The following is a 144,179-nucleotide window of genomic DNA, read 5'->3' on the forward strand; positions in this document are numbered from 1 at the left end:
AATATAGGGTAAATGAATCCTGCATCTAGCAGCTTTTGCAGTTCTTCTTTGACTGTATCCTTGAGAGCTAGATTCATTCTCCTTTGGGGTTGTTAGACTAGTTTGAAACCTTCTTTGATATAAATGTGGTGAGTACACACCAAGGGGTGCACTCCCTTCATTTCCTTGTAACTCCAAGCAAAGGCATCCAAATGTTGCTTTAGCATGTGGCACAACTTTTCTTCTTGGTGTACAGAAAGAGATGGGTTGATTTTCAAAGTTCTCTCTGGGCCGAATTCTATGGTTTTGACTCGAGTAGGGTTTGAATAAGCTAAGCATAGATCAATCTAATGGTTATTCTGGGTTTCCTTTATTACTTCCTCTAAGGACAAGGCGCTGGGTGTTGGACATTGGAGTATGTGCTCAATCAAATCATCTTCATCCAGTTGTCCTCCTCCCATGGCTGTTTCTAAGGTATAGACTTGGGTTGAGCAGATTTTATCTTCTTCCTCCTCTTCTAGCCATAAAGTTAAGTCATGTTCTAGAGATGGCTGAGTAGCAGGGTACATGACTAACTGCTTTGATATATGCCAATTTTTTATAGTCATATTTCCAGCCCTGCAACTAATGTAGGCATCGGTAGTGTCTAACCAGGGTCTCCAAAAGATGAAAGGATAACTAATAAGCTTGGCCTTAGGCTGGCGAACTAGGAAGTCTATAGTGTACTCCCAAGAGTCAATCGAGACCATCACATCCTACACAATCCCCTTAGGGGTCACTGTGGAATGGTCTGCAAGTTGCAAGATTGTTGTGGTCTTTCTCAGTGAACCCTAGAGATTGAGCTTGAGCATGGTGTCCTTAGTCATTACATTAATGACAGCCCCAAGATCAATCAAAGTGTGTGGGACAATGGTTCCATTGATGTAAACATCTACTATAGGACTTCTAGGGTCCAAGTACTTTGGGAAAATTACCTGCCCCAACATTAAGTTGGAAAACTGTCCATTGAAATTAATGGTAGGGGTGTCTCTTTTTCGCCTCGCTGGATGTTTGGAGAACTTCCCCTTAATCAAATTTTTGTAAATAGGTGCATCCTTTATGGCTTGGAGAAGTGGAATTTTGTCACATATATTTTTCAATTCACCCATAATTTCATTCTCTTCTGGGGTAGGCTGGACTGATTGAGTTAATCTCTCAGGAAAGGGTGGTGGATTTATTCTGGGAATGCTTTCCTCTCTTTCATCATCACTCTCCCTAAGTGGAGGTGGAGGTTGGTGGTCTGGGAGTACTCTCCCAGATCTCAAGTTGATTTCCTAAATCTCCACAACATAATCAAGATAGGATGTCTCTCTAATGTACACTTGTTGTACTTGTTTGTTGTTTGTGTTCGAATTTGGCTGGCAGACATCTGAGGTTGTTTAGGTGGAGCATGGTGTAAAAGCTGTGGTTGAGTAGGTGGTGAAGGCAATAAATCTGGAGGATTGTTGTATGGGGACCTCCACTTCTGGGTCACTGCATTCCATTGACGCTATGGTGGAGATTATGGCTACAAAAACTGGCTAGTCCACTGGGAATGGTATTGAGGTGCAAAAGACCAAGGAGGAGGTGTAGACTAGGAGGGATGAGCAGGGGGTCGCCATGAGGGAATGGATGTGGTATGTTTAGGGTTGTAATATGCATGGGATGACCCTTGCATGCCCTGCTGGTATGGATGAGGCCCATGAAGTCTCCTTTGATTTGTGTAGTCGAGTTGTTCAGTCACCCCTTTAGTTCCCTGATACACAACTTTTAGTCCATGTAGAGAAGGGAACTTTTCTTTGGAGTGGTTTTCTTCACAAACTGAGCAAACTTCAATTAGATTCAATGGACATTCATTCCTAGGGCCCCTCCTTGTGTATCTAGTGCAGAAAATGAATAAGGCTCTCTCTACCTCCTCCTGCTTTCTCTTGATGTGCATAGTGTCCATTTGTAGGGAAAGGGTTTGTAGAATTTCACTCTTTCAATCTTCCATCATATTTCCAATTTCACCTTTGATGGATGTATTGGAAGAGGATGGACTGGCCATTAGTTGACTACCCCTACCCTTTTTCCTAGCCACCCTAGAATGGTTCCTAAAGACAGTCTTGATATCTTCATAGGGTAGCTGGTAGATGTCCCCTCTTACTAGCAGGTTTAGGGTATCCATAAGATCTTCCCTTAGCCCTCTGAGCAAGACTAACTTCAGTGACTCAGGATCAAGTGTGCACTTGGGCCTTTTGTAGCTAAGCTGGAATCTTTCTTCATAATCCTCTAGGGATTCATCATGCTGTAAGGTCATCCTAAAAATTTCCTCTTTAGTGTCTTTGGACCTACAGTAGTCTCGATACTTGTTGCTGAAGGCTTACTGCATCAGAGCCTAGGTTGTGATGCTATCCCCAGGTAAACCAATGAACTAGCGCAAAGCTGCATCCTTGATATTGGATGGGAATAGTTTCAACTTCTGCTCATCATTGGTGTAATCATAAGTTCTGCATATGACATCAAACTCAAACAAGAAAGTGTCTAGATCTTCTGAGGGCAGGCCATGGAAATGAGGAAGAGAAAAGGGGCTTTTGTTTTTCATCTTGGTATCTCCATTAGTTTCTCTGATGGGAAAGGCACCCTCGATTCTTTCTCTATCTCCTCTTTCATTTCTATTTTCAGCCATTAAGTTAGTTGGAATGGGTTCTTCTTCTTCTTCCCCCCCTATAAGCTCTTCAAATATCTTTGGTTGTTCACCTAAGGGGTCCTCCAATTCACAACCACCGAAGAAGAGGGAAGGTTGGCTATTTGAAGTGATGGGGGTATTTGGTAGAAATTTTCCTAGGTTGTCCCTATTCCTATGAGGCATGAAAGAAGTGTTTTTGTTTTGTTTTGTTTTTTTTTCGAGATTTGAGAATAATTGTAGAATTGAAATCATAAACTGAATGGAAACTAATTGACTGAATGAGAACTAATTGCTTGAATGAAATCTCACTTGCAGAATGGAAAAGAAAACAAACCAAATTACTTTTGTAGAAATGAAGCTAATAGCAAAGTGTCAGAGATAAGAAATGGAGAAAGAAAGCAGAAATCACATATTACTCAGAAACCTCCCTGACAATGATGCCAAAAAGTGATGAGCACCAGTATTGTAGCAAGAATGCTGCAACTACTAGGGCTACCAAATTTACTTTATCAACTCGGTGTTCATACAGACTTAGAGGTGATAGTGTTGTATACACAAGTAAATGTGATGGGTCCTCTCTTTGTCACTGCTAAGATGGTGATAGACCACTAAGGTTTTTCAAACCAAACTTCTATTGATTCAAAAGAAGCTTGATTACTAATGAGGAAAGGGGAAATCTACACTAAAAGAAATCTTGTCCACGCAGTAAGGAAAAAGATTGAAATCAAATGCTTAAACACACAATTCATCTAGTCTAACTGCTAAGGGGTTTTGCTTCAAGATAATGCTAAATTATCATATGTACAATCCTATTATCCTAGGCATGAAATTTGAAACATCAAATGTTCTATTACTGTGCATGTAAATGAATCAAAATAACTATTTTCTCATTTTTGTCCTTTTTGTGTGAAAGTGTGAAAACTAACTTCATTTGGTGATGTGGTAGGTGGATTAGGGATGGTGGTGGATGGTTAGATGGATTGGGAGGAAATTAGTGGTCCTTTTCTAGCTTCCTAGGGGTTTTTTCCACAATTCGGCCTCAAAACATGCCACTACAGGTCAACCTATAGGATGTCCTGATTCATCCTACAGGATGTACTAATTCTCCTATAGGATCCCCTGTATTCCTATATGATACAGTTGAAAGCAAGAGGAGGGATTTGGAAGGTGATGTAAGGCTTAGGGAAGGTGAATGGTGGGTGAGATGAGGCAAGGGAGTGCCTAGGACTCCTTCAGAGCTCAAAATAGAGTTGTGAGATGGTTGGATTTTCTTAACAAGGTTGGAGAAGTATTCTTATGGAATGATGAATTTAGTGAGGGGTTTAGTGAAGGAAAGTGATAACCATAAATGTATGAGGTTAGGATGGGGTTGCTGATCATGAAATATCTCTTTACTGCGAAAACTCCCGCACTGCATCAATCATTGACATTTTTCCATAAATCATGTAAATAAGAAGGATCTTAATTAACTAAGGAAAACAAAATTTCATGAGCTAGCTGCCTATTTCGTGCATGGGAAAACTTGCAGAATAATATGAAACCTTGATGAGATCTAATGTAAGATAGAAGATAACAGAAATGAAAATTAAATCCTATTCTTGAAAACTAGTAAAATGCTGAGCTAAGTAACATAAAACCCTAAATTCCACGAGAAATCAGAATTCTGTCCTTTTGGAGCTGCATAGGATTTCTCTCCTCAAACCATGGTTCTTGAAGGGAGGAGTGAGGCCAAATCCACCTACCAACAACTTTTTTATATTCCTTTATATTCCTAAGCTAATGTTGAAGCAATGCACAAATGGAAGCAAACTAATCAAACCCACAACTACTTGTAATGAAATAATGCTAAAGACAATTCAACCATTAATCTATGAAATAAACTAAGAATACAAATACAAGAAGAGGGGAATTTTTTTCTAGGGTTGGGCCCTAACCCAAGAGCTTCAGCCCTTTGAGTCAACTCAATGCTGGGTCAAGGAAATTCTCATTCTCATTATCAAAACAAAAAATTACATAACAATGTATTGCACAAGTCTTGAACTCGAAAATGCCTAGTGTTTTTACAACAAAAATTCAAATCCTAATGAGGCTGTAGGCCACCTTATTTATACAACTGAAGTCTCTAATGACTTCCTTAAATCTAGGGAGGCTTGGTTCCCAAACTCAAGATGAACTAGCTCTTTAACTGTCACTGGCTCGGCTGCTTTTTGATCTTTATGACTTGGCTACTTGTAACTCCAATCTAGTGTGATTTGATGGAGGAATATTCGAATGAGTGAGGAGTAAATGAGGAGGATCTATCCCCTACAATCTCTCCTCCTTTTCTCATTCGAGTTTTAGCCTTTAATTAGCCAAAATTTCCATGAATTTCTCTCAAAAACCTGTAGTCAATGCACATTAGTCCACTAGGCATAATATCTCACTTTGACTCATCACATTAAGCAAAATATAATTAAAATATGTAAGAAATTATGAGAAGAGTTGATTTGAATAAGCTAGGAGGTGTATTAAGGTCCATATAGTTACCCAATGATGAGGCTAATCACTTTTGCGGACCCTGAAGAGGAGAATTAGCTACTTACGTGCACCATAGATTACTCTTACACCATTATTTTCTCAGATCTACTTAAGTGTTTGATAACTTTAACAGAAAGTGTTATGATCTTCACGTAATCACTTAACATTAATTGCATTTAGATAAAAATACCATCATTCATCACATCAGAAAGTACATTCATACATAACTTAAGTTAATAGATAAAACACAGGAATTTCTGCAACAATCATCTTTATTGATATTCAGTTAAGCTTACAGACTCAAGGCCTTCCTACGCACTTAGTTGTAGGGGTTTTCACACTCAATTGCGGACACTACTCTAGGCCTCTACAAACTCAGTTGTAGAGCCTTCCTTCTTACTCTCATGCGCTAACTCTCTAGACTCTTTCCATTGTACCCATAGAAAATTTCCATTCCTTGCCTTAGACATCCCTAAGACACACCTATTTATACAATCCCATGGTCTGCGAACCATGGGTAGATCTTTAAAAGCTGACTCAAGTTACATAAAACAAGGGTAAAACCCTTTTTGATTCTTAACTAACTACGTGCTCCGCGACCAGAACTTGCGGAGACATTACGTCTTTTTACATAAAAATTTGGGCTTTTGTCCCAAAACTAACCCAAGGGACCCCATCCCAACAGGCCCCCAACACAAAGATCGTGACTCACCCTTGAGTCACTCATCTAACACAAAGATCTTTCTGTGAAGATCTCCCAACTCCACCTACACCACTGCTACTTTAGCCACACTCTACATGGCTGCCTTCTTCACCTACTTGACCAGTTGTTCTACGGCCAATCTTTTGCTATCCTGCTTGATCTTCTGCTGTGTAAGCTGCAGGTTCGCCAACTTATCCTGTATGTTGGCGGAGACTTGGTAGGCTTCTTCCAACCAAGGATCCAATCACACCTTAAGGACTACCTCTTTTTTCTGCGCGACTTTCACTTGTGTAAGGAGTTTCTTCCTCTCCTGTAACTAGGAGAAGCGCTACGCTATAGCCATTGTGCGTGCCGTCAGCTGAACTTCATCGTACTGTTGTTGAAGCTTGTGGGTATTTGTTTTTAATATCTGTAGGATGGGATATTCTTGTAGGGCCGTCACTACTTCCATGGCCTGCTCAAAAAGTGTTGTGCAGTCCACTACCATGACATCGACAATAGTTATTCCATCCTTAATAGCAGCTTCACGTTGTTCCATAAATTTTGGCAGGGTCGAAGGCTGTGACCTGAGCTCCAATTCTATGATTTTTAGGTTGAGCTTGAACTGAAATTGAGCCACCTCTATCTTAGAATCATGGAAACCCACTGTAATTTTCCTAATCTTGGCCTCAAGTGACACCTCCTTAGGTATGTGCAACTCTGGCAATGTCCTGCAAGCCTTTGCCACCGTGCCTATGAGCTGGGCATTCTGCGCCTAGATTGTCTCCTTTGCCTTCTATGCCTATGTCTTCTTGGTGGAAATTTGCTCATTGTTCACCTAATATTCACTGATTAAGCTGAGAGTGCACTGCTCCTGCACTTGTAATTCTGCTATCACACTTGTCTGCAGTGTGTGAAGATACTTGTTGGGGAGCGCTGCGAGGTTGAGACCGATGTTTTTCAGAGTGCTTACAATGACCTTGTCATCAACTGATTCTGCGCTCAACGACCCTTCTGGTAGTGCAACTGCTCATAGATCCACTGATTTGACCGTCTTTGTAGCCTAACTGGTCCCTGGTTCCAAGCTCATCTGTGCAATGCTCACCTGCCCTCTGCCCACCTGTATCTAGCTGTTCTAGATCTGCAGCTCGCACAAATCCTTCTAAAGAGTTCCTAGAAACTAAAGGTGCTTTTGTTCAAACTGCTGCAATAGTTTTGTTGTGGTATCACAGACTTTATCTCGATCTCATCGAGATCACCTTTTATGAGTGTGATGGGATCCAATAGTGGCTTCATCGCTTTCAAATTTTTTCGGGGCCCCTCCTTATGCTATTCCCTATACCTCTTCACCTGGAATGGAGTGCTCTATTCTTCATCTCCCCCACCTCCCTTCTCTAACTGCTCCTCATCCTCGGTCTGGGATTTACCACCTCGCTCAGAGTCACACTGTTCTTGTTCAGCTTGCTGCTTTGCAACATGCTCCTTTTCCAGCTGGGCCTTCCCTCGACCTCCTTCCTTTGCTTCTCGGCTAACTGCTGGACTACCTGCTTTGCCACCTCCTTCTTCTTTTTCTTCACAAAACTCCCTGTGCCTTTGCTAGTGCCTGTGGCTAGATCAGATGGAGAATGCTGATCTTCTGGCCACCACTTGATAATCTCCTGAATGGCATTGCCTGTGGCAAGATAAGGCAGATCAAACCACCACTTCTGCTGTGAATCCTTCGTGCCCTGACATACACGTGGTGGAAGTCTACCTTAAACTCTGTGTACTTTGATAACTGCTCAAACACAATTGGGGACAATCGTGGCTTCTGGTTGATGGCCATGTGAAGGCTCACCTCCATCAACACCTAGAAAACTTTTGTTTTTGTGACCTGCACAGAGTCCTTTGTGGCCCAAAGGGAGGCAAACTGTGTAGCCTTCGACAATCCTTTCTCCAAAGGAGGAAACTGGCCATCCTCCAATAAATCCCAAGCTAATAGCACGATGGAGAGAAATAACCACGTGTAGTGGAAGGTTTTGCTCTTGTCCTGAGCCTCACGACAATTCACAAGGAAATCGCTGTAGAGGTAGTGCGACTAGTTAAATTGAACGCCTTCCGCACACTATGTAGCTAATGAGATTACTGGCATCAGAACCTCGTCTGCGTGAAATTTCCTCATGACCTTACTAGCGAGGATCTGTGTGGAAATTTGTACTGTGGGGTTGGTGATAGACGTGATGGAGTACCGCACAAATTCTTAACTAGATTGAACTTCTTCTTCATCTTTTCTGACAGTTTGTGCTCACTGGTTTTTCTGCCAAACTCCTTGGTCAGATTTAAGCCTGAATGTGGTAGGAATGTGATTCGATGGATCAACATGTTGGTGAGTGTGATCTGTGCGCTCAGCCACAAACATCTGTCATGTACTAGGGTCACTGTGTGAATCCACTCGATTGGCTTCAACATGGTGACACCATATTATTTATAGTACACCCGCTTCGTGTAGTTCTCTGTCAAGAGGTGGGGGAACCTCTCATGGTCCGCTAAATCCCAGTCTACCATTTTTAAATGGGGAATCTGCGCCAGGTATGGGCCTTCAAAGGTGTTGCCTTTTGGTAGTAGGGGTGTATTTATGAGGAATTTTTCCACATTTGGGTCCTTAGTGACCTTCAATTTTCCCTTACACAAAGGGATGTAGTCCGGAAATTTGGAGATGGGCTCTACACCCTTGATATCTATATCTTCTGCACCCTCTTAGGCCTCCAAATCTACAACTTTCTCCTTCTCCTTCACCAACTGTTTATATTTCTTCTAGGCCTGGGTAACAAAGTGCTTCCTCGGTGACTCACGCATCGGCATTGGCCACTTCTACTTATATTTCTTGGGCTTGGGGTTTTCAAGCACTGGTGTAGGCTTTGGCCTAGGCAACCTCGACGCCATAGGCACAGGAGACAGAGCCTCCATGCTCACAACTTCTGGAGCTACTCCTTTGGAGGCAATAGTTCCTCTAGTGCTTGCAGTCTCACATGGTCCGTACATAGTGTCAAGAATAAAATGTTGGGTATCCTTAGGTAAAGTATATAACACAAAGATTGCGACCAAATCTGTGAAAAACTAAGGATTCATAAACGACGGACAACACGACTCAAAAATTCTAAGGATGCAAAGTGTTTTCTGTTGGATAGCCATGCATAATTTATAAGTGAATTTGAATTTGAATTCAACCATTCCCCCCAAAATTCATCCATAAATGCTGATTTGGCGGCAAATCTTCAAAGATTTTAGCCTTAAATGCCTCCCAATCTACTCCTCTTAACCGTCTCCAGGATGTCAAATCATGAACAGTGACCGTAACGGTCATTTTCTGATGGTGTTGCGTGGTATCTCCCCTCATATCATAGCTCCCTTCACATCCCTTCTGATATTGTGACATCATCCTTTTCCACGCAGCCCCTGTGTCACGTAGTTCCACCAACCGCGCAGTGTAGTTTATATTCTCGCACACCCTTGCAGCTCCCTAGAGCGCTAAGACTGTCTTGTCATCATGTATTCATTGAGTCGGATCCCCTATGTATGGCTTCAACCGGCTTCCATTACCCTTCCCAGAAATGGTTCTCCATTCAAATTTGCGAGCTGAACTGTACCACTTTTTGTAATTTCATTGATGGCATATGGCCCCAGCCAGTGCATCTGAAACTTTCCTACAAACTTATCGAACTTGCTATCATATAATAAAACCAGGTCATTTACCTTGAAGGTGTGCAGTTTGATGTGCTGATCATATCAAGATTTTTCACGTTCCTTCTGAACCTACTGATGGAATCTTGCCAAAAACCTATCTTCTTCAAGCTCCATTAGTTGTGTGAGCCATTCTTCTAAGGCTTTGCGTCTGCCATTCCTGTGAAAGCTGCTATGCATAGACTATGCACGATATATTCCATTGACATTACATCCTCTACACCATAAACCAATCGGAAAGGCACTTGACCTGTTAGCTTTTTGCAAGTAGTCCTGTATGCCCATAAAACCCCTGGTATGCACACGTCCCAATCATTCTACTGCGCGTTGCAAATCTGTGTCAGTGCATTCTCTAATATCTTATTCAAAGCATCAACTATTCCATTGGCCTGAGGATGATATGGTGTACTTTTTTGATGGTAAACTTGGAACACTTCTATCAGTGCGCTGATTATTTCATTGAGAAAATGTGTACCGTGGTCACTCATCAATACCTTTCGGAAACCGAACCTGGTCAACACATAGTCAAACAAAAAATTTGATGTTGTTGCCCCTGTACAGTCCTTCATAGGCTATGCCTCTGTCCATCTGGTCAAATATTCTGTCGCGGTGATGATGTAGCGCACAAATATTTTTACCTGGCCGATGAATCAATCCTACAAAATCAATTGTCCATTTCTCAAATCGCTGCAATGACACATGTGCATTCAGCAATAGCTCATCCCTCCATGACAGCCTGCCCGTCCTTTGACATGCATCACATGCCTTACAATATGCTTTAGAGTCTTTATGCAGCATCGGCCACCACAACCCAGTGGGAAAAATTTTCTGCATTGTTGCCTGTCCTACATCGTGCCCTCTTGCAACTCATCCATGAGCTTCAACAAGGAAAATATTTCGTTCAAAATTGTGCACATATCATTAAAGTATCTTGTGCGATCCCATTGTATACAAATGTCCAGCAATTACAGAGAAATATTCTGCGTGTACTACCAACTCTTTTTTCCACTCGTTGGTGTATCCTTCTAGAGTTGTCCCTGTAGTCAAAAAGTGGATAATATCTGCAAAGTGGTTATCTTCTATGTGCACTATGAAGAGCTACGCGTCGGGAAACCCTTCCTCCAAATTAGTAGGTTCCTCTCCCATTTCAATGCGCGAAAGATGGTCAGGTCCTGCATTCAACCTTCCTGGTTTCACAATTAACTGAAAATCATATTCTTGGAATAACAACAACCATCTGCATATTCACACCCCCCCCAACAGAGGCTTATTGACTAGATACTTCAATGCAGAATGGTTTGTGTACATCTTGAAATGCCACTCAATAGATAATGTCTAAATTTTTGGAGTGCGCACACCATAGCCAATCCTTCGTGCATTGTTGTCGAATAATTCTTTTCAGCCTTTGACAACTTTCTACTTGCAAATGCTATAGGGTGATCCAGCTCTCCTTCACCAGCCTATGTTATCACTGCTCCCAATGTAATGCATGAGGCATCAACGTGCACGTGGAATTCTTTTTTCCAGTCCGGGAAGATAAAGATCAATGCAGTAACCATTTTCTCCTTTAACACATCCAGATTGCACTGACATTCTTCATTCCAACAAAATGTAGCATCCTTCTTTAGCAACTTCTCCATGGGCACAGTAATTTGAGCATAAGCCTTGATAAACTTCCGATAGTACCCAGTATTGCCCAACGTTGTGCGTAGCTATTTAACACTCCTTGGGGCTTCCAAATTGATGATTACCATGATCCTTGCAAGGTCCATCATGAGTCCTTGCCTGCATACCACATGACCAAGCAAAATCCCAAAGGGGACACAAAACAAGCACTTCTTTAGGTTCAACGCGTTTTGATACCTTTGGCATGTGTCCAACATTAAGCACATACTAGATACATGGCGCTTTAATAGTCCAAACACTATCTAGTCATCGAAATATACCTCCAAGAATTTGTGAATAACTTCTTTGAACACCACAATGACTATAGGAGAGAATAGCGTTGGTGCATTCTTGATTCTGAAGGGCATCACTGTGTACTGAAAACAACCCCATTTCATCATGAAGGTTGTCTTACTCCTGTCTTCTAGCACGATCTTGATCTGATGGTATTTAGAGGACCCATTAGTAAATGAATAGGCCTCTTGTCCTCCAACATTATCCAGGACCTTGTCAGTAAATTTTTTGGGAAAGTATCATGGACACAAGAATCTTTAAGCTTTCTTAGATCTACACAAATCCTTATTTCGTCCTTCTATTTCTTTTCCAGAACTACCATTGGGTTGACCCAATCAGATTCCTCCACTGGTTCAATAATACTTGCCTCAAGTACCTTGTCCAACTCCATGCAGACCTTTTTGTTGTGTTTGGGATTAAGGCGATATGGCCTCTGTTTAACAGGCTTCGCATTTGGTTTCAGAGTTATTTTCATCACTTCAAAATTGCCTATGATGCCTTTTAGGTCCAAAAATTTTGTAGGGAACAAATCCTGATATTCGCGGAGCAACTCAATGACTTTATCTACTCTAGCATCATCCTAGTAATCCCCAATCTTCACAAACTTCAGCTCCGCCTTTGTGCCAATGTTTACTTTCCTAGTTTTCAATGACACAGTGATGTCCAGATTCTCTATTTGCGGTCCCTCGACCTTGCAGTGGCCTTCTGTTTCTGGGATGTTAATATTCCTCAGATCCTCATCCTTCCCTTCAGTAGTCACATTATAGAATTCTAGTGCATGGCGCATCTGGGTGCTCCAGTGTGGTTGAACCAATTCTAAAGGATCCTGTGGGATTCCATAGATCGTTGCCTTAACCCCATACACTGGCTCATTAATTGTTTCGAACCCATCTTCAAAGCTGAATTTCCTAATGAAATCTTCTCTTAAGATATCCCATTCCATGATGCCGTGGCAGAGCTCCATTTCCAAATACCAATTCATAGGGATTATGTCCATAGTGTGATAGAATAAATGTACCCATTTTGGCTACGACTCTGTTCCATATGCCTTAGTCCATTTGGCCAAATGATTGCACAAATCATTCCTCCCATCATACTTCTTAGCTACTCGTACTTTAGGCTGACCAAATCACATTCTCATCATCGTTTTGTAAGCACGCCACTCATCAAAGATGTCTTTGTGCATACCCCACCACCAAGCAGGCGTAATAAGGTAAATTTTTTACGTCAGTTAAACTATTGTAATAAGGTAATTTTTTACCTCCGATGACACAAATCACAACGATTTGGTCATCATGTTGTAGCGTAGTGAGGATACTTCATGCAGCCTATTTTTCCAATGTTTCGACTCTTCGTCTAATCCGAAGTACAGGAACTTTCACGGTAACATGCAACTTGTCCATCAACTGTCGGATTAACCCAATCTTGGTTTCATGTTGTGATTTTATAGATCTGATCCAAATCATCATCACTCTCCTCATAGTCGTAGACTGGTTTAGTATAGCATGGTCCTTCTACAAGGTCTAATGGTACTACAACGTGAAGCGATTTCCTTTCAAATGACATTGTGCACTTCTTTAGATTGATGACCCCATTCATGTCAATATCCCAATCAATTCCCAGGAGCGTGGGGTATGGATTGGTATCATCAATAATCTCTGTTACTTCAAAATCAGCTAGCACACTCACACCTTCTATATGTATGGTAACTCCATGCAATCGCGCCATAGGGATAATGTTTTGCTGGTTCTCCATCCTCAGTTGAATCAGAGACCACTACAGTGTAGGTGTTGGGACAGAGTCCCTTGCAGTCAATTTTGTGGAAAAAGCCCAAGTTGTGGGGCAGAAAGCCCAAGTTTTTGTTATGTAAAGTGTAAATTCCCCACAAGTTGTGGTTGCGGAGCACGTACATAGTAAGTGTCATAAAGGGATTTTCCCTTCTTTTATGTAAGTTGTGTCAGATTTAGTAGATCTACCCATGGTTTGCAGACCATGGGATTATATAAAAAGGAGAGCCTTAGAGAGTCTAAGGCATAATAACTAAGAGATCAATGAATGTAATGGGTCATTAGAAGTGAAGAGCGAAGAGTCTTAGAGTAGAAGAGAGGCTCTGCAACTATGTGCGAAGAGGCCTAGAGTAGAGTCTGTAGCTGAGTACACAGACCCATGCAACTGAGTGCACAGGGTAGTCTCGAGTCTATAAGAAGAACAAAAGCATTAATAAAGAGATTATTCTGGAAATATCTATGTTTTTTTCCATTTACTTTTGTTATGAATGATTTCATTTATGTTATGATAAACGATGGGTTTATGATTTAATTTTGTATTGATGCACAATTCTGCATGGTTTACATTATTATATGAACGCAAGTACTAATATCTGTTCATGCAAAGACTATCTTAGTGCATGTTAAAGATATCCAATACTTAGGCTGATATGGGTAAATATAGAACTAAGAGTAATTACAAATGCATGTAAGCAGTTGATTCGCCTGTTTAGGGTCCGCGAAAGATAGTTGTAGACCTTTGTGAAGGTCTAGAGGCTGGTAAGAGGAAGTTATATCGATAAGCCTTAAGGGCTTATTGGTTTGCACAGAGTTAGGTTTAGGGTATAAGATCAGATCACGCTCATCTCTAGGTGCAGAAAATTGGTTCCAACATCCCCCCATACTGCTTTGGGTGAGACTTCAGTCTGCGCTCCGTGGATTGATGCCGAAAGGGCCAGTAGTGTAGGGTTTTATTTGGAAAACTTAGCTCTGAACCTGGGTCAGGACCCACTAAGCCAACAAATGGTTCCATTTTCGACATTGATCTGCATAAAGAGATGCGTGATGTTGCATCACTGGAATCCATCAAAGAATGAAATTGAAGATTGGTTGGATAGAAAGATTCACTAATTCGTAGTGCAAGAAAACATAAATTTGTGATTGAAAAAAGAACAGTGGTTGGACAAGTATCTGTACATAGAGATACATGAAATTTTATTTTGTTCCTTCCCGATCGAGCTATATGAGTGGATCACTAAATTGGTAGATGGCCAAGGAAGTTGGAGGCTTGACAGTCCAATACTGTGGACCCTAGAGTTAGTGTGAATATTGGAAGCCTCTGAAGATAAGATCGCGTGCATTGTCAATCACTCACTTGATCATGTCATCGGAGGGTTTGTGACAGAGTTTGCGGTCGATACCTTGGTTATCTACAGTGAAGTAGAGTGACGCTTCTTCAAAGGACCGTGAGGTAAGTATTTGATATCTTTGAATACTTGGATTAAAATGATCTTGTGTGAAAAGAGGGTTATGCAATTACCTTGATGTTTGGAGCTACGCGAAGTGGAAAGTTATTCAGGGATAGAAGGAGAACAGGTCCTGAATATAGCCTAATGATTGAGCCTCCTCTAATGACGATGAAGGAGTAGCACAGGCTTCATTGTAGAGAATTGTCCAACTAATAAGGCAAGGGTTCCCATGAATACCCCATCCACAAACACTACTTCCATGTTCACCTCCACCACATACACCTTTTCCCACACTGCCACCATCTCCACCACCATTCAATATGGAGAATACAGTGAAGTTGCCCATTTTCAAGGGCTTAGGAAATAAGGACTCAGACCAGTTTTGGTTCATTGTGAAGGTTGTGTGACAGGCCCAGAACATTACAGATGATTAGATGAAGAAAGCAACACTGGTTACTGCTTTATAGGAGCATGCACTAACATGGTACATTAAGTGCTGCACTGATAACTTGACAACTGTGTTGGTAGACATTCAGACTACGCTGAATAAGGAATTCAGTAGACCCAAGTCTAAAGCACAATCAATCGTGGGATTCAAGGAAATCATGATGAAGCCTGACAAGAAACCCGGGAGCTAGATTAGAGATTGAAATGCATGATCCGTGAAGCTAACATGAATCTTATGGATGGGTTGCAACATTAATGGTTTGTGGCTTCGCTCTTGCCTCATTTAAGGGTTGCCTTATCACAACAAAAGATTGGGACCTAGGCGGAAGCCCTGGAGATTGCGATGAGATTACATGAGACACCGATTCAAGATGTTTCTTTGGGAGTTTATCAGATTCATGTGGAGTTGTAGAATCTTTGCCTATAATTACAAAGTCTGAAGAAGGATAGAGTGGCTCAGTTAGAGGTGCATGAAGAAGTTTGGTGTTTGAAATGTAAGACTCAGGGGCATGATAAAGATCATTTCTCTGTCTTCGCGAATTATGTTACAGGAGGAGGGCTGATGCCTTTGAGGCCAAAATCTCAAGCAGGGCCAAGTACATGGGCCGCGCTGTGGTGTGCTATTTGTCAGGTAGCTGGAAAACATGTGACAGATAATTGTCACTTACTGCAGAAATTTGTACAGACACTGCAATAGCTCTTCTTCAACTTCCGCAAATCAGTAGGTCATGATGAGCACAATTGTTGAGTTAGGAGTTAATAATGGAAAGAATGTTTGCGTATCAGATGCAGACAAAAAATCAGCCTTCGGATCAAGGCACTGGGTGAGGGCGAGGAGTATATCAGGGGCACGGATGAGGTCGTGGCAGAGGAGGACTTGCAAGAGGTCAAGGAAAAGTTATTTGCTTCAATTGTGGAGGGTCGGGACACTACGTGTGAGAATGTATGAACCCGACTCACCTGCCAGTCCGATACTATATTCAGTATGACCATATGACAAAAGGATGCCTTGTATTAATAACTAAGATGTGTGAAAATAGGACACAACCCCAATACCCTACCCAGAACTTGCAAATGATGAGGGTTGAACCCCACGAAGAGGATCCTAATGTGAATATAGTGTTGTGAAGTGTAATGACGACTGGCCCAGATAAGCTAAAGTAGGTTGAAGAAAGTGAATGGGTCTGCAAAGCTCTAGAAAAGGAGGTTGGCTTTAATTTAGAGCGTGTGAAAGAAACCTTCATGGAAGCGAAGAAAAGCTTCGTTGAGGCATCTATCTTAGGAAGTCAGGATAAGCAGTCTAAAGAAATGGACGCATCCATGCTTACTACCTTTTTGGAGACCTGAATGAACCTGCTACACAATAGCAAGGCTATGAAAGGCTTACAAGAGTTGATCAATAAATGTGCTGGTAAAGAAAATTATCTTGAGGGAACGTGTGTGGTCAGGAAAATTGGTAAGCAAAAGGCAAGAATAGGGTGTGAGATGGGGCTCACTGCGCAAATAGGCGAATATGAAATTGACCAAGTTATTTTGGATCTTGAGTCAGATGTGAATGTTTTGCCTTAAAAAGCATGGGAGAGGATGGGGAGACCTGTGTTGTAGTGGTCTCTGATTCAATTGAGGATGGAAAATCAACAAAGTATTATCCCCATGGGAAGATTGCAGGGAGTGACAATAGATATTAAAGGCGCGAGCGTGTTGGTGGATTTCGAAGTAATAGAGATTGTCAATGACAACAATCCCTACCCCGTGCTCCTTGAGATCGATTGGGCTATTGACATGAATGGGGTGATCAATTTGAAGAAGCAGACAATGTCATTTGAAAGAAAATCTCTCCACGTAGTAGTGCCTTTGGACCTTGTAGAAGGACCACCCTATATTGAACCGGTCCGTGATTATGAAAGTGACAATGATTTGAACCAAATTTATAAGATAATGATGCAAGATAAGGATTGGGTGAATCCGACGGTAGATGGATGCATTGCATGGGACTGCAAAAGTTCCTATACATCAAATTCAGATGAAGACTTGGAACATTGGCAGAATAGGTTGCATGAAGTTTCTACGCTGCGCTGTAACATGATGACTAAATCGCTACATTGTGTATCATTGAAGGTAAGGAGTTTGCCTTGTTATGATGGTCTAATTGATGTTGATAACTTTTTGGATGCATTTGAAAGGGAAGTACCAGAGAAGCATCACTTCCAAGCCTTGGATTTGGCACTGCACGCTACGCCCACAAGATGGTGGGGTATGCATAAAGAAAATTTTGATGGATGGCATGAATACAGGAGAATGATGAGGGTGCAGTTTGGTCGCTCAAAGGTGTGACTGACATATAAATGCAATGGGAGGAGTGATCAATGCAATCACTTAGAAAAATGGACTAATGCTTATGGAGCAGAGATACAACCAGAGTGAGTGCACTTGTTCTGTCGCACTTTGGATGTGATACCGATGAATTAGTACCTGGAGATAGAGCTCCACCATGGTACGGACGAATGAGATATTTTGAGATAGGGATTCTTGATGGCATTTAGCTTTGATAATGGATTCGAGTGCATCGATGAAGCACTATAGGAGGTCAAGGCAATGATCTTCAGAATCCCACAAGATCCCTTGGATTTGGTTCAACCAGATTAGACCACCTAGCTGTGCCATGCACTGGAGTGCTACAATGTGACTACTGAAGAAGAAGAGGAGGATCCAAGAACATTAATATCCTAGAGGAAAAAGGTCACCACAAAGTTGAGGGGCCGCAAATAGAGAACCTAGATATCACCGCGTCACTGAAAACGAGACAATTGAACATTGGAACAGAGGTAGAGTTGAAGTTTGCGAAGATAGGGGACTACTAGGATGATGCTATGGTGGATAAGGTCACTGAGTTACTCTGTGAATGCCAGGATTTGTTCCCTACAAAGTTTTTAGACTTGAAGGGGATAATAGGTGATTTAGGAGTGATGAAGATAACGTTGAAACTAGATGTGAATCCTGTGAAGCAGAGGCCATATCGCCTTAATCCTAATTACAACGAAAAGGTCTTTTTTGGAGTTAGAAAAAATGTTGGCAGTGAGTATCATTGAACCAGTGGAGGAGTCTAATTGGGTAAGTCCTATGGTAGTTTAGGAAAAGAAGTAGAAGGATGAAATAAGGATATGCGTAGATCTCAGTAATCTAAATGATTCTTGTGTACATGATCCTTTTCCAACTCTTTTCACTAATGAAGTGCTGGATAATGTAGGAGGACAGGAAGCATATTCATTCACTAATGGGCTCTCGGGGTACCATCAGATCAAGATCGTGCCAGAAGATAGGAGTAAGATGACCTTCGCGACTGGGTGGGGATGTTTTCAGTATACTGTAATGCCTTTTGGACTTAAGAATGCACCAACAATCTTTTCGCACTTAGTCATTGCGATGTTCAAAGAGTTCATTCACAAGTTTTTGGAGTTATACTTTGATGATTGGACCATGTTTGGGCTTGTAAAGTGCCATGTAGCTAGTTTGCGCTTGATGTTGGATACACACCGAAGGTATCAGATCACACTAAACTTGAAGAAGTGTCTATTTTGCATCCCTTTTGGAATCTTGCAATGTAGTGTGCAGAGAGGGATTAATGGTGGACCCAGCTAAGATCGTGGTTATAATCAATTTGGAGGCACCAAGAAGTGTTAAACAACTATGTGAAACACTAGGTCATACTGGTTATTACTGAAATTTCATCAAGAGTTATGCTCAGATTACCACGCTGATGGAAAAGTAGTTGAAGAAGGACGCTACATTTTGTTGGAATTAAGAATTTCAGTGGAGCCTGGATGTGTTAAAGGAGAAGATGGTCACCGCAATGATCTTAGTCTTCCTGGATTGGAAGAAGGAATTTCATGTGCATGGGAATGCATCATGTATTGCGCTAGGAGCAGTACTGACACAAGCTAGCAAAGGAGAATTGGATCACCCAATAACATTTGAGAGCAGGAAGTTGTCTAAGGATGAAAAGAACTATTTGACGATGGAGCACGAAGGGTTGGCTATGGTGTACGCACTATAGAAGTTCAGGCATTACTTGCTATGTAAACACCTTAAGATGTATATAAACCATTCTACATTAAAGTACCTGGTCAACAAGCCTGTGTTGGTGGGGAAAATATGTAGATGGCTGTTGTTGTTTCAAGAGTATGATTTTGAAGTCATTGTGAAGCGAGGACGATTGAATGCTAGACCAAATCATCTGTCGCACATTGAAACAGGAGAGGAGCCTATTAATTTGGAGGAAGGGTTACCTAACGTGCAACTCTTTGTGGTGCGAGTGGCAGAAAATCATTTTGCAGACATCATCGACTTCCTAACTATGGGAACGATTCCAGAGGGGTACACTAGTCAACATAAGTAGGAATTAATGGTGCACATGACAGAATTCTTTGTTATTATAGGTCACTTGTATAAGATGGGATCAGATGAAATACTGCGATGCTATGTGCCTGATTTTAAACGAAGCAAAATCCTAGCAGAAGCTCGTGGAGGAGCTGTGGGAGGCCATTATGCAGGAAAAGCAACATCACAGAATATTTTACGTGCTGGGTTGTGGTGGCCAACATTGCATAAGGATTCCAAAGCATATTGTAGGGTGTGCGATGCATGTCAGAGGATGGGCAAGCCATTGCGGAGGGATGAGCTACCTCTGAATTCACAAGTGTCATTGCAGCCATTTGAGAAATGGGCGATTGACTTTGTAGGATCAATTTGGCCTCCAGGAAAGAAGACAGGTGCGCGCCATATCATCATCACGACTAAGTATTTGACCAGATGGGCGGAGGCACAACCTGTAAAGGACTATACAGGGGCAACAACAATGAAGTTCCTATTTGAATATGTGCTGACCAGGTTTGGTTGCCTAAAGATTTTGATGAGTGAACGTGGTATGTACTTCCTTAATGAAACGATTAGCGTGCTGATGGAAGAGTTCCAAGTGTATCATCAAAAAAGCAAGCCATATCATCCTCATGTCAATGGGATGGTGGAAGCATTTAATAAGATATTGGAAAATGCGGTGATGAAAGTTTGCAATGCGCAGAGGAATGATTGGGACGTGCATGTACCCACTGCGTTATGGGCTTATAGAACTACTTGTCAAAAGCTGACTATACAGACACCTTTCAGGCTAGTTTATGGCATAGAAGCTGTGATGCCAATGGAATACATTGTGCCTAGTCTACACATAGCAGCATTCACAGGAATGATGGACTGCAAAGCCTTAGAAGAGCGGCTTGCGCAACTGACAGAGCTAGAGGAAGATAGATTCTTGGTTGGATTCCATCAAACAAGTTCAGAAGGAGTGTGAAAAGGCATGGCACGATCGACACATCAAATTGCACACCTTCAAGGTAAATGATTTAATTTTATTATATGACAACAATTTTGATAATTTTCCAGGAAAATTTTAGATGCATTGGCTGGGGCCATATGTTATCAAGGATGTTATTGATGGTGGAGCAGTTCAACTTGTGAAATTGAATGGAGATCCATTTCCCGGCAAGGTAAATGGCAGCTGATTGAAGCCATACACCGGGGATCTAGCCAGATGACTATATGATGGTAGCATAGTCTTAGCGCTCTAGGAAGTTGCAAGGAGGTGCGGGACTATAAACTACACTGCCCAGGTTTTTGAGCTACGCGATCAAGGGTCTGCGTAGAACATGAGGATGTCACGGTATTAGTAGACACGCGAAGGGAGCTGCGCTATAAGGATGGAGACTATGAAGTGTAGCCAGAAAGTGACTGTTATTGTCATTGTTCATGATTTGACTACCAGAAGACGGTTAAGAGGAGCGGGTGGATGACATTTAAGGCATTTAAGGCTGAAATCAAGTGTGAAATATTTGGAAATCTACCGCCAATCTTGCATTTATGAACGGATTTTGGGGGGAATGGTCGAATTTGAATTCAAATTTACCTATACATTATAGATGGCCATCCACCGAGAAATACTTTGCATTCTGAGAATTTATGAGCTGTGTTGTCTGTTGCATGAGCTCTTTAAGAATTTGCTTACAAGCCCCATGTCTGAGCAGTATCTTGAGTATGATCAGAACCTCATTAACATCGTCATGTCTGCACCAGCTTAGACCGCTAGTACTAGGGGCATTGTCACCTCTAAGGGAGATTCCCCTAAGGTCGTGAGTATGGACATTCCTGTAGTAGTGCCTAAGGTGCCGAGGTTGCCTAGGCCGAAGCCTACACCACTGAGAGAGGTTCCTAAGCCTAAAAAGGATATATAGAAGAAGACGCTGCCAATGTGTGAGTCACTGAGGAAACATGCAAGTACACAGGTGCAGTGGAAAGAAAAGTTGATTGCACAGGAGAAAGGAAAAGTGGTAGACCTTGAGGTCGAGGAGGGCATGCAAGAAATAGATATTGAGGGGGTAGACCCTATTTTGAAGTTTTTAGAAGACATCCCTCCACACCATGGCAAGGTGAAGGTCTTGAAGGGCCCATATCAGGGACAGTTCCTCTTGAACACACCCCTGCTGCTAGAAAACATAACTTTTGAAGGTTTTCGCTTTGGGTGCATCCCACATTTGAAGCTTGAAGATTGGGATTTGGGGGACATTGAGCAGTTCCCCCACCTAGCTACTGATACCTTCATGAATCTAGTGTTCTACAAGGAGTTTGGTATCACCGCGCTGGAGCCAGTGGAAAGGATTCATGGGGTAAATAAGGCAGGGTTGTTGAACCTACTATGGGTGCTTCACTATTACCGCACCCCCATAAATTTGATAGCCATTAAGCAGTTTATGTGCCTTGTGCATAACAGATGCTTGTGGTTAAGTGAGCTGATACCAATCACAGATATGCTGATCTATCAGATCACATCATTACCTCACTCTGGATTGAATCTGGCAAAGGCATTTGGTGGAAAGATGGGCGAGTGTGACCTTGCCGAGAAGATGAAGGACAAGTTCAAAATTGTCAAGAAAGTGCACAAGTATTCTATTTCTAGTATTACTGACCCCGCGATGAAGGTGGCCACCCAAATTTTGGCTGGCAAGGTGATGAGAAAATGCCACACAGATGAGGTGCTGGTCCTAGTGGTTTCATTAGTGGCTCAGTGTGCGAAGGGTGTACAGTTCAACTTGGCCACACTCCCTAGTGAATTCCTTCACACACTGCAAGTAGGTGTGACTACAGAGATGAGGGCCTGAGAGCAGTGCGCGCTGAGCATGATCAACGAGTAGAAAGTGAACAACGTATAGATGTTCATTGAGAAGACAAAAACACTAGAATCATGGAAGAAGGTTCAGGAGAAGAACGAGCACATCGCAGCCGTGGTAGCTGAAGCATGTAGAATGGTTCTAGAACTCCATATACCAGAAGAGGTGCCATTGGAGGCAAAGATTAGGAAGTTGGCTATAGAAGTGTGCAATGCAAAAATAGAAATGGCCAAGGTTTAGTTTGAGCTAAACCTGAAGAGCACAGATCTTGAGTTGAATTCACATCCTTCAACTCCACCAGAGATAAGAGAATAGCGCGAGGCAGCTGTAAAGGATGTAGTCGCAACAGTAGATGCCCCCGTGACGGATTTCACCATGCTCTTTGAGCAGTATATGGAGGTCGTTACGACTCTGTAGGAAGATCCTAACCTACAGAGGTTGAACACAGAAGCCTGTGAATTAGAGCAGCAGTATGACAAAGCCAGAGTGACAACGCACACTGTCACTATATCACAACGATTGGCTAAGCTGCATGAGGCAAAGTAGTTGCTCAAACAAGTGGAGCAGTGCAAACGAAAGAGGCGGTCCTCAAGGCCAGATTGGGGCCTTGGCTGGACAAGGCCTATGTTATCTCTACCACCATTGAATAGATGCTGGCAGGGCTACAAAAGACATAACAGAAGGTAAAGGAAGACAGTGCAGGACCAACAATAGAGCAGCTGGTGGAACAGATCAAGAAAGAAGCCGCGCAGAGCATGGCTGAGGTAGCAGTGGCACAAGTCGAGCTGGGAGGTCTTCGCCATAAGATATCTAAACCAGCAAAGTGACCCAAGGGTGAGTCACAATATTTTTGTTGGGGGCATGTTGGGATAGAGTCCCCTGCGGTCAATTTTGGGGCAAAAGCCCAGTTATTTTTTATGTAAAGTGTAAAGTATCCACAAGTTGTGGTAACGGAGTGTGTAGATAGTAAGTCTCATAAAAGGATGTTCCCTTCTTTTATGTAATTTGTGTCAGCTTTAGTAGTTCTACCCATGGTCTGTGGACAATGGGATTTTATAAAAAGGAGAGTCTTAGAGAGTCTAAGGCATAATAACTAAGAGATCGATGAATGTAATGGGTCACTAGAAGTGAAGAGAAACGAGTCTTAAGTAGAAGAGAGGCTTGACAACTGTGTGTGTAGAGGCCTAGAGTAGAGTCCGCAAATGAGTGCGTGGACCCTTGCAGCTGAGTGCACAGGGTAGTCTCGAGTCAGTAAGCAGAACAAAAGCATTAATAAAGAGATTATTCTTGAAATATCTATGTTTTTTCCATTTACTTCTGTTATGAATGATTGCATTTATGTTATGATAAATGATGGGTTTATGATTTAATACTGTATTGATGCGCGATTCTGCATGGTTTACATTGTTATATGAATGCAAGTACTAATATTTGTTTACACGAAGAATATCTTAATGCATGTTAAAGATATCTGATACTTAGGCCAATTTGGGTAAATACAGAACTAAGAGTAATTACAGAGGTGCGTAAGTAGTTAATTCACCTATTTAGGGTCCGTGAAAGGTAGTTGTAGACCTTTGTGAAGGTCTAGAGGCTGGTAAGAGGAAGTTATATCGATAAGCCTTAAGGGCTTATTGATCTGCGTGAAGGCAAGTTTAGGGTATGAAACAACGTCACACTTATCTTTGGGTGCAGAAACTTAGTTCCAACATCCTCCCATACTACTTCAGGTGAGACTTCAGTCCGCACTCCATGGATTGATGCTGAAAGGGATAGTAGTGTAGCGATTTGCTTAGAAAACTTAACTCTGAACCTGGGTCAGGACCCACTAAGCAACAACGGAGACCACTGTAGCGCAAATCTCCCCATTCTCTCCTAGGTTTGTTTAGGAAATATGTTTGCGTCAGACTCCAAATCCAAAATAACCTGGTCCATCTCATAGTCTCCTATTTGTGCAGTAAGCCTCATCTTGCGCCCTGTTCTTCCCTTATGCTTACCAATCTTTCTGACTACGTGGGGACCATCAAAAGTATTATCCTTACCGGCACATCTATATATAAAATCCTATAGCCCTTTCACAGCCTTGCTATCATGCAATAGTTTCATATAAGTCCCCAAGAAGGCGGTAAGCACAGAGGGGTCAATTTCTGCAGAAAGTTTGTCCTGACTTCTAGAGGTGGAGGCCTTAGCAAATCTTTTCTTCACTTCCATGAAAATTTCCTTTGCACACTATAGATCAACCCCAACCTCCTTTTTTTGAGCCTTAAGGACCCATCCACCTTCTTCAGTCTACTTTCCCTTATCGTCACTAGTCGTGATCCCACTTCACAGTACGATATTCACATTCAGGTCCTCTTCGCAGGGCTCAGACCTCACCATCTGTAAGTACTAGGTAGGATGCTAAGGCTGTGCCTTCTTCTCCTTCATCTTGGCCATTAGCACAAGACATTATTAATGGTATGGTCAAACTAAGTACAATATTGACATGACGGGCATGTCTGATTTGTACATTCTCGCGTGTAGTGTCTTGGCATTCTGCAAATGTAACAAATGACCTTCCGCTGACCCCTACCAGGTCCTCCTCCTCCTCGACCTCCTCCAAACCCCTGATATCCTCAGAGCATTCGCCCAGTGCCATGATCCTGAGGCCGAGTTTCTTCTTGAATTCGATGCATAGGTGTCCTCTCCATCATTAATTCATAGCTTCGATAGTGGTGCTCATTGTGGCCCACCGATTTGCAGAAATTGCAAAAAAATTGTTGTGGTGTCTGTACAAACTTTTGCAGCAAATTAAAATTGTCTGTTACATGTTTTATGACTACTTGACAAATAATGCACCATAACGCGGGCCCCGAACTTGGCCCTACTAGAGCTTCCTGCCTTAGGGGCATAGGCCCCCCTCTTGTGATGTAATTTGCAAAGGCAGGGTAGTGATATTTATCATGCCCCTGGTTTTTACACTTGAGACACCAAACTTCTTCACACACCTCCGGCCAAGCCACTTTTTCCTTTTTCAAGCTCTGCAACTCCAAGCATAGGTTCTGCAACTTGGCATGAATCTATTGAACTCCCAAAGAAGTGTCCTGGATAGGTGTCTCATGCAATCTCATCATGATTTCCAGGGCTTCCGTCTATGTTCCTACCTTTTTTTGTGATAAATCAATCCTTAAGTGGGGTAAGAGCACAACTACAAACCAATCATGGTGCTGTCTATCTGTGAGATTCATATTGGATTCACAAATCTCACACTTTAGTCTTTGATCTAGCTCCCATGGCATTTCACCGGTCCTCATCGTGATTTCCTTAAATCCAATTACCGAATGTGATTCCAATTTAGGCTTATTGAATTCCTTGTTCAATGCAGTCTGAGTATCGACCAACGATGCCAAAGGATTTTCAGTGCAATACTTAACATACCATGTTAGCGCACAGTCCTGCAGAGCAATGACTAACTGTGCCTTCTTCATATTATCATCTGTAATTTGTTGTGCTATCCACATGACCTTAATAAAAAACCATAACTGATCCAGATCCTCACTTCCTAAGCCCTTGAAAACTAACAGCTTCATCATATTCACCATGTTGACAAGTGGCGGAGGTGGTGTGTACAGATGAGGTATCTGCGGAACACCTTGTCTTATCAATAAGAAAATGATCTATGGTGAAGCCTGTGTTGCTCCCTCATCGTCACTTGAAGGAGGTCCAATCAATGGACTATATTCAGGACCTGTTTTTCCTTGATTTCTAAAGCTTCGTCCACTTTGCGTAGATCCAAACATCAAGGTAATGGCATAACCCACTTTTCACACAAGAGCATCTTAATCCAAGTATTCAAAGATCTCAAATACTTACCTCTTGGTCCCTTAAAGAAGCATTGTTATACTTCATTGTAACTGATTGAGGTATCAACTACGAACTCTGTAACAAATCCTTCGATGACTTGATCAAGCCAGTGATCAACTGCGCACATGATCTTATCTTCCAAAGCTTCCAACCTTTGCACAAGCTCCAGGGTCCACACTATCAGACTGTCAAGCCTCCACCTTCCTTGGTCGTTTGCCAATTTAGCGATCCACTCATATAGTTCGATCGGGAAGGTGCAGAAGAAGATTTCGTGTATTTTTGTGTATAAATATCTGTCCAACCACTATTCTTTTGTCAAGCGCAGATTCTTGATTTCTTGCACTGCGAATTCGTGGATCTTTCTATCCAACCACTTCTCGATTTCCATCTTGATCGGATTCCAATGATGCGACATCACACATCTCTTTATGCATATTTCGGTCTTAGCAATAGAACCATTTGTTGGCTTAGGGGGTCCTGACCCAAGTTCGAAGTTAGTTATGCCAAACAAACCCCTACACTACTGACCTTTTCGACATCAATCTGCAGTGCGTAGACTGAAGTCTCACCCGAAGCAGTATGGGGGTGTGATGGAACCAAGTTTCTGCACCCAGAGATCAGTGTGATGTATTTTTGGCGACCTAGATATGCCTTTGCACAGAGCTCTATGCTCCTATGGCCTATTGCTGTAACTTCCTTTAATCATTCTCTAGACCTCGGCAAAGATCTACGATTGGCTTTCACGGATCCTGAACAAGAGAATTAGTTACTTATGTGCACCATAGATTACTCTTAGACCATTATTTTCTCAGATCTACTTAAGCGTTTGATAACTTTAACAGAAAGCGTTATGATCTTTGTGTAATCACTTAAAATTAATTACATTCAGATAACAATACAGATTAAGTAAAGTCACACATAAATACATCATTATTTCATAAAAACATCATTCATCACAGCATAAAGCACATTCATACATAGCAAAAGTTAATAGATAAAACACAGGAATTTTTGCAACAATCTACTTTATTGATATTCAATTAAGCTTACAGACTCAAGGCTTTCCTACGTGATCAGCTGCAGGGGTTCGCACACTCATCTACAGACACTACTCTAGGCCTCTGTGCACTCAGCTGTAGAGCCTTCCTTCTTACTTTCATTCACTAACTCTCTAGAATCTTTCTGTCATACCCATAGACAATTTACATTCCTTGCCTTAGACATACTTAAGACACACCTATTTATACAATCCCATGGTCTGTGGGCCATGGGTAGATCTTCAAAAGATGACTCAAGCTACATAAAAGAAGGGTAAAACCATTTTTGACTCTTAACTAACTACGCACTCCACAACCACAACTTGCAGAGAGTTTACACCTTTTTACATAAAAATTTGGGCTTTTTCCCCAAAACTGACCCAGGGGACCCCATCCCAACGTAGGGGGTGAATGAGATGCAAAAATTGATTTTGTGACTGCTAGAGGTCGAATCACACCCACAAATCAATTTTTTTTGACTGAAATCCACAATAGGGGAGGAGATGTCCCTCAATATCTCTGTCCGATATCAACATAGATCCAATTGATTAGTTGTTTTCTTTCATACCATTAACACATTGCTCTAACCATGGTCTACTCCAACTCCACATAGAACTCAAAAACTCCATCGATTTACAAATTATAGATTAGCATGATTTTTATTCTTTGTTTTCTTGATTTGGTTGAATAATTAGTGATAAATTGGGTGCCATTAGTGCTAGATTTAGCACCGACTATTGGCTAAAAAACTAGCCGGTTTGGGGTGCAAAATGGGGCACTAATTGTGCTTAATTTAGTGCCTATAATATTGCATTTTTTCCCTCCATCTAATATTTATTCATTGTCATCTTGGCACTTTTTAATGTCGATGTGGGAGTGTTCCATGTTATGAAGGGTTTGAATTAAGTTAAATGAGAATATGAAAAAAAAGAAAAAGTACATTAGTTTTCATAATCCTCATCTAATATTTATAAGAGTTGTGTTATGTCACCATATTGGGAGTAGAAATTTAAAAAAATGATATATATTGAAAATAAAGGCATTTTAGTTAGAAAGGTGCAGCGAAAACCATATGAGATTAAATCGATAGTGCACTTAGCCAATTTGATGGAGCAACAACGAAGTGCATATATGTTATGTGACTAATGCCATTGTTGTGTATTACAGGATTTAGAGGAGGCCATGGACAAAGTACGTGGACGATGTAGACCTACTAAATCAATGAGAGGATAGTGGGTGGCCATAGAATAGGATATGGAATATGCATATACAATAAAGGAAAGAAGAAAAGAAGCCTCAACCAAAGGAGGATGGTATATATGAATTCACAAATTCTACAACATAGATGAGATAAAATTATAAAAACTATGTTTTTTTCTCAAATATCAATATGTCAAATATATGAGTAAAGTGAAGTTTTGTGTTGGATATCATATTGGTTGAAATGATATAATTGGTGTACTAAACATCATTGACTATATTATGTATTATAGGGGCAAGATGGGGCCATGGAAACAGATCGTGTCATATCAAATAAGGACACAACAAATGTAGCAGGACATTAGGTAATCAATTTTGACTTAACTTAGGAAGCAATTTGTGATACATCCATCCTTTTTCATAGTATTATTAGAATATATAGTGTATTATCCAATCTTAAAATAAATTAATGCATGTTTTTGATATTTCATATGGAGATTGGAACAAGTGCACAACCTAAGCGTTCAATTTACAAAAGAAAAAAAAACATATGTACATGGGCATGGACCTGAAACTATTAAATCACGCAGAACACAGTGGGTGGAAGAGGATATTAAAATTGACCATCCATAAACAACAAATAATTTCACTAAAGAAGAGGTTGGTCAAGACTATAGTACATGGGATAGGGTTTGTTAAGTAATATTTGATTATATTTCTTTGAAATTGTTATATTGATGATTTATCTGATTCTTGCCAACCATTAAATAATTATTGTGTTTGTCGATAAGTAGAAGAAAATAATGAAACAATGACTACTAATACCCAAGCTGATCCAATTGGGATATTAATATTTGGACAAAATGATCCAAACCATCCTTTAAACCATACCAGGGTGAAAAGAGCATATTTAATGAGAACTCTACCGCCCGAGAAATTTGAAAAACTGATGAGATTGGCATACATTGATGACATGCTAACTAGCCTTAATGATGATGTTCATGATAGTGAAAATTCACTGCATGAAGAAGGATTTAACAAAATTCTTACAAGTTTATTTGGGATGGAAACAATGATGAAAATAATGTTCATATGGTTGATAATAATGATGACAATAGGTGTAATTCCACTAACGTAATGTTGATGATAACAACCTGAAAGAATCCATCAAGCAATTAAAAAAGACACCCATGTTCAAATAAGGTGCAAGTAGAACCTCAAAACTGGCATGCACATTAATATTATTAGAAATCAAGTCACTATTTGGTTGGTCAGATAAAGGATTCACCACCCTACTGAAGTGAGTTGAAATCTATTTCCTACAATGCTTTGTCAATTGATGTATGTAATTTTGTAAACATTCATCAAATTCATTTATATTTATTAAGGGGATTTTAAAACCATATATTGTATATTAATAGTCATGATATCTATTTTCATATCAAACATGTTCATCATAAGTCAAACATTCAATTGGTCTAATCATTGGCAATATTACATTGCACTAAAAACTAAGATATTTCTTGAAGAGAATGTGTTGCCATCAACTTGTAGAGAGGCACATCAGATGTTGGTTGGGTTGGGGGTTGAATATAAGAAAATTAATTCATGAAAAAATGATTTCATTTTATACAAATATGAATATCAACACAGTGTAGAATTCCTAGTATGCAAAGTGAACAGATATTAGACAAATGTACAAGGTCCTACAATTGCAAAGAATGTTTTATGTCACGTGCCAAGTATACCTAGACTTCAAATAATGTTTTTTTAAAAGTCACTTTCACAATTGATCGAATGACATGCAAAGAATGGGAGTAAAGATGGATTCATGTGATTTATGTCTAACTCTAAAGCATTGAAACACATAGAGGAAAAATGGCCAAGAGAATTCAAATATGAACCTAGAAGTATAAGGTTTGGTATTGCAATTGATGGAGTGTGCCCATTCTCTTTTGTGATATCAAATTGTAGTGTTTGTCCATTAGGATTGATAGTATACAATATTTCCCAATGGATGAGTGTTAGAAAGGAGCACCTTATGTTGATCCTCATTGTTTTAGGAAAACATCAAGTTAAAAACATGGATGTTTATCTTGCTCCTTTTATTGATGAGATGCAACTTATATGGAAAGGAATACGAATGTATGGTATATCACGTCCTCCATCAAATATGTCCTCAATGTTGTATGGTGTGCTATGTTGGACTATTCATGATTTCTCGGGACTTGGTGTTTGTTCCAATAAGATAATTTTTTTTTACATATTTACACTCATAATTTATTATCACCCCAACTTTCATACTTAGTTTTATACTAATATTTTGAATTTATTAACTTTACTTATTGAATTGTAGGGCTTCAAACAAATGGGACATTTTCATGTTTAAGATGTGTAGAACAATTTCAAGGGCGGTATTTTAAATATCTATATAAATTTATTTATGAAAACAAAATGGCTTTTATACCACCAGATTATAGGTGTAGAAACCATCATAAGAATAAATTTGATGGAAAAGTTGAAAATAGAGGCCCTACCATGATTATTGGTTCAACTGATTGGCTTAAGAAGTATGAAGAAGCTGAATTGAAAACTTGGCAAGTTTTTTTTGATGGGGGTGATTATATTGAAGAATCAAAACAAGTTGTACTTAAGATGCCAGAAGGGATGAAAAGGAAATCCATACTTTATGATCTCCCATATTGTAAGGATCTATTAATATCTCACATATTAGATCCTATGCACATCTTAAAGGGTGTCCCAAATTCAATATTTCGAAATATAGTAGGAAAAGAGAAGGACACCTTATCTTCAAGGAGAGATATTGCTTTTTCACTTACCAAATTTGATAGAAAACATTTGTGGCCAAACAATGAAAATGAAAAATATGCAGAAGCTCCATGGATTTTTAAAAATAAAGAGCTAGACTAACTAAAAAATGTCATACATTCAATAGGGACACCTACTAGCTATGGGTCAACATTAGATAAATATTTTACAATTGATGGGCATATCACAAGATTTAGAACACATGATTTTGATAATTTTATGAAGGTATTGTATATAATCATTTAAATTTTATTAGTAAAATTGATTAGGTACTAAATATATTATGATATTCTATTGTGTGACAAAAATCACTAATGAGCTTTGATAAATTTGTTTGACAACATATCATGCCATTGGAAATTTGGGGGGGCGGGGGTGAGTGTGGGGGGGTGGCACGATCATATATTACTGTTGACTTTAGGAATGCGATAAGCCAATTGTCAGCATTTGCATGGTATGTGGTATGGAATGCTCAAGAGAGATACATTGAGATGTTGTATTTCATTTTAAATTTTTCCCAAAGGTTCATACTAATTTACTGTTCTTATATTAGGTGGGTGACATCCAAGGAAATATAGGAATGTGAAGTGGCAAAATGAAAGAAGGAAATTGTAGAGATTGTATTTGTATTTGAGAAAGAGCCCCCAAAAATTTTCATGGACCTATAGGTCCATTCACTTATACACCTAGTTGATGACATTGAATTGGAAGGTTTCGTGTCAACAAAGTGGATGTTTTTATTTGAGAGTTATATGAAAACTATAAAAATATATGTCCAACAAAAGGCACATCTAGAGGGTTGCATGGTTGAAGGGTATGTATTGAATGAAGCATTTATTTTCCTATGTGAATTCCTTGGTAAGGATTTCTAAGACAAGCCATGCTTTTGGGATGAAGAATGAGCATCAAATATTATTGATGGAGAAAAAACACAATCTAATGGTGTTGAAGTAGAAATTAATAAGTAAATTCATGAATAATGTTGTTATTTTCCTTGAAATCATTATTTTTTTTTGTAGTTTATTTGTCAAATTAAAAACATGGCATTTGGTGTTTGAAATAAACATGTTGAAATGTAATAGGTGTAGATGAAGGTGCTATACTCAAAAAGTTTATTCTATACTACATGGACTTTATGAATAAATGGATTGATTTGTATGATAAAAAGAGAGAAGTGTTAGAATCAAGGAGACATTTTAAGAGATCGAACCCAAGGAATCTCCATTTCCTATTGATATGCAAGGGGAATGGGTCAAAGATTGCACACTAGAACGGGTCACTGAACAAATTCAAAATCAAATAGAAGATGCAAGTATAGATTCAAACATAATAGAAGATGAAATCAACATGTCTAGAGGATGTGAAAGAAAGGTACAATTGGAATTTTACAGAATGTTGTTTCCTTACAGTGAAACTATTAAATATTTTAATATTCGTCATTATATTTGTTTTAACTAAAATAAATGGTCTTTCACAGGAAAGGAACTATCCAACAATGTGGGAATATGTTCGAAATTATCATGTAGAATGTGTAGATTTAAAGAGATTATCCTTTGATTGTGGCATCATGGTTGAATTCAAGCAATTTAGTCGATCAAGCTCAAAATATAAGAATATTATTGAAGGGAATCTACTATATGTTGGGAAAATGCAAGAAATTATTGAGTTGGATTACCTTGCTTTTAAATTTTGTGTTTTTAAGTGTAGATGGTATGAGTCATTTGAGATGACACAAAGACATGATACCCATAATATATTGTTTTCTATAGATTCCTCAAAGTTCCTACTGGAGGATAAGGATCCTTATGTTCTACCAATTCATTGTGAGCAGGTATTTCTTTAACTCAAATAAGAAGCGGTAGTGATCAATAATCTATTAATATATTGTTTATTGCAAATATATACATGTAACTTGTTATAACATATGTCTAATATATGTATGTACTCATTCATGCGAAGGTATTTTTCTATGAAGATATTTTGGACTCGAAATGGATATTTTTCATACATTATGATCGAAGATTAAGGCATGTATTTGATGATGCATTAGTGGATAGTAAGAAAAATAATAATGGCCAACAAAATGAGAGAGAAGGATTAGAAAACATCGAATAAATTGACATGCATGATGATGTTGAAGATGGCTATGTTCAAGCACAATAAGACAAAAATACAAAGTTAGATGGTGTTATGGAGGACAACAATATGGATGGTATAGAAAATGATGAGCCAAATACACCAGGTAACAACATGGATGGTCTACAGTTAGATTTCAATGGTGATGAAGATCATGCAAGTCAAGATGAGGATGATGACAATATTAACTACTTAAAAGATCATATAAACATTGACAATGATACATTAGATGATGTTATTGCAGAAAATTATGTTGATGATCAAGACTTCTAAATTTTCAGAATTATTTGTAATCCATGTTTAAAAATGATGATTCTTGTGGCCTAAACTTTGAAACTCTTAAGTATTATTTCAAATTACCTATTTCAATATCATTAAAGTGTTAAAGATATGGTATGAATTGTTGGCAGAAAAAATTAGGATTAATTGAATGCTTCTTCCATTCATTTTGTATCAACAGAGATTGTGATGAAAATAGAGCATCAAAGATGAATTCTGAATCCTTTGATTACATTCAAACACTGAAGATAACACATCAAATGAAATATTGAAAGGAAAAGATCACTAAAGAACACAAACTGGAAAATACCAACACATGAATATCTGGTTTCAATTTCTCAAGTACTTCTGATCTTGACAAACTTTAATTAATTTCACAAAAAAATATTTACATACACATAATAGTCTTTCTTTTCTCAAAATCCCAACCTTTTCCTCATTGTGATGAGAGAATTTATACAAAATTTACAAGACATTGTTCTTTGTGGAAAAAACTCAATATTAGCAACAAAATAAGATAAATCTGTAATTTGTTGCAGAAATCCTGGGATTTTTTATGAGTCATGATCAGTTGAAGTAGAAGATTCCTCTAATGCAATCCATTTCTCATTGAATGAAGTTATCCTCTTCCATATGGTTGTTGATGGGAATGATGTTGTTATCATCTCTCTATACATAGTATCCAATTCTGTGTGAAAATCATAAGAGATCGGTGGTAAATCATTGATGACTCTTCTTGTTTGATTAAGAAGATTAAAATATTTTTCTAAAAGGTCGAAAATTGTTTTGACCCATTAGATTAGAAGAAGTATGATTGAATTGTGATGTCTCATTCCTATTTTCTCTAAGAAGAAGTATGATTGAATTGTGATGTCTCATTCCTATTTTCTTTACACTTGACCTGATACTCTTCATTTGGGATAAGCACTCCTTGATCATTCCAGAAGCTTGGTAGACCCTACAAAAAAATATCTTGGAAGATATCTTTAAAATTTGATACTCTTCCTAACATATAATTTTCTTTTCCTATCACGTCCTTTATTAAGCCATCTTTCACAATATAATTTCTATCTTGAAAGAGAAGGTTGACCCTGTCCTGTATTCCTGAAAAAACCAAATGAGATTTGGTCCTTGTGCTAAGAAATCTTACAAAATTTATGGCTTTCGAAGGCTTGTCCCCTAGATTCTTCTAAAAAATTGAAGTCCGAGTCAAACAAGAAATTTCTAATTATTTTTCATCTTCAACTTATGTAAAATAGTCCTTCAATATTTTAAATTATAAAGCAAGATGGTTCCAAATAAAATATTTAGTATCAATCAAGCTGAACTTCATTGAATATAATCCTGTCTTAATTCTTTCTATTTAGCCAGAGATTCCTGAAGGGCCTTTACTTTTTTCATTATCTTGCTCTAATTTAGTAAACTCCTCTTTTAATTGTTTGCACTCCATATCTATAACTGTCAAGTTTTCCAATTCTCTGGATAATGCAATATCAAGATCAACCCCTGAGAGATGTTCAAACTGTGATTTTGAAAGTGTTTTAACTTCTTGCTTTAACTATTCAATTTGATTTCTTAATACGCCAATGGTTCCTTTATCATTCTGTAATTCTATTTCCAAGTCCTCCTTTACTTAAATTAATGTAAGAAGCTATGGAGTTTGAGGACGATCATCATGTGGAATTTTTATCTTTTTCTTCGGGACTTGTATTGTTGTATATTTTTCTTCCAGTAAATTTGAAATTTCAACGTTAATTGCATCATCAATATCATCAAGTTCCATAATATTTCTTTCTAATTCATCTTTTCCCAGTCGCAAAGTTTTATTTTATGCCTTCTCTGACTTCAATTGTTTCTCCAATTTCTTCATTATTCACTGTGATTTTTCTTTTGTAGTGGAATCATTAACCAAATCTACACGAATAAGCCAACCTACTTGTTTAAAAAAATAAATTTTATCAACAATATTAAACCGATTCATATTCAATTTGAATTGGGTGGTCTTGACTCCTTCATGAGATTTACTTCCTTTAGGAACTGGATCTATCACTTCAATATTTCAAGACATGTATTTATTATCTACCACAATAAGTAAATGAGGAGGATCTTTTCTTTTAAGTTGTTCAACTTTCTCCTATTTAACCTGGTAACTTTTCTATTTGATTTCACTGTAATAGGTTGTGATATGCTTTTCAACTAATATATGTATGCTATATATTAACTAAAAAACCTTAGCTTTTTGTTGAATACTGCTCATGAATCTAAATAACAGGTTGCCTTGCAAAAGATCCGCCCTTTAACTTAACAGTTACATGTATCAAATATTTTTCCTAGGAACATTTTGACGTCTTTCTCCTTTCTTCCTCAGTGACATCTTCTTCATCTATTTGCACCATATCCTCACTAAATAGCCTTTTAGCTCCATTTTCAAGCTTATTCGGGGTAACTATTTATGTCTTTGCTTGTCCTTGCTTCGAAACTCCTTCTGATTTCTTAGAGCAATTTTCTTCATTTCCCAATTTATTTTGATCAACATTTTCAACAATTGACCATTCCAGCTTGTTTTCTAGCCTTTCCATTTCTAAACTAACCTGATTTTTATATTAAGCTCTTTTTAGCTTCTTTCTTTTAGCTAAAATGATATGATGGGGATCATAGTGACATGCTTCATCATATTCAAAATTGAAACAAGCTAGCAATTGATCAATTTTTTATTAACAGTAAAAGGTCCCATTGTTATTGGAAATTTGAAAGACATTGCTAAATTCTTGCTTGAAAATGTATAAAATCTGAATCTAATCTCTTCCTTAAGATCTCCAAAGCATAAACCCTAGGAGTTAAAAATGAAGGTAGTTTATAGGGTTGAACCTTTGCTCCATAAATCCTTATCACTGTATAGTCTTGATATAAGAACCAATCTCCTATTCTAGACCTTGAACTCAGTTGGAGACATTTCTTTAGCTCTGGGCATACTCTTGGAAATTCTTCTTCATGAATCAATACATACACCTTGGATATGAACTTGTTAACAAAATTGAAGAAACCCTTTGATTGGTTTCTAAGAAACAATGCTCTGTGAATCACTGAACTTACTCCAAAAGAAGTAATTCCTTCTAGTTCTAAAACATGTTGAAACTAATAGGTGGATTTATCAAAAATTAAGTAGATGAGATAGACTTGATATCTGAAGCTTTGAAGGGTTCTGAAATTGCTCAATTGTTCATGCATTGCTTCTATTATAAATTTATGATAATTCAAATTTACCAATAGTGACAAAGACCATAGAAAACTTAAGAAACATTCATTGACAACCTGATTATGATTGAAACCCAATATTTGACTAATCATGGAGAAAATGATCTAAACTGGCTTAAAAAATCACTCAGATATTAGAGGGTAGATTAAAGATTGCAGAGAAGTCTCAAAATTTAGAACACTTTGGACAAATATAAGTTGCACTTGTGCGGCTAATGATCTGAAGGTTTGAATGAGAGTTTCTTCATTTAATTCTACGATGTTTTCATTCATAAGTCTAGAAGACTGTAACCATAACATCCTAAGAATAATTTGGTAGTTAAGGAAATGAGGATATTTGAAGTTTTATTTGTCACTATTGATCTAACAGAAGCAAAATAATTCTTAGATAACCATATGACCAATTTAGGGAAATGAAAGACCCGAGGAACTATACACAATGGTAGATGTGAATCCCAAACTTTATACCCCTTACCAATTTTATCGTCTTGCTGCAAGAACAATTGAGGGATCTACTCTTGATTATTACAACAAAAAATTGGGTCATAAACATCCCAGTCTTGGCACACTAGGTTATTTTGGTCCGGGTCAAATATTTTGTATATGGAGACAATTTTATTAAAGCATTCCATTCTATCAACTACTAAAACACTGAGACAGAACAAGAAACCAACATTGAAAGTTGAATTCTTGTTGACTTAGACGTTTTAAAAATATTCATTGTCGCCCATAATAGAGCCCATTTCACCCATAAGCAACCTCAAAACACTGTGTTTTTATCAGGTAAAAGGAAATATTTATAAATAAAGTGCTTAGTAAAAAGTTAGTAGATACCAAATTGTTGTATCCACTAATTTGATCTAATTTCTAGATCAATGGTGGAAATTAAGTGTAGAGTTGAGAAACAAACTATCTTTAACACCATAAGAGAATCTCGCATTGAATCTAATAAGGGACATGTGTTGCTTCTTGGTGAGTGTGGTATTTGAATGGTGTTTTATACTTTGGGCTGGTTCAAAATACACAACACATATTCATCGTTGATCTCCAACTTCCCACGATATAGACCTTTGAACCATGTAATAGAATATGGTACTTTGGCCTTTGGCGCTTTGAACTATCCCACGTGTAATAGAGTAAAATACCTTTTGTTATTAAATATCCCAGCTTCTAGATGCTAACTTGACGTGTAGTGCAGATATATATATATATACTCCAATGTTGTGTGCCTTGTGTTGGTTGCTATTCACATCCGACATGTGATGCTTGGTATGTGTTGGAGTAAAATTGTTCTAACTTGGAGATTGAGTCTAAGAACCCAATATTTTTTTATAAAAAGAAATATAACCATGTATATGAACCCAATGTATAATGATAGCCTTAAATTTTTTTGACTCCAATTATATTTTTTTTCAAAAAATTATAAAAAATTTAGTAGATGATAAAATACCCTTAAACCCTTAAGCCCTAATCACTAAACCCTTAATCCCTAATCCATTAACACATTAAAAGAGTTAAATAGCGTACACCCCATGGGCATTCCCTATAACTATTATCAGTCCTAATTCTTAATCCTAAATCCATAACCATTATAATTACTAATTCCATGATGTCCACGCCTTATCAACCCTAAATTGTATAACACATAACAACTATAATCCCAAGCCCCTATAACCATTAACACCTACTAATTTTGACCCCTAACGTCTATTATCTAATATAGCTTGTAACCATAACCACTATATCCCAAAAAGCATAACCATATCACCCTTAAGTCTTGAAATGTAACCATTATCACTAATAAACTCTTAGTCATAACAACTACACTTGTTAACTAGTAAGATATATCATCTATAACGTAATCCTATATACAAACATAATCTCTAACTCCTATATGCCCTAGATGGGAATGAGGAATGATGACAATGAGACTGCATGATGAACATTGATGCAAACATTGATGATCTCAAATATTATGCGGGGATGTCAAGCATCCTTGAGTCTTGAAACCCTCGCATACCGTCAAGGTATGTGCCTAGTCTAACCATGTCAAATTTTGACACATACAAGAATAGTTTGAAGAAATTTCAATTTTGTCCCCATTCGCTGCTCATTGTGTGACATTGGTGGACGACATTAGTGATGGGCATGTTGGAAGACATTCCATGAAATTTCAAGAGAGTTTAGACAAATATTACGTAGATGGTAATGAGGAATGATGATAATGAGACTACATGATGAACATTGATGCAAATGTGTACAATCCCAAATATTATGTGAGAATGTCGCACATCCTTTAGTCTTGAAACCCTCACATACCATCACGGCATGTGTCTATTCTAACCATGTCAAATTTTGATGCATATAATAAAATTTTGAAAAACATTCAACGTTGGCCCCATTCGCTGCTAACTATATAGTCTCAGTGGATGATGTTGGTGATGGGCATTTTGGAAGATGTTCCATGACATTTCAAGAGAGTTTCAACAAAGATTCCATAGACGGGAATGATGAATGATGACAATGAGATTGCATGATGAACATTGATGCAAACATGGAAAATCTAAAAGATTATGTGGTGACATTAAGGATCCATGAGTCTTGAAACACTCACATATTGTCAAGGCATGCGTCTAATCTCTAACCATGTCAAATTTATATGCATACAAGAATAGTTTGAATAAATTTGAATGTTGGCCCCATTCACTGCTCATCATGTAACATTGATGGATGACATTAGTTATGGGTGTGTTGGAAGACATCCCATGACATTTCAAGGGAGTTCTAATAAAATCAAAAATCCCTTAACACCTAAGCCTGTATTGACCTTTAAATCCTTAAGCCCTAATCCCTAAAGTACCCTTGATCCTCAACCCTAGTTAATCACTAAATCCTTAACACAAAATACCTAAATACTATAACCCCTAAGCCATATACCATTAAACGCTTAAGCCTTAATTCATAATCCATTAATCTATAAATTCATATGCCCTAAGAACTTAAACATTAATTCCTTAGCCTGTAATCCCTAAGACATTAACCATTAAAATAACTAACCCATAAGCACCAAAAACCTTAGCTCTTGACCCTTAATCCCTTAAACCATAACTCCTAATCCCTTAACCCTTAATCCTTGTACCCAAAATCCCAAAATCTCATAACCTCAAACCCCTATCCACTTAACCCACAACACCTCAATAAATTAAATATTTAGGCACATCCGATGCTAAAATGGGAGCAACCAAGGTGGAAATTTCGGTGCTAAACGAGGAGCTAAATCCAGTGCAATTTCTGGCATAAATTTTCTGGTGCATTTCCCGACGCAATTTCTAGTGTTATTTCCAATGCAATTTCTGGCCGTATTATCACCTAATTTAGCGCCTAAATGTTTTAGCTAGTGAAAACAATGTCAAAAATAGCATGATCCCAATAAATAACACTTACATTTTCAAAAAATTAGAGAAAAATACTTTAAAACAATCCTTGGAAGCAAAACAGGGAGCAAAACATGAAGCCAATCACAGGGATTTGTAGTGTAAGAACAAAGACATGTGGAACTAAATTATGTGTGCAAGTGTAGAGATAAAATAGTAACTCCCTTTATCTGCACAAGGTGAGCCCAAAAGGAAATATTGAATAGATAATGATATTGCAAAAATGACCAAAATATTTATACTTAGGTCTAATGATTTCTCTAGTTGTAGAATTCCTTTTCACAACACGTGGAGAGAAATAAAGCTAATTCAATAAATGGAAGAAAAATATAGAGTCAAAAGTAGCTACACTTGGTTACAATTGAAAAATAATAAAGTAATTGCGAATAAATTAACAACAACCAATAAATTATTATCTTCTTTGCAATAAAAAAATAATTCACAATTTTCGCATGCCTAATCTTTGTCCTTACATTTTTTATTGCAACACTTTATATTCATCCATTTTTATCTTTCTTAACATTATTATCATGACTATATTACTAAATGTGGTTCATATACATCAATAAGTGTCAATTGACATGTGACACTTCCCTAGGGTACCACCTGGTACCCACATGGACTTTGAGACTATGTCATTACAAGGCTCATTCCTTGCCATAAACGCATAGCACATCATTTAAAATTGTCAAAGGCCACAAAATAAAAAGAGCCAGGAGTCGTGGATTTATATTTCATTTAACATAAAGATTCATGTCTCAGCTCACAATTGCATGTAAGAACCTACACCTTTACAGTAATACAATGAGTTGTGGTTAATGGTAAGTGAGATACATGAAAGCCTTACGATACATAATGGGAAATTTGACGTTGCACTGCATTTTTTTTTTATAAAATGTGTTCCTTGGACTTGTGGCATAAGCCTCCCACTTCGAAAAATATTACCAAGTCTAACACAATTACCTAAGAATACATGAATCTTTAGCATACAAGATTACACTTTATCACTCTAGAAAAACTTTGTTCATAGTTGAACTCTGTATGGAACAAAGACATGTAGAACTGAAATTTGTGTAGAAAAAATACACGTCCGAAACTAAAGTATGTGCGTAAGTGCAAACATAAAAGGGTAAGTTCCATTTCTCTGCATAAAGTGAGTCTAAAAGCAAATATTGAATCTATAATCATATTGGAAAACATGGCCTAGATATCTAGACTTGGGTGTAATGATTTCTCTAGTCATAGAATTATTTTTCGTGTTATGTGGAGAGAAATGAAGATGAAATTCACCTGGTAAATTAGAGAGTTAAAACACTTGTAAAAGTGGTAAATAAAAGTGATAATTGAGATTTAGAGCATGGCCTATTAGTTATCAATTAGTAGCCTTGGTACCTGGTAATTTCAATACTGAAAGGGGGACCAAGGATTGAAACGCTTCAAAAAATATTACCAAGTCTAACACAATTACCTAAGAAAGCATGAATTTTTAACATACAATTGTAAGATACACAAATTAGGACAAAGCATAAGACATATAGTAATAATGAAATTATGAAAAAAAACTAATAATTTCATATATTAGTGTCAATTTTCTGTCATTAGTTCATTTCAATTTTTTTTCTTTTTCACTTCTTTGAAAGACTTTAATGATGGTATCATCCTATTAGTTCAACATCATATGATTGCTATATTTATATATGTACATACAAGACACAACACATGGAGCCATACCATTCCATTCCGCTAGCCTTGATAGGGTTACTTGAAGGTGATTAGGTCACTGTCACCTACTCGATGGCCATATCCACAACCACAAATAGAAACCTAAAAAATAAAATTGAAAGCGATTAAAGGATTTTTTAGTTCTTGAAGTGACACATATCTTCCACTCAATCTGGGCATGGTTAACTAAAAAAAATGGGAAAGTATTATGACACATAATGAAATATTTCATGCAGTGTTGTGGGAGTTTTATAAAGTGTGTCCCACTTCGAAAAATATTACCAACCCTAACACAATTACCTAAGAAGACATGAATTTCTAACATACAACAATCACAAGACACACATACCAGAACAAAGAATAAGACCTACTACTAAGGTCACTTAGACTATGACTATATTGTATTAATGTTAATTGTATTGTTGCTTAATATTTTATGTTAATGTACTATTGTTAACTAAATTTTTTCTTCATACTTCACGAAAGTAAACTGTTAAGCCCACTAAATCCATGTAAATTGAAACACACAAACCAACAAATGCATGTAACCTGAAACACACAAATTAACAAATGCATGTAAATAATACATAAAGTGTGTCTCACTTTGGAAAAATATTACAAACCATAACACAATTTTCTAAGAAGACATGGATTTCTAACATGTGACAATCACAAGACACATATATTAGAACAAAGAATAAGACCTAAATGTAAGGTCACTTAGACTATGACTATATTGTATAAATGTCAACTAAATTCATGCTTCATATTTTACAATATTGTATTATTGTTAACTAAATTGTTGCTTCGTACTTCACAAAAGAAGACCACCAAATGCATATAACTTGAAACACAAACAAACAAATGCACATTGTTAAGCCAACCAAATACATGTAACTTGAAACACAAAAACTAACAAATGCATGTAAATAGAGGAAAAATAAAGCACAAAAAAACCAACAAAATATGATTCAACTTGAAACACATTGAAAATAAATGCTTTGCAAACAAAAAAAGATGTACTTGCTATTTCACTCTATTTTTCTTTTTTTGTTAACAATTTCACAAACTTTAATCTCTTTATTTTTATTCTTCACACCTTTTTACAACTATACCTCGTAACAAGTTTCACATCTCTTTGCAAAGTGAAACATGACCAATTGACTTTGCAAATGAACCTCCACTTCTCAACGCCCAACTTTATGGGATGAATACCAAAATGTACCCTTTACAATCAAGATGATATATTAAATGTTCAGGGTGTGTTAATATTGTTGCAAATAAACAGAGATATTTGATCATCAATGTTCTTAAATGTGTAGAATACAAATTTCTTTAATTAAATTTCAATGTTCACTCCTAGACCTCAAGTGAAATGTCACTTAGTTTTCCTTTAATTAAATTTTGGTTTTAATTAAATCTGACAGAGATTTTATCATCAATGTTATTCTTGAAACAATATTTTTTATTAACAAGAACATGTATAGTCTCGAATAAACATGTCATTGTGCCACGATTTCATTTCTAAGTTTTGAAAAACACAAGACACCTATTTTTCTATTTATTATTATTTTTGAATATGTTTTGTCACATAAATACTCACACACTTGTCACAAACCACATGGATTTTTTATTTTTTGTATCTTTGAACACACACACACACACATATTTCATTTCATTTCTAAGTCTTGCAAAACACAAGACACCCGTTCTTCTCTTTATTATTACTTTCCAATACTTTTTGTCGCATAACTCACACACTTGTTACATACCACTTTGATTTTTTTCTTCGTATTTTTGACACACACACACACACACTTACTTGTCACTTCTGACTACAAGTAATTATCTTTTTCAAGTATTTAAATCTATCAAAAAATTGGAATTTCATTTCTAAAAATAAAAAATCAATTATTTACAATATTCTCATAAATATTTCATTTTACATAACATTATAGTAAACTATAGAAATTTTGACAATTTTTTTCAAATACAACTACACTTATTGCAAGGGTTGAATGAAAATCAATTTCTATATTCCCTGCTATGGCAAGGACTAATAGAAGGAACTTGAAATTTAGCTTTCACTTTTTATATACTTTATCATCACTATAATGCATATAATAATTCTTTATTAACTTTTAATGAAATAATAACATGAACTTGGATGAAGTTAACATCATATTAATTGATAAAGTGTTTTTGATATTATTATTCTTTAACTTTTGGGTTGCTTTAATCCTAGTCCATAACGATTTTAGTCCATAAACATCTTTTGCACTCTTAAGGAGTGTTAAGCTACAACCATACCCATAATGATGGATATACCCTATCAATTATGAACATCATTATGCCTTAATCATGAATCTCTATAGTCCAATAATTAAGACACTAATATAGTTTGGGATGGCTTTGCTAACTTGAGCTTTAAGTTATTAAAATAATTTATTTGATTAGTTTCCTTATGGGACAACCCAATGGTTGGCATAATGGGATGTTATACCCTCCACCTAGTTTCAAACCCCATGGGGGGCATCTTTGACCCATTGTGATAAGGCTCAAGGAGTAGGCTCCCACACCCTTGTGGAATCTCGTCTCTTTCTAAGTCATAAATTCCTTGTATATGTGGCTTATGAGATTTTAGATATACTCTTGATGTTGTTGTTGCAACCATACCTAGTTTATGGGCTTTTGGACATACTCTTGGTGTTATAGTGGTAGTTGTTAGGTTTGATCTTAGGCCTCGCTTAGATTACTCCAAAGAGTTATTGATTCACCATGGTATATATATATATATATATATATATAAATTAAATATTCATATTTTATCTTCTCGAATAACTTGGTAGCTCTTTATTTAATAATTTTCTTAATTTACAATCTAAATAATATTATATTATTTATTTGATTTTTTTTTATTATAATAATAGATAAGTTGTTTTAAAAAAAAACATTTAATTTAATTTTAACAAATTTAGGTATTTAATATTTATTTTATATATGTAGAAATTTAAAAATTTAATATTATTAGATCAGGTGGTAAAATGTGTTATAAGTGCTTTCACCATGTGCTGAGAATGACCCTATTGATTGCCCTCCCATAAATCATTTATTCCTTGGAAATATTGGGTTGGTACAAGGGAAGGTATTGCATACATGTGGTCTTGAGTTTTTGTCCCAAGGCTATCATTAATGATGGAGTTGGATACTAGAATATTAGAGTTATGTTTATTGATGGTGAAGGCAATTAGAGTTTTGTGAGTTTGTAAGGACACTAATTTAGGTTGAGTGATGATGATTTTGAGTGGTTATGGTAGCTTTAAAGCATAGAGGAACTACTTGGTTATGTATCTTAAGGAAAAAAGGCTAGGAACAATGCTAGTTTGGATCTTTGGTCAATTAGGGAAACCCTCCTCTCGACTCTTTTGTTTTCTTTCTATCCTATCATGGTTCAAGTCTTTGTTGGTAGTATCTCTATTTTCTTTGTAGGAGCTTTGGCATCCCACCACTTGGTGTTTGGTCTATTTCAATTTGTTGAGGGGCTGTATGCATGCAAGCTACCTTCTTTCTTGTGTCACTTGGATTAGTGGTGAGGGAGTGAGGTGATCCTTCTAGAGCTTCTCTTTCCACAATTAGGTTGTTTTCAAAGAGGTCATAGATAAGACTCTTCTCACTAATATGAATATAAGGAGGTATTCCAAGGATCTTTAAGGGGTTTTAGGTGTGTGTTTGCTTAGGACTAATTTTCTATGAGGTGGTTTCTTTCTCATTTCTCACTTCCTCTATTAGGCATGTAGGGTGAAGGGATTTATGGAAGTAATGAAATGAACCATTGTGTCTCAAGGAGGAGAGGAAAATCTAGGTATCCTCCCACTTAACAGGCTAAGTCCCAGTCTCACTGTAAAAGGGAAGAAAAGGTAGTGGAGCATGCCAATAAACTCTTCAAAGTGGACACCCCGCTAAAACTTAGAAGAAAATGAAGAGTTTGTTTGGCTTGTGTAAGCAAAAATGGTTTTCTGCCTCCAAGAAACAAATCATGGATGAATTCCAAGGATGGGTGGCTGACCAAGTATTCTCAAGATCTAGAGACACCATGGTTTTTGGTGTGACATAATTTTATTTCCTTGCTAAGACACTCATAGCTTTATCAATGGAAAACACATAGGACTAACATGGTGAAACTCTATATTGTCTTAAGTTATTAGAAGCCAAAATTCATGGTTCTTTTAGAATTTCTTTTGGTATAAGATTTAATGTTATAGAGGTGAAGACATGCAATGATGAGGATAATGTGAACATCATTAACACCCCATATTTAGAAGGAACTAGCTCCAATCCTATAATCACAAAAGATAAAGAGGGACCAGAAGATGGGAAAAGCAACTAGGAATGGCTAGCCAACCAAGACCTTCTATTCCACCTCCAATTTTTATTATGATACCTACCAATGTTTCCTCATATTCTATTTTATTTTTCTTATGTTTTCTTAGTTTCGTAATTACATTCTTGAGGTCTTGAACATCTTTGTGTATGGCAGATATATGTGGACAATTTTAGACAATTTGGGGATAGTTTTGTGAACAATATGAGGTGTAGTTTTCTCTATGGGAGGCCTTTGGTTTAGTTGGGTTCATCCCCTTTTTTTTAGGGTTAATCTCCTAGTTGTTTCTTTTTATGGTTAATCTCCTTGTTTTTGTTTTATTGATTGTTATTAATATTATTAATTTAGAACAATATATATATATATATATGTATATATATATATATATATATATATATATATATGTATATATATATATATATATATATATATATATATATATATATATATATATATATATATTCATTTTTCCTTACATCTAGGGGTTATTTTATTATTTTTACTTTTTTGAATGTTTACTTGACCTCATAATGATTCACCCTTACTAACTCGAAGCATCTACTCTAAAAACTTATTGTGATGGATCTAGAAGAATCTATTGATAATATGACATTGTTTGGTTTTTGAGGTGGAATATTCCATTTATTCAAATATTTTTATTGCCTTGTTACCACATCCATGTATGGTATACCCTACAATCATAACACTCTTAAGTGTTTGTGTTTGTATTTATGCATGAAACATGCATTTTATAGGTCATTCAAATTTCCAAAATGACCAAGAATATCAACCATGCATGCATCGTGCTCTAGCTTAGGTGTGATGAATAAAATAATGTAAACGAAATATTTCCAACCCACATCCACAAGGATATCATGTCTACATGAAGTCAAGATAGTAAAAAATGTGATGTGGTTCAACTTCTTGCCATTTTGCAACACTGTCCATTACAAAATTGTTACCATGCCTTTTGGCCCTCCTTATGTAGAAAAGGATATAAAGGGAATTTAAATCCGTAAGAATCATGCCCATTACAAAATTTTGACATAAGTATTCTTCAGGAGAACCAAATTTACAAAACCCCTAAGAATGGTTATCTATTACAATTTTAGATATAAATTCATGAAAGGATTATCCATCTTATTTGTTTTGGAGCATTCATGTTTTGTTCTTGTTTCATCATCTCTTTATTTATTAAGGCCTCTTCCATCTTTACGTAGAATCTTGAGAAGATGTTTGATGAGGTTGAGAGAGAAACTAAGCTATTATGTGATTCAACCTTCTGTTTTCATTCTCCAATGAAAATATATTTGCTCCATATGTTGACAAAGTGTTGTAGATGATCACCATTTCGTGGTTTCAAGTTTGATCCTATGAAGCTTGAAAGAAACACAACTAATCCAAATATTAACTTAGCCATTAGATTTCAAAATTTAATTTAGTGATACCTACATGATTTTTAGAATTAGACAGAGGTGTAGCTCTACACCACATTCTTGCTAGGAAAAGAGTGGTTAATAAGGAAATCAACAATGTTAAGCGACTTTATATAAGAGGGGAACGGTGGACCAAACCAATGAGGTAATGGGAATCTAGGCTTAAGGGGATGAAAAAATCACCCCCATAATAGCATGATTATAAATCACTAGAGAAATTGAGAGGAAAGAAGGAGAAAACTCTATGGACCAAAAGTATGAAAGGGAGAATAAAATGTATGAAAGAAGGGGGCTTAAGCCATTTTTGTCCAATAAATTTTGAGAGAAGTGCCTAGTGCACTAAAATAAGAGAATGGATATCATCACAAGGAAGCTAGGGGGTGATCAGGTGTAGGAACTAAAAGGGAGTAGAAAAAAGCATGAATGGGGGGGGGGGGGTTGGTGTGGGGTTGGTGTGGGGTGGGGAATGCAAAGACAAGGGTGTAGTGTGTTGAAAAAGGAGAAATAATATCATCATGAGGGGGCTAGGGGCTTGCTAAGAATAAGCACTGGAGAAACTCACCCAACACACTCTTTAGAGAGATTATCCAAAGCTTGGAATTTAAATTTCATCCTACCTATCAATTGAAACTTTAAATTAGTGGTTATTTGTTTTCTCTGCTTGTTGTTTTATGTCTTATGCATATTTTTGAATATCAAAATATTTTATGATATAATATACATTATATTCTTGTGATACCTTGTGGAGAGATAGTGAGCTAGATTGATGTGATATGGATGATATATATTGAACATGATTAGACATAGTGGGTATTATTAGAAAAAGGAAACATTTTTTTGGCCGTTCAATTGTAACATTGCACATCGGGGAATGTTATGTATGGTGTTTGTGACCTATGATTGAAATATGTTATTTGGATAAATTTTACACTTATTCAATCCAATGGCAAATTATTTTGTACTTTCAAACTATTATGTAGCCTAAATTTGTTGCAAATGTTGAGCCTATAATATACATCTCTCCATCTATATTGAGCATAACATTTGTTGGTTTTTTTTGTATCAATAAATGCATGCCCTAAATTTCGAAATTCATGCCTTTCCTAAGGAAATGAGCTACATATCTCATGAAATGCATGTCTTGCCTAAAGAAATGCACACTCTACCTCAGGAAATTCACATCCTATTTTAATAAATGCATGACATACCTCAGGAAATGCAAACCCTATTTTAATAAATGCATGACATACCTCAGGAAATGCATGACTTGCCTTAGGAATTACATGCCTCTCCTTAGAAAATGCAATCCATATCCTAAGAAATTAACACCCTACCTTAGCAAATGCATGCCCTACCCTAAGAAATGGAAACCCTTCCTTAGAAAATGAACACACTACTTTTGGTGCTTCAATAAATAATTTTTTTGATAAGTTTGGTTTAGACATCCTATTAGCGATGGTTATGTCCACAATTGTTGACTATGATTGAACTGGTATCCAAAACTCTTCTAAAATATTCATAGAATCCCTTTAGTGATGAAAGTTTTATTCTTATCATGAAGCATGGGTATATCTTAAAAACCTTCTCAAACAATTTTAGGGGAATCCATGAATAGTGAAAGTAAGACATTGGCTTCCACTTCACTACTAAATATTGATTGATTACTTTTTTTACTTGAAGTCCCAAAAGTTGAATATTCATCATTATAGGAATTTTATTGTTTATTTATGAATCTAAAATCTTATGAACCTTGGACAGGGTATTAACACATTGATAAAATGAGGGTGGCTCCATATTCAATGAGGGACAAATTTTAGTGGTGGAATTAAGCACTTAAAATGAAATAAATAGGGCATATACCACAAAAACATGTGCCTAAAACTCAATCAAGGGCCATATGTCCAATGCATAATAAAAATTGTTTTCAATTTACAACTCCAGTTTATTTATTTACTTATTTTTAATTTTTTTTTCTACCGTTGTAACTCCAATACCATCGACAAATATCTGATGGAAAATGGTTGTCTAGTTTTCATCACAAATTATTTCCTTCTTATCTCTATTAATATGAATCATGCATGCGATATTATCTTTCTTCTAATGGACATGCTAATTGATATGTTCATTTAAGTTCCAATGAATAGAATTGTTGAATATTTGGTGGATTAAATTTCTCCATAGCTTCCACATGGTAGTTGCATGTGTTGGACATATGACAACTTGTTATGGTTATCAAAGTTGTAGTGCCATGGATATTTATATTGCAATGCATAGGTGGTGGATTAGATGTAACCAAAAATTCCATGTGGTGATATTTTTTTGTTGAATGCATAATAATCAGATGTGTTCACTAATGCTTTGGCAGAAAGGATCATTGAAATTTTGTTGCAATTAAATCACTCCACAACTACGAGGTGGAAATTTTGTACATCAAACATATGGAAGAAGGCTATTATTTTTTATCGTGTGATGAAACGATTATGATGAAAACTTCTAATCATGTTCATTAGAAAGATGACTTTTATTCATCAAAATTTTGTCAAGAAAACATTAGAAATTATGACATATTTACTAGTGTTAGTAGAGGTAGTGGATACCGTGTTATTTGGTAAATTGATCATTCTCATTAGAAATGGATGAAAATACTCCACATGAAGTATGGATCGCTAAGAAATCATCTCTTAAACATCTTGAGGTATTTGGATGTAATGATGTACACATTACAAAGGCAAATAAGAGTAATTTGGATAATAATTTGCAAACTATATAGCTATCACCTAAAGATCACTCACATAGATTTACAAGTGATTACCAAAAAATGTCATTAGTCCATAAAGACAAAGGTCTGATAAGGTTTTTAGTTAGAAACCCCAAAATAGCTGAGTAAACTTTATAAAATGATTTTTTCCTATTCGTTCAAATTTACAATTTAGGTTTTGCATGGATTCACACTATTCCTTCGACAACTGCATAGATCCATAAACATGATATTTCCACATCAAATAATGTGGTAAATATCAAAAGATCAATACAATGGTGAGTACAAGATATAAATGGGATGTATAAGGGCTCAATACCATTTATGGAGGGGTACTTAGAGACTCCAAGGCTCTATTATATTCATTCCAAAAGTGGGAGATCAACCACCTTCACTTAATGATCCAAACACCATGAATGCTTGGAAACACTATAAATATTGGTCTTGGGAAACCACTTAAAAGAAGAAAATAATTGCAATGTCATGGTGCCAAAATATAGTTGGACTTGATTCAAATTTCCAAGTTTGATTGCATGCACATTATTGAATTGCAAACTTTCACCATTTAAAGACTTGCAAGCTTATTGAGGAGAGAGAGAACTAGAAAAAGAGGGAGAAAGGACATCCCTTTGTAGGATTGGGCCGGGATCATATTTCTCAAATTCATTGTCCATAGTGTCTCCTTTGTAGACCATTTTTACCTAAATCTATTATCTGTAAAGAGTGTTACTTCCCATTACTCTTTGTGTTTAGAGTATTTGTTATTTGTTATGCTAATTCTCCCATGTTAGAATATATCAAGTTTTGGTTTCTTAGTTTATGTTAGACAAAAAAATTGGTTTATACATTGTGTAAGTTCCAACTTTTGCACAAGAAAATAAATCTGGGTCATCCATGCAACCAATTCCACACAATAGTTTCAGAAAAATCCACTTTATTTTCTCCCTTCTTAGTTAATTTCCATGTTCTATTTCCTTCTGTAATTTCCTTCTTAGATACATAAGACATCAACACCTTTTAGCCTTCATTTTATCTGCAATAGGAGAATTTCTATTTTGTAATTGAAATGATCCACACAATTGTTGAAGAAATAGTTGCATGACTCCTGTAAATTTTGTGTTTGTAGTATGTGCAATTCTCACTACTTTGGGTTAGAATTCCATGAAAATTATATTATTAGTAATTGTTCATACTTTTCTTTCTTTTCTCTTGAGAAAGGTGTAAAACTGTAATATATTTCCCCTCCTCACTGATAAATTGTAGATTAAGTAGGCCATTAGCTTAGGTAAAATAATTTGAAAGGAACCAATTTTTTTTTCCCAAATGGATGACCTTAACATTTGCATTTTCTACATTTTAGATTGTTTATCCATTTGGGACTAAGGGAAAATTTTATTTCTTGGATATGATCTCCATCTCACATGCTTGATGATCTTAGTGAATTATAAAAGAGATTAAAGCATCTTCCTATCCCTTGGTAGAATAACTACAAATTTTACCTAGATGAAGTAGGAGGAATTAAGTGCCCATACATGCATACAAATTTCATTTTACACAAGGAAAGATCTCACATAGTCTAATTAGTAAGTCAAGTAAGGATCCCATGATATCCACATCTTACAAATTTACAACATACGTTGTTAGGCCCGTATTCTACTAGTGTAACCCCTTATTGTTATTAGTACAACCCCCTTATTATACTATTGTGCCCATGTAGTCCCCATATTGTTATTATTGTGCCCCATATAAGCCCACTATTATTATTATTGTGCCCTTACATTATTATTGTTATGTTGGCTCTGATTATATCATGACCCCTTAGACTCCTATATATAGAAAGGAGGTCTTGTCATTTGTATCATCCAAGAATTTTTCATTTGTGTAATCTAAAGGAGGTTTCCCCTCGAAGAGGCTTATTCCTAAGGCGTTGATCTATCTTTTCTATCTTTTTGTGAGCTGGTTTCATAACATTTATTATCAGAGCTTTGGATTCTAGGGTTTCGCTGCTCCAAACAGGTCATCGTGGCATTTGTGCTATAATTTTTTTCTGTGATGTTTCAGATGCTAAAAAAAAAACCCATTTGGGCCGAAATAATTCTAAACCTTGGGTCCAAATTTCAGAGATTTTCGCACTATATTTATGGAGATATGATCTGAGGAAGTTGGCCTTTTTGTAGACTTCCAAATTACATTCCAAATAGGTGACCTAGGGAAAATACTCATAAATTTTGTTTTGAGCATCAGATTACAATTTCCTAAGAAGTTATAGAAATAGGACGGACTATAGTTTCTTATATACATTTTTCAGATCCAAAGGTCAAAATAGTAACACGTGGCACGTCGTACAAGTTCGCGCTATTGAACTAGTCTATAATCAGGTCACTGTGGGAGATTTGGCATAACTCTTCCTTGGAAAATCCAATTTGGATCAGACTGGTGGCATTGGAAAGAGGACACAGAGGTCTACTGTAAGTCACGAATTTAGAACTGGAAGATCCGAAATTATAGAGTTACAATCGTTTCAAGATCAAGCTCCTAAAATCAAGAAAAAGCGAGACGAGGAAGTTTGATGGCAAGGATCTAGTAAATTGGATACTACAGATGGAGAAATATTTTGATCTACATGGTGTACCATTGTTACAAAAGGTATGTCTTGCATCTAATTATTTAGAACTGAATCAATTTTTGTGGTATAAAGGGCTTTGTTCTTGTAAACCACTTGTCACATGGTCAATTTTCATGGAGGAAATGATAGCACATTATGAGGATACAAAGAGAATGTTATGAAACTAGCTCAAGAAAAGATAGAAAAGATAGATCAACGCCTTAGAATTCAGCCTCTTCGAGGGGGCAACCTCCTTTACATTACATAAATGAACAATTCTTGGATGATTCAAATGACAAAACCTCCTTTCTATATATAGGAGTCTAATGAGTCACAATATAATCTAGCCAACCTAACAATAATAATATAAAGCCACAAAAATAACAATAGAGGGATTCTATGAGGCACAGTAATAACAATATGGGGGCAATAGGGGCACAACAATATTAATAAGGGGTATAACTACAATAGTAATGGGGTAATCACTAGTATTATAGGGACCCAACATGCCCCTCTCCTTCAAAAAAGTGTTGTCCTCAATGCTTCAGTAGTTCTGGATACTTTTGCATAAAATTCACATCCTCCCATGTGGAATATTCAGCGGATAAGTTCTTCCACTTGATAAGATACTCTGAAATTGAACGATTTCGTAGTTATTGAGTTCTTGTTTCTGTGACTACTTCTGGTTCCAATATATTTTTTCCTTCCTCGTCAAGTTCTGGCAATATTGTTTGAACTGGGAGCTTGTCACCTATAACCTTCTTTAAATATGAAACATGGAAAACTGGGTGCAATCGAGAAGCTGCAAGAAGCTCCAATTTGTATGCCATAGTACCAATATTTTGCAACACCTTGTACGGACCATAATACTTTGGTGATAATTTATTATCCTTCTTAGCTTGCTTGAGGGAAATTTTCTTATATGGTTGTAGCCGTAGGAATACACAATCACCTACATCAAAACTTCTTTCACTGCGATGTTGATCTGCCTGTTGTTTCATTCTATTATGTGCCAACACGAGGTTATCCTTTAAGAGTTGGAGGACTTGTTGTTGATGTTCGATGTGATGTTCCACTGCCTGAACCTTCGAATTTTCTCTTAAATATGATGTGATGGATGGTGGTTGATACCCATAAAGTGCCATAAATGGGGTCATTTTTGTTTCTGTATGGAAGTGTTAGAAAATTATATATTACGAAGCAATGGAACACATAAAATATTGCAGAAATATAAACACAGAAAACGCACAAAACAAGAGAGACACAGATATACGTGGTTCACCCAGTTTGGGCTACGTCCACCCCGAACAGCCAGTCCTTCCTTTCTATTATCCAGCAAAATGAAGAGATACAACCTACAGCAAAACCGTTGTAATATCCTCTGTTTTCTCTCACAGTCTCACCTCTATGTTTCTCTCTCACCGAATACACATCTATCTCACAGCCTCAAATACAATGCCCTCATATAAAGAGAGGGGTTGCCTTCTAGGGCAAAAAACCCTAAACTAAACATAAGTTCTACCGTCAGATCATCCGCCTAATGAACAACCCAGATTGACTAGAAATTACTATACTTTTACAAGGCAATTTTACAGTTGTTTTTAGCTTCGGGGGCGCTGCCCCCGAAACCCCTCGCCAGGGGGGGGCTCCCAAAAGTCGTTGCCGCCCCCCCCTGGACCCCCCATGGCAGCGATTATTTTACGGGCGGCGTTGCCGCCCCATTTTGAACTGGGGTCCAATATGCCGGTACTATAGAAGATAATCAGGCTCCACACCCAACAGGAAGGAAGTGTTATACCACCATTCAGCTAGAGGCAGCCATTTGACCCATTGTGTATGTTTATCAGATACAAAGTAACAAAGATAACCTTCCAAACATTTGTTTACTATCTCAGTTTTCCCATCAGATTGTGGATGATAAGATGAGCTATAAGCTAACTGAGTACCAAGACAAGAAAATAATTCTGTCCAAAAATTTCCAGTGAAAATGGGATCTCTATCACTTACAATAATCTTTGGGTTTCCATGTAGCTTTTGAATTGTTTCCATAAATGCAGTAGAAACTGTACTGGCTTTAAATGGATGTGATAATGCACAAAAGTGTGCATACTTGGTAAGTCTGTCAACTACCACCATGATGACACTCTTTCCCTTAGACTTGGGTAAACCTGTGATAAAATCCATTGAAACCTCCTCCCAACGTTGGCTTGGAATGGATAAAGGTTGTAATAGACCTGGTGTCTTAATTGTTTCAACTTTATTTTGTTGGCAAACCAAACATTCTGCCACAAAATTTTGAATATATGATTTGAGGCCATCCCAAAAAAATTCCTTCTTAACCCTATTGGTAAGTTTTTAAAAATCCTGAGTGCCCTCCTAAGGGAGAAGTGTGCAATTCCATAAGAACCTTTTGTTTTAGATGGGAATTCTTACAGAGGTATAAGCGATCTTTGTACCATAATGAATCATTTTTCCAGCTAAATGTATTAGACGTACTGGAATCTTGTTGTAACTTTCGAATAAGTGCCCACACTTCTTCGTCATTCTTCCATTCCTCCCTTGCTTCGTTTATCCAATCTGGTTGGATAATAGAAATGGCGCACAATGATGCTTCCACATCCTCATCCTTTCTTGAGAGTGTATCTGCCACCAAATTTTGCTTTCCTTTTCTGTAGATGATTTCAAAGTCATAACCCAAAATCTTTGTGACCCACTTTTGTTGCTCTTCAGAGGATAATCTTTGTTCTAAAAAGTATTTAAGGCTATCATGATCCGTTTTTACCTTGAAGTGTCTTCCCATTAGGTAGGGTCACCATTTCTTAAGTGCATGGAGTATTGCCAACATTTCCTTCTCATAAATAGCTTTTCTTAAAAATTTCCCTTGATTGGACGACTTTCAAAAGCAATGGTTCTTTCATCTTGCATTAGAACAACACCAATTCCATTTCCTGAAGCATCACATTCCACAATAAAGGTTTTCGTGAAGTCCGGTGTAGCTAAGACTGGTGCTTGGCACATTGCCTATTTAAGATGTTCAAAGGCCTTTGTTTCTTCCGGAGTCCATGAAAATGCATCTTTCTTCAATAATGTTGTTAGAGGTGTTGTTATTCTCCCATAATTCTTAACAAACTTGCGATAATACCTTGTCAACCCGAGAAATCCTCGCAGATGCTTTATGGATGTGGGGATTTTCCATTCCTTAATGGCTTTAATTTTGCTAGGGTCTACCTTAACTCCTTCATGAGATACAATATGACCCAAATATTCCACCTCCTGGACTCCAAAAAAACATTTGGATCTTTTTGCATATAATTGTTTCTCCTTCAATAGTTGTAGCACCCTGTCAACATGTTCAACATGATCCTTCCAAGACTTACTATAGATTAGTATATCATCAAAAAATACTAACACAAATTTTCTAAGGATTGGTTTGAAAATTGAATTCATCAAACCTTGAAATGTTGAAGGTGCATTGGTAAGGCCAAAAGGCATGACCAAAAATTCATAATGACCCTCATGAGTTCTAAATGCTGTTTTCGGAATGTCTTCAATCTTCATTCTGACTTGATGATATCCTGAATGAAGATCCAACTTGGTGAAGTAAATTGATCCATGCAATTCATCCAGTAATTCATCAATGACAGGAATGGGGAACTTATCTTTAATAGTGAGCTTGTTGAGCTCCCTATAATCCGGACACATGTGCCATGATCCATCCTTCTTGTGCACCAATACTACTGGAGCAGAGAAAGAACTTTGAGTTGGTTGAATTATATTAGCCTCTAGCATTTCTGCAACCATACGTTCAATTTCACTCTTTTGGACATAGGGATATATGTACGGCCTGATGTTTGGAGGAACACTTCCTGGAATCAGATGAATAGCATGATCATGATCACGCATAGGTGGGAGACCTTTGGGAGTCTCAAATACCTCGGAATGATTGTCCAGAACTTTTTAGAGATCTGGAGAAATAGATGATTCCGATGTGGAAACATCTAGCGAGCATAATTGTGCAATTACACCTCTTTGCTCCTTTTTTAGAAGCTTTGTCATACCATTAGAGTTGATTATCTTTCCTGGTTTCCCTGCAATACCCCTTAATTCAACTTCCTTTCCTTCCATAGAAAATTTCATGAAAAGTTCTTGAAAATTAAAAGCTATTGTACCCGGGGATTGTAGCCAGGGATTGTAGCCATTGGACTCCTAGTACAACATCAACACCTCCCATTGGAATGGAAAGCATTGGGCTAGTCAATACATATTCTCCCATGGATAGCTTGATATTATGGCACTTTCCCGAGCAATTTATTGTTCCTCCATTTACAATCATCACTTGACACTCTGGTGCTGGATATAGGAAGCAATTCAATTCTTTTGCTACCTTACAATGAATAAAATTGTGGGTGCTTCCTGAATCAATCAAAACTATTACCTTTTTCTTCTTGATTTGTCCTTCTATCTTGATGGTTTGAGGAGTGGTAATTCCCGCCAATGCATTACAAGATATGGTCGGATTTATTTGTTCTTCATCTAGGCTTTGTTCCTAGAGTATATCCTCTTCTTTTGACCTTTCTTTCTCCTTTTCTTCTTCCTCTTCACAATCTATGTAGAATAATTTCTTCTCAGCACACTTATGACCTTTAGTGTATTTGCTATCACAACTGTAACAAAGCCCTTTTGCTCTTTTTTCTTCCAATTTTTGTGGTGTCAACCTTATAGGTTGTGGAAGACAAGGGGCAACAACACTTCCATCTTTATAGTTGTGAGTGGTATGCTTCCTGGTTGCCATAATTTTGCTTTCCATTTTTCTTGCTAACCTGAATGCCTTCTCTAATGAATCAGGTTCCCAAAGGTGAACATCATGTTGGATATTATCCTTTAAAGACCCTATGAACACATCAATCCTATGCTCCTCTGGAATATGTTTTACCCTTATGTTCAATTTTTGGAACTCCTCAATGTGCTCCATTATTGAACCCTTTTGTTTGAGACTTATCGGTTGGCTAAAAAAAGTGTTGCTTTTTGTATCCTCATAATGTGCTATCAATTCTTCCGTAAAAATTTCCCAAGTGATAAATTTTTTGCGAGAGCAAAGCCATTGATACCATACAAATTGATTTGGTTCCAAATATAAAGTTGCCATACGTACCTTTTGTGTGTTTTGCACATTATTGAGATCGAAGAATTGCTCCATCTGTAATATCCATGTGGCAGGATCCTTGCCATCAAACTTCCTCATATCGATTTTTGGAATATGGTGAGTCTTCGATCCAACATTAGCATCTATGGAATCATGATTAACATTTCTTTTATTCTCATCATGAGTTTCCTTTAGTACCCTTTCACCTATAGTGCCCATTTCTTGTAGCAACTTATTCATATTTATCTTCAATTCGTCCATGTCTGTCTTCAAATCTATCTTCAAATCATCCATCTTAGCTTCCACGTCAATCATCTTAGCTTCTACGCCTTTCTTTAAACCATCCATCTTAGCTTCTACATCTTTCTTTAAACCATCCATCTTAGATTCTGTTCCTTTTTTTGTAAGGGACAGTTGTTGCACTTGGTCTTGTAATTTTGATATATCATGTTGCATTTCTTCCTCTTCTTCATGAGTCATGCTAGAGCTTTCAGGTTCCTTACTAGGTGTTTGCATTTTCTTTCCTCAGGGCATCAGTTACCGATAATAATGCTCTACTATGCCCTTTTAATTCCTTCAAAATAAATTTTCAAACCAAGCTTAAGCAAAAATTTAAGAAAATCTACACACCTTTTTTCACTTTGTAGGAGCTCAATATTGCCTCTGATGTACCTCTGTACTTTCAGATCATCTAGTTCTAAATTTGTGACCTGTAATATCCCTCTATTTCCTCTTTCCAATGCCACAAGTCTTACCCAAATTGGATTCTCCAAGGAAGAGTTATGCGAAATCTCCCACAGTGACTTGATTATAGACTAGTTCAGTAGAGCGAACTTGTACGACATGCCACGAGTCACTGTTTCGACCTTTGGATTTGAAAAATGCATACAAGAAACTACAATCCATCCTCTTTCTATACCTTCTTACGAAATTTCAATCCGATCCCCAGAGAGAAAGTTATGACAATTTTCCCTAGGTCACCTGTTTGGAATGTAATTCAGGAGTCTGCAAAAAGACCAACTTCCTCAGATCATATCTTTGCAAATGTAGTGTGAAAAGCTCTTAAATTCAGAGCTAAGGTTCAACGCGATTTCTTCTCAAATGGGTTTTTTTTGCGACTTCTGAAACATCACAGAAAAAATTTATAGCGAAAATGCCACGATGACCTGTTTAGAGTAGCGAAACCCTAGAATCCAAAGCCCTAATACCAAATGTTATGAAACCAGCTCAAAAAAATATAGAAAAGATAGATCAACGCCTTGGAATTCAGCCTCTTCGAGGGGGAAACCTCCTTTACATTACATAAATGAACAATTCTTGGATGATTCAAATGACAAAACATCCTTTCTATATATAGGAGTCTAAGGAGTCACAATATAATCCAGCCGACCTAACAATAATAATATAAAGCCACAAAAATAACAATAGAGGGATTCTATGGGGCACAGTAATAACAATATGGGGGCAGTAGGGGCACAACAATATTAATAATGGGTATAACTACAATAGTAATGGGGTAATCACTAGTATTATAGGGACGCAACAGAGAAACACCTTCTTTAGCCAATTGATAAATCTCAAATAGAAGTGTTCAATGGAAGAGCACATTGATGACTTTCCAAAATTGAATATAAGGGAAAATGATATTCCAGAGGATTGATGTCTCCATAAGGACTTTAAAGGATAACATTCAACATGAGGTTCGTCTTTGGGAACTCGATTCATTGGAGAAGGCATTCAGGTTGGCAAGAAAAGTGGAAGGCAAAATTATGGAAACAATGAATTCTACCCCTCACAACTATAAACATGGAAGTGTTGTTTCTCCTAGCCTTCCACAACCTACAAGGGTGACACCACGACAATTGGAAGAAAAAATAGAAAAAGGGCTTTATTACAATTGTGATAGCAAATGCACTCAAGGTCATAAGTGTGCCGAGAAGAAATTATTTTACATAGATTATGAAGAGGAGGAAGAAAAGGATCAAGAAATGTCAAAAGAAGAGTATATACACTAGGAACCAACCCCTGAGAAAGAAGAAATGAATCCGACCATATCTTGTAAAGCATTGGAAAGAATTACTACTCCTCTGATCCAGGTGGATCTTGGTGGCCACCTGCCAAGTCCACCTGGACCCCCACCATTGTTTCTCTCAGCATTGTTAGTTTCCTTAATTATAGCACAACTTACTATTTTTAGCAGTTTTTTGGGTCCTGAACTTCCGGAGCCATTTTGAGGCCCTAAACGACGTTTTTTGGGAAATTTGGGGCAACATGGGTCCATGGACCGATGTTGCCTCCCAAAGTGGTAGTGCTCAGGTAGATCTTTCTAACGAGCTATTGTATGTGTCAAACGGAGATCGTATGCCAAAGTTACGACCCCGGGAAGTTGATGTACCAATTTACCCAAACGGGGCCCATAGTTTGGCGTTTCATCTTCTAGGGTTAGGTTTTGGAATGCTAAGGGTTTTCCATTGTTTCTCAACAATAAATAGGCCTTCAAGCCTCATTGTAAGACAATTCAGAGGCATGTAGCCACCGCATCTCTTCTCAGAGATAAGCTATCATCGCCCTCGCTGGTCTATTTCCATTACTGTTTGTAAGCATATTTCAGTATTTTACATTAATGAAGTGAAGTATTATTTCCGCTGCATATCTATGTGTATGGTTATCTCTGTGTTTTATTGCGTTCCTTTGAAAAATGAACCCGAAGATCCAGAGGAGGAGGAGCGTCTCTTCCACTCCCAGATGTGGGTAAAGGGCTCCCCACTACAGTTCATTATCGATAGCGGGAGCCAAAAGAACCTCATTTCGGCAGAGGTCGTGAAGTGGTTGGGCTTACCGACCACAGCACATCCACAACCATACACCATCGGGTGGCTTCACCAAGGACGGGATCTTTGCGTGAGCCAGCAGTGTCGCCTTCCATACAACATCAAGCCCTTCACGGATGAGGTATTGTGTGACATTGCTCCCCTTGAAGTTTGTGATGTATTATTAGGACAACCATACTTGTGGAAGCGACATGCTGTGTATGAATCAAGGCCCCGGGCTGTTATTGTTACATTGGGGCATAGGTTGTACAGGATACCAGAGGTAGCACCACCTAACGCCATCTCCTTGATTACTGCAAAACAATGCAGTAAGCTCATCTCCAAGACTAGGAAATTTGTTTTCCTGATGATACGCCCTCAAGGAAAGAAGAAGATGGTGGCCGCGGCCTCCAGACAGGACCCTTCCGCACGACAACTACAGACGGATAAGGTTGTGAAGGAGTACGAGGACATCTTCACCTCCCCCGCAGGGGTTCCTCTGCACTGTTAGGTCAAGCACTCCATCGATCTGACCCCAGGTGCACCGCTACCCAATGGACCAATCTATCGGCGCTCTTTTCTAGAGAACAATGAAATCAAGAGGCAAATTTAGGAGCTACTGCAGAAAGGTCACATCCGTCCGAGTTCATCGCCTTGTGGGAGCCCGATCGTGTTGGTACAAAAGAAGGATGGGACTTGGAGACTCTATATTGACTATCGAGAGCTAAACAAGATCACTGTCCATAATAGGTACCCGATCCCATGGATTGATGACCTCTTGGACCAACTAAAGGGGGAAAAATATTTCAGCAAGATTGATCTGAAGTTAGGATATCACCAGGTACCAATCGAACCCTCTGATGTGTGGAAGACTGCCTTCAAAGCCAAGGAGGGCCTCTTCGAATGGTTGGTTATGCCTTTCGGATTGACGAATGCTCCTGCAACCTTCATGAGGCTAATGGATGACATCTTGCAGCCATTCACCAACTCATTTGTAGTGGTATACTTGGATGACATTTTGATCTTCAGCCAGAGTTGGGAAGAACACCTCCACCACATCCGACAGGTTCTTCAAACACTACGACAACACAAGCTATGTGCCAATTTGGAGAAATGCACTTTTGGCATGACCCAAGTTCAGTATCTAGGATACATTATCGATGAACAGGGGGTGCATGTGGACCCGACCAAGATCCAAGTCATTCGGTATTGGCCATCTCCGACCACTTTGACAGAGCTCCGCAGCTTTCTAGGTCTTGCCAACTTCTACCGCAAGTTCATGTTGGGGTTTTCTCACATCACTTGGCCCTTGAGTCAAGTCACCTGTTAACCTCCTATTGCAATAGGTGTTCATAATTCATGATTGACAGTTGAAAATGCCAAATATGTCATCTTTCATGCTGCAAGGTTCCATATTTCTGAGAGACTCCAGGTTTGAAGAGGTTTAGCATTTTTGAAGAATTTTTCAGTTAAAGGAGGGCCAAACAACTTAATCTTGGCCTCCTTAGGTTTAAATTTCTTGTTTTAGAATATAGAGAATGAACATATGTCCAAACTGTTTAATCTTGGCAGATTTGTAGATAGGTAGAGAAGCAAGGGTGCTCAACAGCCTAATCTGAGCCCCTGGATGAAATAAGGGTAGATTTAGATAGGAGGATAGCAAAAAGAAAAGTTGAAAAGCTGGGTTTGCTAGTTCAAGTGCACCCAAACCAAAAAGAAGACACAATGTTATGTAAGTAGGCTGGGTAAGTAGTTTTGTGGTGGCAGAATGATGAATTGTGATCCATTTCATGTTTTCAAGTGTTATATCTATTCAGATCACAAGTATAAGGCAGTTTTCCACTTGGAGGAGCTCAAGCGAGGCATGTCTAACTCCCCCTTCTTCCTTTTCCCCAAATCACTCACTAACTTCCCCTAAAGAGGTCAAGATCTGCTTGATATCTCTTAAAATCATCATATTTCACATCATTTGCCTTGGTAAAGACCTACTTTGCTTAGGAGGGCTTATATCTCTTCTACAAGTCCTTTTTCCCCTTCATAGCCTAAGATTCCTACCCTTAGCGCTTTTCTCATCACAATTCATATTAACTACTAACTCTATTATGTAAATCCCTATCTATTTCCCCTCCCCCTAATAAAATTGTGCTAAATAGCTCCCCTATATACATATCCCCTCCCTTTGGTTGAAAAATAACCATAAATATCCCTAGGGAATTACTAAGTTTGCTTGAAACTTAGCAAGAACCCTCATTTGCGCCTTTAAAATCATCTTCCAATGCATTAGGACTCATTCCTATGCATAAAATCCTCCTCCAAAGTATAAAAACCCTCTTTGGCCTTGTTTCCACCTTTTCCAAGGCGTAAACCCCTTTCCAGGGCCTAAAATCCTTCTCAAAACACATAAAACCCCTCTCAAGTGCCTTTGGACTCCTTCCGAGGCATGAAATCCCTCCTTTTTTGGTTATCGGACCCCTTCCGAGGCCTCAAGAATCCCTCATTTTGCTTCAAAAGCCCTTCTCTGATCAGAGAATCCCTCTCCGATCATGTATATTCCTTCTCCGATCAACTGAAAAGGTTCTAAGGCATTGGAGCCTCCCTCCGATTGCTTCCCTCGCCCTTCGACACGATATCGCTGTCAGAGGTGGCATTAACAATTGGCCCTTTTGTATATATATCTCCCCGATGGGTTCCCCCACCGATCACGACTTCGCATCGGCAGTCGCAAGAGTTCTATGCACCATATGTATGCCCCCGACACCTCCGCCGATGTGATATCGCCGTCGCACCCGACTGCGATATTGCCATCGCAATATTTCCTTTCGCGCATTTCCATTGTTCATATATATCCGCAAACTCAAAGTTTATTGTTAAAGCCCTTTTGCCACATAAACCCATTTCTTATGGCAAATACATTGTCGTTCTGCCATATCGCAATGTAAATATCGCATCGCACATATATGTTATGACCCGGGCCCCCATCCCCGCCGATGCGATATGCCAATCGCTCGGCAGCCGTCGGATCGGGCCCCAGATCTGACGGTCCATATGTGATCGCTCCACCCATATATATCATATATCGCTCCATTGCATCCCCCGATGGCCGATCGTCGATGCGATATCGGCGATCAGCCCATCGCAATACCATATATATATGTCAAATGCCTCTGCCCGATGGTCCTCCCCAACAGCGATACGCCGATTTAATCTTGGCCGTTGGATCGGCCCGCGCCGGATCTAACAGCCCAGATCTCCTCTTCTCTACAGTGATCAGCCAGCGCCCATTTTTCATGAAATTTTATGTTTAAAAGGAATTTTTGCCTTTATAAGGAAAAGGGCCATTTTCATGTTTTATATGCAGCGCCCGCGCCCGCTTCAGCTACAAAGGAAATTTGATCATTCCTCGGCCATTGATCATCGCTCCAAGCCCGATTGACACCCAAATAGCATGTATTTGCCTCGACAAGCCATCAGCACCCGGTCCCCGCCATTTTTGCAGTGTTTTCATCACTTTTTGATCAAGATTGTAATCGGCAAGCGCTGAAACAGTTCCTAAGGCCCGCAGAAGGCCCCCCAGCAGTTCTTTTGGCCGAACAACGGCCACAAAGGGGGCGATTTGACAGAAAAGTGTTTAGCAGTGAAAGAAAGAGCCCACGTTCAGTGAAAGAGTATCAGTGTTGCGGCAAAGTGTATCAGTCATGAATAGCAGCGGAGGACTTTAAATGCAAAGCAAATGGAATTAAAAGACCCTCCAACAAGTCAAAGAACAGCAGAAAAGCAGCTCAGAGCCATAAAGGCTCACAAAATAACAGTTTTGAGCTTTAAAGCCACTTAACAGCAGCAGAACCGCTTGGAGGTGCAGATAAGAGAGTTTAAGGCCTGGTTAGTGCAAAAACAATGTATATGGCCACCCAATGGCAGCGCTACAAGTCCCAAGGCGCTGTTATGGCCAAATGCCAGCGCATTGCAGCAAAGGACCCATATTAACTCAGTTTTGATGCCTGCTGCCCCAGCGCAGCTGTTAGATAGATATTTTGTTGCATTTATGTTCAGTAGAAGGTAGCTAGATCACAGTTATTGCCATAGATCTTCCCTGAGATCTGTTTTGTAGATATTTTTTTGGATATTTTCTCTATTTATACCACCCTATGCATTGTTAAAAGGGTTGGTTGGTTGATAATTCCATTGGAGACTTGCGCTGTATAATCTTTGAGAACCTCTATAATCAAAGATTATTGGAATGCTTGGATGATGAACTGTCTGTTGTGTTTTTAATGGCTGAAGAGGGAATTATGGAATTCTCGTGCTCCTATATGGCCCAATAAGTGTTTCTTACCTCTGTTTACAACTTATATGTGTTTATGCCACAATTGTGTCACCATCTAAATAGCAGGAAAAATGAATAGCTTAGACTTTGCTTAGCAGCACTCTATGCTCAATTTCTGTTGTTTCTTTATGTTTTCCTCTGAATTGGCTATGAATATGAATTCCTCTTGGCTCATATTTACACTAGTTCCATTATATATGAGTGTTATTTAGCAATTCTTGACTGCTCCTAGGTAAAAGTTCACTTACCTTCCCTCTGTTAAGCTGAATGAGAGATTCTTAGTTGCCTTTCATTCCTTAGCCTTCATTCCATCTTTATTCCAGCTTGATATTGTTCCATGTGTAGTTATCTTGCTCTATATTCCTCGTGTGACCAAGAAAATGCACCAACAGCCCTAATCCATGACTCCATGCCCAATGGTTTGAACTTCTCACACTATGCATCCCAACTCTGCTTGAAAGCATCATCCTTCCCACCAAAACTTAAACAAAACCCAAAGAACTCCATAACTAGCCTAAAATCACCCTTAAACAAAGCTAAATTATAAAGATAGAGCCCTCTCTGATTGCAGGTAGGCTAGGACCTGCAGTCCAAAGATTGGTTTGTGGTTACCTCGGCCGTATCCCTTAAGGAGCTTAGGGACAACCTGAGTGTTAACATTACCAAGGGACGAGCAAAAGCGAAATTCTTTTAGTCTAAATCTCAACAGAAGGCATTCAGAGAGTTGAAAGATCGCCTTTGCACGGCACCAGTGCTCGCGTTACCAGATTTACAACAACCATTTGAGGTCGAGACAGATGCCTCTGACTATGCTATTGGGGCAGTCCTTACTCAACACGGGCATCCAGTGGAATATCACAGTGAAACACATTCAGACACAGTCTAGAAGTATCCCACTTATGATAAAGAGATGTATTCCATTGTGAAGGCCTGCCGACAATGGAAGCATTACATTTTGGGGAAGGAAACGGTCATCCACATAGACCACCGACCCCTGCAGTTCATACAGACCCAAGGGAAATTGCAGAATGATCGCCATCAGAAGTGGTCTACATATCTGCAACAGTTCCATTTGAATATGAGGTATAAGAAGGGTAGCACCAATAATGTTGCAGATTGCCTCAGTCGACCACCAATCATGGCGTTAACCACTGTGCTTAACTCTTATGGGCACGAGACTTCTGATTGGCCACTTCTCTACAAAAGTGACCCAGAATTTGGCCACACATACCAGACACTCTTGGGGGGTCGGCATGTTCCAGATTTTCACCTCCAAGATGCCCTGTTATGCCACCTGGGTCACCTTTGTGTTCCTTCAAGTGAGCGTGCCAAGATGATTTTGGAATCACACTAAAGTCGGGCTGCTTGGCATTTCGGGGTCAAGAAAACGGTGGCAGTATTGCAAAAGTATTTCTATTGGCCAAATCTTCAACAGGATGTCGGGAAGTACATCAGATCATGTACTGCCTGTGCCATTGCCAAACCAACCATCAAGAAGCAAGGCCTCTATACCCCGATGCCTACCCCTAGTCGACCTTGGGAATCCATCTCCATGGATTACATGTCAGGCCTTCCTTCCACTAAGCATGGAAATGATTGTGTTTTTGTGGTCGTCGACAGGTTCTCGAAGATGGCCATTATGGCGGCCTACAAGAAGAATATCATAGCAGAAGCCACTGCTAAACTCTTCTTTGAACGAGTGTGGGTGCACTTTGGGATCCCACAGTCTATTATTTCAGATCGGGACAGTCGGTTCCTCAATACATTTTGGTCCAGTCTCTGGTCAATGCTGGAAACCAAACTCACTAAGTCCACAGCCTTCCATCCTCAAACTGATGGCCAGACAGAGGTTGTCAATCGGATGATTGTACACATTCTGCGCATGTACAACTCAAAGCAGCCACGCACATGGGATGAGAGCCTCCCCTATGTTCAGCACAGCTACAACCGAGCTCTTCACAGCTCGACTAGCCACAGCCCTTTTCAGGTGGGCTTGGGATTCCAGCCACTATGCCCCATTGATGTGGCCATGTCACTTGCAGCTACTCACACAGATTCAGCTCATGTCCAGTCCGGAACAGATAAGGAAACCAGCTTCATTGAGCACATCCAACATATTCGCTAGCAGGTCCATGACATTCTAGAGAAATCAAATGCCAAGTGTCAGCCTCCTATTGCAATAGGTTTCATATTTCATGATTGACAGTGGAAGTGCCAAATATCTTCATCTTTTCCATGCTGCAAAGTTCCATATTTGAAGAAATTTCAAAATCTTGCAATTAGTAATTTTGTTACAGATAAGGGAAGGCCAAACAGCTTAATCTTGGCTTCCCTAGGTTTAAATTGCTTGTTTTATAATATAGAGAATGAATATCTGTCCAAACTATTTAATATTGGCAGATTTTTAGATAGGTAGAGAAACAAGGGTGCTCAACAGCTTAATCTGAGCCCCTAGATGCAATAAGGGTAGATTTAGACAGGAGGATAGCCAAAAGAAAAGTTGTAAAGCTGGGTTTGCTAGTTCAAGTGCACCCAAACCAAAAAGAAGACAAAATGCTAGGTAAGTAGGCTGGGTAGGTAGTTCTGAGGTGGCAGAATGAGGATTTGTGATCCATTTCATGTTTTCAAGTGTTATATCTATTCATATCACATATATCAAGCAGTTTTCATTTGAAGGAGCTCAAGCGAGGCATGACTAACTCCCCCTTCTTCCTTTTCCCCAAATCATTCACTAACTTCCCCTAAAGAGGTCAAGATTTGCTTGATATCTCTTAATCTCATCATATTTCATACCACTTGCCTTGGTAAAGACCTGCTTTACTTAAGGAATGTTCATATTTCCTCTACAAAGTTCTATTTCCCCTTTATAGCCTAAGATTTTTAAGCTTAGCACTTTCTTCACCAGTTTCATATTAACTACTAACTTTATTATGTAAATCCCTATCTATTTCCCCTCCCCCTACTAAAAATGTGCTAAATAGCTCCCCTATATACATATCCCCTCCCTCTGGTTGAAAAATAACCATAAGTATGCTTGGGAATTGCCAAGTTTTCCTGAAACTTAGTAAGAACCCTCATTTTGCCCCTTTAAACCATCCTCCAATGCAAAGGACCCCTTCCTATGCATAAAATCCTCCTCCAAATGTATAAAATTCATCCTTGGGCCTTGTCTTACCTTTTCCAAGGCATAACCCCCTTTTAAAAAGCATTAGAACCCCTTCAACACCATTAAAAATCCCTCAAAAGCATTAAAAACCTCTTTCCGATCCTCAAATGCCCCTTCTGATGTACAAAAACCATCCTTTAAACCCGTCCGATCGCAAAACCCATTGATGATTCATTAAACATGCCTCCGAATGCATATGCCCCTCCCTCCGACGCGATATCACTGTCGGAGGTCGCGACGATTAAAGTGGTGGCTTATATTTTGTAAGTCCAATGGTTGTCTGCCGATTGCGACTTCGGCGATCGGAGTATCGCAATGTTCTATGCCATATTACAATGCCCCCACTCCTCCGCCGATAGCGATATCGCTATCGTAGCCGATAGCATATCGCTATCGGGAGTCACTCCCCCACTACACATATATTCCCGCCAATCCTTGTTTTTCTGTTAAACCATGTCTTAGCGCAAAAATTGTATTATATTGCTTTAAGCGCTATTGTTGGCGTATCGCATCGCTTGTATGTTATATCGCTCGCACCCTTATCACCCCCGATCACCGATGTGTCGACTAATCGGGAGCCGTCGGATCGGGCCCTCAGATTAACGGCCCTAATCTTATCGCAATGGTCCCCATTTCGCAATCGCATATGTTATATCATATATCGCTCCATTGTTCGCCCCGATGGCCGATCGCCGATATCGCATCGGCGATCGGCCCATCGCAAAAGTCATATATATATATATATATATATATATATATTAATGCCTGCCCCGATGGTCCTCCCCGACAGCGATACGCCAATTTAATCTTGGCCGTTGGATCGGCTCGCGCCGGATCCAATGGCCCAGATCTCCTCTTCTCTACAGTGCCGCGCTCGCCCAGTTTTTCAATGTTTTTTCTATGTAAAGTGATCTTTTGCTTTACAAAGGAAAAGGCGGCCTTTTCACATATTATTAGTTCGGCGCCTATGCGCGCCCTTAGCAAAGGAAGGTTGGCTTTTCTCGACCCATTGTTCATCGCTCCTAGCTTGATTTACTCCAAAATGCATGGTTTTCCACCTCAGCATGCCCTCGGCCTCCATTATTCCGCTAGTTTTGCAGTTTTATCAGTTTTAAAGGTATTTTTGATTGGCCAGGTGCCAAAGCTCCTCCAAAAGCCTCCGAAGCCAGCAGACAGCGCGACAGCAGTTATTTTGGCCGAACAACGGCCATAAAGGGGGTGATTGGACAGTTAAAGTGTTTAGCAGTGAGAGAAAGAGCCCAGATTCATGTCAAAGGGTATCAGTGATGCGGCAAAGTGTATCAGTCATGAATAGCAACGGAGGACTTTAAATGCAAAGCAGATGGAATTAAAAGGCCCTCCAACAAGTCAAAGAATAGCAGAAAGGTAGCTCAAAGCCATAAAGGCTCACCAAATCGCAGTTGTGAGCTTTAAAGCCACTTAACAGCAGCAGAACCGCTTGGAGGTGCAGCTAAGGGAGTTTAAGGCCTGGTTAGTGCAAAAACGATGCATTTAAGCCACATAACAGCATCGCTGTAGGCCCAATGCGCAGTTATGATAAATGGCCAGTGCATAACAGCAAAGGACCGATATTTACTCATTTTTGAGGCAGCTGCCCCAGCGTAGCAGTTAGATAGATCTTTCATGCATTTATTTCAGGATATGTTAGATTAAACAACTGATTTCCCTCAGATCTGTTTAAGATCTATTTTGTAGATATTTTTGAGATATTTTTCTCCCTTGAGATCTTCTAAGAGATCTGGTCTATACATATTTTTTCTATATAAACCACCCTCTGCATTGTTTAAAGGGTTGGTTGGTTGATATCTCCTTGTGAGACTTGCGTTGTATTAGTGTGAACTTCTATAATCAAAGATTGCCGAAGAGCTTGTTGATGGACTGTCTGTTGTATGTTTTAATGGCTGAAGAGTGACTATGGGATTCTCGTGCTCCTTCAAGGAACAATAAGTCCTTCTTGTCCCTGTTTTCAATTCATATATGCTTATATCATCTATATATCACCATCTAAGTTACAGAAAGAAAGATTAGCTCAGAATTTGCTTGGCAACACTCTATGCTCAGTTTCTGTGACTTCTATATGTTTTCTTCTGATTTAGGCATAAATATGAATACCTCATGGCTCATATTTGCTCTATTTCGTCCATGTATGACTGTTATTTAGGAATCCTTGACTGCTCCTAGATAGAGTTCATTCACCTTCCCTCTGTCAACTAGGTGAAAGATTCTTAGCTGCCTTTCATCTTTGAACTCCATTTCATCCTTTTTCAGCTTGACATTGTTCCATGCGTAGCTATCCTGCTCTATATTCCTCTTGTAACCAAGAAAACGCACCAGCAGCCCTACTCCATGACTCCATGCCCAATGGTTTGAACTTCTCACACCATGCATCCCAACTCTGCTTGAAAGCATCATCCTTCCCACCAAATCAAAACAAAACCCAAAGAAATCCATAACTAGCCTAAAATCACCCTAAACAAAGCTAAATTACAAAGAGAGAGCCCTCTCTGATTACAGGTAGGCTAGGACCTGCAGTCCAAAGATTGGTTTGTGGTTACCTTGGCCGTATCCCTCAAGGAGCTTAGGGACAACCTGAGTGTTAACATTATTGGCGACTCCACTGGGGATTTCCTCAGAAAATTCCACAAAGCAAGTTAGAAGCTCCTTTGGAAAACTGAATCATCTGTTTATTTCTGTAAACCCAATTTTTGATCAGTTTGCCTCTTGAATAAATCATATAAGTTGTTTAAAAAAAAAATAATAAAAATCTCAAAAAATCTTGTTTTCTGAAGAAAGTGCTCCTTTTCTTCAGATCTATTTTCACATTTAGATCTGATTTGTGTTGGTGGATAGAGATCAGACACAACAATGTTAAATATCCACTTGGCGACTCCACTTCATTTTCACAATTAAGACTCCACTAGAGGAACGAGCCTCAGAGGGAAAATCTTTAAAGTTTTAGAGCGATTCTACAGCCAATTGGTCCATATTATAAAGCATTAGCAGTAAGACAGGATGACCAGGTGTGTGGAAGATCTTTCGTTAGATGAAGCTTTAGATAAATTCGATGAAGCTTTAGATGAATTCAGGCAAATGTTATCGGATTTTCAGCCTGATGAAGAATTTTTTAAAGTAGTGTTTTTAGCGGTCAAAGCAACAGAACAGCCTCATAAAATCAAAATGTATTTTCTTAACTTAGTTGTTGAAAAATATGAAAATGAAATTGAACTCTTGCATTCTCAAATTCAATCATATGATTTTCACGATCCTAAGGAATTCTTACATAATCTTCCTTCTCTGAATCATGAGGAAATTGTACTACCTTCTGATTTACAGATTGAGGATAATCATACTTTCAAGGGAAACACTGAAAAATTAATTGCAAGGTTTATTACTGAAGATACAGTTATCCAGTTAGACCAAGAAGGCCCAAAAGAAACTACCCTACATGATGCTTTTGTTGATCCTATAGAAGATTACATAGAACTTCTTCTCAACTCAAAATCTTTAGCGTATCTTCTCTATAAGGACCGAACACAACAGCAGTGGCCTTGCTATGTCACAATTTTGTTTATGAGGGCACATGACCAAAATATGCTTCTGATCTCACTCACTATCAGTCAAGCAGTCCATTTGTTTCTGCATTTACTGGATTGGCTTCATTGGCACTTTTGTGTTTTTTAAATTAAGCCCAGTTTTCAATAAAATAGAGTAGGTAGGTAGGATTTTAGTTTGATTTATTTTAGTTTGCAATAGATTATAGAATGAATCTTTAAAAATACTTGATTCCAAGATCTTGATGGTTTACTAATCTGCTTTGAAAAGTGTAGAATTTTGTTTCAGGCCAGATCTCATCGTAGTACAGGAAAATATTAAAGAGGATTGTGATAAAGAAACAAGGCTGAAAGCTCCTGCCCAAGACATAGAATGCTCAAAAAGGATTCAAGAAGGAAGAAAAAATGAAAAATTGCAGCTTAGTATGGCAGGGGCAATAACTTATTGCAGTTGAAACCCAAGAGAAAGCCCTAAGCGCCACCAGTGTGCTGCCATACAAACAATAAAGCAGCCAGCAAAGGAGAAGTTTCAGTTCACATCAACAATTGGAGACCAAGGAAATCTGACCTGTTGTTCTTGACTTTTCACAAGGAAAATCCATCCCAAAGTGGAGCCACTGTTAGCCTCCTATTGCAATAGGTTTCATATTCCATGATTGACAGTGGAAGTGCCAAATATGTTCATCTTTTCCATGTTGCAAAAGTTCCATATTTGAAGAAATTTCAAAATCTTGCAATCAGTAATTTTGTTACAGATAAGGGAAGGCCAAACAGCTTAATCTTGGCTCCCGTAGGTTTAAATTGCTTGTTTTAGAATATAGAGAATGAATATCTGTCAAAACAGTTTAATCTTGGCAGATTTGTAGATAGGTAGAGAAACAAGGTGCTCAACAGCTTAATCTGAGCCCTTGGATGCAATAAGGGTAGATTTAGACAGGAGGATAGCCAAAAGAAAAGTTGTAAAGCTGGGTTTGCTAGTTCAAGTGCACCCAAACCAAAAAGAAGACAAAATTCTAGGTAAGTAGGCTGGGTAGGTAGTTCTGAGGTGGCCTACACCCAGTGTTCAATGTGGACCGCCTTCGGCCATACTTTCCACCATTGCTAGACACATCCGACATTGCATAACAGCTCACACCCACAGAATTAAATCCAGATTGCATGGAACAGGCTGCAACTGATCGGATCATGGACACACAGATCAAGCACACTTGCCAACAGAATATCCAATTGTATCGAGCTGTCAAAGCAGGCCAACTCCTTCACCAGGGCAAGTGGCTCACCAGGGACCAAGTTCAGCAAAAGTTTCCTCATCTCATGGAGGAACTCAACGCAATGGGGACCATTGCTTCCTAAGGGGGGAGGAATGATCTAGGTGGATCTTGGTGGCCACCTGCCAAGTCCACCTGGACCCCCACCATTGTTTCTCTCAGCATTGTTAGTTTCCTTAATTGTAGCACAACTTACTATTTTTAGCAGTTTTTCGGGTCCTGAACTTCCGGAGCCGTTTTGAGGCCCTAAACGACGTTTTTTGGGAAATCTGGGGCAACATGGGTCCATGGACCCATGTTGTCTCCCAAAGTGGTAGTGCTCGGGTAGATATTTCTAATGAGCTATTGTACGCGTCAAACGGAGATCGTATGCCAAAGTTACGACCCCGAGAAGTTGATGTACCAATTTACCCAAACAGGGTCCATAGTTTGGCGTTTCATCTTCTAGGGTTAGGTTTTGGAATGCTATCTTCTAGGGTTAGGTTTTGGAATGCTAAGGGTTTTCCATTGTTTCTCAACAATAAATAGGCCTTCGAGCCTCATTGTAAGACAGTTCAGAGGCATGTAGCCACCACATCTCTTCTCAGAGATAAGCTATCATCGTCCTAGCTGGTCTATTTCCTTTACTGTTTGTAAGCATATTTCAGTATTTTACATTAATGAAGTGAAGTATTATTTCCGCTGCATATCTATGTGTATGGTTATCTCTGTGTTTTATTGCATTCCTGTTTAAATCTGGATCATCCTCAATCTCTTAAGATAGGAGGACATATCTAGAAGAAAAAGGTTCAAGAAGTGAATGACCACATCGAGAAAGAAGAAATGAATCCAATCATATCTTGTAATGCATTGGCCAGAATTACCACTCCTCAAACTATCAAGATAGAAGAACATATCAAGAAGAAAAATGTTCAAGAAGTGAAAGATCACATCGAGCATTAAGAAATGGATCTGACCATATCTTGTAATGCATTGGAAGAAATTACCACTCCTCAAACTCTTAAGATAGAAGGACATATCAAGAAGAAAAAGATTCAAGAACTGAAAGATCACATCGAGCATCAACAACAAGTTCTCCAACCTTTAAAGGATAATGCCACTTTGGTGCAGAATCGAATGAAACAACAGGCAGATCAACAGTGCAATGAAAGAAGTTTTGATGTAGGCGATTGGGTATTTTTACGGCTACATCTCAAGCAAGCTATTTATGAGAAGGAAATGTTGGCAATACTACATGCACTTAAGAAATGGCGATCTTACCCAATGGGAAGACACTTTAAGGTAAAGATAGATCATGATAGTCCTAAATACCTCTTAGAACAAATATTATCTTTAGAAGAACATAAAAAATGGGTCACAAATATGTTGGGTTATGACTTTGACATCATCTACAGAAAAGGGAAGAAATTTTTTGTTGCAGATGCACTGTCAAGAAAGGATGAGGATGTGGAAGCAATGTTCTGTGCTATTTCTATTATCCAACCAGATTGGATAAAAAAAACAAGGTATGAATGGAAGAAGGATGAAGAAGTGTGGCACTCATTCAAAAGTTGCAGAAGATCCCAGTTCAAACAATATTGCCAAAACTTGACTAGGAAGGAAAAATCATATTGGAGGTTGGAGCAGTCATAGAAACAAGAACCTGATAGCTACGAAATCGATCAATTTTAGAGCATCTCATCAAGTGGAAGAACTTACCCGTTGAATATTCCACACGGGAGGACAACAGAAGCATCAAGAACTACTCAAGCGTTGAGGACAACACTTTTTGAAGGAAAGGGGCATGTTAGGCCCCTATACTACTAGTGTAACCCCTTATTGTTATTAGTACAACCCCCTTATTATATTGGTGTGCCCATGTAGTCCCCATATTGTTATTATTGTGCCGCATAGAAGCCCACTATTGTTATTATTGTGCCCTTACATTATTATTGTTATGTCGGATCTGATTATATCATGACCCCTTAGACTCCTATATATAGAAAGGAGGTCTTGTCATTTGTATCATCCAAGAATTGTTCATTTGTGTAATGTAAAGGAGGTTGCCCCCTTGAAGAGGCTTATTTCTAAGGCGTTGATCTATCTTTTCTATCTTTATGTGAGTTGGTTTCATAACATACGTAATTAACACACATTTGCATAAAATTCATTCATATGTGACAAAATTCTTTTATATCATTCTTTTGAAAAAGTATGCTCTTTCTCTGGCACCAATAAGTGATATAGGGAAATTAGAAAGTGAAGTACTATATTTAAGAAGTTTGACATCATCACCCACTAAGTTAACAAGTTGAGCTATCGTCCCAATTGAAATGCTCTTTTAAATTCAACTTTAAATTAATAAACTAAGTTCCTCCATCATGATTTAATGATACAATTTGGTAGCTTAAGTAAATATTCTATAGGTAGGAGGCTAAATTTAGTCATGATCACTTGAAACATAGGAATCTTTATTTTGTAGTGCTTCAAATTCTTCAAAATCTAGTGTTATACAAATCCAGTGGTGAGACATAACCTTTGAAGGGGGAAATGTTTAGACTTGAGATTTTTTGAACCCCATTGAGTCTCCCAACTCTTAGAAGGGGTTTGGGATCGATGGTTGATACCTAGAGTTTGATATTCTCTCACTCACACTAGATGAAGGTAACTTATTGCAAAAATCATAAGCATACATCCAAAGTGGAAGTTGTGGGACAAAATTGCACTTAGAGATGATTTTGAATAGCTATTGGGAACAATTTATAACCACTCTAGTATGTTCCCCTAGTACCACTCATTATAACCGTCCTTTCAACCTTCACTAGTTTTATTTTGAAGAATTCATGCTTCATTATCAAAAAATTTTAGGAGGTTGAATTAAATTTTGAGTGGAGGGATGTTAGGTCTCATAGGATTTAAGTTTTTTAAAGTAAGCATGGTCTTCACCATCCTTGAAAATATTGTTGTTTGATCAAAACATTCCAATGTCATAAAATTAATGAATTCACATTATCTTCTTTTGATTTGTATGCCTTGATTAAGCCAATATGGTCATCAAAATGACTTGAAACCATCCCCTAATAGTGCACATACATCATTGAAAACCATAGGGGACTATATTGCACTCCATCATTCTCATTCCCTTCAATTCCTTCCACAAATAGTTGGAGGTGTTCCTAGTATTGTGGCTTTTCCAGCTTGGCCTTCACCACATTGGTCACCACTTGACCCCAAATTGTTAGTATCATCTATTTTAGAATAATTTTTTTCTTTCTATCCCCTTACCTAGATTTAACCCTTATTCACATAATCACCAAGCCCACATCATGGTGTCTCCAATACCCAACCTCCCATTTGTGGATTCACACAACATTCTGGATTTAACTAGGCTAACCAATGTTCTCATTTCCCATGATGATACATGGCCTACAATGCCTACGAATGTTCCTTAATATATCCTAAAGTTTGAAGAAAAGTTAGGGGAAGATGCCCCCAACCACATAATGCTTTTTCATTTATGATGTTCTTCAAATAAAATTACAAAAGACTCAACTTTCCTGAGGTTATTAAAATTTACCATCACTATCCCCTTGGCCAAGTGGCATGTCAGTGAAAATTTTGGCTCCCATCAGGACTTCACTTCCCTAGCCAAGTCTTTTCTCACGTTTTTTAAATTATTATTACATCACAATATGGGAATGTAAATACTCATTCATTTTAGGGAAATATTATCTTCCCATATCGAGGATGACATCCATGAATGGATGATACAACATATGCAAAATTCAATTTCCCCCCTAAACTTCTTTTATATTTCTTCCTCAAATCACTTTTTTCAACCATAAAAAAAAATAGTTTCTACCACCATGCCCTAAAATGAGGAAGAACGTGTAGTCAAAGCTCAATATTTTGAGCTCATGTACACCAATCAAGGTACATATACATGGTAAACTTGGATGCAACTGAACCACAACCTTTTGACCAAGAGAAATTGATGGAATCTAATGTTATGGATGAGGCCATTGGGGCAATATCCCAATTTAACCCATATGCATGAAGCAATTCTTCCTATAACAATGACCTCATTAGAAACCCATATGGAACACCTCCCTAATTTCCAAACATTGTTGGGCTAACTACACTATCACCCAAACCCATGGCCAGTGGGTATTACACAAATCCACTTACCATGCCAATTGGCCCTCCCATGTTGGGTCTTGTTTACAAAATATTGCAAAATTTTAAGGGGATGTCTACAACCCACAATTCCTATGGGAATGCTACATAAGGGAATCCTTGTTTCCCCTTTCTTGTCCTACCTCTAAGCAACCTTGTAATTTAACAACATGCAGGAGTTAATTTTGTTCAAACCCTTTTTTTGGCAACAATAGCAGGTGTTTGCACAACTCAATACTACTACCCCCCCTTCACAACAAAATAATGGGAATAAAAAATGAAAAGGTAACAAAAAAGGAAATTAGTGGCATCTGGCCAATACCCAACATCAAAATCCTCAGGATGGGGGAAGCCCCCTTAATTAAAACCAATCTTAAAACCAAGGAAATAACAATCTACTGAAACAAGGGAGAAACAACATCCTTCAAACCACTTTTCCTTGTGCATTATGTGGAGATTTTGGCCACTATTATACCCACCATTTTCCCCAAATAGAATAATTAAAGTGTATAATTGAAAGCATGAACAATCATGGACCCAATGACCTACAGGTTGCACCCCATCCCCCACATATAGAAATAACTAATACACAATGAAAAGCAAGAAACAAAAACTCCCAATGAATTTATTTGATGACCTAGAATCAATCATATCAACTAGCGGGAATCCCTCTGACTCTTAGTGCCACAATGATCGCTAGTCCTTCACCATTGAAGGGAATGATAAATACATATACATACCCATCCCAAAATATCACCTTCAATTGGTATCAATGGAATAAGCATGACTTCTAACCATTACCTTATTTCCAATCTGGGTTATGGTAAAAACAATTACAGTTCATTGATGTATTGTAGATGATGGGGCATATTCATGTGCTCTCTCCTCCTTTGCTTGGAAACAACTTGGCTCTCCCTTAAGGATGAACAATACTAGCCTAGAATGATGCATCTAATGGAGGGAATAATATTACCTATTTAGGTATACATTTATTAAAACTAGGATTGTAAGTGCTCATTTTGAATACTTTTCATTTAACAATTCAAACCTGTCGAACCTGCCATCAAATCTTATACCCAACTAGGTGCACATTCAACACCTCCACTTCAATTTTTTGGTTGTGGATATTCGATGCTATTGTACATATTATGAGACTATTTGGTTGCACTCCTTGAAAATATACCTTGACTCTCATATAATTTTTCAACCTTTATTTGTTAACTCTGAGGAAACATTTTCATTAGTTACTTTAAAATATACTATCACATTCACTATTGGCCTCCCATTCCCCCATAATCATTTGACCATTTACATAATCAAACTTCATTCATACACCCACTTGGAGACAATATAATGTGGCTCATACCCTTTGTAGTTTCCCGTTTTCTTCATCATGTAAGTCCCCATTCTCATTGGGGAATCTATTTCCACGTTTTTACACCCCCCAATATATTTTATATATTCATTTTGGAAGTGTAATTTATTTTCTTACAAGTAAGCCTCTTCCATCACCCCACTTCTTCCTCCCTTTTTAATTGGAAACAATACTAGCCTAGCCTTGGTGGGAGTGCTCATATAAGAAGTTACCCATGTTTGCTTAGTCTCCAATAATGGTCTTCAATTATATGTTCACCCCCTAGTTTTGGTTCATTCTCTCCTACATCCTTGCATATACATGTAATCACATTTATAAAATTGACTTGTTAATATTTTCTTTGGTGATCCTCATAACTTCAGAGCCTTTTTAGTGTTAGTATGTTTTGGATGCCGCCCCTTGTTGACATATCAATTATGCTTCACCCAATGATTCGATATTCCTTTGATACTAGCATTATCCAAAATCTTTTCTTCGGTTGATATTAGCAGAATCACATGAAAGAGTATGTGAATGCCATGTATGCAAACACTTAAATAAGAAGAAACATAAAGGATACCACAAAGATAATGCACAAAAAATATTGATAACATAGTTTATCTAGTGTGGACTACGTCTTCAGGCCCTGTTTCAATAGTGGGAAGACCGCTTCATTCATATAATAAAAAATAAAGGAAAGTACATGAAAAAAATACATAATTATACCTCCAATCCTGGGAGTGACTTGAAATTTGACTACTCAAATGACAACAATCACAACACCAGCAGGTCCATCTTGTCCTCCTGAGACTTTTGACTATAAATATGACCTACTTCTGAAAGGAAAATTGTTGTCTAAACTTCGTGCCCAAAAATTAAGGGAAAAGGTGGGTTTCGACCATGACCCTTGAAATTCACTGCTTAGATGTAAAAAAGACCTCACCATTGTGATCCTTATGAAATTATGGTTAAAATGAGTATAAACTTGACCCCATTTTGTCACTATCAATTTTGGCCCCTAAGGAATCTTAACATTCCTCACAACATCAAAAAATAATATTCCAAAAATATACGTCCACAATATTGCCTGGAATCTATCTCAAAAACCGTGCCCATGCATAGTTCCACCTCCTAGTACTTGGCTCCAGGTTTTGGCCTTCACATTTCCATATGCTCAGTTCCATGACCTGCTCACGACTCCCTCATCACATGGCAAGTAAATGGGATTTTATACATTTTGTTGGGTGGAGAATACAAATCCGACTAACCCAGCAGACTGGATAACGTGTGGCCATTTGGTCCATGTGTTCCAGTGGCTCACATGTTCCAACCCTGCCGATCCAAACCATATATATTACTTTAATAAAACAACAAACCACTGCCACCGTGTTATATTAATGGTTGGTTATTTGACTGTCAGAATTAACGACAACCGTGAACCGCTCCGTTCGAACTGTAACCATTGTAATATGTGGATCCACTGTTTGGTTGGGTTATGCCTTGTTTGTTTCCACTTGCAATGCATATTCGTCGGATCCGCTCTAACCACCGACGGATACAACCAACTATTTTCCAATTAAATGTTGACCACCATCATAACTTTGGTTTGATTTTAATACATATAACAACGATATATAAATACATGGTTAGTAACAATATAAAAAACCCATTTTTAAAATATTCGTTGGTTTTAATTTATGATGTCGTGGTTATAACTACATTTTTTTAATTATATATACTCTTTTTTGCTTTATATGGTTATTTAAATAACCATATATATGTATAGTTAAATGGTTTGTTTTATAATGTTATTTTAGTATTATTTTTTATTGTTTTTTTAGGGACCAGGGAACTAATGAGCTAGTGACAAGTGTCATTCACTAGTAGGCGACTAGTTGGTTTCCATGTAAGTCATGGGTCTCACCTAGCATGTTGCAGGCCCCCATTTCCTGCTTTTTCTGTCAACTTGAAACTGCGATAAGCTGATCATGCGAATTTGGATTTGAGTGTTGTTTGCGCCAATGGAATCATAACAATAAGCACTACAACGTGATGATGTTTCCATCAAATTTTGAGAACTTTGATGTTTGAGTTTTCTTAGAGCCACCTGGATCACCCAATTGTCCATAGTTTCTACTCTCTCTATTGTCGTAGTTCATAAAAACCCTAAATCATTTCATTATAGTTTGGTACATGGCCTAACTACAAGTGGATGTCTAAGGATCATATTCCCTTGTCCATCTTGTTTTCCTTCTTGTTGACTTCAAACCACACATTCTAGGAGTGAAGTGGTATTTTGGTTCTCATTCCCATGTATACTATTGAACCTTATATGGAAAAAAGAGATTCATCATTGCTCTTAGCTTCCATTCCCCCCTAAGGTGGATCTTACCTTTGATAGTTATAGTTTCTAGTTTTCGTCAAAGACTCTTGCACTTGGCTGGCATTCATCAATTAATAATTTGCACTTTTTTTCATATCAAGTCCACGGGAACATTCTCATTATAATTATCTTCCTATTCTATCATTGCTTCTAAGGAAATTTTAATTATCTACTTCAGTATATAGGTCCAGTTACCATGCCCCTCGACATATATGACAAGATCACTCACTATGTTGTCCGTTTTCGTAATCATTTATCTCAGATGTGATAATGAGCATGGGAAATGCCCACCTCATTTATATATTGTAAATATTTCTTTATAGAATGAATATTTTGCAAGTGGTCGCCTCTTCATCCTCTACATGGCACCATTCTCTCCTAAAATCTTCTCTCTCTGTCATATCATCATCACAAGAAATGCATATGATGTATTTTAGCTATATGTTTTCTCCCAACCTCATACATGAGGAGGAAAATTTTATCACCTAAAAATCGCTCACACAACTTTACAAGTGATCACCGAAAAATGTTATTAATATATCAAAGAAAATATTCCCTAAGGCTATTGGTTAGTATCCCAAAAGTAGTTGTGCAAATTTTATAAAATGGGTTTCTTCTGATTTTTGCAAATTTATAGTTTATGTTTTGCATGGATTCACACAATTGTTCCTTCAATAGTCGTGTAGATCTATGGACACAATAGTTCCACATCAAACAATGTGATAAATCCCATAAGGTCAGGATAGTGGAAAGTGTGGGTTGTGAATGGGAATGTTAAGGGCTCAAGCCCATTTATGGAGGGATACTTAGGACCTCCAAAGCTCCATCATATTCATTCAAAATTTGAGAAATCAACCACTTCCATTTAGATATCATACCCCCCATGAATGTTTGAAAAAAATCTATAACTAGTAGCCTTGGGAAACCAATTAAAAGAAGAGAAGAATTCGATAGAATTCATTGAAAACTCCAAGCTTGATTGCATGCACATTGTTGATTTTCAAGATTCGTTAGAAGGAGAGAGGGAACTAGCAAAAGAGGGAGAGAAGGACCTTCCTTTGGAGAAATGAAGAAGGCCCATATTGCTCAAATTCATTCTCCTTAGTGTCTCATTCATAAACCATTGTTACCTCAATATATTATCAATAAATATTGTTACTTCCCATTATTCATTTTTGTTTATTGTGTTTGTTATTTATTTTGGTAATTTTCTAATGTTAGAATCGAGCAAGTTTTGTTTGTTTGTTTATGTTCAACATTAACCTTTGAGTGTTACAATGTGTGGGTTTCAACTCTTACACAAGAAAGGTAATTTGGGCTATCCATGCAGCTAATTCCACGCAACATGTATCTTTACTGGCTATTAATATGGTTTGGAAGGTTATAATCTTTGGAACCTAGAAACTCAAAAGGTTGTGTGTAGTCAAGATACGATATTTAGAGAAATTAAATATGTTTTCAAATAGGAAGTCCTAACAAGGAAGAAATAACTAGAGAAGATAGAGTTTTAATTGAATGATGATAAATCTAACTCTACAAAAGAATATGAATTAGAAAAATAAGTATTACATACTCTGGGTTTAATAAGGTTATTTTGGGAAAGAAGGAAACTAGAAAGGTATACTCCACATTATTTCCATTCTTATTTTTCTTAGTTTATTGTTAATAATGACCCTATAAATGTTAGGGAGGAAATGCATACAAAGGATATAAAACTCTAGAAAAAGGGCATGGTTGAAGAAATGTAAACCTTAGACAAGAACGAGGCTTTAGATCTAGTAGATGTTTTCGCTGGAAGAAATCCCATTGGCAACAAATCGATGTTTAAGAATACATTAAATGCATAAAACAAAGTGGAGAAATGCAAATATTGGTTAGTAGCAAAAAGTTATTCCTAGGTATAAGGAATTGAAATTAGTGAGATTTTCTATCATGTTGCAAAGTTAACTTCTACTATATTTCTTTTATCTAATGTTGCTGCCTTTGATTTTGAAGTAAATATATGGATGTTAAGACAACATTCCTACATGGAATATTGAAGAAGAAATCTACATGAAGTAGCCAAAGGGCTTTGTAATGAAGGGAAAGAAGGAACTTGTATGCGAGATAAAAAAAGTCCCTATATGGGTTGAAGCAATCACCAAAGATGTGGTATAAAAAGATTGATACTTATATCTTGGGACATGGCTTCACAAGAAGCAAAGAAAATCGCTATGTGTATTTCAAATCAATTTGTGATCATCTTATTTATTTGGTATTATATGTGGATGATATGTTGTTGATTATAAACAACAAGGAAGTAATATAGGGTGTGAAAACTAAATTTTCCTCTAAATTTGACATGAAAAATATTTTTTCTTCAAGTTTCATTTTAGGTGTGGAAATTAGAAGAGATCGAGCAAATGAAAAAATATGGTTAAATCAAAGTACGTGTGTTGAGATAATATTGCAAAGGTATAATATGTAGGAATTTAAATCAATAAAGGTCACTATTCTTATAGGTGTAAAATTATATGTAGATTAATGTCCAAAGACACAAGAAGAGGAAGAGGACATGTCTTTTTTTCTATATCCTAGTGCAATTAGTAGTTTGATATACACAACAATTCATAATAGACTAGACATGCACATGCAATTTGAGTATTGAGTAGGTATATGTAAAAAGCAATGAAGGACCATTAGACAACAATACAAAGGGGTTTTAGATATTTGTGTGGCATTACTAATTATGGATTTCACTACCAAGGAAGACCAAGATTGGACAAATTGTTCAACATATATGGCTTTATTGATGCAAACTAGGTTGGATATCTAGATTGCAGAAGATTGATAAGTGGGTGTGCATTTAACCCATTTGGGGGAGCAATTAATTGGATAAGAAAGAGATAGTCTATAGTGGTGTTGGCTTGATGGGGCTTGACCTAGGTTTAGAGTTAATTAGCCAAAAAAATCCCTACACTATTGGCCATTTCAGCAACAACCCACAGAGTGCAGACTGAGGTCTCACTCGAAGCAGTGTGGGGGGATGCTGGAACCAGGTTTCCGCACCCTTGAGATGTCTAAGGGGTCAATTTAGTCCAATTGTGAATGGCTTCATGAAGGTCACTTCGCGCACTACCCTAACCTGTGAGGCCTTCGTGATCTATTATAATCGCCTTCGCACAGCTCTAACCAGGGGCCGAGGATCTTTCACGCTGCTAAGGCAACGATCTATGCTATTTCCCAAAGTTATACCATAGATATTACTTATCTTCTTATAACTATTAGTTAACTTCACGTAAGAAAATACTTTATCTTATATTCACTTAATCAACACAATCATATAAGTTTGCGCATCATATAAACAACAAAAATGTAATTTATACCCAATACATTCGATGCAGAAAACAATAAATAAATACACAGGAATGGTATAAAACTTCTCTTTATTAATGTTTCAATCAGTTACGGACTTAACCTACCCTACGCACTCATCTACAGGGGTCCAACACTCAGTTGCGGACTACTAGGCCTCTGCGCACTCAGCTGTAGAGCCATCTCCTACTCTACGACCTAACAACTCAACTCTACACTTAGATAAGACTCAATTCTTCATCCTTCATTCATGACTCTTATTTTTTTACAACTTAGAGCCTCACTCTATTTATACAATCCCATGGTCCGTAGACCATGGGTAGATCTCTAAAGCCAACATTACATTACAAAAATGCGGGCAGACAACCCTATGACTCATTTACAAGTTCGAGCTCCGCGCCCACAAATGCAGAGTCTTTACATCAGATTTAGTCAAAATCTGGGCTTTAAGCCCCAAAACGTCCCTTAGGGGATCCCACGTGCTTTAAGCCCCAAAACTTCCCTTGAGGGATCCCACGCCCAACAGGCCCCCAATAAAAACATCGTGACTCACCCTCGAGTAACTTACTCAGTGCAGTGATCTTCACGTGGAGACCTCCCAACTTTGCTCGAACTGTTGTAAGATCGGAAATGCTCTGAGCAGCTGCCTACTATACCTCCTGCACGTGTTGTTCAGAGACCGCGATATTTGAACTACTTCCTTGCAACTACTCCTGCGTTCCTTGCATTTGCGCGAGCTTGGCTTCAATTGAGGTTGTAATGACGAATGCCTCATCGATCCAAGCTTGTACGCACGCCTTCAAAACCACTTCCTTATGTCGCACCATGTCTACTTTCTCCTTGAGTGCTTTTTCCTATTTCATATGCGTGAGCCTCTGTGTAAGGGCCACTGTCTGTGTGGTCCCTTTTATATCATCATATCTTTGTTGCATCTCACATGCCTCTATTTCTAAGCGTTGTATGTTTAGGTCCTCCTACAGAGTGGTGAGGACCTCGAACGACTCTTCCAAAATTTTGGTGCAGTCCTTCACTGCACTACTAATCTCCTTTATTCCCGTTGTGATGGTGTTGGCGTGTTGTTCCCTCACCTCTCGTGGATTTGAAGGCTGTGCCTTCAACTGCAGCTCAGTTATCTGAAGGTTTATCTCCAGCTGAACCTTAGCCATTTCTTCTCGTGCCTTGAGCACCCCTACTTCTAACCTCCAATGTTGCTTCTGCTGGGATGGCCAAATCAGGGACCATCTGGTAGGCCTCTTCAACCACCTACAATAGCTACCTATTATGTGTTATGACCTCATCGCACTGCAGGCTTAGTTATTCCATGTTAATTCACTATTCACTCAACACCTGTAGCGCGCGGCCCTCCCTAGCCCGCAATTTTGCAGTTACTCTGTCCTATAGAACATAGAGCGCCTCTCGAGGGAGCGCAACCATGTTGATCCCCACTCATTTTAGGGCACTCACCATAGGCTTGTTGGCCTCATTTTCTGTAAGCAGTTCCCTCTCCAACAACACTATAGTGTTGGTCATGTGGGGGCACAACATTTCCTCAGCTGCGACCATTCCTACTGAAAGGTTGGTTGACAGAGTACCAACCTAAGGAGTGTGCACCTGTAACTCCTGTATATATGCCTAGAGGGCCTCCAATGCCATCTGATTTTCCTTTGCAAACTGTTGTAGGGCCTCCGTGATGACATCGTGCACCATCTCCCCTATGTTATATAGATCCCCCTCAATGAGGGTGATCAGGTTGAAAGAAGTCTTGGAGGATTTTGACTTCTTCCGCGACCCCACCTGCTCTCTCAGGCACTAGCACTTCAACTATGTAGACGATGTCTGTGGGTTCGCGCCACCTTCCTCTGTATCAGGATCTTCCTCAGGTGACAACGAATTATGGCCCTCGCGCTCCTTCTCTGATACTTGTTGCTATTTTATGGCTGCATTCTGCTACTGCCTTGGTAGCATCCTGCGCCTCCTGCGCCTTTGCTGCTGCTACCTCTTTTCTTCTCTTCTCTGCTAACTATGCCATCTGCAGTTTTTCTTCTTCCTTATTCATTTTTGTAGCCAAATTCTCCATTTCCAATGTGGAGATGGCTGGAGCATGCCACTCCAGCGGCCACGACTCAAGTATGACGAATATGACATTGTTCGTGGCCAGGTATGGGAGCTCCTTCCACTTCTTCACAGGGCCCTTGCACTCCCTGATATACACATGATGGAAGTTCACCTTGAACTCTACGAAGCTTTGTAGACTATTATAGATAATGGGTGAAAACATGGCTTGTAGTTAATCCCCATTTTGATGTTCATCTCCATGAACACCTAGAATATATTACTGTCTGAGATCCTCTACGCGTCTTTAGTGGCCCACAGAAAAGTGTACTTCACTACCTCCAGAAGATTCTGTGTAATTATGGGGAATTGGATGTCCTCAGGAAATTCCCAAGCCACCAGCACTATGGACAGTAGAAGCCATGCATAGTGGAAGCTCTTCCCATATTCCTGCACCTCGCGACAATTCTCCAGGAATTGTTTGCACAAGTACTATGACCAATTAAACTGGACCCCCTCCATGCACTACGCGGCAAGTGCTATCATCGGCATGGGCACCTCATCCACACGGCACTTCTGCATAACCTTGCCAACCAGTCTTTGTGTGGCAACTCTAACTACCTTATTTTTTATACTAGAGATCACGTACCCTCCTTTTTCTCTAGCTTGAATTTTTCCTTCATGGCCTCCGTGATGGCCAAGTCATTTCACTTACCCTCCAAAATATTTTTTGGGTCCTCCTCCTTACAAGGGAGTCAGGTAATTCTATGAATTAGGTGGTCCATGATGAGGATGGGCTCCTCCAGCCATAAGCACCCAGCATGCACCAGGCAGAGCAGCTGCCTGATGACAAGGATAGTTACTGGGGTGCAATGGTAATGCGGCATCCAAAGCAGGTTTAACAACCCTGCTTTCTCTACTCCTCACAACCACTTATGCGGCTCCAACTCTATGGCTCCCGCCGCAGTGTTTTTCTTCGGCCTCATGAGCTATGCGGTTTCCAAGTGTGGGAATTTCTCGTGGTTCAAGAGATCCCAATCTTCAAAATTTAGATTTGGCACCCGTCCTAAGTGTGCTCCTTCAAAAATGATATCATCGGGGAGTAGTGGAGTCTGCAGAGAGCTTTTTCTCTCATCTAGGTCCTTGGATACCATTGCTTTCCCTTTCCGCAGAGGAATATACGCAAGCAACCTGGTTAGAGGGTTCACACCCTGGGTTTCTTCCTCCATTTCGTCCTCCTCCTCTTCCACCAAGATTTCCTCAAGGTCTTCCTCCTCCTCATCGATTTCCACATTAACCACTTTCCCCTTTTCTTTAATGGTTAGTTTAGTTCTCATTGGGTTTTAGGGGACATACACACCGATACCATAGGAAACTTGTCTTTCTTGGGCCATAGCGTGTGTGATGTTTTAGGGATTTCTGAAACTATCTCGATAGTTTCTGGGGCGTCTCCTATCGTCATGGCCTCCGTGGCGTCTTCAGCAGTCATCTCATCGATATCCATGGCTTCCTATGGCATGGTCATATTGTTGTTCCATAAATCTCTCAACGGTGTAGGTAGGTGCTCAAATAATTCCTTTGAGTTCAAAGAATCGAATAGATCATAATTATTGAATCTTAGGACACGCAATAGCTCAATTCTCAAATGGTCAAGTGTTGTTTTCTTGGCAGCGCTTTGTAATTTATAGCACCTTTTGAATTCGAATTCAATCATTCCCCCCAAATCTAGTCCATTAATGCTCCCTTGGCGGAAAGTCTTCCCAAATCTAGCCCTTAAATCCTGCCTTAAACACCTGCTACCCACTCCATTTGGTCTCAAACCAAGCATCACATCGTGAATAGTAACTATAATGGTCACTTTCCAGCCAACCCACATGGCAGCGCATCTACCCTTGCACTATCGTGGACCTTGTGACACTTCGCTCTTGCACACAACCCTGACATCGCGTAGCTCTTGGGAAGAGTAGTTTATAGTCCCGCGCCTTCTTTCAACTACCTGGAGCACTAAGACTATGCTCCTTGCAGCTAATCAGATGGGAAGATTTCACCATTTAACTTTGATACCTATTACTTTTCCTGGGAAGAGTCCGCCATTTGACATCACCATCTGCATCACGCCCCTATCCGAGGTCTCCTTAATAACATATAGTCCAATCCAAGGCATCAAGCTGATCAACTCTCAGCTGTGGTCCCCAAGTTCGTCAATGTAAACGATCTCATTCTATTCTATCACCAAGGTATTTTTATCAAGAAATTCTTTCTTTATTATGTCTTCCAGCTTCTTGACTTCTGCTTCTGCCATGGCACTTTTCTTCCTGAACCGAATGTTTTCATTCATGAGTTCTTAGAGTCTAAGATTTCCCTACTGGATCTCTTCATTAGGTCCCAAGTGTTCTTCTTCAAGCTCTTCCAACTGTGTGATCCCTTCTTCCAAGGCTCCACGATTCGTCATATCCACAGGCGCTGCTATGCATGGATTAGGCATGATATACTCCATTGGCATTATAACATTTGCTCCATATCTCAGCCTAGAAGGCGTCTATTCCGTCAGTTTCTTATACGTTGTCCTATAAGCCCATAAAACTACTGGTACATGTAGGTCCCAATCATTTTGTTGTGCACTACATACCATGTTCAGTGCTTCGCACACCTTGTTAAATTCTTCCATGTGGATAACCTTCTGCATGATTTTTCTCTCCACATTCTGTTGTTCCAACTTGAGGAGCCGTTTGCACAATTGCCCCCCCAAAACATGTGTATTGACTGTATCTCCCAACGTGAAGTTCATGTGCATCCGCATAGGTCATTTTCCATATGTTGGCATCCACCTGGCTAGATGTGCACATGGTTTATCTTGCCCATTGCATTTATCTGTCAATTGCACTCTATCCTTCCCAAACTATGTGCGCATCATTCTTTTGCATTCGCACCAATCCACAAAGCTCCCTTTTTGCGTACCCCACCACCTCTTAGGCGTAGCATGAAGTACCCAATTCAAGGCTTGGAAATGTTGCTTTTCCAACACCTCCCTTTCAAATTTATCTAGGAAAGTATCTACCTCACTTAACCCATCATAAGTAGGCAGATCCCTTACTTCCATCGATACGCAATGCACCGATCTTGTCATCATATTACAGTTTAGCATGGTTACCTCGTGTAATTGGTTCTGCCATCGCTCTATTTCCTCATTAGAATCCGACATATAGGAGCTTTCGTGCTCCCATGAGATCCGTACATCCGCGGTGGGATTTACCCAATCTTGCTCTTGCACAGTTATCTTGTAGATGCAGTCCAAATCGTCGTCACTTTCATAGTCACACACCGGCTCTTTCATAGTCACACAAAGACTTCTTCTCAAAAATCATCTTGCACTTCTTCAGATTAATTACCTCGTTCATGTCAATGGCCAAATCAATTCCTAAGAGCGCGGGGTAGGGATTGCTGTCATCAACAGTTTCTATCACTTAAAATTTTGCTAGCATGCTTGCTCCCTCAATTTCTACGGTGATTCCCTGAAATCGCCCCATGGGTATTATTTTCTGCTGGTTTTCAATTCACAATTGAATAGGAGACCATTACATTGTAGGCCTCCCCATGCACTCCCATGTCTGCTTCAGCAGAACATTCGCATCCAATCCTAAATCCAGAATTACTTGTTCCATCTCATATTCTCCAATCTACATGGTTAACATCATTTCTCTTCATGTCCTCATCGTATGCTTTCCAATATTCTAGACTACGTGTGGTTCTCCTGGCATGGTCCCAGCACATATGTTAATGAGTTCTTGTATTCCCTTTACAGCCTTACTGTCGCGCAGTAGCTTCAAGCATGTTTCCAGAAATGTCGTAAGAATGGGTCCATTTCCGGCTCCAATCTATCTTTGCCTCTTGAAGTGGAGGAATCAACGAAGCTCTTCTTAGCTTCCATGAAGGTTTCCTTAGCGTGCTCCAAATCAAACTTTGCTTCTTTCATTAGAGCCTTGCGAAACCAAGTACTATCTTCGGGTTGTTTTCCTTTATCATCTCCCGTCGTGATTCCACTTCGGAGCACAATGTTCAAATTTGGATCTTCCTCGTGCGGCTCATACCTCATCATCTATAGGTTCTGAGTCAGGGGAGGTGGTAGCGCTCCCTTGTCATGTATCCTAACTATCAGCGTAGGACAATCTTCCATCTCATGATCAAACAAGGTACAATATAAACATGATGGATGGGTTGGATTTGCACAATCACATGCATAATGTCTTGGCCCTCTGCAATTGTAGCATATCAGCTATCCACGACCTCTTCTAGGACCTTCTCTGCCTCGGCCTCATCTGCGCCCCTGAAATCTGGTTTACGCCACTCCTACATTTTGGTCTAGTGGTCGTGTTTCAGCTTGAACCCTGTAGGTGGGAGTTCTATCCATCATTAGCTCATAGCTTCTACAAGTGCATTTTTCGTGTCCCACTGACCTACAAAAGTTATAGAACAATTGCTGCGAGTTTTGAGTATACTTCTGTAACAAATGTTAGTTGTCTGTAGCGTGTTTTCCTCCTATTTGAAAAATCGCGCACCACAAAGCAGGCGTCGCGCTAGGTCTTGCTTGTGCCTCTGGTCTTAACAGCATCGGTCCTCCTCCCACGAGGTTATTTGCAAACACTGGAAAATGGTCCTTATCATGGCCATGACCCTTGCATTTTATGCACCATACGTCTTCGTGCACTTCCAGGCGAGCTTTCCTGTCCTGTTTCAGAATTTGCATCTCAAGGCATAAGTTTTTCAACTGCGTGTGGATCTGTTGAACTCCTGAGTTAGGATCCTGCATTGGGGTCTCATGCAGCCTCATCGCGATCTCTAAGGCCTCTACCTGAAGCATTAACTTCTGCTATGATAGAGCACTCCTTAAATGTGGCGTTAACGATGCTACAAACCATTCGCGATTTTTTCCATCCGTTAGATTCATATTAGCTTCGCGAATTGTACACTTCAACCTCTGATCCAAATCCCAAGGAGTCTCACCTAGTAACATTGTGATCTATTTGAATCCAATGATAGAATGTGCCTCTGACTTGGGCCTGCTAAATTCCTTGTTTAGCACAATTTGGATATCCACTATTCCTGCATTCAGATTGTCATTAGAATGCTTAATATACCAGGTTAGCACGCAGTCCTGCAGAGTGCTGACCAACATCACTTTATTTATATTGTCTTCTGTAACTCCCTGTGCTTCACATATGGCTCTTATCATGAACCAAAACTGGTCTAGATCCTCATTTCCTACTCCCTGGAACACCGGAAACTTTATCATGCTTGCCATATTGACTCGCGATGGTGGCGGACATGGTACATGTGAAGATGGAGGTTAAGGCGGTGAAGCTGGTGGTGGTGTGGGTGGGGGTGGTATGTGCGGAATCCTTTTCCTTATCAGATGGATTGCACTTCGTGGAGAGACCTTCACGAGCTCTTCCTCGTCTCCTCACTGAGGTGAAATCAAAGGGCTATTCTCTGGTCCCTTACTTCCTTCATTTTTGTAGGTTTTTCCGCTTCATGTAGCTCTGAACATCAAGGTAATTGCATAACCCTCTTTTCACACAATAGCATTTTAATCCAAGTATTCAGAGACTTTACGTACTTACCTCGTGGTCCTTTGAGAAAGCGTCGCTCCACCTCCCTATCACTGACTAAAGTATCTACCACGAACTTAGTAATGAATCCTCCTATAATTTTATCGAGCCAGTGATCAACAACATGTGAGATCTTATCCTCTGATGCTTCCAATCTGCACATGAACTCTGGGGTCCACACAATAGGATTGTCAAGTTTCCACCTTCCTTGGCTATCTGCTAGCTTTGCGATCCACTCATACAAATTAGTAAGGAAAGATGCGAAAAAGATTTCATGGATCTCTGTGTACAGGTAGTAGTCTAACCACTCTTCTTTTGTCAATCATGGATTCCTATTCTCCTGCGTCGCGAAATTGTGAATCCTCCTATCCAACAAACCTTCAATTTCCTTCTTAGTTGGATTCCAATGATACGACATTAGACATATCTATGCAGATTCCAATCCCAACAATGGAACCATTTGTTGGATTAATGGGGGCTAACCAAGATTCAGAGTTAATTAGCCAAACAAATCCCTACACTATTGGCCCTTTTGGCAACAACCCACAGAGCGCAGATTGAGGTCTCACTCAAAGCAGTATGGAGGGATGCTGGAACCAGGTTTTCGCACCCTTGAGATGTCCGAGGGGTCGATTTAGTCCAACTGTGAATGGCTTCGTGCAGGTCATTTTGCGCACTTCCCTGACCTGTGAGGCCTTCGAGATTTGTTATAATCGCCTTCACGTAGCCCTAATGGCCAGGGGCTAAGGAGCTTTTGCACTGCTAAGGCAGTGATCTGCGCTATTTCCCCAAGTTATACCACAGATCTTACTTATCTTCTTATAACTATTAGTTAACTTCGTGTAAATAGACACTTTATCTTATATTCACTTAATCAACACAATCATATATGTTCGCGCAGCATATAAACAATAGAAATGTAATTTATACCCAATACATTCGATGTAGAAAATAGTGAATAATTACACAGGAATGGTATAAAAATTCTCTTTATTAATGCTTCAATCAATTACAGACTGAACCTGCCCTGAGCACTCAGTTGCAGGGGTCTGCGCACTCAGCTGCAAACTACTAGGCCTCTGCTCACTTAACTATAGAGTCGTCTCCTACTTTACGACCCAACGACTCAACTGTACACTTAGATTGTTGAAAAATGGCAACAAGAAATGCTAAAAATAGAAGTGCTAAAAATAGTAGTTTGGGTACCATTGCTGGATTGGGCAATAGGGAATGAAAAATAGAAGTGCTAAAAATAGAATTGCTATTTTTAGCAATTCAAGATGGATTCCTATTTTAGTTAGTCCCTGGACTAAACATAGGACGTAAAATTCGAATTTGATATTAACAACAGTTTGAAAATTAATTAATTAATTCATCTTGAGTTAATTAGTTAACGAAAAACAAACTTGAAGTCTATGTGAGGACATGCAACAATTTATCTATTAATTGAGGAATTTATCCATCTGTTAAAGAGATAAGGATGAGTTGTAATTAGTTGGCTCAGTTAACTGAGTCAAGTCCATTTAGATTAATTTAACAGTTTGTTAAATTAATGAGAGTTCAGTTAGTTAATGCTTGCATGCATGTAACTACTGTATTTCAGATAACTGAGTATTCACTCATGGATAGCTCATGCATGTCAGTTCAGACAGAGACTTAGTTGAGATCAAAGAAGGGATAGTGTACGATCAGTTGGATGAATTTTTTCCTATAAAAGAAGCTCATCCATGGAGAAGGATTTATCTCCTTCAGGACTATGTAGTTGGATCAGAGGTTGGTGAGTGTGTGAAAAGGCAAATTCACACATGTGGATGCACTAGACCCCAATTAGAATTGCGCAAAGAAATAGAAGGCTTGGAGGGAAGACCAGAGGTTAGATAGAGGCCTTTGACTGTATATGAGCAGTAGAGGTATTGTAGAGAGAGCAGGATATATTTTGAGCTGATTCTTTTTGTAATACTGGCTATATTTCCACTTGTATGATAATACAAAGTTGGGGTTTTAGGCTAAGGCTTTCCCTAGGTAAATTCTTCTGTGTTATGTGTGATTGATTCCTTCTTATCAGTTATATGTGTTCATGCTTGATGATGCTCATATCTGTTTAAGCTTCTGCTAAGTTTATGGTAGAAGTAGATCTAGTATTATGCTTTAGGACATTGCATATATTAGGTGATCTATAGTGAAAAGTCTACATGGTATTAGTGCACAGGTGATCAAGGAAGAACAATATACAAGAAGGGAGAAGTTGAAGTTTGTGATTCCTGAATATAGAAATCGAGTTCTTATCATATCTGTATTTCACTTATGGTGTTCTATGGTTTGCGACTCGAATATGCCCTTGATGGGAGTTCGAATTCCATAGCCTGGAAGGATTGCATGGAAGTAGTACTAGAGGATGACAGTCTAAAGGACTTCATTGATCAAGAAGTCCCCAAGCTGACTGGTGCTACTGAACTGGCGAAATGGAAGAAATGTGTGGCTTGAGCAAGGAGAATCCTTCTGGAGGGGGTTCGAGATCACATAGTCTCGAGTCTCCATGGGAAGGAGACACCGTTTTCAATGTGGAAAACATTGAAAGATCTATATTAGAATAGTAGTGATTAAAGGAAGCTAGCATTGAAGGACAAAATTTGAAAGATCAAGTGTGAAAAGGGCGACACGATCTCTATGTATCTGCACAATCTCACCACATGCAGGGATGAGCTTGGATGTGTAGGGATCATGACAGCTGATGATGATATGGTGAGTCTTTCACTCCTCAGTCTTCCTAAGAGCTGGCATAGCTACCCAGATTCGATTAATGGAAGAGAGAAACTACTAGATTAGGAATGACTTTGCTCGGATTTGATGTAGGAGGAGATAAGAAGAAGCACCAGAGATGGTTCTTCATCCATGGAGGATGAAGAAAACTATGCCTTAGCGAGTAAGGTGAAGAAGGGGAAGGAAAAGGAGAATGTTTCTCTTTCTGAATCTAGTTCTTCCCATGGTGGGAAGAAGTTTGACAAATCGAAAGTGCGATGCTTTTGTTGTCATGAGGTGGGCCATTTTGCTACAAATTGTCCATAGAGGAAATCCAAGAAGGGATCCGAGGAAGGATCTGAAGGTGAGGCACTTACTTCACAGTTCGAGTTGGGTTTCACACTCTTCGCATGCATGGTTTCATCCATGGTGGGAAGTGGTTGGTTTCTTGACAATGGAGCTTCTTTCCACATGACCGGTGATAAGAGTTGTTCAGTACTTTGGAGGAGAAATATCTCCAGATACTCATAGCGATGGGTAACGATGAAAAGTATAGTGTCTTAGGTATAGGCACAATTATTTTTTAGAGGGAGCATGGAGCTTGCCTTACCTTGACTGATGTCAAGTATGTACTAGGACTGAAGAGAAACTTGGTGTCGATCGCGATGCTAGAAGACAAAAGCTATGATGTAGTCTTCAGTAAGGGAAATGTTTTCCTTAGACACATCATCACTAGACAGGTGAAGCAGATCAGTTCTCGGGTCAAGAATCTATATGCTCTTGAGGTTCAAGATGCATGCAAAGCCTTGAGCAACAAGGCAACTGATGGATACTTGGTGTTTGAGAGGGAGAGTATATTACCTCTCAACATGCAGCGCTAGAAGAAGTCTTAGACGATTATGGAGAAGCCACGATTGGTGTAGCAGCTTCAGGAGGTTGTGGAGTAGCCACAACAGGGGAAGATGAGAGGAGATCGAGTAGAGACATCTACGCATGCAGAGACCTCCAATAGGGGGAAACTTCGAGCCAGGTGGGTAGAGGGATCACATGCAGCCATACCTCCAGGTAGGAGGTGGGGCGATGTGGAGTGATCGTCCCAAGGAGGAGGGGCAGGATCCTTGAGGTACCCAACCTCTTTGATTCGACTTTGTTATAGGAGCCCTAATGAGGAGTAGCAAGACTAACTGATTGGGTAGAGACAGATGTGGATGGAGTGGTAGAGAGAGCTACAGTGCAAGAATCCCAAGAGAATGCAGAGCTAGCAGGATGCAGCAATGTGAGAGGCACAAATGTGTTTCACTAGTGCAGAATGGCATAGAGATGTGCGCAATGGTGCAAGATGCATGGAGATGTTGCAGTAGTGCAGAGGTCAAAGAGGGAGCACTTGTCAGCAACAGGTAGAGCTTCAGAATAAGAGTATGTTTCTAGCCCAACAGAGAGGTTAGTTGGGAGTTTTTTTTGTTCTGAGAGTTGCTGGAGCAACCACACTTGGTAGAAGTGTTGCATGCAGAACATTCCGAAGGTATAGGATCGGGTTCGAAGGAAACCTTTCTTGTTGAGAGGGAGTGTTGAAAAATGGCAACAAGAAATTCTAAAAATAGAAGTGCTAAAAATAGCACTACTAAAAATAGTAGTTTGGGTACCAGTGTTGGATTAGGCAACATGGAATGAAAAATGGAAGTGATAAAAATAGAATTGCTATTTTTAGCAGTTTAGGATGGATTCCTATTTTAGTCAGTCCCTGGACTAAACATAGGAGTAAAATTCGAATTTGATATTAACAACAGTTTGCAAATTAATTAATTAATTCATCTTGAGTTAATTAGTTAACGAAAAACAAACTTGAAGTCTATGTGAGGACATGCAACAATTTATCTATTAATTGAGGAATTTATCCATCTATTAAAGAGATAAGGATGAGTTGTAATTAGTTGGCTCAGTTAACTGAGTCAAGTCCAGTTAGATTAATTTAACAGTTTGTTAAATTAATGAGAGTTCAGTTAGTTAATGCTTGCATGCATGTAACTACTGTATTTCATAAAACTGAGTATTCACTCATGGATAACTCATGCATGCCAGTTCAGACAGAGACCCAGTTGAGATCAAAGAAGGGACAATGTACTATAAGTTGGATGAACTTTTTCGTATAAAAGAAGCTCATCCATGGAGAAGGATTTATCTCCTTCAAGACTGCATAGTTGGATCAGAGGTTGGTGAGTGTGTGAAGAGGCAAATTCACACATGTGGTTGCACTAGACCCCAATCAAAATTGTGCAAAGAAATAGGAGGCTTGGAGGGAAAATCAGAGGTTAGACAGAGGCCTTTGACTGTTTATGAGTCGTAGAGGTATTGCAGAGAGAGCAGGATAGCTTTTGAGCTGATTCTTTTTGTAATACTGGCTATATTTCCACTTGTACGATAATACAAAGTTGGGGTTTTAGCTTGAGGCTTTCCCCGAGTAAATTCTTCTATGTTATGTGTGATTGATTCCTTCTTATCAGTTATATGTGTTCATGCTTGATGATGCTCATATTTGTTTAAGCTTTTGCTAAGTTTATGGTAGAAGTAGATCTAGTATTATTCTTTAGGACATTCCATATATCAGGTGATCTACAATGAAAATTCTACATAGATAAGACTCAATTATTCTTCCTTCATTCATGACTCTTCTTTTTTTACAACTTAGGGCCTCGCTCTATTTATACAATCCCATGGTCCGCAGACCATGGGTAGATCTCTAAAGTTGACATTACATTACAAAAATGAGGGCGGACAACCCTATGACTAATTTACAAGTTCACGCTCCGCGCCCATAAAACGCGGAGTCTTTACATCGGATTTAGTCAAAATCTGGGCTTTAAGCCCCGAAACTTCTGTTGGGGGATCCCGCACCCAACAAGTGGTAATTACAACTTCTAAAGATGAATACATGGAAGTCACGCATGCAAGAAAGGAAGTTGTATGGTTGCAAAGATTATGTTTAGGTATTGGGTTGGTACAACAAGTTATAAGGATAGATTATGATATTTTGAAGGCAACATTCATAGATTATGGTAGTTTGAAGGAAATCTTATTGATGAAGAATCTAGCTTATCAGTCTAAGAAAATTTATATTGATGTTTAATATTACATTATGAGAGACATAGTACAAAACAAGAAGGTATTGTTCGTAAAGGTGGAAACTTTGAAGAAAGTTGCAGATTCATTAACAAAATCCATGCGCACTGAGAAGTTTTCTTGGCACTGATAAACAATGAGTAATATTGCCTTATATTGTTGACCATATTCATGTGACCCCTATATGCAAAAACAACAACCAATAGGAGAATGTTGGGTATGTGTTATATTCTTTGAATGACTAGACCCACAAGTTATACGTTACGTTGGGGTGTTATCCATATCACAGGGGGGTCGACCCCTCGAAAAATATATAGTTTTTTGTGTCCACTTTTTGTGGTTTTTAGCCCATGATTTTCCCTTTAAGTGCGTTTGCAATGGATGGTGGTTCAACTCATGTTTTTGTAATTCATATTAAGGAACTACAATTGTATTCTAATCCAAGGTTAATGGATTGAAATTTTATGGATGTCGCAGGTATACTTATTCTATTACAAATTTGTAAAGATAATATATTGAGAAATATTTATGGGTTTTTAAGTTTGGGTTACCAAGCTAAAATCTATATATTAATTTGTGTGTATGTCATTGCATCTTTTATACTTCTTTTTACAATCTATTTACAACAATTTACTGTATAAGGTTAAAGCCAATACATATTTCAAAAATAAATTATGATATCATTTAAAAAGTATGTATGGTGGTTAACGACCTTACACATGATCATAAATCCTAAAACATTTTAAAATCTAATAACTTTCTTCATTCAAACTTACAATAAGTCAAAATTTTCAATAAACTAATCTTTATATTGAAATGAGAAAATAAAATGTTAATAATCTTTGTTGAATATCATCCTTTCTTAAGTTATGTCCATATGGGTGTCTTTTGGAATGGAGCTTCTAAAATTTTAATTTAATTATAAAAAATTATTAGGTGGATGGTAGAGATTTAGCCTCCATAAATTAGTATACACAAATTAAAGTTGATATTTATCTCATAAGTAGTTATGCCCCTTTTTTCCTTTTAATTAAATTGATTAATTAAAAAAAAGTCTCATATGAACAAGTGTCATATCAAGTGAATTATGTTTTTTGGGCATGTGGTAATATTAAACTATGGTATTGGCCCATAGTATTATAATAAACCCTATTTATAGATTAAAAATCTCCATGATAAAATAGAGATAAATATTTTAATACTTATTATAAATTGATACTTATTAATATTTATTAGCTATTTAATTTATATGACTATATTAATAATACATTATCATAAAATTAACATCAAATAATTAAAATTAAAAATTAAAATATTAAAAATCACTTATTAAAATTTTAAAAATCACTCATTGATGATCTTCCGATCTTCCCCTTTTACATAGTATTAGTATTATATTATCATGGAATTGACGCACCAAATAAATAGAGTGAGAAAATAAAATATTGGGTATCATTATTGTCTTTTGCTAGTAATATTTCTATGGACAATGTATTATCATATAATTTAATGGTCACTTAATGAAAAAAAATATGAAAATGAATAGTGTCTCTCATTAGAAATACTAGTGGAGTTGAGAATTTCACAGAGATCTAATTGCGTGGAAAGCACTATGTCTTTTAGTAGTAATATTTCTCTTGATAATGTATTATCATATAATTTAATGGCCACATACGAAAAGAATGAAAAGCACAATTTCAGAGAGACATTAGTGGACATCACAATTTCAGAGAGAGCATACCATCTAATGGCATGGAAAGCACTAAATCGCAGAGTGGAGGATATCTTGCAACAATAAAAGGATAGGCATAAGGTTTAGTCTTGAATGATTAGTCTACTTTATTATTCAAGATAGTTCAAGATTTAACGTCACTTATAAAAAGAATGAAAAGGAATTTAATGTCTCCTCATGAGAGATATTAGGGGACCTCATAATTGCACAAAAGGCATTAGACATCAACTTGCATGGAAAGCACTAAATTGTGGAGTGGAAGCTATAGAAGGATAGGGATAAGGTTTAGTCTTGAATGACTAGTCTACATTATTCAAGATAGTTCATATCTGAGGGCCACACCATAGGAATAATTTTTAATTTCCTCTCAAACCATGGGTCTATTTTTTTCCTTCCAAGATATGAGAGTGTTTGACTTTGGTTCCATTCTCTTTAAATTCAACTTATTGCCATAGGAGTTAGATTTTACGTTTGTGGGACCACCCCATTCAAAGGGTTCATATCTTTCTCGTAGAATAAATTTTTAGAATTTGAAATGTAAAATAAAGATGTTACCAAAGGATAAAATGGGGGAGATTTGGGAAGATTTATTTACCTCTCCATTGCACAATTTATCACATCATAAATGGGGAGATTTGTGTATGTTCTTATTTGGACCTCTTCATTTAAGAGAGGAATTTTTTTCTTGTTGGAAAAGATTTAACACAATATGTATGAATTATCAATTATCTAATTTTAAGGTCACAACCAAGCCAAATACTACATTGGTGTATGAGATCTCCTTGTTTGTGGGACAAGGGACCCACTTCCGTGTAGTGCTTTGACTGCTAAGTCTACGAAGGCATACATACTCTACCCCCCTATGGTTTTGAACCTGTCACCTCTTAGGAGGAAACACATGCTCTTAACCATTAGGCCCACTCAAATTGTATTTTTTTTTTTGTAAGCTTGGCAAGATTACATCTTCAACATTTCCAACATCTTCAACATGTTCAATATATCACCCTGATCAAGTGAAAAATTGAACTAGTGATTTCACATCAAGGAGTGTCTCATAACACCCGATCACAATCTATCCAAAACCCCGCGAGATAGGAAAAAATGTCATTATGATTTTTACTGAAAATTTTCAATTTACAAGATAGAAATGTATTATATATAATAAAAGTATGGTTATATAGATTGATTTTTTAATATATTAAAATCATTCATATATATATATAAACGTTTATTTTATATATACAAAATAAAATTATGATTAAAAAAGATTAATATTAATTAATTAGTTAGTAAGGATATTGAGTTTTTAATAAGTATATTGTTGTATAGATTTTAAGTTTTAAGAATTTGATTTTTCAAAAATATTATTTTCAAACTTAAGAAAAGTATTTAATAATTTTTTTTTGAAATATATATTTTATAAAAAATAATATCTTTTTATTATGATTATTTTTATTTTGGATAAATACATTTATTCTCAATCTAATATCAAAAAGTAATTTATGAGATGAAAGATTATTTCTTTGACTTATGTATAGTGCATTGAATCTCATCCGTGATGTAGGAATCTCAAAATGGTGGCATTTATATACTACTCATATGACAAATATTCCCTTTATAATATATGCGTGATAGTTTATGGCCTTATGAATGGCCCATGATCCCAATAAGTATATTTTATGTCCTAAGATATCAATTTTTTTCTTAAACCATATCCAAGGGTTAAACACATTTATGGTTTATATAACATCATAATATTCCAATATCCCACTCCTTGGCCAAAGATTCCTTTATAAATCTTTTATGTTGGTTTAGGGCTACTGTGATGTCTCATGCACCCTATAACCATATTTTAAGGTCTACAACCATGGTTATTATCCTTGGACATTAAACAATGTCCCCTCCTTAGTGTGTAAAAGCTCCATATGGTGTCCATATCTTAGTCAAGGACCAAATATTTCATATGTAAGTCATGTGTGCTAACATAGGGCCTAATGAATGGGCTAGGAGTGATCAAAGAATATTTAACACCTAACTCATTAAATTTTATCATTAGATTGAGTATGGGTAAGTCTCTAAGACCCTTCCATTGTGCATAAAGAGATATAATTGCTACCATATAACATTTGTAGGATAAATATAACCTCTCAAACAAAATATGAGGTGCCTTGGATCCTTATACATCTGTATAGATTCCTAGAGAAGAATTGTTTAGGGTATAGGATCATGATTTTCATTCCTAGACACTCATTAGGGCCCTAATACTTGGTGATAAATATCTTATAATGTTGAACCTATATTACTTGTAGGCCAAAGAGACCCTTTTTATGTCAACTATTGTGGATCATGACCTTGTGTATGGTTCATGACCCATAGGATCATATTTAATGGTATAAGAGCTTCATACTTTGCTGAAAAATATCTTACAATGTCAACACTATTTTGTAGGCCAAAGAGCCCCTCTTTAGGGCATGTACTGTGGATCATGGCCTTGTGTAAGGTTCATGAACCATAGAAACATATTTAAGGGCATAAGTTCTTCATATTCATCTAAGCTATAGGCATGGATACAAGACCAATCATTACCCCGATATCCCACTCAAAAATATTATCTTTGTTGATCTTGTGTAGTGGTTTGGGATCCTATGTATGTATCATGGCCCATAAAAATATAATTTAGGGACAAAGACAATATCTTCATCCCTAGCACATACATATGACCTTATTGATATATAAACTCTAGATAATATTTTAATAGAACAAATTTTCAAAAGAGATTTTACAATTTTCTATAAAATATCTCCAATATTTAACGTTTACTTATTATTGTAACATTATATTTCAAGTGTAGCTCTAAAATTACCAAGATAAATTTAGAATACAAAAATGGGAACTAAAGTATTATGTACCAAACCATTTAGACAATGAGTGAAATATATACCGCAGGGAAAAACCTAGTGAAAAGGTGATGAATATGCTTTACTTTTTTCTTCTCAATATGAAATAAAAATACAATGAAAGATGAAATCGCTATGGAGTTTCCATACACATTGTGGCCTATATGGATATTATAGTATTTTAATTTCATTTTTGTATTCCTAATATCCTACTGCTTTTCTCTACTCAAATATATAATAAATCAATACAAAAAGAATCAAACCCCTTTTTTTCTTGGTGAGTGAGTATTTAACACGTCTTGATAGTTGTGTAGGAGTTATGGTCAAAATTTTGGACCCTTTATACTTTTCTTGAAATTCCACACATGAATAGCTCCACATGTGTGATTAATGGGAGTTAATGTGACATCCATTCAATACCTTAGTGATGAAAATCATATGTCAACATGCAACAAAAATAACTTCCACATACAGATTTTGATTGAGGTGACCTTTGCATCATTGGAAATATATTAATGTGTATAATAACATTGAATGGTTGATGGTATTTATTGCAAATCTTCAGCCCATAAAATATCCATCTTATGCCCTAAATATCCTTGAAATGTTTTCAGACCCAAAATCACCATAGTATGACTGTACTCTAACTGAGCCATAAAAGTCAATAACTTGAATTTTTATACCTAGAAAGAACCAAAATAGATGGAAAGTTGTATAATGGTCCATTCTAAATCACTTGGAAACCATCTTTAATGTTGAGAGCATCAAAATAATCTTATCCCACTCATAGCCAATTAATCCTTCTCTAATGAATATGTTGTGGCTTAGGGTATTTTGCATGGATTATGAACCCTAAAGCTATTTATTAGGGTCTAATATTTAAGTCTTTGTACATATACCCCTGTGAAGGCCTCAAGAACCATCATTAGTGCACAAAAAACTAATGTAATATCTATATACAACTCTTAAGTCAAAGATCAATTTTTTGGCATGAGACATTTTATAAGACATAGTGAATAGTCCATCATATGTGAAAGAATATTTTAGGGCCTAATCCCATAGTGTTCATCCCTAAAGCATCATGGAATTCACAATACATATCCTTGATGCATGAAATCTTATATCAAATCCCATGTCATACTTGTAGGAAAAAGATTGTCTTTAGACTACAACTACAAATGAGGTGATTTGGAACCCCATGTATGGGCCATGAGTGATAAAACTATATTTTAGGGCCTAATACCTCAGTTTTCATATCCATACGATGTACAAGTTCTCAAGACCATCCATAGTGTAAAAAACGTTGGAATTTTGCTCATATTCTGATTATGGTCCAAATATTCTATTTGTAGGTCCTATGTGGTGGTTTAGGATTCATGTGTGGTTCATGAACCTCACAAGCATTTATTGAGGCAAAAGATCATATATTTCACCCCTTGAATATAATTAGTGTCCTAAAATACATATGTAGTGTGTAAATCTTACAAATTATTACCATATCCCACTCATAGCCAAAGGTTCTCAATACAAGGTATGTGTTAACTTTAAGGGCACATCTAAAATCTAAAATGGCACATAAAATATTATAATGATGCCCATGTCACAATAGTAAGTTGTGATTCCTTTTAGAAAGCATATTTGGTGCTTTGTGTTGTAAATAATTTTGTCATTGTTTTCAAAGACAGGGGAGCCCATTTGTTTCCAAGTTAAACATTGGAAAATGAAGATTGTTGGAAATATTGCTTTGGATTTTTGATGACTCATTTGGATACCCTATATTTGAATCCATTGTTACTCCAATTACATACAGCTCAAAGGGAAACATAGGATATATGGTTTGAAATCTTATTATGAGACCTTTACAATGGTATATAGTACTAACTCTAATTCCAAAGGAATGATGAGATATGAATGATTTTGTTAAGATAACCCAACCAAAGTAAAAGCACGATGGCCCAACTAGTTTTACAAGTCAACCACATAAGTGAATGAATAAAAACTATAATTAAAGGTAATATGAGTTTGTTCTAACACTAATGCATCGAAGAACATATATGAGGTCACAAGAGGAGCTGAGGAATAATTTTTGGGATGATTCTTGAAATCTAAAGGTGGAAGAAAAAAATTGATTTATTGGGTGAATAAGTCATTTGGGAATTTTTTCTATAATTTTTTTTTGGGATGTTTTAGAAATTGAAACTTGGAGAATGCATATAGAATATATTCATGTACTTTTGCTTCAAATTAAAAACCTTTATTAATTATAATTTCAGAGATGTTGTTTAAGGAATTTAGGCTTATTGGATTCTATTGAAATCTTCTTCGAAGATATTGTGAAACTTGGAGGATAAAAATAAAAGACCGTCATGTACATATGGTTCAAATTATAGAAATTGTTTCACTATAATTTTGGGGATATGTGCTAAGAAAAATATAAAATCCATAAGAGACATAGGATAGATCTTAAGAGAAGAGACCTGTAAGTACCTATGGTAGAAATTTCATAACCATATTTGCAAAATTGGACATGTGGCATGCTGTGCAAATTCATTCTTGGGAAGAAGCCAAAAGAAACAACTTTTGGGAGGAGTAGACTTAGTGAAGGAAGAAACAATAGGTAGACGTGGTGAAGGTAGAAGAAAATAACAAAGCTAGTAAATAAAAAAGAAGCAAGTAGACTTGTTGAAAGAAAAGACAACTAATGGACATTTTGAAGAAGAAAGCAAGTAGGTTGGTGCCTACATATATTTGCAGCAGTGGGGATTGGTGTCTCCTATATGTTAGTGCCTACAAAGAAACAAAGCGGATTGGTGTCTCCTGTAGGTTAGTGTCTACTAAGTAGTATAGGGGATTGGTGTCCCCTGGAGGTTGATGTCTACAAAATATAAAAGGGTATTAGTGTCTCCTATAAGTTGGTGCCTATAAAGAAGTAGAGGGGATTAGTGTCTATTGTAGGTTTCCTACAAATTGATGTAATAATAGGTTGGTGCATATAAGATCTTTCATATCAAAAGAAATTATGGGTTTCCACGAATATCTTGTGGTACTTGTTTATTGTTGGGACAGGGTCCCATAGGGTCAATTTTGTAAACAATGTGTTATTATTATAAAGACTCCACATTTTGAGGAGCAGAGCGCACAGGTCGATAGAAGTCAAAGGGGCTTTAGGAAGGTAAAATCCCCTTAGTTTATTAGAAGTTAAGTTGTTTTCTGACCCGCCCATGGTTTGTGGACCATGGTATTGTAACATAAAGGTGATATAAAAGGGAGTCATAGAGAGTCATAAGGGATATCTATCGAAGAATGTATGGGTAATTGATCTAAGTAAGAGAAGTCTGTTTTCTATAGTTAGGAAAAGGGGAAGGATCATGTAACTATGTGCGCAGGGTATAAAGAGTCTGTAATTGAAGATATGAGCATAATAAAGGTTGTTTGGAGCATTATTTGTGTAGCTGTGTGTTCACGTTTACTTATGAAATGATTGTATGTTCACTCTGTTTACTGCATTTATCATGAAAAGTAGTTAATAGATGCATGAAAGTGGTAGATATGTTTTTTTACATGTTATTATGAATGTTTAGAACAATCGATGTAGAGTAAGAATATGTTATCTTCTAGTTACTATAATTTCTGTGTTTTAAGGGTTAGGGTTCTCGAAGGTTAGAATAAATCCATAAAAGTAACAAAGACACATCACATAGTCCTTTGGATGCAGAAACCTGGTTCTAGAATCCCCCCATACTGCTTTAGGTGAGGCTGCAGCCTACGCTACGTGGGTTGTTTCCGAAAGGGCCAATAGTGAAGGGTTTTGTTGGTTAGCACAACCAACTCTGAACCTGGGTCGAAACCCCCTTAAGCCAACAAATGGTTCCGTGCCAGGACCGAGATCTATCTAAGAAATATGTGATGAGAAATAAGTGGATACTGGATAAGAAGGATATCAAAAATTGGATCGATTGGATGCTGCATGAGTTTTCAGCCCATGAAAAAAGGAATTCACACCTATCAAAGGAAGAGTGGATGAATAGATACCTGAATACAGAAGAACAAAATTTTTTCTTTTGCTCTTTTTCGCGCGAGTTATGCAAATGGTTGTCTAAATTGGCAGACAATCAAGGTAAGTGGAAGTTGGATAACCCCATTGTGTGGACTCCAGAGATAGTAAGGCATCTAGAAGGTTCAGAAAACAAGATCGCGAGGGATGTCAATTATTGGATCGATAACATTTTGGGTGGATTCATTATTGAGTTCATGATTGACACATATGTTAGTTATAGCGAAGATGAATGCTGATTTTTCAAAGGACCAAGAGATAAGTATCTTAAGTCCTTGAAAACTTGGATTAAAATTTTATTGTGTGAGAAACAAGTTATGCCATTGAATTGTTGTTTAGATGAGACTTGATGGAACTATGCGAAGTGGAAAGCCATTTAGAAGAGATCCAAATTCTGGTGCTGAATACAATCCTTTATTGGGAGCATCTGATAGTGACGAAGAAAGTAGTAGTTTGAATACACCTCAAGGTGTGCCGCAGATGGTGAATCAGGGTATCCTGGGAATACCACATCCATCCACTCCACCTTCACCATCACCTCCACCTCACACACCTACACCTACATCTCTGCCTCCACCTCCACCTCCACTATTCAATATGGCGAATGTTATGAAGATGCCCATATTCAAGGTTCTAGGGATAGAAGACTATGAACAATTTTGGTTTGTAGTAGATGCTATGTGGAAGTCACAATAGACAATGGATGATGACCCAAAGAAAGCGCAACTGGTTACAACATTGCAAGATAGGGCGCTAAGTTGGTATATAAGTATTGTATGACTCATCTAGTTGCGATGCTGAAAGATACGAAGGAAGTGATGAATAAAGAATTCAAGAAGCCTAAGTTGCAAGCCCATTCAGTAACAGAGGTCAAAGAGATCAAGCAGAAGGTGAATGAGTTTGCGTGGTATTTTGATCAAAGGTTGAATTGTCTACTACAATAGGATAATATGCAGATCACCGATGAACAACATAAGGATTGGTATATTGCTTCACTATTACCTCATTTGAGTTTGCCACTGTCACACTAGAATATTGGAATGTAGACTAAGGCACTGGAGATTTATATGAAGTTGGAGGCCTCACCTATTCAAGATACGAATCTAGGAGTGCAATAGATTCAAACACATTTGGATAGTTTTCATATGGAATTGCAGAGTCTCAAAAAGGGAAAATAAGTCCAGAGTGAGACCCACATGGAAGTATGGTGTTTAAAATGCAAAGGAAATGGCCACGATAAGGATCATTTCCTGGTGTGTTAGAATTATCTAGTTGGGGGAGGTCCTATCCCCCTAAAGCTAGAAAGTACCCCTGGGATGAGTGCTAGTGTGGTGCCATGGTGTGTTATCTGCTAGATCAAGGGAAAACATATGACAGACAATTGTCATTTGTTACAAAATTTTGTGCAGACACCCTAGCAACTGTTTTGCATTTTTTGTGAGTCTGTAGGTCATGATGAGCACAATTTCCAAAGTTGTGAATTAATGATGGACAAAACAAAAACATATAGAGTACAAATGAAGGCATGTCCTCAACAGGATCAAGGTGTAATTGTAGCACGAGGACGATTCCAAGGATGAGGAAGAGGATGAGGAGGACGAGCTAGAAGAGGACGTGGCTAGATCATTTGCTACGATTGTGGGGAGCTAGGTCACTTTGCACGAGATTGTCAGAATCCAACACACCCTTCTTGTCAATATTGTCGATAGTTTGATCATGTCATAGAAGATTGTCCCGTGCTCATCGTGAAGATGCAAGAGAAGAAGAACCAGACGCAATATCCTATGTAAAACATCCATATGATGAGGTCAGAACCATACGAAGATGGGCCTAGTGTTAATATTGTTATGCAGAGTGGTATAGCTACTGGGGAGGATAAAGGGAAACAACCAGAGGAAAATATATGGGTACGCAAGGCTGTTGATAAGGAGGCTATATTTGATGTGAATAAAGTGAAGGAAACTTTTATGGAGGCAAAAGGGTGCTCCACGGACGTAGAATCTTCTACATCAAGGGATTAGAGTACATGAACGGAGAAGCCTGTAGAAATCAGTATTGCGCAAGATACAAACCTTTCATTGTTGACATCTTTCTTACAAATCTACATGAAGATCCTGAGGAACCAGAAAGTAGTAGAGGGGTTACAAGAATTAATAGATAATTGTGCGGGCAAGGGTAAGCCATTTCCTGAACAACACAGAGTGCATAAGGTGGACAAAGGTAAGAAACAAACTGGTTGCGAGATGAGATTGATTGCCCAGATTAGCAAATTCGAAATGGACGAGGTGATCCTTGATTCGAGATATGATGCCAATGTTTTGCTGAAACAAACCTGGGAAAGAATGGGAAAACCAACACTATAGTGGTCCCCCACCCAGGTGTGCATGGCGAATCAACAAAATATTATTCCTATGGGGCACCTACATGGAGTAGTTGTGGATATTGAAGGGGCACGTGCCATAGCTGATTTTGAAGAAATTGAGATAGTGGATGATAGTAATCCATACTTGGCACTGCTTGGAATTGATTGGGAATTTGATATGAATGTTGTCATCAACTTAAAGAAGTGCAACATGAAATTTGAAAAAAAGGAACTAAGGGTTATTGCTCCATTGGATCTGGCCAAGTGTGCACGGTATACTAAACTAGTTCGAGATTATTATGAGGAGGATGATATTGAACAAATATATAAGATTACTACATGAGATGAGGATTGGATCAACCCTATCGCGGATGGGAAAATTACTTGGGAGAAGGATAACTTCTGCAATTCAGATTCAAATGAGGAGGTTGAGCACTGGCAGAACAGATTGCATGAGGTATCATCACTATATTGCAACAAGCTCACTAAGTCACTCTGATGTATATCCACTGAGGTACGCAACTTACCGCATTATCATGGTTTAGAAGATGTAAATTTATTTCTTGATAAATTTAAAATGGATGTACGAGAGGAACATCGGTTCTAGGCACTAGACATCGCATTGAGGGCTACGCCTACCAGATAGTGGGGCATGCATAAGAACAACTTTGTGGACTGGAAGGAATATCGCTAGATAACAATGTAAACTTTGAAACGGGAACTGATACTGTTACCCATTTCGTAGAGATAGCAAAAAAGTGACCTGATTTTGAAAAGGGGTGATGTAGAATGCACGTTTTTTTTAGAGCATAGTTTTTGGCACTTTAATTTTTTTTTATGTACATCACGTTTTAGAATGGTAGTGATTTTCATGCTGATTTAAAAAAGTGAGTATTCTGCATCACACCCTTTTTCTAAAAGCCCTGTTTTTTGGCTTAAAATTTTTTAATGTATAAAATGTAAATAATTATTTTGTAAATTTGATAATTTTCGAAGTGGTCGTTTTCTTCACATTCTTTTTTTTTCTTTTTTTCGTGAGGTTTTTATTGTTTTTCATTTTTAAATTAGAAGGTCAATATTTAGAATTTTCGATATTCTACATATTTATACATCCTTAATTAATTTTTCAATCCACATTAAATAATTGTTTCTAAAAAACAATATTTTTTAACAATGGACATAAAAATAACCATTTTTAACATAAATATAACTAAAAAGCTACACGTTTTGATAATTTTTTGCTAGAATTGACATGTCAAAATCACAATTTTTATACGATAATTTTAACTAAAAATGGTTAAATAATAGCTTTTTTTATGAATTTCATCTCAAAAAAATAATAATAATCACTTTTTTTTTTTCAAAAAATAATCATTAACTTAAAAATCAATGAAAAAATCACATATTACAAATATTGAGCGTATAACAACCCTAATTGAGTGTTTATTCTTCTCATAAAATGTTAAAGTCAAAACATTGCAAAGCTTGATTTACAAGCATAACTTAAATTTAATCAACAATGTCACATAATCCAAACTCTTCGTCCTCTAGAGTTTCATCATTGTCTTCTTCCACAATATTCTCTGTTTCCTTTTGCTCATTTTCCTCTTCTAATGGGTCTTTGATGTCTGCGAATCTCCCAATGTATGTCTTTCCAAACATTCCATGTAATGGTGGTTGGGGTTCCTTTGCCTTTTTTGCCACACGTGATTCACTAAAGTCCCCTTTCTTCAACCCAATTTCTTGCATTGCATCTGGAAGAAATTGATGAGCATTAATTCTTTGCTGAATGAAATTGCACTGTACTGGATCTTTTTCAATTGCAATTCAATTTCTTCCTTTTTGAAGGCAACATGCTAGTGTTGTACCTAATTATCAAGCACAAAAGAAATAATGAACTAAATTAGTACAATGACATATTAATTAAAAAAATAACATATTGAAATTCAATTCCATATAATAAAACTTAGCTAAGTCAGAAAATAAATCCAGAACCAAATCTCCTTCATTTGAACAAATGTTTATAAGATAGTTAATCAATAATTGTGGTTTTTGATAAATGTTAACTATCTCTCCTTTTGCTTCTTTGTCTTCATATGTTAGTTTTCTCACAACAGCATCATAAGTCAGTATTTGGCTATGACTCTTTCCATCTACCCCATTAAAAATCATAGACATATGGATATCATCTTTTTCCCAACTATCAATATGAATGACCTCACAATCATTTATAAATTGTTGATCTTCATTGTTAAGAAGATTTGACTTTTTCCTGTAACATGAAATAGTAAAAGTTCAATTAACTTGTACATAAATAAATTTTTCAACATTAATCAAATATACATTTTAAACATCTTACCATGTAAGCTGCATCCTTGAATTTGTTTTCCCCTTGAAGCTTGACAATATCATTGCCAATTGTGTGTCTGAATGAAATGTCACAAATCTCCATAATGGTGATGACGTGACTTCTACAAATCCCGCAACCACTTTACTAAGAGCTTGATAAGTATAAGGGTCACTATCATAGTCAATGTTTGGAATATTGAAACCATGGGGAATATCTGCAATGACTAGGGCATAATCCCTTTTAGGTATGAGTTTAGCAATGTCTTCATAGTCGCCTTGTATTACTTGATATTGAATAGTGTCTAGCCCATTCCAAATGAAATGATTAAGAGTTGGATCAAGTTGAACATTCTTAATACGTTGCTTCCTCAGTCTTTTGATCTTTATTTTTTCAATAAAGGTTTTGAAACTATCTGGTGCTCCATTATCATCCTTCCTCATCTTTTATAAAATAAACAAATATATGTGTAAGTTATAAATTAAAAATAGTACACAGGTGAATAAAAATGAATGTATAAATCAAGATACCTTTTTAAATGCAAGATAAAAATCTTTTAATGTTGATGTAGAACTTGAATCTGGATAGTTGCGTACAACATCATCACAGCTATCTTCATTCAACAATCTAGCCATTTGTTCTTGAATTTTCATATAAACTTTGTGACTGCATAGATAAAGTAACAAAAAGTTAATATAATGATATGTATAACAAATACTAACAAGAACAACATGTTTTATTTAAAATATAATTATAATCTAGAAATAAATAAAAATATTTCAACAAACATACTTTTGAAATTCTTCAGACATTTCCTCCAATGATAATTCCCCTGACCTCACACGAGATAATATTGTTTTGACAATTTTTTCATCTTTCACTCCTTGCATCGCCCTCCAAGGTGTGATAGTCATATCGTCTGGAAGATGCTTCATTTCAGGAGCTAATTTATTGTTTCCACATATCAATGGCTTAGACTTTTTGACCTTCTGGTTTTTAATGGCAATGTCTTCCCACATGCTAAAAATCTCATCAATCAACCTCCAAACATCTCTAGTTCTAAATTCCAATTGGAAAATGTTATCAACACCTTTGAATAAATCACTATGTTTGTTGCCTTTTCCACCTTTTGAATTGGTTTTCTCTTCAATTTGATATCCTATTTCCATACAACATTCCTTTCGGAAATTTGCAGTAACATTTATCCTATCCCCACCACATTTTTCTTGAAATTCACTATGAATAAATCTAACCCTTTGGATGAAAGTCATAGACATCCTATATTCATTATCTGAATTATGATCCCATGCCACTAACTTTGCTTCTGTATCTGATAAACCAGCGTAAATGATACATTTAATTGTTTCAAAACATGGGTTATTAGGATATTCCTCCATCAATTGTCTTTGAGCTTCTACAGAATGGTTCCCCCTAAGCACATAATAATTGTATTCAAAACATTTTGAGTTATCAAATGCTTCTTTGTTGGGAAATTGAAGTGGATCAACAAGAAGCACATAACTAACCACATGAGCATATGGATTGTACCTCATCAATGTCTTCAAGTTGTGAACATGCAGATGATGTGGCTTTCTAACTTGATATTGACATTGTCCTTCACTTGCTTTATAGGTTTGCCTGACATTAAGCTGAAATGTGTGACCACCATCAATTAAGTTTCTCTTTTTCAAATTCTCTCGAATGACATTTTTTTTTGTTTTGATAATGCCATCCTCTAAATCAGCTCCTACTGTAATGATTTCTCTGCTTTCTTTTGAAGTTTCACTAGGTTCTTGACTGCTGGTAATGACTGCTTCAAAATCTTCAACTTTACTTTTATTGGTCATAACATTCCCAACAAAATTATTCTTGGGCATTGTTACTTTTGGTTTTTTATGGCTCTTCTTAGTTCCAATGTCATCTTAAGTAATGGCAACATATGCTTCATTGTCAATTTCAACTTCATCGTTCTCAAAAGTAACTTGTTTACCCTTGCTAGATTTATCCACCAGAGGCCTTTTTTTCTGATTCTTTGGATGTAGTTTTGTAGCATTATCAATTACTACATTTTGCTTATTTTCCATATCTTCTTCTGACACTAAGTAAAAACTACTGACAACTTTCATGATATCATGCTCAATGAAATGAATGCCTCCCAACCTAATTGAACAACTTTCAACGAAATTCTGCCAAACAAAATGTCAATGAAAAACAAAGTTAAAAAAATATAGCGAGACACTTTCAAGAACGCAAAATACAAATATAAATAACAATACTTATGATGTTTTGTGTCATCTCATTTACGATTTGATTACAAAACTTTGTAGATACCTCTCTCGTGTCATACAATGAATATGATAGTTGGTATTTAACCCTTTCATGTGACTTGGGAGCTTTTGTAAGTACGTAAACAACTTCAGTGTCTGGTACCGAACACATATCTACGACTCTTCCCATCACCTCAAAAATTCCATTATCATTCGTTATATCGATATATAGATATATATTCACATTTGTGCTTTCTCTTTCTTTCACATACCAGATTCTTGATGGAAATTTCACCTCTTTCGAATTCTTCAAGTCTGAAATCATCTTCTTATCACTTGAGGCACTTGAAAGATTTGTAGTCATGAGCTCAACTGGAGTTTGTTCACCAATGTTTCTTTTAGATGCACCTTTGAGAGTCTTTGGTCCAGAAAGATTCACTGAAATTTTCTTTGATGCCATTTTCCTGAAAAATAGAAACACATAAATCAGTAAATAATAAAAACATATTAACTTAAATTAACAACGAAAATATATCATAAATTTTTTATTTGTATGATCAATAATCGCCCCATGCACCGCCCCTCACATTCCAAAAGGGCATGCATTAACATTCTAGTGTAAAAAAAGTAAATCATGAATAAAACATTCCAAAATTAACTATATATATATTATATGAAATATCTTTTTTTTTAATAAGTACAAAAAAGCGCGCCCACCCAACCACCACCGTGGGCACCCACACAGCCCCTGCGGCCCAACCCTCCCACCACACCCTTGGCGCCCTCACCCACCCCCCTGCCTGGGCGCCCTCACAACCCCACACGCCGCAACCCCCCTGCTCCCCCTGCCCGGCCCGGGCGCCCTCACCCACCACCCCGCCCAGGCGCCCTCACCCACCCGCCCGCCTGGCGTGGGCACCCTCACCCGCCCCCCCGCTCGCGCGTCCGACCCCATCCACCTGCCACCCCAACCCTCCCAACCCCCCCCCCCTAGCGGCCCGGGCGCCCTCACCCGCCACATCGCCTGCCCCCCCCCAAACCCTCCCAACACCACCCCCTGGCCCGGGCGCCCTCACCCACCCGCCCGCCCGGCGCCCTCACCCGCCTCACCTGCACGGGCGCCCTCACCCTCACCCACCCGGCGCCCTCGCCCGCCTGATGCCCTCGCTTGCCTCACTTGCACGACGCCCTCACCCGCACGCCTACCTCGCTTGCTCGGCCCGGGCGCCCTCACCCGCACGCTCGCCTCGCTCGCCCAGCCCGGGTACCCTCACCCGCCGGCCCCCCTGGCGCCCTCACTCGCCTCACCCTCTGGGCGCCCTCGCCCGCCGGCCCGCCCAGTGCCCTCACCCACTCGACGCCCTCACCCGCCTTACCCACCGGGCGCCCTCACCCGCCCGCCCGCCCGGTGCCCTGACCCGCTCGCCCGCCTCGCCCAACTGGCCCGGGCGCCCTCACCTGCCTACCTGCCCGGCAGCCTTGCCCGCCCGACGCCCTCACCCGCCCAGCGCCCTCACCCACCCGTTTAGGTGCCCTCACACGAGCCCCCCTCCCCACCCCCCCGGGCGCTCCCTGCCCCAACCCCCCCCGCCCCAACCCCCCTCCGCCCGAGCGCCCCCTTGCCCAACCCCCTTCCCCCCGGGCGCGTCCCGCCCACCCTCCCTCGGCCTTGCCACTCGGGCTGGTCGCGCCCCCGCCCGGCAAGCGGTAGTGCGATTCCTGAAATCGCCTTGCCGCCTGCCGGGCGGGTGCGTGGGTGGACCGGGTGCGCTGGCCTCGGCAGGCGCCACCTAGGCCACCTGCGCCCCCGCCCGACAGGCGGCAAGATGATTCCAGGAATCACCCTGTCGCTTTTCGGGCGGGGGCATAGGCGGCCCGGGTGGCGCCTACCGAGGGCGCGGGCGGCCGGGTGGCGCTGGCCGAGGGCAACCCTCGGCAGGCGCCACCCAGGCCGCCGGCGCCCCCACTCGGCAGGTGGGAGGGAGATTTCGGGAATCGCCCTGCCGCCTGCTAAGCGGGGGCGCAAGAAGCCCGGGTGGCACCTGCCAAGGGCTGCCCTCGGCCGGCGCCACTCGGGCTGCCCGCACCCCTGCCCAGCAGGTGGTAGGGCGATTCCCGGAATCGCCCTACCGCCTGCCGAGCGGGGGTGCGGGCGCGGGCGGCCTGGGTAGCACCAGCCGAGGGTAGCGCTCGGCCGGCGCCACCCGGGCTGCCCACGCCCCCGCACGGCAGGCTGCAGGGCGATTCCCGATATCACCTTGTCGCCTGCCAGGCGGGGGTGCGGGCGGCCTGGGTGGCGCCGGCCGAGCGCTGCCCTCGGTAGGCGCCACCCGGGCCCCCCACGCCCCCGCCCGACAGGTGGCAGGGCAATTTCGGGAATCGCCCTGCCGCTTGTCGTGCGGGGGTGTGGGTGGCCCGGGTGGCATTGCCTTGGGCATCGCTTGACAGGTGCCACCCGGGCCGCCCACGCCCCTGCCCGGCATGCGGCAGGGTGATTCCCGGAATCGGCCTGCCGCTTGCCAGGCGGGGGCGCGGGCGGCCCGAGTGGCGCCTGCCGGGGGCAACACTCGACAAGCGCCACCCGCATCGCCCGTGCCCTCGCCCGGCAGGCAGGGGCGTGGGCGGCCCAGGTGGCGCCTGCCGAGCGTTGCCCAAGGCAGCGCCACCCAGGCCGCCTGCGCCCGCGCCCGGCAGGTGGTAGGATGATTCCAGGAATCGCCCTGTCGCCTGTCGGGTGAGGGCGCCGGCGGCCCGGGTGGTGCTTGCGAAGGTAGCGCCATCCAGGCCGCCCGCGCCCCCGCCCGGCAGGTGGCAGGGCAATTCCCAGAATCGCCCTGCCGCCTGCTGGGTGGGGCCGCGGGAAGCCTGGGTGGCAGGGCTGAGGGAGGGTGGGTGTTGGGTTGGGTCGAGGGGCGCCTGGGGGTTGGGGGGTGGGTGCCGGGGAGGGGGAGGGAGGGGCGGCCCGGGGGTGTTGTGGCGGGGGGTATGTGGCGCCCGGGGGTTGGGGGTGGGCGCTCGGGAGGGGGAGGGAGGTGTGGGGGCGGTGGGTAGGGGACACCTAGGTGTTGGTGGGGTGGGTGCCCGGGAGGGGGAGGGACGTGTGGGGGCGGGGGGTAGGGCGGAGGTGGGGCCACGCGCCGGGGAGGGGGAGAGAGGGGTTGGGTGCTAGGGAGGGGGAGGGAGGTGTGGAGGCGGGGGTAGGGTGGAGTCGGGGTGCCGCGCCGGGGAGGGGGAGAGTGGGGAGGGGCGCACTGGGGAGGATGGGGCAGGGGGTAGGGTAGCGTGGGGGCGGGGCGTGGTGTGCCCCCGTGGGGTGGGGTGGGGTGAGGTGTGGTGTGGAGGGGCGGGGGGCACCTTGGCGAGAGGGGGAGGGGAGTGTTGGGCGCGCTCGGGGGTCAGGTATGTGGGTAGCCACGGGGTGCCCTTGGGGGTTGAAGTGGGGGCCGGGGGTTGTGGTTAGGCGGTCGTGGGGGTGGGATGGGTAGAGCACCGGTGGGGTTGAAGGAGGGGTGAGGGCACCTAGTGGGGCACGGGGAGGTGAGAGAGGGGCGTGAGGGAGGGATGGGCGAGGAAGCGGGCTAGGGGAGGTGAGGGCTCTGGGGTGTTGATGGTAAGGGATGAGGGTGGCATTGAGGGGGTTAAGGGGGCAGGGGCCCAACCCCATGATAGGCGGGCGATCCACTGGGCCGGCCCCACAACCTTCCTCCCCATGCCCTCACACCCCGCCCGACCTCCTCGCCCACCCCGTGACACCACGGAGGTCCACCCACGGGTACTAAGCGATTGAGTTTGATCGGGCCCACCATACTCATGATGGATGTAATTGTTATTTTGGCTCATGAAAATTATTAATTAAAAAGAAAAATCTTTTTCATTAAACTAATTTAATATAAAAGTTTTCAAGGAAAAAAATTTAGCTTACCTTTCAATTGCGAGAATTCTCCATTGAATATGTTGTTGATAGCGATTTAGCTACTCCACAAATTCACGAGTCTTTCAACGATTTTCAGAAAGCCTGGATGTGATGTGAGAAATAGTGATAATGAAAATTTAATATATAAGTGAAATTACGGAGATGTTTTACTGTACGGTTAATATGGGATAATTTGTTTTAAAATATTATAAAGCTAATATTATAGATTTGTTTTACAACGGGTTGAATGTGGGATAATTTGTTTTAAAATATTATAAAGTGAATATTGTAGAATTGTAAAGCGAATATTATATAGTTTAACTATTAAAATAATTAATGTAGAAGTTGTAGTGTACAATTTTAATTTTAATGATTTATTTCATAAAAAAAATTAGTTTACATTTTTCAATAAATTGTAGAACAAAATAATGAAGGTAAATAAATTTAACAGACTTTTTGGAGGGAAATATTTTCGCGAAACTTTTTGGAGGGAAATATTTTCATTAAATTTTTTGGAGGGAAAATTTTTGGAGGGAAAATTTCATTCTTTAAGCTATATAATATCTTTAGGAGACTCTCCATTTGTATCATTCAACATCTTCTATTTGAAAGGGATGGATTGTTCTGATAGTGAAGTTTCGATTTATACACCATCAACTTCTTCATCACGTAACAACTCTATTCATATTGATGAATATAGTGGGAATTATTCCACTATGAATAGAAAGTCAATTCTTCCACTTAGTCCTGATTCTAAGGACTATGAGAGCAACATTGATGAAAGAGGGGATGGAGAATTTCAAATAAATAAAGAGTCACAGATTCCACTTAGTCCTACTTCTAAGGACTATGAAAGCCGCAGCGATGAAGAGCATGATGGTGAAGTTCGAAAGAATGGAGTGCCATGATGTCCACTTAGTCCTAATTCTGAGAACTATGAGAGTAGTAATTTTGAAGAGCATGATGGTGAAGTTCAAAATAATGGAGTGTCACGGTGTCCACTTAGTCCTAATTCTGAGGACTATGAGAGCAACAGTTTTGAAGAGCATGATGGTGAAGTTCAAAAGAATGGAGTGTCACGATGTCCACTTAGTCCTAATTCTGAGGACTATGAGAGCAGTAGTTTTGAAGAGCATGATGGCAAATTTCAAAAGAATGGAGTGTCACGGTGTCCACTTAGTCCTAATTCTGAGGACTATGAGAGCAACAGTGATGAAGAGCGTGATAACGAATTTCAAAAGAATGGAGTGTCAAAGTGTCCACTTAGTCCTAATTCTAAGGACTATGAGAGCAGTAGTGATGAAAAGCATGATGTTGATTTTCAAAAGTATGGAGTGTCAAAGTGTCCACTTAGTCCTAATTCTAAGGACTATGAGAGCAGTAGTGATGAAAAGCATGATGTTGATTTTCAAAAGTATGGAGTGTCACGGTGTCCAGTTAGTCCTAATTCTAAGGACTATGAGAGAAACAGTGATGAAGAGTGGGATGATGAATTTCAAAAGATTGGAGTGCAACGGTTTACACTTAATGCTAATTCTGCAGACTATGAGAGCAATAGTTATGAAGAGCATGATGATGAATTTCAAAATAATGGAGTGTCACTGTGTCCTCTTAGTCCTAATTCTAAGGATTATGAGAGAAGCAGTGATGAAGGACGGGATGATGCACTTAGTCCTAATTCTAATGAGTATAAAGGTAGCAGTGACAAAGGATGGGATGTAACATCTTCAATAAGTAAACAATCACATTTTCAACGTAGTCCTAATTCTATGGACTATGAGAGTAGCACTGACAATGCATATGAGGAAGAATATCCATTAAACATCGAGTCAGATTTTCCATTCAGTCCGAATTCTAAGGACTACGACAGTAGCACTGAAGAAGTGGAAGATGAAGAATATCCTCCAAGTCAATATTTGAAAAGCAGAGCTGATCATAGTGTGGATAAAATTCCTCTTAATGATGATGAAAAGCCTTATACAAATGATGATCCAATGATGGAAATGTTGCCAAGAAATATTGTATCGAGGAGTAGGAGTAGACTTTTTTGTATCAATGCAAGTTGTTCTAGTTATACAAGGGGTAGAGCAGAATATCTGACGAGAAGAAGTTCTATCAGTGCTCTCATTTCAAGTGAATGTTGCCAAAAAGATTGCTTGAAACATATGGATTTCAAATTTGCATTAGAAAGCAGGAAGAGATATTTTTCAATGAATAAAAGCATGCAAAATTCATATTTAGTTGGGTGCATGCAATCTACATTGTCAGGTTATGATTATCATATTGGGAATTTTTTTATCTGTAGAAAAGGTTTCAAAATGTTTCATTCAATTGGGAATTTTCGTCTCTCGAGAATTCAAGAAAATTTGGAAAAGGATCCCACATTTTATTCAGAAGTACATCATAAAAGACAGTTTAGGCCATTATCAAATACTGCAATGTCATGGATGAAAGATTTATTTTCAAAGCATGGACAGTGTATGCCAAATAGAGAGACAATACATATTCCAGATAATTTTTCAAGACAAGAAATCTACAACTTATACAAAGAATATGCAGAAGCTGCTGAGGGATATGGCCGGTTTATTACATATCAATATTTTGTGAAGGTATGGAAGAAAGAATTCAACAATGTCCGTATTCCTAAGAAGACAAGGATGGGGATTTGCAGTACATGTGCTTCTCTTAAATAGAAAAGGGACAAATGTGAAGGCTCAGAAAGAGGTAAGTGTTCATAACTTTAACTTTTAAAATTGTATAGTCATCAACTATGAAAATATATTTCTTAATGAGTTTCTTTTATGTTGTGTAGATTTAATTGTCAAAGAACTTCAGGAGCATCGCGAACAACAAATAAACGAAAGGAAGAAGTTGTACAAGCATCGATAGAAGTGTTATGATAATCCGAATAAATATTTGGGTTTGATAATTGATGGTATGGACCAGAAGAAAACACTTTTACCACATTTTTTTCGCACACCCAAAAATTTACGGGAGGAAAATTTTATTCAATTTCACTTGGTCGGTTGTATGGTCTTCAATGGGAAAATGTTGCCAAGGGTGTACTTCACAGCTCCAAATATTCATAATGATGCAAATCTGACCATAACCATAATTCATGATGTGATTTCTCATTGGTCTGGTAATCTTCCTGAAGTTTTGTATCTACAATTGGACAACACTTGCCGTGAAAACAAAAATCAGGTTGTTTTTGGATATCTAAACATGCTTGTTGAATTGAGAATTTTTCAAAAGGTAAAGGTTGGTTTCCTTCTTGTTGGGCACACTCATGACCATATTGATCAGATGTTCAGTCGTTTTTCAGTCACATTGAGGAGGAAGGAAGTTGGGAGCTTGCCATCACTAATTGAATGTATTAAGAAATCATACATGCTAGAGCCTACTTTTGATGTGTTGGAAGAAACTGTTGACATGCGAAGGTTTATTCTGGGATCATATGGTGAGGGAAAATGCATTGAACAACTTAATGACATTAGCTTCCAACATCAATTTCGTATCAAAAAAATTGATGGGAAAACACTAATATGGGGTAAGAAGTATTCAACTACTACAGAATGGGCACCGTCATTAGGTTTGAAATTTTTGAAGTTCATTCCAAATCATCCAATATTTGCATCAAAAATATTGTTATTACAATCAGTTGGTGAAGTTCAGAATGCACGCAGATAGAACAGAGATATAAATTATTCTGATTGCCTGGAAGAAATTAAAAAATGTATTAGATATACATATGAGTACTTTGACATTGCTGATTCAGTTTGGTGGGAGTCATTTTTCAATAATCAAAGTGATATCATTTCGACAACAACAAATGAAGATATACCTTTTAAAATCCATTTATTTGGCCACAAAATGTGTTGAATGAACATGAGGAAGTAAAAATTGTTGAACAACAACAATCTCAAGGTATTATTAATTCTTCATAGTCAGTGGAAAGAGAGATGTATATTGGTTCTAGAAGATCTCGTGCACAATGTGAAGCCATGGAAGACCTTTATAGCGGTTCAGTACAGGATATTAAGGAGGGTTGCATGATTGCAGTGCTAGCAGATGGAGATCCCAATGGCTATCCATTTTGGGTTGCTAAAGTTATAAAGGTCTTTGCAGAAAATGAGGATGCTACAAGTGTTGAAGTACATTGGTATGCCAGAAATACACACCCATTCAATGGTGTGTATAAGCCAGAGATGGTAGTAGACAAAAAAAATGGTAGAAAAAGAAAAAGAAAGGGTACAAATATAAATCGCCGCCGCACAGACATATTAAAATTGGAGGATGTTGACATACTTGTTTATGACTTCAATTTAACAAAGAGAGGAACTCTTCGCTTCAAGATGATAGAGATTTTGAAAAGGTTGTTACCAGAAGGAACAGTGTTGACATGGGAGTCAACTGAAACCAGTCGTAGATCTAGAAGAATTTTGAAACCTGAAATGTTGGGCATGCATGTGGACTCAGATGGGGCACTAGTTGATGAAAGAGAAGAATATGGAACATCTCCGTGAGCATCCAGACACTCATCTGAAGATGTGAATTCTGATGGTGTGAAAGAAAATATGAGTGATTTTGAATAATTGTTTAAGATAGTTTATATAACTGATGTATGCATCGTATCTTCAAATAAAATTAATGTTTTCCATATGGTGTTAAATGAGAAGTTATGAGGCATTTTTATGTTGTTGGATTATATGTCTTAATTATGATAAATTTTATTGTTTAAAATATCTACAATGCAATATTAAATTAGAGATATAATGTATGTTTTATTCAATATACAAATAATGACTTTTGAATTCATTTAGTGATGTAATTTGTTCATAATGTCATGGTTTTTTAATTTTATAGTTGAAAATTTTTCAATTTTTTTGTATCTAGCATGTTATGGTTGAAAACATGTTAAATTTATACTTAGGAAAGAAAAATGATATTCTACCAAAAACATTAGTGTGTTTTTTCCCTCATAAACAACTTTGTTTGACACATAAAAATTTGGTTTTATTAGCATTTTTTTAAAATTTTGAAAATTGACCCTAAAAAGAAAAATCATTGTTCCAGTGTCATCACTTTCATTTTGAAGCTATATTTTGCGCGAAAATTTCATTGTAAATTTCGTAGTCACTGCCATTTTTAAAACGTGTTCAAAATTGACACCTAAAAAATAAAAACATTGCTCCAGTATACACACTTTTCGTTTTTAGCACTACTTTTGATGTTTTTTGGGGGTTTTTTGGCCAGAGTTCCCGTTTTGAGTTTATAGTTCCCGTTTCAAATTTTACATTGTTAGATGATGAAGCTGCGGTTTGGGTATGCCAATACCCACATTATAGAGAAGTATACGAGAAAGGATGATCCACACAAGCATATGGATCGATGGATGAAGGCATGGGGAGAGAAACCACAGCCATAATAGGTTCATATTTTTTTCCACACTTTGGATACTATTCTAATGAACTGGTATCTAGAAACAAAGCTGCAACATGAAACCATAGAGTGGGATGTTCTAAAGGAAAGTTTTCTGTTAAATTTTAGTTTTGAGGACATATTTTAGTGTATCAACAAAGCATTACAAGAGATCAAAGCTGCAATATTTAGAATTCCCAAAGAGTCTGTCACTTGGGTACAACTAGAATGGAGCATGCAGCTATGCCATGCTTTGGAATGTTATAATGTAACCACAAAAGAAGGTGAGGAAGACCCTAGGAACATCAGTATTCCTGAGTCAGAAGGACAACGCGAAGTCACGGGACCTAAGGCAGAAGTTACTGATATATCAAAGCCCTTGAAAACTAAGCAGGTGAATATTGGGTCAAAAGTGCAGCCGAAGTTTTCCAATATAGGTGTTTGTTGGGACAGGGAAATAGTGGACAAAGTCATGGAGTTATTGTGATAATATCAAGACTTGTTTTCCACAAAGTTATATGATCTAAAGGGGATAGTAGGTGATCTGGGTGTCATGAAGATAACTTTGAATCTGGATGCAAAGCCAATGAAGCAACACCCTTATTCGTTGAATCCTAAGTACAAGGAAAAAGTGCGCGAAAAATTAGATAAGATTCTTGCAACCTGAATTATTGAGCCTATCAAAAAATTAGACTGGGTTAGCCCTATGGTGGTTCATGGAAAGAAGATGAAGAGAGAAATTCAGATCTGTGTAGACTTAAGAAAGTTGAATGATGCTTGTGTTCATGATCCATTCCCTACGCCATTCACAGATGAAGTATTAGAGAATGTTGGAGGTCAGGAAGCCTATTCATTCACTGATGGGTTCTTAGGGTATCATCAAATCAAAATCGTACTTGAGGATCAGAGTAAGTTTACCTTTGTTATAGAATGGGATTGTTTCTAGTATACACTCATGCAATTTGGACTAAAGGATTCCCCTGCAACCTTTCCTAGGGTGGTAGTCACAGCTTTCAAGGAATTAACTCATAAGTTTTTGGAGGTGTACTTTGATGATTGGACATTGTTTGGATTAGTATCATATATCCCTTAATTTGAAGAAGTGCAACATATTGGGCCATGTTATCTATAAGTAGGGGTTGATGGTGGACCCTACCAAAATTGCAGTGATTATTAATTTGGAGCCTCCAAAGAATGTCCAACAACAACGTGCAATGTTGGTTCATACATTATATTATAGGAAGTTCATAAAAGCCTATGTGCAGATCACTGCGCCCATGGAGAGATTACTGAAGAAGGATGCGATGTTTTGCTGGGATGATGATTTCCAGAAGAGTTTGGATGTATTAAAGGAAAAAATGGTCACAACACCTATTCTAGTGTTCCCCAACTAGAAGAAGGAATTCCATGTACATGTAGATGCATCTTGCATAGCATTAGGAGTTGTGCTAACCCAACCAAGTGCAGGTGATATTGACCATCCGATAACATTTGTGATCTTGAAATTATCAAAGGAAGAGAAGAATTATTCAACTACAGAGCGCGAAGGATTTTAAATGGTGTATGTGCTCCAAAAGTTTAGGCACTATTTGTTGGGTGCGCACTTCAAAATGTACACAGACCATTCCGCTCTGAAGTACTTGGTCAACAAGCCTGTGTTGGGGGGGGGATTTGTAGATGGTTGTTGCTTTTTCAAGAATATGATTTTGAAGTCACGGTGAAGCCAGGGTGATTAAATGATGGATTGGATCACCTATCGTGGATTAAGAATGGAAATGAGCCTAAAAATATGGAGGAAGGAATGCTCGATGTGAAACTCTTTGATGTGTGCATCGCAAATGAACACTTTGCAGACATAATCCAGTTCTTGTCTACGGGTACAGCCCCTGAAGGGTATACAACACAACAGAAGAAAGAATTGGTGGTCAGGTTATTACGGGGCACTTATAAAAAATGGGATCAGATGAGGTACTACGTAGGTATGTCTCAGATTATGAAAGACAAAGTATCCTCATTGAAGCACATGGAGGAGTTCCGGGAGGACATTATGCGGGAAGAGAAATTGTGCAAAAGATCCTACGAGAAGGACTATGGTGGCCAAATGTGCATAAGGATTCCAAGGAGTATTGCAGGGCATGTGATGTCTGTTAGAGAACAGGGAGGCCATCATGAAGGGATGAATTTCATCTGAAACCATGAGTGTCATTGTAGGTATTAGATAAATGGGCAATAGAATTTGTGGGACCAATTTGGCCACTAGGAAAGAAGGTAGGTGCAAGATACATCATCACAACGACTGAATACCTGACCAAATGGGCTGAGGTGTAGCCCGTGAAGGATTGTAGTGTGACTACAACTGCGAAGTTTATTTTTGAATACATTCTGTCTCGGTTTGGCTACCCTAAAATTTTGATGAGCGATAGGGTTCACACTTTTTGAACGAAACAATTGCTGCCTTGCTTGAAGAGTTCCAGGTGTATCATTAGATAAGTACACTATATCATCCTCAAGAAAATAGGACAACAAAAGCCTTTAATAAAATCCTAGAGAATGCTTTAACGAAAATTTGTAATGCAAAAAGAAATGAATGGGATGTGCGTATACCAGTTGTTCTATGGGTGTATAGAATCTCCTGTAAAAAGTTGACTGGAAAGACACCGTTTAGATCGGTTTATGGACAAGAAGTTGTGATGTTGATGGAGTACATCATGCCAAGTTTGCGGATTTCAGAAATTATAGACATGGCCGATCGGGATACCATGGAAGAATGCCTTGCGTAGATAACTAAGTTGGAGGAAGATCGCTTTTTGGCTGGTTTTCATCAGTAGGTGCAGAAGGATCACGGAAAGGCATGGCATGATCACCATATTAAGTAGTGCACCTTTAAGATTATAGATTTGGTATTGATGTATGATAGTAAGTTCACAAAGTTTCCGAGAAAGTTCCAAATGCATTGGCTGGGGCCATATATTGTCAAGGAGATTACAGATGGAGGTGCAATTCATCTCATGAAGCTGAACGGGGAACTGTTTCCAAGAAAGGTCAATGAGATCTAGTTAAAGCTATACAGAGGTGATCTCACCCCTGCATAATGACTATATGGATGTGGGATAGTCTTAGTACTCCATGCAGTTACAAGGGAGTGCAAGACTATAAACTACACCGCCAGAAGGATGGTTGGGCGTATTGAATGGGCTACGCGCCGAATTAAGGGAAGGCGCAGAGGAGAGCTGCGATGAAGGAGCTATGCTAGAATGGTGGGTCCCATGCAACCTGGCCAAAAAGTGACTGTTGGAAGCACTGTAGATGATTGGATGGTGATTTTTCCATTAAAGGGAGTTGGGGGGGGGAGAATTTAAGACACATATCTTTGGAAATTTGCTACCAAACATGCATTAATGATAGGGGTTTGGAGGGAACAGATGGATTTGAATTCAAATTGGGTTATAAATACATCATCCCTCTCCACATTCAAACACTTTTCTTCCTAAGAAATTGCCTTGAGATTTTTTTCTTTAGTTTGCGATAAGAGAATTGTTGTATCTCTACGGAAGATTGGGAAATACTTCAAGATAATATTTCATAGCCAGGGTTTGGGAATTTAACTAATTGGTAGTGTGAAAGATTCCTAGAAAGAATGACTGCAACCTAGCCTAAGCCGACCCAACCTATGCCTACAACTTTTCCTACCACAGTGCCTAGGCCATTGAGACCTAAACCATCTGCTTACACAACTAGAGAGAAGAAGCAAAAGAAGCCCCAAGAAGTGTCAGTGCGGCAATATCCACACAAAAATCCAACAGAGGTCAAACAAAAGGGGAAAATGGATTGAACTAAGTAGTTGACAAAAGCCCTAGACTTAGATGAAGAAGAGGTCACCATGGGGACTGAAGAAATTGATGCAGATGAAGTCATGTTGATTACACGACTACCTCCTTATATACCACCGAGGAAATCCACCACCAAAGTTACTAAGGACCTAGATTCAGTGAAGTTCATGGTCTCCACACCATTGCTGCTAGAGAATGTTCCTTTTGCAGGTAATTTGCTAGCCCGAATCCCGTATTTGAAGATGGAGGACTGGGACCTGGGGGATCATGCAAAGTTCATGCAGTTGGAACCAATAAAATACATGAAGAAGGTATACTATGAGGAGTCAGATGTTACACGACTCGAACTAATGAAGTGGGTGGCTAGAGTTGAGCATATGGGGCTACTTAATATGTTCTGGATGTCACAGTTCATTCGCAACACCATTAACACAATTTGTGTGCATCAAATATTAATGCTAGTCCATGATGGGTGCCTTTGTTTGGGAGGGCCCATCCCAATCACTGATATGTTAATCCCCCAAATCACATTGTTTCCATATCAAGGAGTGGACCTTGTGGATGCTTTCGTAGGAAAATCTTAGGAGAAAATTTTGGAGGACTAGATGAAGAGCGACTTCAAGCTGGTGAAGAAGTCACACAACTATGTGATTAACTCCATAACAGATGGTGTGGTGGAGTTCATTGCATAGATATTGGTTGGGAAGATTATGAGGAAGTGTCACATGGATGAAGTGTCTCCACCAATAGTATATCTAGTTGCGCAGGTGCTAAAGGATTCCAATATAATTGGGTTTAGTATATATATCATCAATTCTTGGAGGATTGCAGAGAGGCCCAGGATAAGGGACAAGAATTCCACTACACGTGGCTACTTTTGTTGATCACACTGGTGGCATGGAGGACACTGAAAGGAAGCTAGTTCCCACAGCATGAGTCAAACCTCTACAAGGCCACGAAGTTTGCTTCGTTGTGGGCGATGAAGGATCTTGAGCACATTATGGAGACGAAGATATATTGGTTTTTGTTTGAATCAGAGTAGAGGATGGTGATTAACCAATGACCGCGATTATCACCAAGCTGGCATGACCAATATGTAAATATTGCTGATTTCAAGGCAGATTTCCATAATTTGTCTATCCGCGCGAAGAAATATGCCACGGTTACATGACATAAGCTGCCATACTTGGTTGCTGAAGATGACATTATGGGGGTCGTTAGTAAATGTTTTAGCGACTGGTTCACCCCATTTGATGCAGGCGTAGGAAGTAGTAAGGCTGTAGAAGGTGAAGTAGAGAAAACCACAGCTGCAATGACAACAACAAAAGAGAGGAAGAAGGAAGCACAAAAGGATTCCATGAAGGAAAAGGCCATGGAAAAAGAAAAGGATGTGCAATAGAAAGAAGGTGCTGCAAAGGAAAGGGAAGCACCAAAAGAGAAGGTGTCTGCCAAAGAGATAAAAGCACCAAAAGAGAAATATTCCACCATGTCGCAGGCCACTATTGACCTTAGTGATTCTGCAACAGAGTGAACCAATGTAGAGGAAGAGATAGAGGGTGAAGAAGAAGGGGGTGCAGTCTTGGATTCCCCCTTGACTGTTAAAAACATGTAGAAACCGAGCTCCACGGGACCATGCAAGAAGCAAAACTCTGACAAATCTACGAGCATGACAACTTTGGTCCTCATGGAGGGGGACCTGGATGAGATTGTTGATGTGGTTTGCGATGCAATGGAGACTATTTGGAGCCACTTTGAGGACCAATACCATCAAACACTAGACAAGGTGCAACAGGGCCTAAGGGAATTGTAGGTCCAGACAGGGATTATTCAAGCGAGCATGGGATAGGCGAGCCTAAAGCAAGCAAGTGGGACAACCTTAGCAATAGAGCTCACCATGGACCTCCGCACAGTGTAGTTAACAAAGGGATCATTGCACATTGAGACTGACAGGGTGCACCTCTTGCACATGAAGGATTTGAGTCTAAACCTTGCGACACTCCCTATTCAAACACTGCATGAGCTGCATCAAGGAGTATCAGATGAGCTATGGGTTTAGGAACAATGCACACTGCTAGTCATCAATGAAGTAAAAACCAACAACCAGTAGATGTTTAAGGAAAAGGCACAGGCCCTTAAGGAACGTGAAGAAGTGATTACGCGTAGTCAACAACTAGAAGCAATAATAACGTAGGCCTACAATGAGCTTCCCGAGCTCCAAATTCTAGCAAAAGCAGCCTCCGCAAAAAAGATGCAAAAGACACCTACCGTGGTAAAAGAATCGAAGGAGGAGATTGGCAAAGTTTGATTTGAGCTGCAGCTGTAGATCTCTGAGCTCCAACTTAAGTTGTAGCCAACCACTCCTTTGGAAGTCAGAGAGAAGCACGAGGCTATTATTAAAGAAGAGATGTCTACAATAGAAGTTGTAGTCAAGGACTATACCGAGTTGTTTGAACAAGCCATGGAACTATGGATCTTGCTGCAAGAGGATCCAACTTTGCAAAAAATCGAAACAAATATCCGATAGAAGCAGAGGTAGTTTGACAAGATCAGATCTGCAGTGCAAACCTTAGCACCAGTGCAAAGGTTCTCCAGATTATAGGAGTGAAAGATCACCTAGATAAATATTGATGAGCTGTGTCAGAATGAATCCATCATATTTTCTTGGATGTAGCCCTAGGCTGATGAGGCCAGATAGTTGACATGGATAGTGCAAAGCAATTTGAAGGCTATGTAGCAGACACAGAGAACCATGGGCCATGTAGTAGAAGGTCTAAATACATAGAAGTTGGTTGAGGAAGTTCATCAGGTTGTTATCCAGGGGATGAAAAATCTTCAAGCATTGAAGGTAGAGTTTAGTGATTTGCAGGCAAAGATCGAGGCAACACCAGTAGAGTGACTCGGGACGAGTCATGACTTTGTTTTGGGGGCCTGCTGGGATAAGGGCCCCTGGGGTCAATTTTGTAAAAAGCTGTGTTATTATTGTAAAGTCTTCATATTTTGAGGAGCAGAGCATGCAAGTCAATAGGAGTCAAAGGGGATTTAGGAATGTCAAATCTGCTTAGTTTATTAGAAGTTAATTTGTTTTGTGACCCGCCTATGGTTCGCAGACCATGGTATTGTAATAAAAAGATGATATAAAAAGGAGTCATAGAGAGTCATAAGGGATATCTATAAAATAATGTATGGGTAATAGATCTAAGTAAGAGAAGTCTATTTTTTGTACCTAGGCAAAGGGGAAGACTCCTACAGTTGTGTGGGCAGAGACCTTGGTAAGTCTGCAGCTGAGTGCGTGGGCCCTTGCAATTGTGTGCACAGGGTAGAAAGAGTATGTAATTGAATATCTAAGCATAATAAAGGGTGTTTGGAGCATTATCTGTGTATCTATGTGTTCATGTTTACTTATGAAATTACTGTATGTTCACTCTCTTTACTGCATTTATCATGAAAGTTACTTAATAGATGTGCGAAAGTGGTAGATATGTTTGCTTACGTGTTATTATGAATGTTTAGAACAATCGGCGCAGAGTTAGAATCTATTATCTATTAGTTACTGTAATTTTTTGGTTTTAAGGGTTAGGGTTTGTGAAGGTCAGAATCAAGCCCTAAAAGTAACATATACACATCACATAGTCCTTTGGATGCAGAAACCTAGTTCTAGCATCCCCCCATATTGCCTCAGGTGAGACTGCAGCCTATGCTATGCGGGTTATTGCCAAAAGGGCCAATAGTGTAGGGTTTTGTTGGTTAGCGCAACTAAATATGAACCTGGGTACAAGCACCCTTAGGCCAACATTTATGATGCAATTAAATAAGTAAAAAAATTTATTATATTGATTCACCTCCCATCTCAATATAATTGTGAATTCCAACAATTGGTTTTAGAGAAGATTCCTTAAGTAACATTATAACCACTGGAAGGTAGATCTCAAAGGGAACATGGCTAGTTAGGATGAAGATTATACATCTAGAGCTCCATTATTGGATGGATCAAAGTATGTTTCTTGAAAGTATTATAGGAATGAGGCATCATCTCAAGGCTCATGACATTGATACACAGTAATGCATAGTGGATGGAAGGAATTACAATAAGAATAATACAAAATAAATGGATATCATCTTGTGTGGGGAATCAAAATCATACTCTAATAAGGTTATTGATTGTTACTCTGCTAAATAAATTTAGTACAATTTGCAAAGAATCTATGAGGGAGAAGATATTCAAACTGCATATGAAATGAAGACAAAAAAGTCACCTCAAAAGGAAGTAGCCCCCAAAGATTCAAACAAGACAAGAGAATTCAAAACTTGTGATTACTCCAACAACGAGTTAGATGCAGAGGAAGCAAAATCTATCTCAAGAGGAAATAAAGAAGGTAAGGCCATTAATTCTCAAGTTGTTGATAATCAAAATGAAGATTCATACTCAAAGGGAAAAGTTGAAGGTAATAAAAATCTTGAAGGTGAAATTGTTTGTACTCTAAAATAAATAAATAGACACAGAAGAATGAATAAAGATTTTTGGATCTATTATAAAAATATGCCAAGAGAGAAATTGTGATTTTATTGAAGCATTAATCATCCTTCTAAAGTTAGAATTGGAAGAGGCAAACAAAATAGAGGTTTCATTATTAAGTCAATTAGAAGTAAAGGAAAGAAACTGTAAGAAACTAGAAGCATAGGTTATATCATTAAGAAAGGATCTAGAGATGGAAATTCTCAGTTGAATATGAACTTAAAGTTTGAAAAAGGGTTTGAATCATTAGATAACATTCTCAGTTGCCAAATATCACTGACCATAAAAACAAGAATTGGTTTTAAAGAAAATCACGAGACATTTAAAGGAAAATCAAGCTCCAATTCACTAGAAGATGAAGAACCTAAAATCTATACCAATGTGCTAAATGGATCTAGTAACAATGTAATCATAATTATAAATGAAGCTAAGGATGAACATAGACATGACCCTATCATCAACACAAACATCAACAAGATAGAAGGAGAGCACTAGCAGAGATCCAATGTTAGGTCCCTATACTACTAGTGTAACCCCTTATTGTTATTGGTACAACCCCCTTATTATATTGTTATGCCCATTTAGTCCCCACATTGTTATAATTGTGCCCCATAGAAGCCCACTATTGGTATTATTGTGCCCTTACATTATTATTGTTATGTTGGCTCTAATTATATTATGACCCCTTAGACTTCTATATATATAAAGGAGGTCTTGTCATTTGTATCATCCAAGAACTGTTCATTTGTGTAATGTAAAGGAGGTTTCGCCCTCGAAGAGGCTAAATTCTAAGGCGTTTATCTATCTTTTTGTGAGTTGGTTTCATAACATTTGGTATTAGAGCTTTGGATTCTAGGGTTTTGCTGCTCCAAACAGGTCATCATGGAATTTTCACTATAACGTTTTCGCTACGAAGTTTTAGAAGCTAAAAAAAAAAAACCCAATTGAGAAGAGATCATTTTGAATATAGGGTCTGAATTTCAGATATTGTCTCGCTATATTTTTAGAGATATGATCTAAGGAACTTAGGATTTCTGCAAGCTCCAGAATTCCATCTCAAATAGGTCATCGTGACATTTTCACTATAATATTTTTTATGTGACGGTTCGGACTCTAAAATTAAAACCCATTTTAGCATAAATCGTTATGAAAGTCGGGTTTGAATTTCAGATCTTTCCTCACTATATTTTCGGAGATATGATCTGAGGAAGGTAAGGTTTTACAGACTCCAGAATTACATTCCAAACAGGTGACCTTGGGACAATCGTCATAACTATCTCTCTAAGCATCTGATTTCACTTTATTAAGAATTTATAGAAAGACGACGGCCTGTAGTTTTATGTGTATCAATTTTAGGTCCGAAGGTTGAAACAATGATACGTGTCACTTCGTACAAGTTCTCTCTACTGAAAACGTGTATAATTAGGTCATCTTGGGAGATTGGGCATAACTCTTTCTTGGAGAATCCAATTTCGATCAGACTAATGGAATTGGAAAGAGGACACAGAGGGCTACCGTAGGTTGCAATTGAAGACCTTGGAGATTTGAAATTTCAGAGACACAACATATTCAAGAGCGAGATCCTAAAATCAAGAAAAAGGGATATGAGGAAGTTTGATGGCAAGGATCTGGTAAATTGGATACTACAGATGGAGCAATATTTTGATATACATGAGGTGCAACTATTACAAAAGGTACATATTGCATCTTTATATTTAGAACTAAATCAATTTTTATGGTATAAAGGGCTTTGTTCTCGTAAATCACTTGTCACTTGGTCAATTTTCACCTAAGAAATGATAGCACATTATGAGGATACAAAGAGTAACACCTTCTTTAGCCAATTGATAAATCTCAAACAAAAGGGTTCAATGGTAAAGCACATTGAGGACTTTCAAAAATTGAATATAAGGGTAAATGATATTCCAGATAAGCAAAGGATTGATGTCTTCATAGGGACTTTAAAGGATAACATTCAACATGAGGTTCATCTTTGGGAACTTGATTCATTGGAGAAGGTATTAACATTGGCAAGAAAAATTGAAAGCGAAATTATGGAAACAAGGAATCCCACCACTCACGACTATAATTATGGAAGTGTTTTTTCTCCTAGCCTTCCACAACCTACAAGGTTTACACCACAACAATTGGAAGAAAAAAGAGAAAAAGGGCTTTGTTACAGCTGTGATAGCAAATACACTAAAAGTCATAAGTGTGTTGAGAAGAAATTATTTTACATAGATTATGAAGAGGAAGAAAAGGATCAAGAAACATAGAAAGAAGAGGATATATACTAGGAACCAACCCCAAAGAAAGAACAAATTAATCCAACCATATCTTGTAAAGCATTGGCAAGAACTACCACTCCTAAAACTCTCAAGATAGAAGGACATATCAAGAATAAAAAGGTTCAAGAAGTCAAAGATCACATCGAGAAAGAAGAAATGAATCTAACCATATCTTGTAATGCATTGGTCAGAATTACCACTCCTCAAAATATCAAGATAGAAGGACATATCAAGAAGAAAAATGTTCAAGAAGTGAAAGATCACATCGAGCATCAAGAAATGAATCCGACCATATCTTGTAATGCATTGGAAGAAATTACCACTCCTCAAACTCTCAAGATAGGACATATCAAGAAGAAAAAGATTCAAGTAGTGAAAGATCACATTGAGCATCAACAACAAGCTCTCCAACTTTTAAAGGATAATTTCACTTTGGTGCAAAATCAAATGAAACAACAGGCAGATCAACATTGTAGTGAAAGAAGTTTTTATGTAGGCGATTGGGTATTTTTATGGCTACATCTCAAGCAATCTATTTCTGAGAAGGAAATGTTGGCAATACTACATGCACTTAAGAAATGACTACCTTACCTAATGGGAATACACTTAAAGGTAAAAGTGGATCATGATAGTCTTAAATACTTTTTAGAACAAATATTATCTTTAGAAGAGCAAAAAAGAATGGGTCACAAATATGTTGGGTTATGACTTTGAAATCATCTACAAAAAAGGGAAGAAAAATGTTGTTGCAGATGTACTCTCAAGAAAGGATGAGGATGTTGAAGAATTTTTTTGTGCTATTGGATAAATGAATCAAGGGACAAATGGAAGAAGGATGAAGAAGTATGACCACTCATTCAAAAGTTGTGGAATATCCCAGTTCAAAAAATATTGCCAAAACTTGAGGAAGGAAAAATCATATTGGAACCTCGAGCAGTCACAGAAACAAGAAACCGACAGCTGTGAAATTGATCAATTTTAGAGTATTTCCTCAAGTGGAAGAACTTACCCACTAAATATTCCACATGGGAGGACAATAATTTTATACAGAAGCATCAAGAACTACTCAAGCGTTGAGGACAACACTTTTTGAAGGAGAGAGGCATGTTAGGTCCCTATACTACTAGTGTAACCCCTTATTGTTATTGGTACAACCCCATTATTATATTGTTGTGCCCATGTAGTCCCCATATTGTTATTGTTGTGCCAAATAGAAGCCCACTATTGGTATTATTGTGCCCTTAAATTATTATTTTTATGTTGGCTTTGATTATATTATGACCCCTTAGACTCCTATATATAGTGTTAGCGCTTGAAATTTCACCTCAGGCTGAGAAAGATAAACCTCAAGGCAACATCAAACCATTTAGCCTCGTAGCTAGCCCTACGGGGCAGGAGAAGGCTCTCTCTGGTCTATCTCGGTAAAATCTTCAATGGATGAGATGACCAATAAGGTAACACTGATATTAGGCTAGTAAACTGATCAAAGAGTTTGATTTGGGGTTTTTTGAGTTTTTGGTGGCAAATTGAGGAGAGGGCAATTTTGGGTGCGAGGATTGGACACAGTTTCTGCAGGGGGTTCCTTGGGGCGAGGTAGGAGACAGTGTTGATGCCTTTAACTGAGGTGGATGGTCAGGAATGAAAGATGAAGAGCTAAAGAGAGCAAACAATAACTTTGAATTCTCTTTAGACAGAAGAAAACATTGGAATTAAACAAACTTAAAAGTAGAGAATGGCAAGCATGAATTCTTACTTTAACACTTCATTTGTTTAATGTGCAGAAGTAAAAGAAAGGAAATGAGTCACATAACAAGCTTACAAGTACATTGAGAAACACACCATCAACACATGAGTCCACAAGAATCCCAAAGATGACTGCAAAACCCTGGTCTTCCTTAGCCAAAAATTGCAGAGATACAGTGAATAATACAATGATAGCTTATCCCTCAAGAGTCCAACCATGAAAATGAGAAAGAAAGTACATAATATAGATGATATAACCTCTTTCCCTGCCTCCATGGGTCGAGCTCACTATCGTAGGAGCTGTTTCAACCACTTCTAAACTAAGCACTACAAACTAGGCAGTCAAAACAACTTGCCTCTATAAACTTGGAAACCAATTCATTCATTTAATATTTACCCTTTTCATGAATGAATATTCTAGAAATGTTACATAAGAGTAAAAGTGTCTAAAAATTACAATAATTACATCAAAGAGGATCACAATTCATCCCAAAAAGTCAAACTGGGTCAAACTATGCTTTTCCGGGCTGTACAGCGCATTTTTGAAAAAATCTGCCTGACGGGTCGCGCGCCTTTGGAGCCATATTTGGGGCACTTGCAGGTGGCCAAATTGAGAAAAAGTAGGCTTGTTGGAAAGGTCTATGAGTCTACTTTCCAACCCAACTGGAATATTTGAATTTGGAGTTCATTTGCCCTGTCAAAAATCAAATCTCCCAAGACTACTTTCTGCAATTCAAAAAAGTGGCAGAAAGTCATTTTTTGCTAGTTTTTTGACTTTCTGGAGGCCCAAAACTTCACCAAATCTCAAGTCCATCCATGAGAATGTGTAACTTTGCATGAAAAATCTGGAAATGCTGAGTTTTGGTCAAAAGGAGTTGCCATGATGAAGGGTCGCGCGGGGGGTGAGACCCGTTAATGGGAAAAACCTGTAAATTGCCAAAAAATGCCAAAATTCACCCAAAATTCTCAAAATTTCTTGGGATTTGTGCTGTGGCTAGGCTATTTAGTGCCTTGATCCTTGAGTGAAGCCTCAGCCAAGATACGGAGGGGATTGGGCCTCTTTCTCCGTTTTAGTGCCTCGGTCAACCGCCTTTGAAACATCTTCATCTTTGCCTTGCACACATGCATCCTTGCCCAGTAATGGTTTTTCATGTTCCTCAACAATTTATTTTCTTGGTTGGCCTTAGCCAACAGCCTCTCCAAGTGTGCATTTACCCGGATGAGCATGGACTCTCGGTCAGCGGGCAATGGGTCACCGGGTCTTCTTCGGTTCAAGATTCGGTCACTACGAATCCTCTATAGCTCATCAAGTGCTTGCTCATCTTCCAACTATTTGTTGCGCTGCTCCAGGTATGTGATGGTCCATTGTGCACCCTCTAATCTCCTCTGCAAGGCATCATTTTCAGCTCTGAGATGCTTAATGATCTCCTTTGCCTCTCGGCTAGGAGAACTGGCCTCAAGATCAACAAGCTCAATATCTGGAACTCTTGATGGCCCCTCATCAATCATGGGCTGTTTGCCCCTCTCTGGTACCTGTGCTGGTGAAGAAAGCGAGGCCCCTTCCACCTGATGTGGAGATAACACTCGCTGAGCTGATGATGAAGGTGAGACCCCTTCCACCTGCTGTGGAGATAGTACTCGCCAAGATGCTGCAAACAAGGCCCTCGGGCCTTTCTGATAGGTAACCCAAGGTGAGGAGCTGACATGTCTAGTGACAGGGATATCATGCTGCTGTGATGGTCCTCCCTCCTCGTGAACAACCTCAGGATGTGGCGAGGGTGGTGCTGTGAAAAACTCATGAGAGATGAACTCCTCCCATGAGATGCCTTGCTGAGCCAACTGATGCAATACTACAAGCTGAATCAAACCATAATGGTACAGGCTCCTATACTGCTGTGCCGGGATCTTCCTCTGCAACATGGGCACCATCCTCTGAATGTTATGATAGAAGAAAACAGGGATGTTCATCATCCTCACTCGGGTGAAGTGCATCAAGAGGCGAATATGATATGAATATACCTGTGAAAATCTGCCTTCACAGGTAAAATAGTGCATGATGAGCCTCATCATGGGAGCATACTCACTCCTGAGAAACCTGAATGGAAACACACCTGCCAAATGTCTCATGAATAGTGGCCGGACAAAAGGCTCAAAGTGAACATTATCCAGCACCTTGCGCTTATTCCACACCTCCCCAACATTAGGTATCCCTGTGGCATGTGAGATCACCTCGGGTGTCAATATAAAGTTCACCCCTGCAAGGTTGACATGTCCATCATGCAAGTGTAAAACAAATAGGCGAGCCAACTCTCTGTGGTGCTGAATCCGAGAGATCCTCTCACAAAACTCATAGCAAGACATATACTGGAAACATGTGACTGCCATAGGACAAGCCTGTAACTCTGCTAAAAAGGTGGGTTCCTCTCGCTTATGATGTCCACCCTTTCCACCCTTATGAGGCCTCCTCTGTACCTCAACCTCTGAAGCTGATGATTGGTCATCACTTTGCTCATAGGTTTCGGTTTCTGACATTGTTTAAGGAGCAAAGTGGACAAAATGTACTGCTGTTTCTGCTTGTAAAAAGCCGATTTATATGCTGTTTTAAGGGGACAAGGAACATGAGGGAAATGTTAGGGGAGGGACATTTTTACAAGGAAAATGGGAATACATGTATACAATAGGGAATTTAGGGAAATAGACTGCAAACATCATTGCATATACATCATCAAATTCATATGTTTACATGGGCATAAGGAGAGATAAGGTTAGGATGTGATTTTTTATTTTTAAAGGGAAAAGGGGTAGGGTTTATTTTCTTTACAAATTTAAAAGGGAAAATGACATGGAAATATAGGGAAAATGAAATGGGAATGAAGAGAATAATTACAAGGGGAAAAACAATGAAACAACAATAAACCTTAGCATCTTTTTACACATTTACTATACAGCCATATGGAGCGTTTTCTCTTGCACAATTTGATCATTAAAAACACACTCATGATGTCTTTCAACATAACCAGCAACCATTTCCAAGTTTAGAGAACCTACCTCAAGCGATTTGATGATTTAGAGGGTGCTTGAGCAAATTTGAAATGAGTTGGGAGGGAGGTTGCTTGACGGGTCGCGCACCTCGCCCAACGGGTCGCGCAGGCCTGACGGGTCGCGCCCGTTATGAAAATGCACTGCAGGAACCCCTCTGATGGGTCGCGCGCGCCTGACGGGTCGTGCGCCTGTCCTGCTCCTAAATTCGACCAGTCTTCACTCCTATCGCTTGGATGTTCGCCCAATCTCTCTTGCAAGTGTCTTGGATGCACAATGAGAGTAAAAGGAGGGAGATTGGGCCTTTATAAGTTTCATTTGAATAAATTTCATGCTCAAACCCACTTTCTAATGTTTCTCTTTGACACTTTATAAAACTGACTTTTTTGGTTTCCTTTGTCCTGAAATTGACTCATTTAGTGTTTTGACTTGATTCTTTTTGCAGGAAGATCATCTGAGGGATCTTGGCAAGGGGACCAGGGTTGCATACTGTCCGCTGAAATCTTTTGAAATTTCATCACTTTTTACAAACATTTGAAAAATGACCTTGGCTTTAAAAACAGAGTTTTTAAATCCAAGGTGAAAATTAACTGTACAAGATAAAAAACTTCGAAGAAATATCTTTACAATCATCCCTCTGGCTTGCTGAACATTTATTGACCTTCAGAAACATGACCTTGTGAACATACTTGACCAAAACCCTAGACCTAGGAAATTGTCCTCAAGACAAGACAAGACAAACTTGAAAGAACTTAATGACTGAAATGACCTGAGCCAGCAATGCCAAGAGGGGTATAAACACACCAGCTCCTCCATCAGGGTTATGGCATGCCTAATGGGATGCAAAAATTGACACTGATGAGACACCTACCTATGCAAATGCAAAGAGTTTTGATCGTTGATGGAGGGCTCAAGACCGACTCTAACATATAGAAAGGAGGTCTTGTCATTTGTATCATCCAAGAATTGTTCATTTGTGTAATGTAAAGGAGGTTTCCCCCTCGAAGAGGTTGAATTATAAGGCGTTATCTATATTTTCTATCTTTTTGTGAGTTGGTTTCATAAAATCCAATCCTCAATTGATTGAAAGTAGCACCATGCAATGAAGTGAAGACCAATTGAGTCCGAGGAAAGGATTTAGAATAATTTCTCTACCAAGAATGCTCATCACATCTAGGTATCAAAATTTTATATGGTTATTTCTTTTCATGAAATAGCCTTATAATTTTGGCCATAATGTAATAAATTGTAGAGCCTATGTAAGAAATTACTATATGGAAAATACAAGCAGGGGATCATGTTGTAGAAAATACTGGAGATTCACAAGCTCATGCAATGTACTAAAGCATAGGACAAGAATCTACTTCTACTTTCAACCAACGAAAGCCAATAGATTGATGAAAACAATATGAACAAGAAGAAGATAAATCAATGGCACATAACACAAGATGTATATGGGGAAATCCACCACTCAAAACCTTGCTATATGTATTTCATATATAAAAAATATGAGTGAAGATACAAATCTTGTTCTCACTAGAACAATTCTGCACAAGTATGCCCAACTCTCTCAGCTCACAAGCTATCTCTTGGTCAACACTTAGCCAATTACGCAGCTCTCCAAGCCCCTAATCTCTTGCGTAATTCCTAGCATGAATAGCTTGTATTTAAAGGGAATTCATGCTTCCAAAACTGCGCAATCCAAAAATAGGATCAATATCTAATGCATGCATGATATTTACACTCCAATAAATAATACCATTGATAGTACATTGTCCCTGCACTCTAATCTCAATTGGGTCTTTCTCAGAATCAACGCACATGAGTTTCTCATGGGGTAATCTTTAGTTAACTGGAGTAGCACTAGTGGATGCACTAGTGCACTAACTGACTATTAACTCTCTATTAGTTCCATTTTTTTAGAACTAATTTAACTGAACTTAACTAAGTAAACCAAGTGATATAATTTCCAACTCAATTTAAACTCATACTAGACCCCTAAAACTTAGGGAGAACATATACATGACTACAGAAAGACTTCCAACTCGAAATGCCTAAGCTAATTAAGTTAATTAAACTTAATTAACTATTTACAAGTTGCTATGAGAATAGAATTCAATTTTAATTCTCAGTTTAATTCAAGGACAAATTAAATTGGAATTTATTGTTGCCATTTCTCAACACTCCCTCTCAACAAGAAAGGGATTATCAACTACCTCAATCCTATCTCTCTAAAACTTGAATTTACATCCTGACAATGCCTTTTTCAAAATGTCAACATATGTCTCCTTCATGGGAATGTAATCTAACAACATGATCTTCCTCAATAGACAATCTCTGAGATGATGATATCAAATATCAATATGCTTGGACCGATCATGAAAAACTGGATTTTCAGAGAGTTTGATACAACTCTGGTTATCGCAATAAATCACAGTTAGATCCATTTGCTGACCACACAACCCAACCATGATCTTACTCATCCAGATGGCCTCACATGCTGCTTGACTCGTAGCCATGTAATTTGCCTTTGCCAAACTGAGTGCAACTGATCTCTGTTTCCTACTGTACCAAGAAACTACCACTGACCCGATACTGAAGATGTCTCCTGATGTTCTCTTCTTTTCAGATGGATTCCCTACCCAATCTACATCGATGAAGCCTTGAATCTTCACTCCCTATTTCCGTCTGTACCATAATTCATACTAAGAAGTGCCCCTAAGGTATCTCAACACATGCATTTCTACCTTCCAATACAGCTTGGTAGGCCTAACGATTTCTTAACTAAGCTGGTTAACAGCATAGCACATATCTGGTTGTGTGTTCACCAAGTACATGAGTGAACCCACAAGCTGCCTGTAAACAGTAGTTTCCACTACTTCTCTTGAAGTATCATCCTCCTTCCTCCAGTTACCTGCTAGAGGAGTCTCTATGGGTTTGCTTCTCTCCATGCAGAATCTCCTGAGTATCTTGTTGGCATACTTTCCCTGAGACACAAACAACTCCCCATCTCCTTGCCATACCTCCATGCCAAGAAAGTAATGCATGAGCCCCATGTCCTTCATCTCAAACTCTCTTGCAAGGTGCTCCTTGCAAGACTTGATCAACTGATCATCCCCTGTCATTATGATATCATCAACATAAAGTACAATGATCAACAATTTACCTTCCACCACTATGCGGTACAGGTTCTCATCTTCTTCATTTTTCGTGAAGCCCAACTTGGTGAAGTAGCTACCTATCTTAGTGTTCCAAGCATGGGGTGCTTTCTTCAGCCCATACAACACTCTCTTGAGTTGACACACATGTGACTCATGGTCAGCGGTTTCAAAACCTTTAGGCTGCTCTATGTACATGTCTTCTTCAATCATGCCATTAAGGAAGGTTTTCTTCACATCCATCTGATGTATCTTCCAACCCATTTGCACTGATAGTGCCAATATAGATCTGATTGACGATTACCTTGAAATAGGAGCAAAGGTCTCATCATATTCAATTCCCTCTACATGTGAAAATCCATGAGCCACAAATCTAGCCTTATGCTTCTCCACACTACCATCTGCAACTTTCTTAACCTTGTAAAGCCAATGGGAGCTCACCACTAAATTGTCTTCCGGTCTTGGGACCATATCCCAAAAACTGTTACGAACTATGAAGTCATACTCATCCACCATGGCATCAACCAAAATTAGCTTTTGCATTGCTTACTTAAAGGAAGATGGCTCTATCACAACACATTCCCCCATAAGAGGCATGTATCCAATGTACCTCTCAGGTGACCTCCTCTGCCTGCGCTGAGAAGTGGGTGCTCCCACATTCTCCCATGCATCATCCAACAATCTGTCAGCCTCTTTGGTGCGATTTCATCCCTCTCTGGAAGACTCTGCCTGAGTGGATGTCTACACTCCTAGATCCTCTACATTTGGCTGCTCTACATCAATCTGAGGCTCCTCAACCTTAGGAGCTAAAATCTCCTCATCCGCATGTAGCTGAAGCTCCCTCTCAAGGGAAACTCACATGACCTTCTCCTCATTGAATCTGACATCCTTTCAAACCACTATCATCCTACTGGTTAGTAAGGACATCCGATAGTTGTGAGGTGTATCAGTGTACCCCACAAATATCCCAAAATCTTCTATAGTCTCAAGCTTTTTCTATGCATATTTGGTCACATGGAAATATACTGATGACCCAAAAATCCTGAAGTGACCAACATCTAGCCTCTTACTAGAATAAGCCTCCTTTGGTGTCTTCATCTCAAGTATCTGATGTGGGCTACGGTTCTAAACATAAATTGTTGTGTTGCATGCCTTAGCCCACAAGTGAAGTGGTAGGCCTTGATCATGCAACACCCCTGCTATGCTTCTATTCTTCCTCTTCGCCACCCCATTCTATTAAGGGTTATAGGGCGTTGTCAACCCCTGTTTAATCCCTTCCACTGCACATAAGTTCTTAAACTCGTTTGAGGCATACTGACCACCGTTATCACTACATAGAGCTTTAACCTTCTTACTCGACTCTTTCTCCACCAATGCTTTAAACTCAAAAAACTTTATGAAAGTTTGATCCCTTTTCTGCATGAAAAATATTCAACATTTACGAGAATATTCATAAAAAAAAATAACATAATACCTGTGTTTGGCCATGGATGTTGTTGAGATTGGTCCACACACACCTGAATGGACTCACTCTAGAATAGCCTCTACTTGTCTCTATCGTGAAAGGAAGACTTGGTGTTTTTCCCCAAAGTACACCCCTTGCATGTATCAACTTGCTCAAGCGTACCTTTGGGAAGACTGGTAAAGATATGCTGAAATATATTCAAAGCCCCATGATGCAAGTGACCCAATCGTTTGTGCCACAACTTGCCAATGTCTCAGATCTGCACCCTTTCTACTTTTTTGCTCAAAGCAACACACTCCTCCACCTCCATATTATAGAGATTCTTCACCCGAATCCCTATCTTCTTTACTTGACCCATGGATATGTGTCAAAGGAATGCCTTTCCTTTTGAGAAGATCACATCATAGTCTCTATCCTCAATCATGGAAACGTATACCAAGTTCTTCTTTAGCCCAAGAACATACATAAAATTATTCAAGGTGAGTGGAGCCCTATGCTCCCTCTGAAAAGTAATCTTGCCCAATCTAGTAACACTATATTTCCATCGTCAACCATCTTGATATGCATCTAGAGATCTTTCTTCTCCAGGTCACTGAATATCTCTTTGTCACTAGTCATGTGGAATGACGCTCCACTGTCTAAGTACCATACACTTCCTATCATTGATGACACCATGCATGCAATGAGGGAAACATCCAATTTGAATTGAGAGGCCAAAGCCTCACCCACCGCTCCTCTTGATGACTTCTTCTT

The sequence above is a fragment of the Pinus tabuliformis genome, chromosome 9, assembly GCF_031772625.1.
Source record: "Pinus tabuliformis cultivar Carrire ecotype Pingquan chromosome 9, CPIR1, whole genome shotgun sequence".
In the NCBI taxonomy this organism is placed as follows: Eukaryota; Viridiplantae; Streptophyta; class Pinopsida; order Pinales; family Pinaceae; genus Pinus; species Pinus tabuliformis.